General features: G+C 49.0%; 1 protein-coding gene across 1 annotated transcript in view; it reads left to right on the top strand.

Moving 5' to 3' along the window:
* Positions 1-140,636: 140,636 nt before the first annotated feature.
* LOC139233687 (corticotropin-releasing factor receptor 1-like) overlaps positions 140,637-144,179 on the top strand; it is a 350,288-nt gene continuing 346,745 nt past the window's right edge. The window contains exon 1 of the mRNA XM_070864095.1: positions 140,637-140,703. Coding sequence (XP_070720196.1) covers positions 140,637-140,703 — 67 coding nt within the window. The remainder of the gene's footprint in view (positions 140,704-144,179) is intronic.

Below are 144,179 nucleotides of genomic sequence, written 5' to 3'. Positions count from 1 at the left end.
GAATGAGACACAGAGAGTGGGGAACAAGAGGGAGAATGAGACACACAGAGAGTGTGGGAACAAGAGGGAGAATGAGACACAGAGAGTGTGGGAACAAGAGGGAGAATGAGACACAGAGAGAGTGTGGGAACAAGAGGGAGAATGAGACACAGAGAGAGTATGGGAACAAGAGGGAGAATGAGACACACAGAAGGTGTGGGAACAAGAGGGAGAATGAGACACAGAGAGTGTGGGAACAAAAGGGAGAATGAGGCACACACAGAGTATGGGAACTAGAGGGAGAATGCGACACAGAGAGTGTGGGAACAAGAGGGAGAATGAGACACAGAGAGAGTGCGGGATCAAGAGTGTGAATGAGACAGAGAGAGAGTGTGGGAACAAGAGGGAGAATGAGACACAGAGAGTGTGGGAACAAGAGGGAGAATGGGACACAGAGTGTGGAACAAGAGGGAGAATGAGACACAGAGAGAGTATGGGAACAAGAGGGAGAATGAGACACACAAAGAGTGTGGAACAACAGGGAGAATGAGACACAGAGAGTGTGGAACAAGAGGGAGAATGAGACACACAGAGAGTATGGGAACAAGAGGGAGAATGAGACACAGAGAGTGTGGGAACAAGAGGGAGAATGAGACACAGAGAGAGTGCGGGAACAAGAGGGAGAATGAGACACAGAGAGAGTGCGGGAACAAGAGGGAGAATGAGACACAGAGAAAGTGCGGGAACAAGAGGGAGAATGAGACACACAGAGAGTGTGGGAACAAGAGGGAGAATGAGACACACAGAGGGTGTGGGAACAAGAGGGAGAATGAGACACAGAGAGAGTGTGGGAACAAGAGGGAGAATGAGACACAGAGAGTGTGTGAACAAGAGGGAGAATGAGACACAGAGAGAGTGTGGGCACAAGAGGGAGAATGAGACACAGAGAGAGTATGGGAACAAGAGGGAGAATGAGACACAGAGAGAGTGGGAACAAGAGGGAGAATGAGACACAGAGAGTGGGGAACAAGAGGGAGAATGAGACACACAGAGAGTGTGGGAACAAGAGGGAGAATGAGACACAGAGAGTATGGGAACAAGAGGGAGAATGAGACACAGAGAGAGTGTGGGAATAAGAGGGAGAATGAGACACACAGAGAGTGTGGGAACAAGAGGGAGAATGAGACACACAGAGAGTGTGGGAACAAGAGGGAGAATGAGACACAGAGAGAGTGTGGGAACAAGAGGGAGAATGAGACACAGAGAGAGTATGGGAACAAGAGGGAGAATGAGACACACAGAGAGTGTGGGAACAAGAGGGAGAATGAGACACACAGAGAGTGTGGGAACAAGAGTGAGAAGGAGACACAGAGAGAGTGTGGAAACAAGAGGGAGAATGAGACACAGAGAGAGTATGGGAACAAGAGGGAGAATGAGACACAGAGAGTGTGGGAACAAGAGTGAGAATGAGACACAGAGAGAGTGTGGGAACAAGAGGGAGAATGAGATACACAGAGAGTGTGGGAACAAGAGGGAGAATGAGACACACAGAGAGTATGGGAACAAGAGGGAGAATGAGACACAGAGAGTGTGGGAACAAGAGGGAGAATGAGACACAGAGAGAGTGCGGGAACAAGAGGGTGAATGAGACAGAGAGAGAGTGTGGGAATAAGAGGGAGAATGAGACACAGAGAGAGTGCGGGAATAAGAGGGAGAATGACACACACAGAGAGTGTGGGAACAAGAGGGAGAATGAGACACACAGAGAGTGTGGGAACAAGAGGGAGAATGAGACACAGAGAGAGTGTGGGAACAAGAGGGAGAATGAGACACAGAGAGAGTATGGGAACAAGAGGGAGAATGAGACACAGAGAGAGTATGGGAACAAGAGGGAGAATGAGACACACAGAGAGTGTGGGAACAAGAGTGAGAAGGAGACACAGAGAGAGTGTGGAAACAAGAGGGAGAATGAGACACAGAGAGAGTGTGGGAACAAGAGGGAGAATGAGACACAGAGAGAGTATGGGAACAAGAGGGAGAATGAGACACACACAGAGTATGGGAACAAGAGGGAGAATGAGACAAACAGAGAGTATAGCAACAAAAGGGAGAATGAGACACAGAGAGAGTATGGGAACAAGAGGGAGAATGAGACACAGAGAGTGTGGGAACAAGAGGGAGAATGAGACACACAGAGAGTGTGGGAACAAGAGGGAGAAAGAGACACAGAGAGAGTGTGGGAACAAGAGGGAGAATGAGACACAGAGAGAGTATGGGAACAAGAGGGAGAATGAGCCACAGAGAGAGTGTGGGAACAAGAGTGAGAAGGAGACACAGAGAGAGTGTGGGAACAAGAGGGAGAATGAGACACAGAGTGAGTGTGGGAACAAGAGGGAGAATGAGACACAGAGAGAGTATGGGAACAAGAGTGAGAATGAAACACAGAGAGAGTGTGGGAACAAGAGGGAGAATGAGACACAAAGAGAGTATGGGAACAAGAGTGAGAATGAGACACACAGAGAGTGTGGGAACAAGAGTGAGAAGGAGACACAGAGAGAGTGTGGGAACAAGAGGGAGAATGAGACACAGAGTGAGTGTGGGAACAAGAGGGAGAATGAGACACAGAGAGAGTATGGGAACAAGAGTGAGAATGAAACACAGAGAGAGTGTGGGAACAAGAGGGAGAATGAGACACAGAGAGAGTGTGGGAACAAGAGGGAGAATGAGACACAGAGAGAGTGTGGGAACAAGAGGGAGAATGAGACACACAGAGAGTGTGGGAACAAGAGGGAGAATGAGACACAGAGTGAGCGTGGGAACAAGAGGGAGAATGAGTCACAAAGAGAGTGAGGGAACAAGAGTGAGAATGAAACACAGAGAGAGTATGGGAACAAGAGGGAGAATGAGACACACAGAGAGTTTGGGAACAAGAGTGAGAAGGAGACACAGAGAGAGTATGGGAACAAGAGGGAGAATGAGACACACAGAGGGTGTGGGAACAAGAGTGAGAATGAGACACAGAGAGTGTGGGAACAAGAGGGAGAATGAGACACAGAGAGTGTGGGAACAAGAGGGAGAATGAGACACAGAGAGAGTGCGGGAACAAGAGGGTGAATGAGACAGAGAGAGAGTGTGGGAACAAGACGGAGAATGAGACACAGAGAGTGTGGGAACAAGAGGGAGAATGGGACACAGAGTGTGGAACAAGAGTGAGAATGAGACACACACAGAGTATGGGAACAAGAGGGAGAATGAGGCACACAGAGGGTGTGGGAACAAGAGGGAGAATGAGAAACAGAGAGAGTGTGGGAACAAGAGGGAGAATGAGACACAGAGCGAGTGTGGGAACAAGAGGGAGTATGAGACACAGAGAGAGTATGGGAACAAGAGGGAGAATGGGACACACAGAGAGTATGGGAACAAGAGGGAGAATGAGACACAGAGAGAGTATGGGAACAAGAGGGAGAATGAGACACAGAGAGAGTATGGGAACAAGAGGGAGAATGAGACACACAGAGAGTGTGGGAACAAGAGTGAGAAGGAGACACAGAGAGAGTGTGGGAACAAGAGGGAGAATGAGACACAGAGAGAGTGTGGGAACAAGAGGGAGAATGAGACACAGAGAGTGTGGGAACAAGAGGGAGAATGAGACACACAGAGAGTGTGGGAACAAGAGGGAGAATGAGACACAGAGAGTATGGGAACAAGAGGGAGAATGAGACACAGAGAGTATGGGAACAAGAGGGAGAATGAGACACAGAGAGTGTGGGAACAAGAGGGAGAATGAGACACAGAGAGAGTGCGGGAACAAGAGGGTGAATGAGACAGAGAGAGAGTATGGGAACAAGAGGGAGAATGAGACACAGAGAGAGTATGGGAACAAGAGGGAGAATGAGACACAGAGAGAGTATGGGAACAAGAGGGAGAATGAGACACAGAGAGAGTGTGGGAACAAGAGGGAGAATGAGACACACAGAGAGTGTGGGAACAAGAGGGAGAATGAGACACAGAGAGAGTATGGGAACAAGAGTGAGAATGAAACACAGAGAGAGTGTGGGAACAAGAGGGAGAATGAGACACAGAGAGAGTATGGGAACAAGAGGGAGAATGAGACACAGAGAGAGTATGGGAACAAGAGGGAGAATGAGACACAGAGAGAGTATGGGAACAAGAGGGAGAATGAGACACAGAGAGAGTGTGGGAACAAGAGGGAGAATGAGACACACAGAGAGTGTGGGAACAAGAGGGAGAATGAGACACAGAGAGAGTATGGGAACAAGAGGGAGAATGAGACACAGAGAGAGTGTGGGAACAAGAGGGAGAATGAGACACAGAGAGAGTGTGGGAACAAGAGGGAGAATGAGACACAGAGAGTGTGGGAACAAGAGGGAGAATGAGACACAGAGAGAATATGGCAACAAGAGGGAGAATGAGACACAGAGAGAGTGGGAACAAGAGGGAGAATGAGACACAGAGAGTGGGGAACAAGAGGGAGAATGAGACACACAGAGAGTGTGGGAACAAGAGGGAGAATGAGACACAGAGAGTATGGGAACAAGAGGGAGAATGAGACACACACAGAGTATGGGAACAAGAGGGAGAATGAGACACAGAGAGTGTGCGGGAACAAGAGGGTGAATGAGACAGAGAGAGAGTGTGGGAACAAGAGGGAGAATGAGACACAGAGAGTGTGGGAACAAGAGGGAGAATGGGACACAGAGTGTGGAACAAGAGGGAGAATGAGACACAGAGAGTGTGGAACAAGAGGGAGAATGAGACACACAGAGAGTATGGGAACAAGAGGGAGAATGAGACACAGAGAGTGTGGGAACAAGAGGGAGAATGAGACACAGAGAGAGTGTGGGAACAAGAGGGAGAATGAGACACACACAGAGTATGGGAACAAGAGGGAGAATGAGACACACAGAGGTTGTGGGAACAAGAGGGAGAATGAGACACAGAGAGTATGGGAACAAGAGGGAGATTGAGACACAGAGAGTGCAGGAACAAGAGGGAGAATGAGACACAGAGAGAGAGTGGGAACAAGAGGGAGAATGAGACACAGAGAGAGTGGGAAGAAGAGGGAGAATGAGACAGAGAGAGAGTATGGGAACAAGAGGGAGAATGAGACACACCGAGAGTGTGGGAACAAGAGGGAGAATGTGAGACACACAGAGTATGGAAACAAGAGGGAGAATGAGGCACACAGAAGGTGTGGGAACAAGAGGGAGAATGAGACACAGAGAGAGTGTGGGAACAAGAGGGAGAATGAGACACAGAGATTGTGGGAACAAGAGGGAGAATGAGACAAAGAGAGAGTGTGGGAACAAGAGGGAGAATGAGACACAGAGAGAGTGTGGGAACAAGAGGGAGAATGAGACACAGAGAGTGTGGGAACAAGAGGGAGAATGAGACACAGTGAGAGTATGGGAACAAGAGGGAGAATGAGACACAGAGAGAGTGGGAACAAGAGGGAGAATGAGACACAGAGAGAGTATGGGAACAAGAGGAAGAATGAGACACACAGAGAGTGTGGAACAACAGGGAGAATGAGACACACAGAGTATGGAAACAAGAGGGAGAATGAGGCACACAGAAGGTGTGGGAACAAGAGGGAGAATGAGACACAGAGAGAGTGTGGGAACAAGAGGGAGAATGAGACACAGAGAGTGTGGGAACAAGAGGGAGAATGAGACACAGAGAGAGTGTGGGAACAAGAGGGAGAATGAGACACAGAGAGAGTGTGGAACAACAGGGAGAATGAGACACAGAGAGTGTGGAACAAGAGGGAGAATGAGACACACAGAGAATATGGGAACAAGAGGGAGAATGAGACACAGAGAGTGTGGGAACAAGAGGGAGAATGAGACACACAGAGAGTGTGGGAACAAGAGGGAGAATGAGACACAGAGAGAGTGTGGGAACAAGAGGGAGAATGAGACACAGAGAGAGTATGGGAACAAGAGGGAGAATGAGACACACAGAGGGTGTGGGAACAAGAGGGAGAATGAGACACAGAGAGAATATGGCAACAAGAGGGAGAATGAGATACATAGAGAGTGTGGGCACAAGAGGGAGAATGAGACACAGAGAGTGTGGGAACAAGAGGGAGAATGAGACACAGAGAGAGTGGGAACAAGAGGGAGAATGAGACACAGAGAGAGTATGGGAACAAGAGGGAGAATGAGACACACCGAGAGTGTGGGAACAAGAGGGAGAATGAGACAGACACAGAGTATGGGAACAAGAGGGAGAATGAGACACACAGAGGGTGTGGGAACAAGAGGGAGAATGAGACACAGAGAGAGTATGGGAACAAGAGGGAGAATGAGACACAGAGAGAGTGGGAACAAGAGGGAGAATGAGACACAGAGAGTGGGGAACAAGAGGGAGAATGAGACACACAGAGAGTGTGGGAACAAGAGGGAGAATGAGACACAGAGAGTGTGGGAACAAGAGGGAGAATGAGACACAGAGAGAGTGTGGGAACAAGAGGGAGAATGAGACACAGAGAGAGTATGGGAACAAGAGGGAGAATGAGACACACAGAAGGTGTGGGAACAAGAGGGAGAATGAGACACAGAGAGTGTGGGAACAAAAGGGAGAATGAGGCACACACAGAGTATGGGAACTAGAGGGAGAATGCGACACAGAGAGTGTGGGAACAAGAGGGAGAATGAGACACAGAGAGAGTGCGGGATCAAGAGTGTGAATGAGACAGAGAGAGAGTGTGGGAACAAGAGGGAGAATGAGACACAGAGAGTGTGGGAACAAGAGGGAGAATGGGACACAGAGTGTGGAACAAGAGGGAGAATGAGACACAGAGAGAGTATGGGAACAAGAGGGAGAATGAGACACACAAAGAGTGTGGAACAACAGGGAGAATGAGACACAGAGAGTGTGGAACAAGAGGGAGAATGAGACACACAGAGAGTATGGGAACAAGAGGGAGAATGAGACACAGAGAGTGTGGGAACAAGAGGGAGAATGAGACACAGAGAGAGTGCGGGAACAAGAGGGAGAATGAGACACAGAGAGAGTGCGGGAACAAGAGGGAGAATGAGACACAGAGAAAGTGCGGGAACAAGAGGGAGAATGAGACACACAGAGAGTGTGGGAACAAGAGGGAGAATGAGACACACAGAGGGTGTGGGAACAAGAGGGAGAATGAGACACAGAGAGAGTGTGGGAACAAGAGGGAGAATGAGACACAGAGAGTGTGTGAACAAGAGGGAGAATGAGACACAGAGAGAGTGTGGGCACAAGAGGGAGAATGAGACACAGAGAGAGTATGGGAACAAGAGGGAGAATGAGACACAGAGAGAGTGGGAACAAGAGGGAGAATGAGACACAGAGAGTGGGGAACAAGAGGGAGAATGAGACACACAGAGAGTGTGGGAACAAGAGGGAGAATGAGACACAGAGAGTATGGGAACAAGAGGGAGAATGAGACACAGAGAGAGTGTGGGAATAAGAGGGAGAATGAGACACACAGAGAGTGTGGGAACAAGAGGGAGAATGAGACACACAGAGAGTGTGGGAACAAGAGGGAGAATGAGACACAGAGAGAGTGTGGGAACAAGAGGGAGAATGAGACACAGAGAGAGTATGGGAACAAGAGGGAGAATGAGACACACAGAGTGTGGGAACAAGAGGGAGAATGAGACACACAGAGAGTGTGGGAACAAGAGTGAGAAGGAGACACAGAGAGAGTGTGGAAACAAGAGGGAGAATGAGACACAGAGAGAGTATGGGAACAAGAGGGAGAATGAGACACAGAGAGTGTGGGAACAAGAGTGAGAATGAGACACAGAGAGAGTGTGGGAACAAGAGGGAGAATGAGATACACAGAGAGTGTGGGAACAAGAGGGAGAATGAGACACACAGAGAGTATGGGAACAAGAGGGAGAATGAGACACAGAGAGTGTGGGAACAAGAGGGAGAATGAGACACAGAGAGAGTGCGGGAACAAGAGGGTGAATGAGACAGAGAGAGAGTGTGGGAATAAGAGGGAGAATGAGACACAGAGAGAGTGCGGGAATAAGAGGGAGAATGACACACACAGAGAGTGTGGGAACAAGAGGGAGAATGAGACACACAGAGAGTGTGGGAACAAGAGGGAGAATGAGACACAGAGAGAGTGTGGGAACAAGAGGGAGAATGAGACACAGAGAGAGTATGGGAACAAGAGGGAGAATGAGACACAGAGAGAGTATGGGAACAAGAGGGAGAATGAGACACACAGAGAGTGTGGGAACAAGAGTGAGAAAGAGACACAGAGAGAGTGTGGAAACAAGAGGGAGAATGAGACACAGAGAGAGTGTGGGAACAAGAGGGAGAATGAGACACAGAGAGAGTATGGGAACAAGAGGGAGAATGAGACACACACAGAGTATGGGAACAAGAGGGAGAATGAGACAAACAGAGAGTATAGCAACAAAAGGGAGAATGAGACACAGAGAGAGTATGGGAACAAGAGGGAGAATGAGACACAGAGAGTGTGGGAACAAGAGGGAGAATGAGACACACAGAGAGTGTGGGAACAAGAGGGAGAAAGAGACACAGAGAGAGTGTGGGAACAAGAGGGAGAATGAGACACAGAGAGAGTATGGGAACAAGAGGGAGAATGAGCCACAGAGAGAGTGTGGGAACAAGAGTGAGAAGGAGACACAGAGAGAGTGTGGGAACAAGAGGGAGAATGAGACACAGAGTGAGTGTGGGAACAAGAGGGAGAATGAGACACAGGGAGAGTATGGGAACAAGAGTGAGAATGAAACACAGAGAGAGTGTGGGAACAAGAGGGAGAATGAGACACAAAGAGAGTATGGGAACAAGAGTGAGAATGAGACACACAGAGAGTGTGGGAACAAGAGTGAGAAGGAGACACAGAGAGAGTGTGGGAACAAGAGGGAGAATGAGACACAGAGTGAGTGTGGGAACAAGAGGGAGAATGAGACACAGAGAGAGTATGGGAACAAGAGTGAGAATGAAACACAGAGAGAGTGTGGGAACAAGAGGGAGAATGAGACACAGAGAGAGTGTGGGAACAAGAGGGAGAATGAGACACAGAGAGAGTGTGGGAACAAGAGGGAGAATGAGACACACAGAGAGTGTGGGAACAAGAGGGAGAATGAGACACAGAGTGAGCGTGGGAACAAGAGGGAGAATGAGTCACAAAGAGAGTGAGGGAACAAGAGTGAGAATGAAACACAGAGAGAGTATGGGAACAAGAGGGAGAATGAGACACACAGAGAGTGTGGGAACAAGAGTGAGAAGGAGACACAGAGAGAGTATGGGAACAAGAGGGAGAATGAGACACACAGAGGGTGTGGGAACAAGAGTGAGAATGAGACACAGAGAGTGTGGGAACAAGAGGGAGAATGAGACACAGAGAGTGTGGGAACAAGAGGGAGAATGAGACACAGAGAGAGTGCGGGAACAAGAGGGTGAATGAGACAGAGAGAGAGTGTGGGAACAAGACGGAGAATGAGACACAGAGAGTGTGGGAACAAGAGGGAGAATGGGACACAGAGTGTGGAACAAGAGTGAGAATGAGACACACACAGAGTATGGGAACAAGAGGGAGAATGAGGCACACAGAGGGTGTGGGAACAAGAGGGAGAATGAGAAACAGAGAGAGTGTGGGAACAAGAGGGAGAATGAGACACAGAGCGAGTGTGGGAACAAGAGGGAGTATGAGACACAGAGAGAGTATGGGAACAAGAGGGAGAATGGGACACACAGAGAGTATGGGAACAAGAGGGAGAATGAGACACAGAGAGAGTATGGGAACAAGAGGGAGAATGAGACACAGAGAGAGTATGGGAACAAGAGGGAGAATGAGACACACAGAGAGTGTGGGAACAAGAGTGAGAAGGAGACACAGAGAGAGTGTGGGAACAAGAGGGAGAATGAGACACAGAGAGAATGTGGGAACAAGAGGGAGAATGAGACACAGAGAGTGTGGGAACAAGAGGGAGAATGAGACACACAGAGAGTGTGGGAACAAGAGGGAGAATGAGACACAGAGAGTATGGGAACAAGAGGGAGAATGAGACACAGAGAGTATGGGAACAAGAGGGAGAATGAGACACAGAGAGTGTGGGAACAAGAGGGAGAATGAGACACAGAGAGAGTGCGGGAACAAGAGGGTGAATGAGACAGAGAGAGAGTATGGGAACAAGAGGGAGAATGAGACACAGAGAGAGTATGGGAACAAGAGGGAGAATGAGACACAGAGAGAGTATGGGAACAAGAGGGAGAATGAGACACAGAGAGAGTGTGGGAACAAGAGGGAGAATGAGACACACAGAGAGTGTGGGAACAAGAGGGAGAATGAGACACAGAGAGAGTATGGGAACAAGATTGAGAATGAAACACAGAGAGAGTGTGGGAACAAGAGGGAGAATGAGACACAGAGAGAGTATGGGAACAAGAGGGAGAATGAGACACAGAGAGAGTATGGGAACAAGAGGGAGAATGAGACACAGAGAGAGTATGGGAACAAGAGGGAGAATGAGACACAGAGAGAGTGTGGGAACAAGAGGGAGAATGAGACACACAGAGAGTGTGGGAACAAGAGGGAGAATGAGACACAGAGAGAGTATGGGAACAAGAGGGAGAATGAGACACAGAGAGAGTGTGGGAACAAGAGGGAGAATGAGACACAGAGAGAGTGTGGGAACAAGAGGGAGAATGAGACACAGAGAGTGTGGGAACAAGAGGGAGAATGAGACACAGAGAGAATATGGCAACAAGAGGGAGAATGAGACACAGAGAGAGTGGGAACAAGAGGGAGAATGAGACACAGAGAGTGGGGAACAAGAGGGAGAATGAGACACACAGAGAGTGTGGGAACAAGAGGGAGAATGAGACACAGAGAGTATGGGAACAAGAGGGAGAATGAGACACACACAGAGTATGGGAACAAGAGGGAGAATGAGACACAGAGAGTGTGCGGGAACAAGAGGGTGAATGAGACAGAGAGAGAGTGTGGGAACAAGAGGGAGAATGAGACACAGAGAGTGTGGGAACAAGAGGGAGAATGGGACACAGAGTGTGGAACAAGAGGGAGAATGAGACACAGAGAGTGTGGAACAAGAGGGAGAATGAGACACACAGAGAGTATGGGAACAAGAGGGAGAATGAGACACAGAGAGTGTGGGAACAAGAGGGAGAATGAGACACAGAGAGAGTGTGGGAACAAGAGGGAGAATGAGACACACACAGAGTATGGGAACAAGAGGGAGAATGAGACACACAGAGGTTGTGGGAACAAGAGGGAGAATGAGACACAGAGAGTATGGGAACAAGAGGGAGATTGAGACACAGAGAGTGCAGGAACAAGAGGGAGAATGAGACACAGAGAGAGAGTGGGAACAAGAGGGAGAATGAGACACAGAGAGAGTGGGAAGAAGAGGGAGAATGAGACAGAGAGAGAGTATGGGAACAAGAGGGAGAATGAGACACACCGAGAGTGTGGGAACAAGAGGGAGAATGTGAGACACACAGAGTATGGAAACAAGAGGGAGAATGAGGCACACAGAAGGTGTGGGAACAAGAGGGAGAATGAGACACAGAGAGAGTGTGGGAACAAGAGGGAGAATGAGACACAGAGATTGTGGGAACAAGAGGGAGAATGAGACACAGAGAGAGTGTGGGAACAAGAGGGAGAATGAGACACAGAGAGAGTGTGGGAACAAGAGGGAGAATGAGACACAGAGAGTGTGGGAACAAGAGGGAGAATGAGACACAGTGAGAGTATGGGAACAAGAGGGAGAATGAGACACAGAGAGAGTGGGAACAAGAGGGAGAATGAGACACAGAGAGAGTATGGGAACAAGAGGAAGAATGAGACACACAGAGAGTGTGGAACAACAGGGAGAATGAGACACAGAGAGTGTGGAACAAGAGGGAGAATGAGACACACAGAGAATATGGGAACAAGAGGGAGAATGAGACACAGAGAGTGTGGGAACAAGAGGGAGAATGAGACACAGAGAGAGTGTGGGAACAAGAGGGAGAATGAGACACAGAGAGAGTGTGGGAACAAGAGGGAGAATGAGACACAGAGAGAGTATGGGAACAAGAGGGAGAATGAGACACACAGAGGGTGTGGGAACAAGAGGGAGAATGAGACACAGAGAGAATATGGCAACAAGAGGGAGAATGAGATACATAGAGAGTGTGGGCACAAGAGGGAGAATGAGACACAGAGAGTGTGGGAACAAGAGGGAGAATGAGACACAGAGAGAGTGGGAACAAGAGGGAGAATGAGACACAGAGAGAGTATGGGAACAAGAGGGAGAATGAGACACACCGAGAGTGTGGGAACAAGAGGGAGAATGAGACAGACACAGAGTATGGGAACAAGAGGGAGAATGAGACACACAGAGGGTGTGGGAACAAGAGGGAGAATGAGACACAGAGAGAGTGTGGGAACAAGAGGGAGAATGAGACACAGAGAGTGTGGGAACAAGAGGGAGAATGAGACACAGAGAGAGTGTGGGAACAAGAGGGAGAATGAGACACAGAGAGTGTGGGAACAAGATGGAGAATGAGACACAGAGAGAGTGTGGGCACAAGAGGGAGAATGAGACACAGAGAGAGTATGGGAACAAGAGGGAGAATGAGACACAGAGAGTGGGAACAAGATGGAGAATGAGACACAGAGAGTGGGGAACAAGAGGGAGAATGAGACACACAGAGAGTGTGGGAACAAGAGGGAGAATGAGACACAGAGAGTGTGGGAACAAGAGGGAGAATGAGACACAGAGAGAGTGTGGGAACAAGAGGGAGAATGAGACACAGAGAGAGTATGGGAACAAGAGGGAGAATGAGACACACAGAAGGTGTGGGAACAAGAGGGAGAATGAGACACAGAGAGTGTGGGAACAAAAGGGAGAATGAGGCACACACAGAGTATGGGAACTAGAGGGAGAATGCGACACAGAGAGTGTGGGAACAAGAGGGAGAATGAGACACAGAGAGAGTGCGGGATCAAGAGTGTGAATGAGACAGAGAGAGAGTGTGGGAACAAGAGGGAGAATGAGACACAGAGAGTGTGGGAACAAGAGGGAGAATGGGACACAGAGTGTGGAACAAGAGGGAGAATGAGACACAGAGAGAGTATGGGAACAAGAGGGAGAATGAGACACACAAAGAGTGTGGAACAACAGGGAGAATGAGACACAGAGAGTGTGGAACAAGAGGGAGAATGAGACACACAGAGAGTATGGGAACAAGAGGGAGAATGAGACACAGAGAGTGTGGGAACAAGAGGGAGAATGAGACACAGAGAGAGTGCGGGAACAAGAGGGAGAATGAGACACAGAGAGAGTGCGGGAACAAGAGGGAGAATGAGACACAGAGAAAGTGCGGGAACAAGAGGGAGAATGAGACACACAGAGAGTGTGGGAACAAGAGGGAGAATGAGACACACAGAGGGTGTGGGAACAAGAGGGAGAATGAGACACAGAGAGAGTGTGGGAACAAGAGGGAGAATGAGACACAGAGAGTGTGTGAACAAGAGGGAGAATGAGACACAGAGAGAGTGTGGGCACAAGAGGGAGAATGAGACACAGAGAGAGTATGGGAACAAGAGGGAGAATGAGACACAGAGAGAGTGGGAACAAGAGGGAAAATGAGACACAGAGAGTGGGGAACAAGAGGGAGAATGAGACACACAGAGAGTGTGGGAACAAGAGGGAGAATGAGACACAGAGAGTATGGGAACAAGAGGGAGAATGAGACACAGAGAGAGTGTGGGAATAAGAGGGAGAATGAGACACACAGAGAGTGTGGGAACAAGAGGGAGAATGAGACACACAGAGAGTGTGGGAACAAGAGGGAGAATGAGACACAGAGAGAGTGTGGGAACAAGAGGGAGAATGAGACACAGAGAGAGTATGGGAACAAGAGGGAGAATGAGACACACAGAGAGTGTGGGAACAAGAGGGAGAATGAGACACACAGAGAGTGTGGGAACAAGAGTGAGAAGGAGACACAGAGAGAGTGTGGAAACAAGAGGGAGAATGAGACACAGAGAGAGTATGGGAACAAGAGGGAGAATGAGACACAGAGAGTGTGGGAACAAGAGTGAGAATGAGACACAGAGAGAGTGTGGGAACAAGAGGGAGAATGAGATACACAGAGAGTGTGGGAACAAGAGGGAGAATGAGACACACAGAGAGTATGGGAACAAGAGGGAGAATGAGACACAGAGAGTGTGGGAACAAGAGGGAGAATGAGACACAGAGAGAGTGCGGGAACAAGAGGGTGAATGAGACAGAGAGAGAGTGTGGGAATAAGAGGGAGAATGAGACACAGAGAGAGTGCGGGAATAAGAGGGAGAATGACACACACAGAGAGTGTGGGAACAAGAGGGAGAATGAGACACACAGAGAGTGTGGGAACAAGAGGGAGAATGAGACACAGAGAGAGTGTGGGAACAAGAGGGAGAATGAGACACAGAGAGAGTATGGGAACAAGAGGGAGAATGAGACACAGAGAGAGTATGGGAACAAGAGGGAGAATGAGACACACAGAGAGTGTGGGAACAAGAGTGAGAAGGAGACACAGAGAGAGTGTGGAAACAAGAGGGAGAATGAGACACAGAGAGAGTGTGGGAACAAGAGGGAGAATGAGACACAGAGAGAGTATGGGAACAAGAGGGAGAATGAGACACACACAGAGTATGGGAACAAGAGGGAGAATGAGACAAACAGAGAGTATAGCAACAAAAGGGAGAATGAGACACAGAGAGAGTATGGGAACAAGAGGGAGAATGAGACACAGAGAGTGTGGGAACAAGAGGGAGAATGAGACACACAGAGAGTGTGGGAACAAGAGGGAGAAAGAGACACAGAGAGAGTGTGGGAACAAGAGGGAGAATGAGACACAGAGAGAGTATGGGAACAAGAGGGAGAATGAGACACGGAGAGAGTGTGGGAACAAGAGGGAGAATGAGACACAGAGAGTATGGGAACAAGAGGGAGAATGAGACACACACAGAGTATGGGAACAAGAGGGAGAATGAGACACAGAGAGTGTGCGGGAACAAGAGGGTGAATGAGACAGAGAGAGAGTGTGGGAACAAGAGGGAGAATGAGACACAGAGAGTGTGGGAACAAGAGGGAGAATGGGACACAGAGTGTGGAACAAGAGGGAGAATGAGACACAGAGAGTGTGGAACAAGAGGGAGAATGAGACACACAGAGAGTATGGGAACAAGAGGGAGAATGAGACACAGAGAGTGTGGGAACAAGAGGGAGAATGAGACACAGAGAGAGTGTGGGAACAAGAGGGAGAATGAGACACACACAGAGTATGGGAACAAGAGGGAGAATGAGACACACAGAGGTTGTGGGAACAAGAGGGAGAATGAGACACAGAGAGTATGGGAACAAGAGGGAGATTGAGACACAGAGAGTGCAGGAACAAGAGGGAGAATGAGACACAGAGAGAGAGTGGGAACAAGAGGGAGAATGAGACACAGAGAGAGTGGGAAGAAGAGGGAGAATGAGACAGAGAGAGAGTATGGGAACAAGAGGGAGAATGAGACACACCGAGAGTGTGGGAACAAGAGGGAGAATGTGAGACACACAGAGTATGGAAACAAGAGGGAGAATGAGGCACACAGAAGGTGTGGGAACAAGAGGGAGAATGAGACACAGAGAGAGTGTGGGAACAAGAGGGAGAATGAGACACAGAGATTGTGGGAACAAGAGGGAGAATGAGACACAGAGAGAGTGTGGGAACAAGAGGGAGAATGAGACACAGAGAGAGTGTGGGAACAAGAGGGAGAATGAGACACAGAGAGTGTGGGAACAAGAGGGAGAATGAGACACAGTGAGAGTATGGGAACAAGAGGGAGAATGAGACACAGAGAGAGTGGGAACAAGAGGGAGAATGAGACACAGAGAGAGTATGGGAACAAGAGGAAGAATGAGACACACAGAGAGTGTGGAACAACAGGGAGAATGAGACACAGAGAGTGTGGAACAAGAGGGAGAATGAGACACACAGAGAATATGGGAACAAGAGGGAGAATGAGACACAGAGAGTGTGGGAACAAGAGGGAGAATGAGACACAGAGAGAGTGTGGGAACAAGAGGGAGAATGAGACACAGAGAGAGTGTGGGAACAAGAGGGAGAATGAGACACAGAGAGAGTATGGGAACAAGAGGGAGAATGAGACACACAGAGGGTGTGGGAACAAGAGGGAGAATGAGACACAGAGAGAATATGGCAACAAGAGGGAGAATGAGATACATAGAGAGTGTGGGCACAAGAGGGAGAATGAGACACAGAGAGTGTGGGAACAAGAGGGAGAATGAGACACAGAGAGAGTGGGAACAAGAGGGAGAATGAGACACAGAGAGAGTATTGGAACAAGAGGGAGAATGAGACACACCGAGAGTGTGGGAACAAGAGGGAGAATGAGACAGACACAGAGTATGGGAACAAGAGGGAGAATGAGACACACAGAGGGTGTGGGAACAAGAGGGAGAATGAGACACAGAGAGAGTGTGGGAACAAGAGGGAGAATGAGACACAGAGAGTGTGGGAACAAGAGGGAGAATGAGACACAGAGAGAGTGTGGGAACAAGAGGGAGAATGAGACACAGAGAGTGTGGGAACAAGATGGAGAATGAGACACAGAGAGAGTGTGGGCACAAGAGGGAGAATGAGACACAGAGAGAGTATGGGAACAAGAGGGAGAATGAGACACAGAGAGTGGGAACAAGATGGAGAATGAGACACAGAGAGTGGGGAACAAGAGGGAGAATGAGACACACAGAGAGTGTGGGAACAAGAGGGAGAATGAGACACAGAGAGTGTGGGAACAAGAGGGAGAATGAGACACAGAGAGAGTGTGGGAACAAGAGGGAGAATGAGACACAGAGAGAGTATGGGAACAAGAGGGAGAATGAGACACACAGAAGGTGTGGGAACAAGAGGGAGAATGAGACACAGAGAGTGTGGGAACAAAAGGGAGAATGAGGCACACACAGAGTATGGGAACTAGAGGGAGAATGCGACACAGAGAGTGTGGGAACAAGAGGGAGAATGAGACACAGAGAGAGTGCGGGATCAAGAGTGTGAATGAGACAGAGAGAGAGTGTGGGAACAAGAGGGAGAATGAGACACAGAGAGTGTGGGAACAAGAGGGAGAATGGGACACAGAGTGTGGAACAAGAGGGAGAATGAGACACAGAGAGAGTATGGGAACAAGAGGGAGAATGAGACACACAAAGAGTGTGGAACAACAGGGAGAATGAGACACAGAGAGTGTGGAACAAGAGGGAGAATGAGACACACAGAGAGTATGGGAACAAGAGGGAGAATGAGACACAGAGAGTGTGGGAACAAGAGGGAGAATGAGACACAGAGAGAGTGCGGGAACAAGAGGGAGAATGAGACACAGAGAGAGTGCGGGAACAAGAGGGAGAATGAGACACAGAGAAAGTGCGGGAACAAGAGGGAGAATGAGACACACAGAGAGTGTGGGAACAAGAGGGAGAATGAGACACACAGAGGGTGTGGGAACAAGAGGGAGAATGAGACACAGAGAGAGTGTGGGAACAAGAGGGAGAATGAGACACAGAGAGTGTGTGAACAAGAGGGAGAATGAGACACAGAGAGAGTGTGGGCACAAGAGGGAGAATGAGACACAGAGAGAGTATGGGAACAAGAGGGAGAATGAGACACAGAGAGAGTGGGAACAAGAGGGAGAATGAGACACAGAGAGTGGGGAACAAGAGGGAGAATGAGACACACAGAGAGTGTGGGAACAAGAGGGAGAATGAGACACAGAGAGTATGGGAACAAGAGGGAGAATGAGACACAGAGAGAGTGTGGGAATAAGAGGGAGAATGAGACACACAGAGAGTGTGGGAACAAGAGGGAGAATGAGACACACAGAGAGTGTGGGAACAAGAGGGAGAATGAGACACAGAGAGAGTGTGGGAACAAGAGGGAGAATGAGACACAGAGAGAGTATGGGAACAAGAGGGAGAATGAGACACACAGAGAGTGTGGGAACAAGAGGGAGAATGAGACACACAGAGAGTGTGGGAACAAGAGTGAGAAGGAGACACAGAGAGAGTGTGGAAACAAGAGGGAGAATGAGACACAGAGAGAGTATGGGAACAAGAGGGAGAATGAGACACAGAGAGTGTGGGAACAAGAGTGAGAATGAGACACAGAGAGAGTGTGGGAACAAGAGGGAGAATGAGATACACAGAGAGTGTGGGAACAAGAGGGAGAATGAGACACACAGAGAGTATGGGAACAAGAGGGAGAATGAGACACAGAGAGTGTGGGAACAAGAGGGAGAATGAGACACAGAGAGAGTGCGGGAACAAGAGGGTGAATGAGACAGAGAGAGAGTGTGGGAATAAGAGGGAGAATGAGACACAGAGAGAGTGCGGGAATAAGAGGGAGAATGACACACACAGAGAGTGTGGGAACAAGAGGGAGAATGAGACACACAGAGAGTGTGGGAACAAGAGGGAGAATGAGACACAGAGAGAGTGTGGGAACAAGAGGGAGAATGAGACACAGAGAGAGTATGGGAACAAGAGGGAGAATGAGACACAGAGAGAGTATGGGAACAAGAGGGAGAATGAGACACACAGAGAGTGTGGGAACAAGAGTGAGAAGGAGACACAGAGAGAGTGTGGAAACAAGAGGGAGAATGAGACACAGAGAGAGTGTGGGAACAAGAGGGAGAATGAGACACAGAGAGAGTATGGGAACAAGAGGGAGAATGAGACACACACAGAGTATGGGAACAAGAGGGAGAATGAGACAAACAGAGAGTATAGCAACAAAAGGGAGAATGAGACACAGAGAGAGTATGGGAACAAGAGGGAGAATGAGACACAGAGAGTGTGGGAACAAGAGGGAGAATGAGACACACAGAGAGTGTGGGAACAAGAGGGAGAAAGAGACACAGAGAGAGTGTGGGAACAAGAGGGAGAATGAGACACAGAGAGAGTATGGGAACAAGAGGGAGAATGAGCCACAGAGAGAGTGTGGGAACAAGAGTGAGAAGGAGACACAGAGAGAGTGTGGGAACAAGAGGGAGAATGAGACACAGAGTGAGTGTGGGAACAAGAGGGAGAATGAGACACAGAGAGAGTATGGGAACAAGAGTGAGAATGAAACACAGAGAGAGTGTGGGAACAAGAGGGAGAATGAGACACAAAGAGAGTATGGGAACAAGAGTGAGAATGAGACACACAGAGAGTGTGGGAACAAGAGTGAGAAGGAGACACAGAGAGAGTGTGGGAACAAGAGGGAGAATGAGACACAGAGTGAGTGTGGGAACAAGAGGGAGAATGAGACACAGAGAGAGTATGGGAACAAGAGTGAGAATGAAACACAGAGAGAGTGTGGGAACAAGAGGGAGAATGAGACACAGAGAGAGTGTGGGAACAAGAGGGAGAATGAGACACAGAGAGAGTGTGGGAACAAGAGGGAGAATGAGACACACAGAGAGTGTGGGAACAAGAGGAAGAATGAGACACAGAGTGAGCGTGGGAACAAGAGGGAGAATGAGTCACAAAGAGAGTGAGGGAACAAGAGTGAGAATGAAACACAGAGAGAGTATGGGAACAAGAGGGAGAATGAGACACACAGAGAGTGTGGGAACAAGAGTGAGAAGGAGACACAGAGAGAGTATGGGAACAAGAGGGAGAATGAGACACAGAGAGGGTGTGGGAACAAGAGTGAGAATGAGACACAGAGAGTGTGGGAACAAGAGGGAGAATGAGACACAGAGAGTGTGGGAACAAGAGGGAGAATGAGACACAGAGAGAGTGCGGGAACAAGAGGGTGAATGAGACAGAGAGAGAGTGTGGGAACAAGACGGAGAATGAGACACAGAGAGTGTGGGAACAAGAGGGAGAATGGGACACAGAGTGTGGAACAAGAGTGAGAATGAGACACACACAGAGTATGGGAACAAGAGGGAGAATGAGGCACACAGAGGGTGTGGGAACAAGAGGTAGAATGAGAAACAGAGAGAGTGTGGGAACAAGAGGGAGAATGAGACACAGAGCGAGTGTGGGAACAAGAGGGAGTATGAGACACAGAGAGAGTATGGGAACAAGAGGGAGAATGGGACACACAGAGAGTATGGGAACAAGAGGGAGAATGAGACACAGAGAGAGTATGGGAACAAGAGGGAGAATGAGACACAGAGAGAGTATGGGAACAAGAGGGAGAATGAGACACACAGAGAGTGTGGGAACAAGAGTGAGAAGGAGACACAGAGAGAGTGTGGGAACAAGAGGGAGAATGAGACACAGAGAGAGTGTGGGAACAAGAGGGAGAATGAGACACAGAGAGTGTGGGAACAAGAGGGAGAATGAGACACACAGAGAGTGTGGGAACAAGAGGGAGAATGAGACACAGAGAGTATGGGAACAAGAGGGAGAATGAGACACAGAGAGTATGGGAACAAGAGGGAGAATGAGACACAGAGAGTGTGGGAACAAGAGGGAGAATGAGACACAGAGAGAGTGCGGGAACAAGAGGGTGAATGAGACAGAGAGAGAGTATGGGAACAAGAGGGAGAATGAGACACAGAGAGAGTATGGGAACAAGAGGGAGAATGAGACACAGAGAGAGTATGGGAACAAGAGGGAGAATGAGACACAGAGAGAGTGTGGGAACAAGAGGGAGAATGAGATACACAGAGAGTGTGGGAACAAGAGGGAGAATGAGACACAGAGAGAGTATGGGAACAAGAGTGAGAATGAAACACAGAGAGAGTGTGGGAACAAGAGGGAGAATGAGACACAGAGAATATGGGAACAAGAGGGAGAATGAGACACAGAGAGAGTATGGGAACAAGAGGGAGAATGAGACACAGAGAGAGTATGGGAACAAGAGGGAGAATGAGACACAGAGAGAGTGTGGGAACAAGAGGGAGAATGAGACACACAGAGAGTGTGGGAACAAGAGGGAGAATGAGACACAGAGAGAGTATGGGAACAAGAGGGAGAATGAGACACAGAGAGAGTGTGGGAACAAGAGGGAGAATGAGACACAGAGAGAGTGTGGGAACAAGAGGGAGAATGAGACACAGAGAGTGTGGGAACAAGAGGGAGAATGAGACACAGAGAGAATATGGCAACAAGAGGGAGAATGAGACACAGAGAGAGTGGGAACAAGAGGGAGAATGAGACACAGAGAGTGGGGAACAAGAGGGAGAATGAGACACACAGAGAGTGTGGGAACAAGAGGGAGAATGAGACACAGAGAATATGGGAACAAGAGGGAGAATGAGACACACACAGAGTATGGGAACAAGAGGGAGAATGAGACACAGAGAGTGTGCGGGAACAAGAGGGTGAATGAGACAGAGAGAGAGTGTGGGAACAAGAGGGAGAATGAGACACAGAGAGTGTGGGAACAAGAGGGAGAATGGGACACAGAGTGTGGAACAAGAGGGAGAATGAGACACAGAGAGTGTGGAACAAGAGGGAGAATGAGACACACAGAGAGTATGGGAACAAGAGGGAGAATGAGACACAGAGAGAGTGTGGGAACAAGAGGGAGAATGAGACACACACAGAGTATGGGAACAAGAGGGAGAATGAGACACACAGAGGTTGTGGGAACAAGAGGGAGAATGAGACACAGAGAGTATGGGAACAAGAGGGAGATTGAGACACAGAGAGTGCAGGAACAAGAGGGAGAATGAGACACAGAGAGAGAGTGGGAACAAGAGGGAGAATGAGACACAGAGAGAGTGGGAAGAAGAGGGAGAATGAGACAGAGAGAGAGTATGGGAACAAGAGGGAGAATGAGACACACCGAGAGTGTGGGAACAAGAGGGAGAATGTGAGACACACAGAGTATGGAAACAAGAGGGAGAATGAGGCACACAGAAGGTGTGGGAACAAGAGGGAGAATGAGACACAGAGAGAGTGTGGGAACAAGAGGGAGAATGAGACACAGAGATTGTGGGAACAAGAGGGAGAATGAGACACAGAGAGAGTGTGGGAACAAGAGGGAGAATGAGACACAGAGAGAGTGTGGGAACAAGAGGGAGAATGAGACACAGAGAGTGTGGGAACAAGAGGGAGAATGAGACACAGTGAGAGTATGGGAACAAGAGGGAGAATGAGACACAGAGAGAGTGGGAACAAGAGGGAGAATGAGACACAGAGAGAGTATGGGAACAAGAGGAAGAATGAGACACACAGAGAGTGTGGAACAACAGGGAGAATGAGACACAGAGAGTGTGGAACAAGAGGGAGAATGAGACACACAGAGAATATGGGAACAAGAGGGAGAATGAGACACAGAGAGTGTGGGAACAAGAGGGAGAATGAGACACAGAGAGAGTGTGGGAACAAGAGGGAGAATGAGACACAGAGAGAGTGTGGGAACAAGAGGGAGAATGAGACACAGAGAGAGTATGGGAACAAGAGGGAGAATGAGACACACAGAGGGTGTGGGAACAAGAGGGAGAATGAGACACAGAGAGAATATGGCAACAAGAGGGAGAATGAGATACATAGAGAGTGTGGGCACAAGAGGGAGAATGAGACACAGAGAGTGTGGGAACAAGAGGGAGAATGAGACACAGAGAGAGTGGGAACAAGAGGGAGAATGAGACACAGAGAGAGTATGGGAACAAGAGGGAGAATGAGACACACCGAGAGTGTGGGAACAAGAGGGAGAATGAGACAGACACAGAGTATGGGAACAAGAGGGAGAATGAGACACACAGAGGGTGTGGGAACAAGAGGGAGAATGAGACACAGAGAGAGTGTGGGAACAAGAGGGAGAATGAGACACAGAGAGTGTGGGAACAAGAGGGAGAATGAGACACAGAGAGAGTGTGGGAACAAGAGGGAGAATGAGACACAGAGAGTGTGGGAACAAGATGGAGAATGAGACACAGAGAGAGTGTGGGCACAAGAGGGAGAATGAGACACAGAGAGAGTATGGGAACAAGAGGGAGAATGAGACACAGAGAGTGGGAACAAGATGGAGAATGAGACACAGAGAGTGGGGAACAAGAGGGAGAATGAGACACACAGAGAGTGTGGGAACAAGAGGGAGAATGAGACACAGAGAGTATGGGAACAAGAGGGAGAATGAGACACAGAGAGAGTGTGGGAACAAGAGGGAGAATGAGACACAGAGAGAGTGCGGGAATAAGAGGGAGAATGAGACACACAGAGAGTGTGGGAACAAGAGGGAGAATGAGACACACAGAGAGTGTGGGAACAAGAGGGAGAATGAGACACAGAGAGAGTGTGGGAACAAGAGGGAGAATGAGACACAGAGAGAGTATGGGAACAAGAGGGAGAATGAGACACACAGAGAGTGTGGGAACAAGAGGGAGAATGAGACACAAAGAGAGTATGGGAACAAGAGTGAGAATGAGACACACAGAGAGTGTGGGAACAAGAGTGAGAAGGAGACACAGAGAGAGTGTGGGAACAAGAGAGAGAATGAGACACAGAGTGAGTGTGGGAACAAGAGGGAGAATGAGACACAGAGAGAGTATGGGAACAAGAGTGAGAATGAAACACAGAGAGAGTGTGGGAACAAGAGGGAGAATGAGACACAGAGAGAGTGTGGGAACAAGAGGGAGAATGAGACACAGAGAGAGTCTGGGAACAAGAGGGAGAATGAGACACACAGAGAGTGTGCGAACAAGAGGGAGAATGAGACACAGAGTGAGTGTGGGAACAAGAGGGAGAATGAGTCACAAAGAGAGTGAGGGAACAAGAGTGAGAATGAAACACAGAGAGAGTATGGGAACAAGAGGGAGAATGAGACACACAGAGAGTGTGGGAACAAGAGTGAGAAGGAGACACAGAGAGAGTATGGGAACAAGAGGGAGAATGAGACACACAGAGGGTGTGGGAACAAGAGGGAGAATGAGACACAGAGAGTGTGGGAACAAGAGGGAGAATGAGACACACACAGAGTATGGGAACAAGAGGGAGAATGAGACACAGAGAGTGTGGGAACAAGAGGGAGAATGAGAAACAGAGAGAGTGCGGGAACAAGAGGGTGAATGAGACAGAGAGAGAGTGTGGGAACAAGAGGGAGAATGAGACACAGAGAGTGTGGGAACAAGAGGGAGAATGGGACACAGAGTGTGGAACAAGAGGGAGAATGAGACACACAGAGGTTGTGGGAACAAGAGGGAGAATGAGACACAGAGAGTGTGGGAACAAGAGGGAGATTGAGACACAGAGAGTGCGGGAACAAGAGGGAGAATGAGACACAGAGAGAGAGTGGGAACAAGAGGGAGAATGAGACACAGAGAGAGTGGGAAGAAGAGGGAGAATGAGACACAGAGAGAGTATGGGAACAAGAGGGAGAATGAGACACACCGAGAGTGTGGGAACAAGAGGGAGAATGTGAGACACACAGAGTATGGGAACAAGAGGGAGAATGAGGCACACAGAGGGTGTGGGAACAAGAGGGAGAATGAGACACAGAGAGAGTGTGGGAACAAGAGGGAGAATGAGACACAGAGAGAGTATGGGAACAAGAGGGAGAATGAGACACACAGAGAGTGTGGGAACAAGAGTGAGAAGGAGACACAGAGAGAGTGTGGAAACAAGAGGGAGAATGAGACACAGAGAGAGTGTGGGAACAAGAGGGAGAATGAGACACAGAGAGAGTATGGGAACAAGAGGGAGAATGAGACACACACAGAGTATGGGAACAAGAGGGAGAATGAGACAAACAGAGAGTGTAGCAACAAAAGGGAGAATGAGACACAGAGAGAGTATGGGAACAAGAGGGAGAATGAGACACAGAGAGTGTGGGAACAAGAGGGAGAATGAGACACACAGAGAGTGTGGGAACAAGAGGGAGAATGAGATACATAGAGAGTGTGGGCACAAGAGGGAGAATGAGACACAGAGAGTGTGGGAACAAGAGGGAGAATGAGACACAGAGAGAGTGGGAACAAGAGGGAGAATGAGACACAGAGAGAGTATGGGAACAAGAGGGAGAATGAGACACACCGAGAGTGTGGGAACAAGAGGGAGAATGAGACACAGAGAGAGTGTGGGAACAAGAGGGAGAATGAGACACAGAGAGTGTGGGAACAAGAGGGAGAATGAGACACAGAGAGAGTGTGGGAACAAGAGGGAGAATGAGACACAGAGAGTGTGGGAACAAGATGGAGAATGAGACACAGAGAGAGTGTGGGCACAAGAGGGAGAATGAGACACAGAGAGAGTATGGGAACAAGAGGGAGAATGAGACACAGAGAGTGGGAACAAGATGGAGAATGAGACACAGAGAGTGGGGAACAAGAGGGAGAATGAGACACACAGAGAGTGTGGGAACAAGAGGGAGAATGAGACACAGAGAGTATGGGAACAAGAGGGAGAATGAGACACAGAGAGAGTGTGGGAACAAGAGGGAGAATGAGACACAGAGAGAGTGCGGGAATAAGAGGGAGAATGAGACACACAGAGAGTGTGGGAACAAGAGGGAGAATGAGACACACAGAGAGTGTGGGAACAAGAGGGAGAATGAGACACAGAGAGAGTGTGGGAACAAGAGGGAGAATGAGACACAGAGAGAGTATGGGAACAAGAGGGAGAATGAGACACACAGAGAGTGTGGGAACAAGAGGGAGAATGAGACACAAAGAGAGTATGGGAACAAGAGTGAGAATGAGACACACAGAGAGTGTGGGAACAAGAGTGAGAAGGAGACACAGAGAGAGTGTGGGAACAAGAGAGAGAATGAGACACAGAGTGAGTGTGGGAACAAGAGGGAGAATGAGACACAGAGAGAGTATGGGAACAAGAGTGAGAATGAAACACAGAGAGAGTGTGGGAACAAGAGGGAGAATGAGACACAGAGAGAGTGTGGGAACAAGAGGGAGAATGAGACACAGAGAGAGTCTGGGAACAAGAGGGAGAATGAGACACACAGAGAGTGTGCGAACAAGAGGGAGAATGAGACACAGAGTGAGTGTGGGAACAAGAGGGAAAATGAGTCACAAAGAGAGTGAGGGAACAAGAGTGAGAATGAAACACAGAGAGAGTATGGGAACAAGAGGGAGAATGAGACACACAGAGAGTGTGGGAACAAGAGTGAGAAGGAGACACAGAGAGAGTATGGGAACAAGAGGGAGAATGAGACACACAGAGGGTGTGGGAACAAGAGGGAGAATGAGACAAAGAGAGTGTGGGAACAAGAGGGAGAATGAGACACACACAGAGTATGGGAACAAGAGGGAGAATGAGACACAGAGAGTGTGGGAACAAGAGGGAGAATGAGACACAGAGAGAGTGCGGGAACAAGAGGGTGAATGAGACAGAGAGAGAGTGTGGGAACAAGAGGGAGAATGAGACACAGAGAGTGTGGGAACAAGAGGGAGAATGGGACACAGAGTGTGGAACAAGAGGGAGAATGAGACACACAGAGGTTGTGGGAACAAGAGGGAGAATGAGACACAGAGAGTGTGGGAACAAGAGGGAGATTGAGACACAGAGAGTGCGGGAACAAGAGGGAGAATGAGACACAGAGAGAGAGTGGGAACAAGAGGGAGAATGAGACACAGAGAGAGTGGGAAGAAGAGGGAGAATGAGACACAGAGAGAGTATGGGAACAAGAGGGAGAATGAGACACACCGAGAGTGTGGGAACAAGAGGGAGAATGTGAGACACACAGAGTATGGGAACAAGAGGGAGAATGAGGCACACAGAGGGTGTGGGAACAAGAGGGAGAATGAGACACAGAGAGAGTGTGGGAACAAGAGGGAGAATGAGACACAGAGAGAGTATGGGAACAAGAGGGAGAATGAGACACACAGAGAGTGTGGGAACAAGAGTGAGAAGGAGACACAGAGAGAGTGTGGAAACAAGAGGGAGAATGAGACACAGAGAGAGTGTGGGAACAAGAGGGAGAATGAGACACAGAGAGAGTATGGGAACAAGAGGGAGAATGAGACACACACAGAGTATGGGAACAAGAGGGAGAATGAGACAAACAGAGAGTGTAGCAACAAAAGGGAGAATGAGACACAGAGAGAGTATGGGAACAAGAGGGAGAATGAGACACAGAGAGTGTGGGAACAAGAGGGAGAATGAGACACACAGAGAGTGTGGGAACAAGAGGGAGAAAGAGACACAGAGAGAGTGTGGGAACAAGAGGGAGAATGAGACACAGAGAGAGTATGGGAACAAGAGGGAGAATGAGACACAGAGAGAGTGTGGGAACAAGAGTGAGAAGGAGACACAGAGAGAGTGTGGGAACAAGAGGGAGAATGAGACACAGAGTGAGTGTGGGAACAAGAGGGAGAATGAGACACAGAGAGAGTATGGGAACAAGAGTGAGAATGAAACACAGAGAGAGTGTGGGAACAAGAGGGAGAATGAGACACAAAGAGAGTATGGGAACAAGAGTGAGAATGAGACACACAGAGAGTGTGGGAACAAGAGTGAGAAGGAGACACAGAGAGAGTGTGGGAACAAGAGGGAGAATGAGACACAGAGTGAGTGTGGGAACAAGAGGGAGAATGAGACACAGAGAGAGTATGGGAACAAGAGTGAGAATGAAACACAGAGAGAGTGTGGGAACAAGAGGGAGAATGAGACACAGAGAGAGTGTGGGAACAAGAGGGAGAATGAGACACAGAGAGAGTGTGGGAACAAGAGGGAGAATGAGACACACAGAGAGTGTGGGAACAAGAGGGAGAATGAGACACAGAGTGAGCGTGGGAACAAGAGGGAGAATGAGTCACAAAGAGAGTGAGGGAACAAGAGTGAGAATGAAACACAGAGAGAGTATGGGAACAAGAGGGAGAATGAGACACACAGAGAGTGTGGGAACAAGAGTGAGAAGGAGACACAGAGAGAGTATGGGAACAAGAGGGAGAATGAGACACACAGAGGGTGTGGGAACAAGAGGGAGAATGAGACACAGAGAGTGTGGGAACAAGAGGGAGAATGAGACACGGAGAGTGTGGGAACAAGAGGGAGAATGAGACACAGAGAGAGTGCGGGAACAAGAGGGTGAATGAGACAGAGAGAGAGTGTGGGAACAAGAGGGAGAATGAGACACAGAGAGTGTGGGAACAAGAGGGAGAATGGGACACAGAGTGTGGAACAAGAGTGAGAATGAGACACACACAGAGTGTGGGAACAAGAGGGAGAATGAGACACACAGAGGTTGTGGGAACAAGAGGGAGAATGAGACACAGAGAGTGTGGGAACAAGAGGGAGATTGAGACACAGAGAGTGCGGGAACAAGTGGGAGAATGAGACACAGAGAGAGAGTGGGAACAAGAGGGAGAATGAGACACAGAGAGAGTGGGAAGAAGAGGGAGAATGAGACACAGAGAGAGTATGGGAACAAGAGGGAGAATGAGACACACCGAGAGTGTGGGAACAAGAGGGAGAATGTGAGACACACATAGTATGGGAACAAGAGGGAGAATAAGGCACACAGAGGGTGTGGGAACAAGAGGGAGAATGAGAAACAGAGAGAGTGTGGGAACAAGAGGGAGAATGAGACACAGAGCGAGTGTGGGAACAAGAGGGAGTATGAGACACAGAGAGAGTATGGGAACAAGAGGGAGAATGAGACACACAGAGAGTATGGGAACAAGAGGGAGAATGAGAAACAGAGAGAGTGTGGGAACAAGAGGGAGAATGAGACACAGAGAGAGTGTGGGAACAAGAGGGAGAATGAGACACAGAGAGAGTGTGGGAACAAGAGGGAGAATGAGACACACAGAGAGTGTGGGAACAAGAGGGAGAATGAGACACAGAGAGAGTGTGGGAACAAGAGGGAGAATGAGACACACAGAGAGTCTGGGAACAAGAGGGAGAATGAGACACAGAGAGAGTATGGGAACAAGAGTGAGAATGAAACACAGAGAGAGTGTGGGAACAAGAGGGAGAATGAGACACAGAGAGAGTATGGGAACAAGAGGGAGAATGAGACACAGAGAGAGTATGGGAACATGAGGGAGAATGAGCCACAGAGAGAGTATGGGAACATTAGGGAGAATGAGACACAGAGAGAGTATGGGAACAAGAGGGAGAATGAGACACACAGAGAGTATGGGAACAAGAGGGAGAATGAGACACAGAGAGAGTGTGGGAACAAGAGGGAGAATGAGACACAGAGAGAGTATGGGAACAAGAGGGAGAATGAGACACAGAGAGAGTATGGGAACAAGAGGGAGAATGAGACACAGAGAGAGTGTGGGAACAAGAGGGAGAATGAGACACACAGAGAGTGTGGGAACAAGAGGGAGAATGAGACACAGAGAGAGTATGGGAACAAGAGGGAGAATGAGACACAGAGAGAGTATGGGAACAAGAGGGAGAATGAGACACACAGAGAGTGTGGGAACAAGAGTGAGAAGGAGACACAGAGAGAGTGGGGAACAAGAGGGAGAATGAGACACACAGAGAGTGTGGGAACAAGAGGGAGAATGAGACACAGAGAGTATGGGAACAAGAGGGAGAATGAGACACACACAGAGTATGGGAACAAGAGGGAGAATGAGACACAGAGAGTGTGGGAACAAGAGGGAGAATGAGACACAGAGAGAGTGCGGGAACAAGAGGGTGAATGAGACAGAGAGAGAGTGTGGGAACAAGAGGGAGAATGAGACACAGAGAGTGTGGGAACAAGAGGGAGAATGGGACACAGAGTGTGGAACAAGAGGGAGAATGAGACACAGAGAGTGTGGAACAAGAGGGAGAATGAGACACACAGAGAGTATGGGAACAAGAGGGAGAATGAGACACAGAGAGTGTGGGAACAAGAGGGAGAATGAGACACAGAGAGAGTGTGGGAACAAGAGGGAGAATGAGACACACACAGAGTATGGGAACAAGAGGGAGAATGAGACACACAGATGTTGTGGGAACAAGAGGGAGAATGAGACACAGAGAGTATGGGAACAAGAGGGAGATTGAGACACAGAGAGTGCAGGAACAAGAGGGAGAATGAGACAGAGAGAGAGAGTGGGAACAAGAGGGAGAATGAGACACAGAGAGAGTGGGAAAAAGAGGGAGAATGAGACAGAGAGAGAGTATGGGAACACGAGGGAGAATGAGACACACCTAGAGTGTGGGAACAAGAGGGAGAATGTGAGACACACAGAGTATGGAAACAAGAGGGAGAATGAGGCACACAGAAGGTGTGGGAACAAGAGGGAGAATGAGACACAGAGAGAGTGTGGGAACAAGAGGGAGAATGAGACACAGAGATTGTGGGAACAAGAGGGAGAATGAGACACAGAGAGAGTGTGGGAACAAGAGGGAGAATGAGACACAGAGAGAGTGTGGGAACAAGAGGGAGAATGAGACACAGAGAGTGTGGGAACAAGAGGGAGAATGAGACACAGTGAGAGTATGGGAACAAGAGGGAGAATGAGACACAGAGAGAGTGGGAACAAGAGGGAGAATGAGACACAGAGAGAGTATGGGAACAAGAGGAAGAATGAGACACACAGAGAGTGTGGAACAACAGGGAGAATGAGACACAGAGAGTGTGGAACAAGAGGGAGAATGAGACACACAGAGAATATGGGAACAAGAGGGAGAATGAGACACAGAGAGTGTGGGAACAAGAGGGAGAATGAGACACAGAGAGAGTGTGGGAACAAGAGGGAGAATGAGACACAGAGAGAGTGTGGGAACAAGAGGGAGAATGAGACACAGAGAGAGTATGGGAACAAGAGGGAGAATGAGACACACAGAGGGTGTGGGAACAAGAGGGAGAATGAGACACAGAGAGAATATGGCAACAAGAGGGAGAATGAGATACATAGAGAGTGTGGGCACAAGAGGGAGAATGAGACACAGAGAGTGTGGGAACAAGAGGGAGAATGAGACACAGAGAGAGTGGGAACAAGAGGGAGAATGAGACACAGAGAGAGTATGGAAACAAGAGGGAGAATGAGACACACCGAGAGTGTGGGAACAAGAGGGAGAATGAGACAGACACAGAGTATGGGAACAAGAGGGAGAATGAGACACACAGAGGGTGTGGGAACAAGAGGGAGTATGAGACACAGAGAGAGTGTGGGAACAAGAGGGAGAATGAGACACAGAGAGTGTGGGAACAAGAGGGAGAATGAGACACAGAGAGAGTGTGGGAACAAGAGGGAGAATGAGACACAGAGAGTGTGGGAACAAGATGGAGAATGAGACACAGAGAGAGTATGGGAACAAGAGGGAGAATGAGACACAGAGAGAGTGGGAACAAGAGGGAGAATGAGACACAGAGAGTGGGGAACAAGAGGGAGAATGAGACACACAGAGAGTGTGGGAACAAGAGGGAGAATGAGACACAGAGAGTGTGGGAACAAGAGGGAGAATGAGACACAGAGAGAGTGTGGGAACAAGAGGGAGAATGAGACACAGAGAGAGTATGGGAACAAGAGGGAGAATGAGACACACAGAAGGTGTGGGAACAAGAGGGAGAATGAGACACAGAGAGTGTGGGAACAAAAGGGAGAATGAGGCACACACAGAGTATGGGAACTAGAGGGAGAATGAGACACAGAGAGTGTGGGAACAAGAGGGAGAATGAGACACAGAGAGAGTGCGGGAACAAGAGGGTGAATGAGACAGAGAGAGAGTGTGGGAACAAGAGGGAGAATGAGACACAGAGAGTGTGGGAACAAGAGGGAGAATGGGACACAGAGTGTGGAACAAGAGGGAGAATGAGACACAGAGAGTGTGGAACAAGAGGGAGAATGAGACACACAGAGAGTATGGGAACAAGAGGGCGAATGAGACACAGAGAGTGTGGGAACAAGAGGGAGACTGAGACACAGAAAGTGTGGGAACAAGAGGGAGAATGAGACACAGAGAGAGTGTGGGAACAAGAGGGAGAATGAGACACAGAGAGAGTGTGGGAACAAGAGGGAGAATGAGACACAGAGAGTGTGGGAACAAGAGGGAGAATGAGACACAGTGAGAGTATGGGAACAAGAGGGAGAATGAGACACAGAGAGTGTGGGAAAAAGAGGGAGAATGAGACACAGAGAGAGTGCGGGAACAAGAGGGAGAATGAGACACAGAGAGAGTGCGGGAACAAGAGGGAGAATGAGACACAGAGAAAGTGCGGGAACAAGAGGGAGAATGAGACACACAGAGAGTGTGGGAACAAGAGGGAGAATGAGACACACAGAGGGTGTGGGAACAAGATGGAGAATGAGACACAGAGAGTGGGGAACAAGAGGGAGAATGAGACACACAGAGAGTGTGGGAACAAGAGGGAGAATGAGACACAGAGAGTATGGGAACAAGAGGGAGAATGAGACACAGAGAGAGTGTGGGAACAAGAGGGAGAATGAGACACAGAGAGAGTGCGGGAATAAGAGGGAGAATGAGACACACAGAGAGTGTGGGAACAAGAGGGAGAATGAGACACACAGAGAGTGTGGGAACAAGAGGGAGAATGAGACACAGAGAGAGTGTGGGAACAAGAGGGAGAATGAGACACAGAGAGAGTATGGGAACAAGAGGGAGAATGAGACACACAGAGAGTGTGGGAACAAGAGGGAGAATGGGACACACAGAGAGTGTGGGAACAAGAGTGAGAAGGAGACACAGAGAGAGTGTGGAAACAAGAGGGAGAATGAGACACAGAGAGAGTATGGGAACAAGAGGGAGAATGAGACACAGAGAGTGTGGGAACAAGAGTGAGAATGAGACACAGAGAGAGTGTGGGAACAAGAGGGAGAATGAGACACACAGAGAGTGTGGGAACAAGAGGGAGAATGAGACACACAGAGAGTATGGGAACAAGAGGGAGAATGAGACACAGAGAGTGTGGGAACAAGAGGGAGAATGAGACACAGAGAGAGTGCGGGAACAAGAGGGTGAATGAGACAGAGAGAGAGTGTGGGAACAAGAGGGAGAATGAGACACAGAGAGAGTGCGGGAATAAGAGGGAGAATGAGACACACAGAGAGTGTGGGAACAAGAGGGAGAATGAGACACACAGAGAGTGTGGGAACAAGAGGGAGAATGAGACACAGAGAGAGTGTGGGAACAAGAGGGAGAATGAGACACAGAGAGAGTATGGGAACAAGAGGGAGAATGAGACACAGAGAGAGTATGGGAACAAGAGGGAGAATGAGACACACAGAGAGTGTGGGAACAAGAGTGAGAAGGAGACACAGAGAGAGTGTGGAAACAAGAGGGAGAATGAGACACAGAGAGAGTGTGGGAACAAGAGGGAGAATGAGACACAGAGAGAGTATGGGAACAAGAGGGAGAATGAGACACACACAGAGTATGGGAACAAGAGGGAGAATGAGACAAACAGAGAGTGTAGCAACAAAAGGGAGAATGAGACACAGAGAGAGTATGGGAACAAGAGGGAGAATGAGACACAGAGAGTGTGGGAACAAGAGGGAGAATGAGACACACAGAGAGTGTGGGAACAAGAGGGAGAAAGAGACACAGAGAGAGTGTGGGAACAAGAGGGAGAATGAGACACAGAGAGAGTATGGGAACAAGAGGGAGAATGAGACACAGAGAGAGTGTGGGAACAAGAGTGAGAAGGAGACACAGAGAGAGTGTGGGAACAAGAGGGAGAATGAGACACAGAGTGAGTGTGGGAACAAGAGGGAGAATGAGACACAGAGAGAGTATGGGAACAAGAGTGAGAATGAAACACAGAGAGAGTGTGGGAACAAGAGGGAGAATGAGACACAAAGAGAGTATGGGAACAAGAGTGAGAATGAGACACACAGAGAGTGTGGGAACAAGAGTGAGAAGGAGACACAGAGAGAGTGTGGGAACAAGAGGGAGAATGAGACACAGAGTGAGTGTGGGAACAAGAGGGAGAATGAGACACAGAGAGAGTATGGGAACAAGAGTGAGAATGAAACACAGAGAGAGTGTGGGAACAAGAGGGAGAATGAGACACAGAGAGAGTGTGGGAACAAGAGGGAGAATGAGACACAGAGAGAGTGTGGGAACAAGAGGGAGAATGAGACACACAGAGAGTGTGGGAACAAGAGGGAGAATGAGACACAGAGTGAGTGTGGGAACAAGAGGGAGAATGAGTCACAAAGAGAGTGAGGGAACAAGAGTGAGAATGAAACACAGAGAGAGTATGGGAACAAGAGGGAGAATGAGACACACAGAGAGTGTGGGAACAAGAGTGAGATGGAGACACAGAGAGAGTATGGGAACAAGAGGGAGAATGAGACACACAGAGGGTGTGGGAACAAGAGGGAGAATGAGACACAGAGAGTGTGGGAACAAGAGGGAGAATGAGACACACACAGAGTATGGGAACAAGAGGGAGAATGAGACACAGAGAGTGTGGGAACAAGAGGGAGAATGAGACACAGAGAGAGTGCGGGAACAAGAGGGTGAATGAGACAGAGAGAGAGTGTGGGAACAAGAGGGAGAATGAGACACAGAGAGTGTGGGAACAAGAGGGAGAATGGGACACAGAGTGTGGAACAAGAGGGAGAATGAGACACACAGAGGTTGTGGGAACAAGAGGGAGAATGAGACACAGAGAGTGTGGGAACAAGAGGGAGATTGAGACACAGAGAGTGCGGGAACAAGAGGGAGAATGAGACACAGAGAGAGAGTGGGAACAAGAGGGAGAATGAGACACAGAGAGAGTGGGAAGAAGAGGGAGAATGAGACACAGAGAGAGTATGGGAACAAGAGGGAGAATGAGACACACCGAGAGTGTGGGAACAAGAGGGAGAATGTGAGACACACAGAGTATGGGAACAAGAGGGAGAATGAGGCACACAGAGGGTGTGGGAACAAGAGGGAGAATGAGACACAGAGAGAGTGTGGGAACAAGAGGGAGAATGAGACACAGAGAGAGTGTGGGAACAAGAGGGAGTATGAGACACAGAGAGAGTATGGGAACAAGAGGGAGAATGAGACACACAGAGAGTATGGGAACAAGAGGGAGAATGAGAAACAGAGAGAGTGTGGGAACAAGAGGGAGAATGAGACACAGAGAGAGTGTGGGAACAAGAGGGAGAATGAGACACAGAGAGAGTGTGGGAACAAGAGGGAGAATGAGACACACAGAGAGTGTGGGAACAAGAGGGAGAATGAGACACAGAGAGAGTGTGGGAACAAGAGGGAGAATGAGACACACAGAGAGTGTGGGAACAAGAGGGAGAATGAGACACAGAGAGAGTATGGGAACAAGAGTGAGAATGAAACACAGAGAGAGTGTGGGAACAAGAGGGAGAATGAGACACAGAGAGACTATGGGAACAAGAGGGAGAATGAGACACAGAGAGAGTATGGGAACATGAGGGAGAATGAGCCACAGAGAGAGTATGGGAACATTAGGGAGAATGAGACACAGAGAGAGTATGGGAACAAGAGGGAGAATGAGACACACAGAGAGTATGGGAACAAGAGGGAGAATGAGACACAGAGAGAGTGTGGGAACAAGAGGGAGAATGAGACACAGAGAGAGTATGGGAACAAGAGGGAGAATGAGACACAGAGAGAGTGTGGGAACAAGAGGGAGAATGAGACACACAGAGAGTGTGGGAACAAGAGGGAGAATGAGACACAGAGAGAGTATGGGAACAAGAGGGAGAATGAGACACAGAGAGACTATGGGAACAAGAGGGAGAATGAGACACACAGAGAGTGTGGGAACAAGAGTGAGAAGGAGACACAGAGAGAGTGTGGGAACAAGAGGGAGAATGAGACACAGAGTGAGTGTGGGAACAAGAGGGAGAATGAGACACAGAGAGAGTATGGGAACAAGAGTGAGAATGAAACACAGAGAGAATGTGGGAACAAGAGGGAGAATGAGACACAAAGAGAGTATGGGAACAAGAGTGAGAATGAGACACACAGAGAGTGTGGGAACAAGAGTGAGAAGGAGACACAGAGAGAGTGTGGGAACAAGAGGGAGAATGAGACACAGAGTGAGTGTGGGAACAAGAGGGAGAATGAGACACAGAGAGAGTATGGGAACAAGAGTGAGAATGAAACACAGAGAGAGTGTGGGAACAAGAGGGAGAATGAGACACAGAGAGAGTGTGGGAACAAGAGGGAGAATGAGATACAGAGAGAGTGTGGGAACAAGAGGGAGAATGAGACACACAGAGAGTGTGGGAACAAGAGGGAGAATGAGACACAGAGTGAGTGTGGGAACAAGAGGGAGAATGAGTCACAAAGAGAGTGAGGGAACAAGAGTGAGAATGAAACACAGAGAGAGTGTGGGAACAAGAGGGAGAATGAGACACAGAGAGAGTGCGGGAACAAGAGGGAGAATGAGACACACAGAGAGTGTGGGAACAAGAGGGAGAATGAGACACACACAGAATATGGGAACAAGAGGGAGAATGAGACACAGAGGGTGTGGGAACAAGAGGGAGAATGAGACACAGAGAGAGTGTGGTTACAATAGGGAGAATGAGACACAGAGAGTGTGGGAACAAGAGGGAGAATGAGACACAGAGAGGGTGTGGGAACAAGAGGGAGAATGAGACACAGAGAGAGTATGGGAACAAGAGGGAGAATGAGACACACAGAGGGTGTGGGAACAAGAGGGAGAATGAGACACAGAGAGAATATGGCAACAAGAGGGAGAATGAGATACATAGAGAGTGTGGGAACAAGAGGGAGAATGAGACACACACAGAGTATGGAAACAAGAGGGAGAATGAGACACACAGAGGGTGTGGGAACAAGAGGGAGAATGAGACACAGAGAGAGTGTGGGAACAAGAGGGAGAATGAGACACAGAGAGAGTGTGGGAACAAGAGGGAGAATGAGACACAGAGAGTGTGGGAACAAGAGGGAGAATGAGACACAGAGAGAATATGGCAACAAGAGGGAGAATGAGACACAGAGAGTGTGGGAACAAGAGGGAGAATGAGACACAGAGAGAGTGCGGGAATAAGAGGGTGAATGAGACAGAGAGAGAATGTGGGAACAAGAGGGAGAATGAGACACACAGAGTGTAGGAACAAGAGGGAGAATGGGACACAGAGTGTGGAACAAGAGGGAGAATGAGACACAGAGAGTGCGGGAACAAGAGGGAGAATGAGACACAGAGAGAGAGTGGGAACAAGAGGGAGAATGAGACACAGAGAGAGTGGGAAGAAGAGGGAGAATGAGACAGAGAGAGAGTATGGGAACAAGAGGGAGAATGAGACACACCGAGAGTGTGGGAACAAGAGGGAGAATGTGAGACACACAGAGTATGGGAACAAGAGGGAGAATGAGGCACACAGAAGGTGTGGGAACAAGAGGGAGAATGAGACACAGAGAGAGTGTGTGAACAAGAGGGAGAATGAGACACAGAGAGTGTGGGAACAAGAGGGAGAATGAGACACAGAGAGAGTGTGGGAACAAGAGGGAGAATGAGACACAGAGAGAGTGTGGGAACAAGAGGGAGAATGAGACACAGTGAGAGTATGGGAACAAGAGGGAGAATGAGACACAGAGAGAGTGGGAACAAGAGGGAGAATGAGACACAGAGAGTATGGGAACAAGAGGGAGAATGAGACACACAGAGAGTGTGGAACAACAGGGAGAATGAGACACAGAGAGTGTGGAACAAGAGGGAGAATGAGACACACAGAGAATATGGGAACAAGAGGGGGAATGAGACACAGAGAGTGTGGGAACAAGAGGGAGAATGAGACACAGAGAGAGTGTGGGAACAAGAGGGAGAATGAGACACAGAGAGAGTGTGGGAACAAGAGGGAGAATGAGACACAGAGAGAGTATGGGAACAAGAGGGAGAATGAGACACACAGAGGGTGTGGGAACAAGAGGGAGAATGAGACACAGAGAGAATATGGCAACAAGAGGGAGAATGAGATACATAGAGAGTGTGGGCACAAGAGGGAGAATGAGACACAGAGAGTGTGGGAACAAGAGGGAGAATGAGACACAGAGAGAGTGGGAACAAGAGGGAGAATGAGACACAGAGAGATTATGGGAACAAGAGGGAGAATGAGACACACCGAGAGTGTGGGAACAAGAGGGAGAATGAGACAGACACAGAGTATGGGAACAAGAGGGAGAATGAGACACACAGAGGGTGTGGGAACAAGAGGGAGAATGAGACACAGAGAGAGTGTGGGAACAAGAGGGAGAATGAGACACAGAGAGTGTGGGAACAAGAGGGAGAATGAGACACAGAGAGAGTGTGGGAACAAGAGGGACAATGAGACACAGAGAGTGTGGGAACAAGAGGGAGAATGAGACACAGAGAGAGTATGGGAACAAGAGGGAGAATGAGACACAGAGAGAGTGGGAACAAGAGGGAGAATGAGACACAGAGAGTGGGGAACAAGAGGGAGAATGAGACACACAGAGAGTGTGGGAACAAGAGGGAGAGTGAGACACAGAGAGTATGGGAACAAGAGGGAGAATGAGACACAGAGAGAGTGTGGGAACAAGAGGGAGAATGAGACACAGAGAGAGTATGGGAACAAGAGGGAGAATGAGACACACAGAAGGTGTGGGAACAAGAGGGAGAATGAGACACAGAGAGTGTGGGAACAAAATGGAGAATGAGGCACACACAGAGTATGGGAACAAGAGGGAGAATGAGACACAGAGAGTGTGGGAACAAGAGGGAGAATGAGACACAGAGAGAGTGCGGGAACAAGAGGGTGAATGAGACAGAGAGAGAGTGTGGGAACAAGAGGGAGAATGAGACACAGAGAGTGTGGGAACAAGAGGGAGAATGGGACACAGAGTGTGGAACAAGAGGGAGAATGAGACACAGAGAGTGTGGAACAAGAGGGAGAATGAGACAATCAGAGAGTATGGGAACAAGAGGGAGAATGAGACACAGAGAGTGTGGGAACAAGAGGGAGAATGAGACACAGAGAGAGTGGGAACAAGAGGGAGAATGAGACACAGAGAGAGTATGGGAACAAGAGGGAGAATGAGACACACAGAGAGTGTGGAACAACAGGGAGAATGAGACACAGAGAGTGTGGAACAAGAGGGAGAATGAGACACACAGAGAGTATGGGAACAAGAGGGAGAATGAGACACAGAGAGTGTGGGAACAAGAGGGAGAATGAGACACAGAGAGAGTGCGGGAACAAGAGGGAGAATGAGACACAGAGAGAGTGCGGGAACAAGAGGGAGAATGAGACACAGAGAAAGTGCGGGAACAAGAGGGAGAATGAGACACACAGAGAGTGTGGGAACAAGAGGGAGAATGAGACACACAGAGGGTGTGGGAACAAGAGGGAGAATGAGACACAGAGAGAGTGTGGGAACAAGAGGGAGAATGAGACACAGAGAGTGTGGGAACAAGAGGGAGAATGAGACACAGAGAGAGTGTGGGAACAAGAGGGAGAATGAGACACAGAGAGAGTATGGGAACAAGAGGGAGAATGAGACACAGAGAGAGTGGGAACAAGAGGGAGAATGAGACACAGAGAGTGGGGAACAAGAGGGAGAATGAGACACACAGAGAGTGTGGGAACAAGAGGGAGAATGAGACACAGAGAGTATGGGAACAAGAGGGAGAATGAGACACAGAGAGAGTGTGGGAACAAGAGGGAGAATGAGACACAGAGAGAGTATGGGAACAAGAGGGAGAATGAGACACACAGAGGGTGTGGGAACAAGAGGGAGAATGAGACACAGAGAGTGTGGGAACAAGAGGGAGAATGAGACACACAGAGAGTATGGGAACAAGAGGGAGAATGAGACACAGAGAGAATGTGGGAACAAGAGTGAGAAGGAGACACAGAGAGAGTGTGGGAACAAGAGGGAGAATGAGACACAGAGTGAGTGTGGGAACAAGAGGGAGAATGAGACACAGAGAGAGTATGGGAACAAGAGTGAGAATGAAACACAGAGAGAGTGTGGGAACAAGAGGGAGAATGAGACACAAAGAGAGTATGGGAACAAGAGTGAGAATGAGACACACAGAGAGTGTGGGAACAAGAGTGAGAAGGAGACACAGAGAGAGTGTGGGAACAAGAGGGAGAATGAGACACAGAGTGAGTGTGGGAACAAGAGGGAGAATGAGACACAGAGAGAGTATGGGAACAAGAGTGAGAATGAAACACAGAGAGAGTGTGGGAACAAGAGGGAGAATGAGACACAGAGAGAGTGTGGGAACAAGAGGGAGAATGAGACACAGAGAGAGTGTGGGAACAAGAGGGAGAATGAGACACACAGAGAGTGTGGGAACAAGAGGGAGAATGAGACACAGAGTGAGTGTGGGAACAAGAGGGAGAATGAGTCACAAAGAGAGTGTGGGAACAAGAGTGAGAATGAAACACAGAGAGAATATGGGAACAAGAGGGAGAATGAGACACACAGAGAGTGTGGGAACAAGAGTGAGAAGGAGACACAGAGAGAGTATGGGAACAAGAGGGAGAATGAGACACACAGAGGGTGTGGGAACAAGAGGGAGAATGAGACACAGAGAGTGTGGGAACAAGAGGGAGAATGAGACACACACAGAGTATGGGAACAAGAGGGAGAATGAGACACAGAGAGTGTGGGAACAAGAGGGAGAATGAGACACAGAGAGAGTGCGGGAACAAGAGGGTGAATGAGACAGAGAGAGAGTGTGGGAACAAGAGGGAGAATGAGACACAGAGAGTGTGGGAACAAGAGGGAGAATGGGACACAGAGTGTGGAACAAGAGTGAGAATGAGACACACACAGAGTATGGGAACAAGAGGGAGAATGAGACACACAGAGGTTGTGGGAACAAGAGGGAGAATGAGACACAGAGAGTGTGGGAACAAGAGGGAGATTGAGACACAGAGAGTGCGGGAACAAGAGGGAGAATGAGACACAGAGAGAGAGTGGGAACAAGAGGGAGAATGAGACACAGAGAGAGTGGGAAGAAGAGGGAGAATGAGACACAGAGAGAGTATGGGAACAAGAGGAAGAATGAGACACACCGAGAGTGTGGGAACAAGAGGGAGAATGTGAGACATACAGAGTATGGGAACAAGAGGGAGAATGAGGCACACAGAGGGTGTGGGAACAAGAGGGAGAATGAGACACAGAGAGAGTGTGCGAACAAGAGGGAGAATGAGACACAGAGAGTGTGTGGGAACAAGAGGGAGAATGAGACACAGAGAGAGTATGGGAACATGAGGGAGAATGAGCCACAGAGAGAGTATGGGAACATTAGGGAGAATGAGACACAGAGAGAGTATGGGAACAAGAGGGAGAATGAGACACACAGAGAGTATGGGAACAAGAGGGAGAATGAGACACAGAGAGAGTGTGGGAACAAGAGGGAGAATGAGACACAGAGAGAGTATGGGAACAAGAGGGAGAATGAGACACAGAGAGAGTATGGGAACAAGAGGGAGAATGAGACACACAGAGAGTGTGGGAACAAGAGTGAGAAGGAGACACAGAGAGAGTGTGGGAACAAGAGGGAGAATGAGACACAGAGTGAGTGTGGGAACAAGAGGGAGAATGAGACACAGAGAGAGTATGGGAACAAGAGTGAGAATGAAACACAGAGAGAGTGTGGGAACAAGAGGGAGAATGAGACACAGAGAGAGTGTGGGAACAAGAGGGAGAATGAGACACAGAGAGAGTGTGGGAACAAGAGGGAGAATGAGACACACAGAGAGTGTGGGAACAAGAGGGAGAATGAGACACAGAGTGAGTGTGGGAACAAGAGGGAGAATGAGTCACAAAGAGAGTGAGGGAACAAGAGTGAGAATGAAACACAGAGAGAATATGGGAACAAGAGGGAGAATGAGACACACAGAGAGTGTGGGAACAAGAGTGAGAAGGAGACACAGAGAGAGTATGGGAACAAGAGGGGGAATGAGACACACAGAGGGTGTGGGAACAAGAGGGAGAATGAGACACAGAGAGTGTGGGAACAAGAGGGAGAATGAGACACACACAGAGTATGGGAACAAGAGGGAGAATGAGACACAGAGAGTGTGGGAACAAGAGGGAGAATGAGACACAGAGAGAATGCGGGAACAAGAGGGTGAATGAGACAGAGAGAGAGTGTGGGAACAAGAGGGAGAATGAGACACAGAGAGTGTGGGAACAAGAGGGAGAATGGGACACAGAGTGTGGAACAAGAGTGAGAATGAGACACACACAGAGTATGGGAACAAGAGGGAGAATGAGACACACAGAGGTTGTGGGAACAAGAGGGAGAATGAGACACAGAGAGTGTGGGAACAAGAGGGAGATTGAGACACAGAGAGTGCGGGAACAAGAGGGAGAATGAGACACAGAGAGAGAGTGGGAACAAGAGGGAGAATGAGACACAGAGAGAGTGGGAATAAGAGGGAGAATGAGACACAGAGAGAGTATGGGAACAAGAGGGAGAATGAGACACACCGAGAGTGTGGGAACAAGAGGGAGAATGTGAGACACACAGAGTATGGGAACAAGAGGGAGAATGAGGCACACAGAGGGTGTGGGAACAAGAGGGAGAATGAGACACAGAGAGAGTGTGGGAACAAGAGGGAGAATGAGACACAGAGAGAGTGTGGGAACAAGAGGGAGTATGAGACACAGAGAGAGTATGGGAACAAGAGGGAGAATGAGACACACAGAGAGTATGGGAACAAGAGGGAGAATGAGAAACAGAGAGAGTGTGGGAACAAGAGGGAGAATGAGACACAGAGAGAGTGTGGGAACAAGAGGGAGAATGAGACACAGAGAGAGTGTGGGAACAAGAGGGAGAATGAGACACACAGAGAGTGTGGGAACAAGAGGGAGAATGAGACACAGAGAGAGTGTGGGAACAAGAGGGAGAATGAGACACACAGACAGTGTGGGAACAAGAGGGAGAATGAGACACAGAGAGAGTATGGGAACAAGAGTGAGAATGAAACACAGAGAGAGTGTGGGAACAAGAGGGAGAATGAGACACAGAGAGAGTATGGGAACAAGAGGGAGAATGAGACACAGAGAGAGTATGGGAACATGAGGAAGAATGAGCCACAGAGAGAGTATGGGAACATTAGGGAGAATGAGACACAGAGAGAGTATGGGAACAAGAGGGAGAATGAGACACACAGAGAGTATGGGAACAAGAGGGAGAATGAGACACAGAGAGAGTGTGGGAACAAGAGGGAGAATGAGACACAGAGAGAGTATGGGAACAAGAGGGAGAATGAGACACAGAGAGAGTATGGGAACAAGAGTGAGAATGAAACACAGAGAGAGTGTGGGAACAAGAGGGAGAATGAGACACAGAGAGAGTGTGGGAACAAGAGGGAGAATGAGACACAGAGAGAGTGTGGGAACAAGAGGGAGAATGAGACACACAGAGAGTGTGGGAACAAGAGGGAGAATGAGACACAGAGTGAGTGTGGGAACAAGAGGGAGAATGAGTCACAAAGAGAGTGAGGGAACAAGAGTGAGAATGAAACACAGAGAGAGTGTGGGAACAAGAGGGAGAATGAGACACAGAGAGAGTGCGGGAACAAGAGGGAGAATGAGACACACAGAGAGTGTGGGAACAAGAGGGAGAATGAGACACACACAGAATATGGGAACAAGAGGGAGAATGAGACACAGAGGGTGTGGGAACAAGAGGGAGAATGAGACACAGAGAGAGTGTGGTTACAATAGGGAGAATGAGACACAGAGAGTGTGGGAACAAGAGGGAGAATGAGACACAGAGAGGGTGTGGGAACAAGAGGGAGAATGAGACACAGAGAGAGTATGGGAACAAGAGGGAGAATGAGACATACAGAGGGTGTGGGAACAAGAGGGAGAATGAGACACAGAGAGAATATGGCAACAAGAGGGAGAATGAGATGCATAGAGAGTGTGGGAACAAGAGGGAGAATGAGACACACACAGAGTATGGGAACAAGAGGGAGAATGAGACACACAGAGGGTGTGGGAACAAGGGAGAATGAGACACAGAGAGAGTGTGGGAACAAGAGGGAGAATGAGACACAGAGAGAGTGTGGGAACAAGAGGGAGAATGAGACACAGAGAGTGTGGGAACAAGAGGGAGAATGAGACACAGAGAGAATATGGCAACAAGAGGGAGAATGAGACACAGAGAGTGTGGGAACAAGAGGGAGAATGAGACACAGAGAGAGTGCGGGAACAAGCGGGTGAATGAGACAGAGAGAGAGTGTGGGAACAAGAGGGAGAATGAGACACAGAGAGAGTGTGGGAACAAGAGGGAGAATGGGACACAGAGTGTGGAACAAGAGGGAGAATGAGACACAGAGAGTGTGGAACAAGAGGGAGAATGAGACACACAGAGAGTATGGGAACAAGAGGGAGAATGAGACACAGAGAGTGTGGGAACAAGAGGGAGAATGAGACACAGAGAGAGTGCGGGAACAAGAGGGAGAATGAGACACAGAGAGAGTGTGGGAACAAGAGGGAGAATGAGACACACACAGAGTATGGGAACAAGAGGGAGAATGAGACACACAGAGGTTGTGGGAACAAGAGGGAGAATGAGACACAGAGAGTGTGGGAACAAGAGGGAGATTGAGACACAGAGAGTGCGGGAACAAGAGGGAGAATGAGACACAGAGAGAGAGTGGGAACAAGAGGGAGAATGAGACACAGAGAGAGTGGGAAGAAGAGGGAGAATGAGACAGAGAGAGAGTATGGGGACAAGAGGGAGAATGAGACACACCGAGAGTGTGGAAACAAGAGGGAGAATGTGAGACACACAGAGTATGTGAACAAGAGGGAGAATGAGGCACACAGAAGGTGTGGGAACAAGAGGGAGAATGAGACACAGAGAGAGTGTGCGAACAAGAGGGAGAATGAGACACAGAGAGTGTGGGAACAAGAGGGAGAATGAGAAACAGAGAGAGTGTGGGAACAAGAGGGAGAATGAGACACAGAGAGAGTGTGGGAACAAGAGGGAGAATGAGACACAGAGAGTGTGGGAACAAGAGGGAGAATGAGACACAGTGAGAGTATGGGAACAAGAGGGAGAATGAGACACAGAGAGAGTGGGAACAAGAGGGAGAATGAGACACAGAGAGAGTATGGGAACAAGAGGGAGAATGAGACACACAGAGAGTGTGGAACAACAGGGAGAATGAGACACAGAGAGAGTATGGGAACAAGAGGGAGAATGAGACACACAGAGGGTGTGGGAACAAGAGGGAGAATGAGACACAGAGAGAATATGGCAACAAGAGGGAGAATGAGATACATAGAGAGTGTGGGCACAAGAGGTAGAATGAGACACAGAGAGTGTGGGAACAAGAGGGAGAATGAGAAACAGAGAGAGTGTGGGAACAAGAGGGAGAATGAGACACAGAGAGAGTGTGGGAACAAGAGGGAGAATGAGACACAGAGAGAGTGTGGGAACAAGAGGGAGAATGAGACACACAGAGAGTGTGGGAACAAGAGGGAGAATGAGACACAGAGAGAGTGTGGGAACAAGAGGGAGAATGAGACACAAAGACAGTGTGGGAACAAGAGGGAGAATGAGACACAGAGAGAGTATGGGAACAAGAGTGAGAATGAAACACAGAGAGAGTGTGGGAACAAGAGGGAGAATGAGACACAGAGAGAGTATGGGAACAAGAGGGAGAATGAGACACAGAGAGAGTATGGGAACATGAGGGAGAATGAGCCACAGAGAGAGTGTCGGAACAAGAGGGAGAATGAGACACTCAGAGAGTGTGGGAACAAGAGGGAGAATGAGACACAGAGAGAGTATGGGAACAAGAGGGAGAATGAGACACAGAGAGAGTATGGGAACAAGAGGGAGAATGAGACACACAGAGAGTGTGGGAACAAGAGTGAGAAGGAGACACAGAGAGAGTGTGGGAACAAGAGGGAGAATGAGACACAGAGTGAGTGTGGGAACAAGAGGGAGAATGAGACACAGAGAGAGTATGGGAACAAGAGTGAGAATGAAACACAGAGAGAGTGTGGGAACAAGAGGGAGAATGAGACACAAAGAGAGTATGGGAACAAGAGTGAGAATGAGACACACAGAGAGTGTGGGAACAAGAGTGAGAAGGAGACACAGAGAGAGTGTGGGAACAAGAGGGAGAATGAGACACAGAGTGAGTGTGGGAACAAGAGGGAGAATGAGACACAGAGAGAGTATGGGAACAAGAGTGAGAATGAAACACAGAGAGAGTGTGGGAACAAGAGGGAGAATGAGACACAGAGAGAGTGTGGGAACAAGAGGGAGAATGAGACACAGAGAGAGTGTGGGAACAAGAGGGAGAATGAGACACACAGAGAGTGTGGGAACAAGAGGGAGAATGAGACACAGAGTGAGTGTGGGAACAAGAGGGAGAATGAGTCACAAAGAGAGTGAGGGAACAAGAGTGAGAATGAAACACAGAGAGAGTGTGGGAACAAGAGGGAGAATGAGACACAGAGAGAGTGCGGGAACAAGAGGGAGAATGAGACACACAGAGAGTGTGGGAACAAGAGGGAGAATGAGACACACACAGAATATGGGAACAAGAGGGAGAATGAGACACAGAGGGTGTGGGAACAAGAGGGAGAATGAGACACAGAGAGAGTGTGGTTACAATAGGGAGAATGAGACACAGAGAGTGTGGGAACAAGAGGGAGAATGAGACACAGAGAGGGTGTGGGAACAAGAGGGAGAATGAGACACAGAGAGAGTATGGGAACAAGAGGGAGAATGAGACACAGAGAGTGTGGGAACAAGAGGGAGAATGAGACACAGAGAGAATATGGCAACAAGAGGGAGAATGAGACACAGAGAGTGTGGGAACAAGAGGGAGAATGAGACACAGAGAGAGTGCGGGAACAAGCGGGTGAATGAGACAGAGAGAGAGTGTGGGAACAAGAGGGAGAATGAGACACAGAGAGTGTGGGAACAAGAGGGAGAATGGGACACAGAGTGTGGAACAAGAGGGAGAATGAGACACAGAGAGTGTGGAACAAGAGGGAGAATGAGACACACAGAGAGTATGGGAACAAGAGGGAGAATGAGACACAGAGAGTGTGGGAACAAGAGGGAGAATGAGACACAGAGAGAGTGCGGGAACAAGAGGGAGAATGAGACACAGAGAGAGTGTGGGAACAAGAGGGAGAATGAGACACACACAGAGTATGGGAACAAGAGGGAGAATGAGACACAGAGAGTGTGGGAACAAGAGGGAGATTGAGACACAGAGAGTGCGGGAACAAGAGGGAGAATGAGACACAGAGAGAGAGTGGGAACAAGAGGGAGAATGAGACACAGAGAGAGTGGGAAGAAGAGGGAGAATGAGACAGAGAGAGAGTGTGGGAACAAGAGGGAGAATGGAACACAGAGAGAGTGTGGGAACAAGAGGGAGAATGAGACACAGAGAGAGTGTGGGAACAAGAGGGAGAATGAGACACAGAGAGAGTGTGGGAACAAGAGGGAGAATGAGACACACAGACAGTGTGGGAACAAGAGGGAGAATGAGACACAGAGAGAGTATGGGAACAAGAGGGAGAATGAGACACAGAGAGAGTATGGGAACATGAGGGAGAATGAGCCACAGAGAGAGTATGGGAACATTAGGGAGAATGAGACACAGAGAGAGTATGGGAACAAGAGGGAGAATGAGACACACAGAGAGCATGGGAACAAGAGGGAGAATGAGACACAGAGAGAGTGTGGGAACAAGAGGGAGAATGAGACACAGAGAGAGTATGGGAACAAGAGGGAGAATGAGACACAGAGAGAGTGTGGGAACAAGAGGGAGAATGAGACACACAGAGAGTGTGGGAACAAGAGGGAGAATGAGACACAGAGAGAGTATGGGAACAAGAGGGAGAATGAGACACAGAGAGAGTATGGGAACAAGAGGGAGAATGAGACACACAGAGAGTGTGGGAACAAGAGTGAGAAGGAGACACAGAGAGAGTGTGGGAACAAGAGGGAGAATGAGACACAGAGTGAGTGTGGGAACAAGAGGGAGAATGAGACACAGAGAGAGTATGGGAACAAGAGTGAGAATGAAACACAGAGAGAGTGTGGGAACAAGAGGGAGAATGAGACACAAAGAGAGTATGGGAACAAGAGTGAGAATGAGACACACAGAGAGTGTGGGAACAAGAGTGAGAAGGAGACACAGAGAGAGTGTGGGAACAAGAGGGAGAATGAGACACAGAGTGAGTGTGGGAACAAGAGGGAGAATGAGACACAGAGAGAGTATGGGAACAAGAGTGAGAATGAAACACAGAGAGAGTGTGGGAACAAGAGGGAGAATGAGACACAGAGAGAGTGTGGGAACAAGAGGGAGAATGAGACACAGAGAGAGTGTGGGAACAAGAGGGAGAATGAGACACACAGAGAGTGTGGGAACAAGAGGGAGAATGAGACACAGAGTGAGTGTGGGAACAAGAGGGAGAATGAGTCACAAAGAGAGTGAGGGAACAAGAGTGAGAATGAAACACAGAGAGAGTGTGGGAACAAGAGGGAGAATGAGACACAGAGAGAGTGCGGGAACAAGAGGGAGAATGAGACACACAGAGAGTGTGGGAACAAGAGGGAGAATGAGACACACACAGAATATGGGAACAAGAGGGAGAATGAGACACAGAGGGTGTGGGAACAAGAGGGAGAATGAGACACAGAGAGAGTGTTGTTACAATAGGGAGAATGAGACACAGAGAGTGTGGGAACAAGAGGGAGAATGAGACACAGAGAGGGTGTGGGAACAAGAGGGAGAATGAGACACAGAGAGAGTATGGGAACAAGAGGGAGAATGAGACACACAGAGGGTGTGGGAACAAGAGGGAGAATGAGACACAGAGAGAATATGGCAACAAGAGGGAGAATGAGATGCATAGAGAGTGTGGGAACAAGAGGGAGAATGAGACACACACAGAGTATGGGAACAAGAGGGAGAATGAGACACACAGAGGGTGTGGGAACAAGAGGGAGAATGAGACACAGAGAGAGTGTGGGAACAAGAGGGAGAATGAGACACAGAGAGAGTGTGGGAACAAGAGGGAGAATGAGACACAGAGAGTGTGGGAACAAGAGGGAGAATGAGACACAGAGAGAATATGGCAACAAGAGGGAGAATGAGACACAGAGAGTGTGGCAACAAGAGGGAGAATGAGACACAGAGAGAGTGCGGGAACAAGCGGGTGAATGAGACAGAGAGAGAGTGTGGGAACAAGAGGGAGAATGAGACACAGAGAGTGTGGGAACAAGAGGGAGAATGGGACACAGAGTGTGGAACAAGAGGGAGAATGAGACACAGAGAGTGTGGAACAAGAGGGAGAATGAGACACACAGAGAGTATGGGAACAAGAGGGAGAATGAGACACAGAGAGTGTGGGAACAAGAGGGAGAATGAGACACAGAGAGAGTGCGGGAACAAGAGGGAGAATGAGACACAGAGAGAGTGTGGGAACAAGAGGGAGAATGAGACACACACAGAGTATGGGAACAAGAGGGAGAATGAGACACACAGAGGTTGTGGGAACAAGAGGGAGAATGAGACACAGAGAGTGTGGGAACAAGAGGGAGATTGAGACACAGAGAGTGCGGGAACAAGAGGGAGAATGAGACACAGAGAGAGAGTGGGAACAAGAGGGAGAATGAGACACAGAGAGAGTGGGAAGAAGAGGGAGAATGAGACAGAGAGAGAGTATGGGGACAAGAGGGAGAATGAGACACACCGAGAGTGTGGGAACAAGAGGGAGAATGTGAGACACACAGAGTATGGGAACAAGAGGGAGAATGAGGCACACAGAAGGTGTGGGAACAAGAGGGAGAATGAGACACAGAGAGAGTGTGCGAACAAGAGGGAGAATGAGACACAGAGAGTGTGGGAACAAGAGGGAGAATGAGACACAGAGAGAGTGTGGGAACAAGAGGGAGAATGAGACACAGAGAGAGTGTGGGAACAAGAGGGAGAATGAGACACAGGGAGTGTGGGAACAAGAGGGAGAATGAGACACAGTGAGAGTATGGGAACAAGAGGGAGAATGAGACACAGAGAGAGTGGGAACAAGAGGGAGAATGCGACACAGAGAGAGTATGGGAACAAGAGGGAGAATGAGACACACAGAGAGTGTGGAACAACAGGGAGAATGAGACACAGAGAGAGTATGGGAACAAGAGGGAGAATGAGACACACAGAGGGTGTGGGAACAAGAGGGAGAATGAGACACAGAGAGAATATGGCAACAAGAGGGAGAATGAGATACATAGAGAGTGTGGGCACAAGAGGGAGAATGAGACACAGAGAGTGTGGGAACAAGAGGGAGAATGAGAAACAGAGAGAGTGTGGGAACAAGAGGGAGAATGAGACACAGAGAGAGTGTGGGAACAAGAGGGAGAATGAGACACAGAGAGAGTGTGGGAACAAGAGGGAGAATGAGACACACAGAGAGTGTGGGAACAAGAGGGAGAATGAGACACAGAGAGAGTGTGGGAACAAGAGGGAGAATGAGACACACAGACAGTGTGGGAACAAGAGGGAGAATGAGACACAGAGAGAGTATGGGAACAAGAGTGAGAATGAAACACAGAGAGAGTGTGGGAACAAGAGGGAGAATGAGACACAGAGAGAGTATGGGAACAAGAGGGAGAATGAGACACAGAGAGAGTATGGGAACATGAGGGAGAATGAGCCACAGAGAGAGTATGGGAACATTAGGGAGAATGAGACACAGAGAGAGTATGGGAACAAGAGGGAGAATGAGACACACAGAGAGTATGGGAACAAGAGGGAGAATGAGACACAGAGAGAGTGTGGGAACAAGAGGGAGAATGAGACACAGAGAGAGTATGGGAACAAGAGGGAGAATGAGACACAGAGAGAGTGTGGGAACAAGAGGGAGAATGAGACACACAGAGAGTGTGGGAACAAGAGGGAGAATGAGACACAGAGAGAGTATGGGAACAAGAGGGAGAATGAGACACAGAGAGAGTATGGGAACAAGAGGGAGAATGAGACACACAGAGAGTGTGGGAACAAGAGTGAGAAGGAGACACAGAGAGAGTGTGGGAACAAGAGGGAGAATGAGACACAGAGTGAGTGTGGGAACAAGAGGGAGAATGAGACACAGAGAGAGTGCGGGAACAAGAGGGAGAATAGAGTGAGAATGAAACACAGAGAGAGTGTGGGAACAAGAGGGAGAATGAGACACAAAGAGAGTATGGGAAAAAGAGTGAGAATGAGACACACAGAGAGTGTGGGAACAAGAGTGAGAAGGAGACACAGAGAGAGTGTGGGAACAAGAGGGAGAATGAGACACAGAGTGAGTGTGGGAACAAGAGGGAGAATGAGACACAGAGAGAGTATGGGAACAAGAGTGAGAATGAAACACAGAGAGAGTGTGGGAACAAGAGGGAGAATGAGACACAGAGAGAGTGTGGGAACAAGAGGGAGAATGAGACACAGAGAGAGTGTGGGAACAAGAGGGAGAATGAGACACACAGAGAGTGTGGGAACAAGAGGGAGAATGAGACACAGAGTGAGTGTGGGAACAAGAGGGAGAATGAGTCACAAAGAGAGTGAGGGAACAAGAGTGAGAATGAAACACAGAGAGAGTGTGGGAACAAGAGGGAGAATGAGACACAGAGAGAGTGCGGGAACAAGAGGGAGAATGAGACACACAGAGAGTGTGGGAACAAGAGGGAGAATGAGACACACACAGAATATGGGAACAAGAGGGAGAATGAGACACAGAGGGTGTGGGAACAAGAGGGAGAATGAGACACAGAGAGAGTGTGGTTACAATAGGGAGAATGAGACACAGAGAGTGTGGGAACAAGAGGGAGAATGAGACACAGAGAGGGTGTGGGAACAAGAGGGAGAATGAGACACAGAGAGAGTATGGGAACAAGAGGGAGAATGAGACACACAGAGGGTGTGGGAACAAGAGGGAGAATGAGACACAGAGAGAATATGGCAACAAGAGGGAGAATGAGATGCATAGAGAGTGTGGGAACAAGAGGGAGAATGAGACACACACAGAGTATGGGAACAAGAGGGAGAATGAGACACACAGAGGGTGTGGGAACAAGAGGGAGAATGAGACACAGAGAGAGTGTGGGAACAAGAGGGAGAATGAGACACAGAGAGAGTGTGGGAACAAGAGGGAGAATGAGACACAGAGAGTGTGGGAACAAGAGGGAGAATGAGACACAGAGAGAATATGGCAACAAGAGGGAGAATGAGACACAGAGAGTGTGGGAACAAGAGGGAGAATGAGACACAGAGAGAGTGCGGGAACAAGCGGGTGAATGAGACAGAGAGAGAGTGTGGGAACAAGAGGGAGAATGAGACACAGAGAGTGTGGGAACAAGAGGGAGAATGGGACACAGAGTGTGGAACAAGAGGGAGAATGAGACACAGAGAGTGTGGAACAAGAGGGAGAATGAGACACACAGAGAGTATGGGAACAAGAGGGAGAATGAGACACAGAGAGTGTGGGAACAAGATGGAGAATGAGACACAGAGAGAGTGCGGGAACAAGAGGGAGAATGAGACACAGAGAGAGTGTGGGAACAAGAGGGAGAATGAGACACACACAGAGTATGGGAACAAGAGGGAGAATGAGACACACAGAGGTTGTGGGAACAAGAGGGAGAATGAGACACAGAGAGTGTGGGAACAAGAGGGAGATTGAGACACAGAGAGTGCGGGAACAAGAGGGAGAATGAGACACAGAGAGAGAGTGGGAACAAGAGGGAGAATGAGACACAGAGAGAGTGGGAAGAAGAGGGAGAATGAGACAGAGAGAGAGTATGGGGACAAGAGGGAGAATGAGACACACCGAGAGTGTGGGAACAAGAGGGAGAATGTGAGACACACAGAGTATGGGAACAAGAGGGAGAATGAGGCACACAGAAGGTGTGGGAACAAGAGGGAGAATGAGACACAGAGAGAGTGTGCGAACAAGAGGGAGAATGAGACACAGAGAGTGTGGGAACAAGAGGGAGAATGAGACACAGAGAGAGTGTGGGAACAAGAGGGAGAATGAGACACAGAGAGTGTGTGGGAACAAGAGGGAGAATGAGACACAGAGAGTGTGGGAACAAGAGGGAGAATGAGACGCAGTGAGAGTATGGGAACAAGAGGGAGAATGAGACACAGAGAGAGTGGGAACAAGAGGGAGAATGAGACACAGAGAGAGTATGGGAACAAGAGGGAGAATGAGACACACAGAGAGTGTGGAACAACAGGGAGAATGAGACACAGAGAGAGTATGGGAACAAGAGGGAGAATGAGACACACAGAGGGTGTGGGAACAAGAGGGAGAATGAGACACAGAGAGAATATGGCAACAAGAGGGAGAATGAGATACATAGAGAGTGTGGGCACAAGAGGGAGAATGAGACACAGAGAGTGTGGGAACAATAGGGAGAATGAGACACAGAGAGAGTGGGAACAAGAGGGAGAATGAGACACAGAGAGAGTATGGGAACAAGAGAGAGAATGAGACACACCGAGAGTGTGGGAACAAGAGGGAGAATGAGACAGACACAGAGTATGGGAACAAGAGGGAGAATGAGACACACAGAGGGTGTGGGAACAAGAGGGAGAATGAGACACAGAGAGAGTGTGGGAACAAGAGGGAGAATGAGACACAGAGAGTGTGGGAACAAGAGGGAGAATGAGACACAGAGAGAGTGTGGGAACAAGAGGGACAATGAGACACAGAGAGTGTGGGAACAAGAGGGAGAATGAGACACAGAGAGAGTATGGGAACAAGAGGGAGAATGAGACACAGAGAGAGTGGGAACAAGAGGGAGAATGAGACACAGAGAGTGGGGAACAAGAGGGAGAATGAGACACACAGAGAGTGTGGGAACAAGAGGGAGAATGAGACACAGAGAGTATGGGAACAAGAGGGAGAATGAGACACAGAGAGAGTGTGGGAACAAGAGGGAGAATGAGACACAGAGAGAGTATGGGAACAAGAGGGAGAATGAGACACACAGAGAGAGTGTGGGAACAAAAGGGAGAATGAGGTACACACAGAGTATGGGAACAAGAGGGAGAATGAGACACAGAGAGTGTGGGAACAAGAGGGAGAATGAAACACAGAGAGAGTGCGGGAACAAGAGGGTGAATGAGACAGAGAGAGAGTGTGGGAACAAGAGGGAGAATGAGACACAGAGAGTGTGGGAACAAGAGGGAGAATGGGACACAGAGTGTGGAACAAGAGGGAGAATGAGACACAGAGAGTGTGGAACAAGAGGGAGAATGAGACACTCAGAGAGTATGGGAACAAGAGGGAGAATGAGACACAGAGAGTGTGGGAACAAGAGGGAGACTGAGACACAGAGAGAGTGTGGGAACAAGAGGGAGAATGAGACACAGAGAGAGTGTGGGAACAAGAGGGAGAATGAGACACAGAGAGTGTGGGAACAAGAGGGAGAATGAGACACAGTGAGAGTATGGGAACAAGAGGGAGAATGAGACACAGAGAGAGTGGGAACAAGAGGGAGAATGAGACACAGAGAGAGTATGGGAACAAGAGGGAGAATGAGACACATAGAGAGTGTGGAACAACAGGGAGAATGAGACACAGAGAGTGTGGAACAAGAGGGAGAATGAGACACACAGAGAGTATGGGAACAAGAGGGAGAATGAGACACAGAGAGTGTGGGAACAAGAGGGAGAATGAGACACAGAGAGAGTGCGGGAACAAGAGGGAGAATGAGACACAGAGAGAGTGCGGGAACAAGAGGGAGAATGAGACACAGAGAAAGTGCGGGAACAAGAGGGAGAATGAGACACACAGAGGGTGTGGGAACAAGAGGGAGAATCAGACACACAGAGGGTGTGGGAACAAGAGGGAGAATGAGACACAGAGAGAGTGTGGGAACAAGAGGGAGAATGAGACACAGAGAGTGTGGGAACAAGACGGAGAATGAGACACAGAGAGAGTGTGGGAACAAGAGGGAGAATGAGACACAGAGAGAGTATGGGAACAAGAGGGAGAATGAGACACAGAGAGAGTGGGAACAAGAGGGAGAATGAGACACAGAGAGTGGGGAACAAGAGGGAGAATGAGACACACAGAGAGTGTGGGAACAAGAGGGAGAATGAGACACAGAGAGTATGGGAACAAGAGGGAGAATGAGACACAGAGAGAGTGTGGGAACAAGAGGGAGAATGAGACACAGAGAGAGTATGGGAACAAGAGGGAGAATGAGACACACAGTGGGTGTGGGAACAAGAGGGAGAATGAGACACAGAGAGAGTTTTGGAACAAGAGGGAGAATGAGACAAAGAGAGTGTGGGAACAAGAGGGAGAATGAGACACACACAGAGTATGGGAACAAGAGGGAGAATGAGACACAGAGAGTGTGGGAACAAGAGGGAGAATGAGACACACAGAGAGTATGGGAACAAGAGGGAGAATGAGACACAGAGAGTGTGGGAACAAGAGGGAGAATGAGACACAGAGAGAGTGCGGGAACAAGAGGGTGAATGAGACAGAGAGAGAGTGTGGGAACAAGAGGGAGAATGAGACACAGAGAGAGTGCGGGAATAAGAGGGAGAATGAGACACACAGAGAGTGTGGGAACAAGAGGGAGAATGAGACACACAGAGAGTGTGGGAACAAGATGGAGAATGAGACACAGAGAGAGTGTGGGAACAAGAGGGAGATTGAGACACAGAGAGAGTATGGGAACAAGAGGGAGAATGAGACACACAGAGAGTGTGGGAACAAGAGGGAGAATGAGACACACAGAGAGTGTGGGAACAAGAGTGAGAAGGAGACACAGAGAGAGTGTGGAAACAAGAGGGAGAATGAGACACAGAGAGAGTATGGGAACAAGAGGGAGAATGAGACACAGAGAGTGTGGGAACAAGAGGGAGAATGAGACACAGAGAGAGTGTGGGAACAAGAGGGAGAATGAGACACACAGAGAGTGTGGGAACAAGAGGGAGAATGAGACACACAGAGAGTATGGGAACAAGAGGGAGAATGAGACACAGAGAGTGTGGGAACAAGAGGGAGAATGAGACACAGAGAGAGTGCGGGAATAAGAGGGAGAATGAGACACACAGAGAGTGTGGGAACAAGAGGGAGAATGAGACACACAGAGAGTGTGGGAACAAGAGGGAGAATGAGACACAGAGAGAGTGTGGGAACAAGAGGGAGAATGAGACACAGAGAGAGTATGGGAACAAGAGGGAGAATGAGACACAGAGAGAGTATGGGAACAAGAGGGAGAATGAGACACACAGAGAGTGTGGGAACAAGAGTGAGAAGGTGACACAGAGAGAGTGTGGAAACAAGAGGGAGAATGAGACACAGAGAGAGTATGGGAACAAGAGGGAGAATGAGACAAGAGAGAGTGTGGGAACAAGAGGGAGAATGAGACACAGAGAGAGTGTGGGAACAAGAGGGAGAATGAGACACACAGAGAGTGTGGGAACTAGAGGGAGAATGAGACACAGAGTGAGTTTGGGAACAAGAGGGAGAATGAGACACAGAGAGATTATGGGAACAAGAGTGAGAATGAAACACAGAGAGAGTGTGGGAACAAGAGGGAGAATTTGACAGAGATAGAGTATGGGAACAAGAGGGAGAATGAGACAACAAAGAGTGTGGGAACAAGAGTGAGAAGGAGACACAGAGAGAGTGTGGGAACAAGAGGGAGAATGAGACACAGAGTGAGTGTGGGAACAAGAGGGAGAATGAGACACAGAGAGAGTATGGGAACAAGAGTGAGAATGAAACACAGAGAGAGTGTGGGAACAAGAGGGAGAATGAGACACAAAGAGAGTATGGGAACAAGAGTGAGAATGAGACACAGAGAGAGTATGGGAACAAGAGGGAGAATGAGACTCACAGAGAGTGTGGGAACAAGAGGGAGAATGAGACACAGAGTGAGTGTGGGAACAAGAGGGAGAATGAGACACACAGAGAGTGTGGGAACAAGAGGGAGAATGAGACACACACAGAATATGGGAACAAGAGGGAGAATGAGACACACAGAGGGTGTGGGAACAAGAGGGAGAATGAGACACAGAGAGAGTGTGGGAACAAGAGGGAGAATGAGACACAGAGAGTGTGGGAACAAGAGGGAGAATGAGACACAGAGAGAGTATGGGAACAAGAGGGAGAATGAGACACAGAGAGAGTTGGAACAAGAGGGAGAATGAGACACAGAGAGTGGGGAACAAGAGGGAGAATGAGGCACACAGAGAGTGTGGGAACAAGAGGGAGAATGAGACACAGAGAGTATGGGAACAAGAGGGAGAATGAGACACAGAGAGAGTGTGGGAACAAGAGGGAGAATGAGACACAGAGAGAGTATGGGAACAAGAGGGAGAATGAGACACACAGAGGGTGTGGGAACAAGAGGGAGAATGAGACACAGAGAGAGTTTTGGAACAAGAGGGAGAATGAGACACAGAGAGTGTGGGAACAAGAGGGAGTATGAGACACACACAGAGTATGGGAACAAGAGGGAGAATGAGACACAGAGAGTGTGGGAACAAGAGGGAGAATGAGACACACAGAGAGTATGGGAACAAGAGGGAGAATGAGACACAGAGAGTGTGGGAACAAGACGGAGAATGAGACACAGAGAGAGTGCGGGAACAAGAGGGTGAATGAGACAGAGAGAGAGTGTGGGAACAAGAGGGAGAATGAGACACAGAGAGAGTGCGGGAATAAGAGGGAGAATGAGACACACAGAGAGTGTGGGAACAAGAGGGAGAATGAGACACACAGAGAGTGTGGGAACAAGAGGGAGAATGAGACACAGAGAGAGTGTGGGAACAAGAGGGAGAATGAGACACAGAGAGAGTATGGGAACAAGAGGGAGAATGAGACACACAGAGAGTGTGGGAACAAGAGGGAGAATGAGACACACAGAGAGTGTGGGAACAAGAGTGAGAAGGAGACACAGAGAGAGTGTGGAAACAAGAGGGAGAATGAGACACAGAGAGAGTATGGGAACAAGAGGGAGAATGAGACACAGAGAGTGTGGGAACAAGAGGGAGAATGAGACACAGAGAGAGTGTGGGAACAAGAGGGAGAATGAGACACACAGAGAGTGTGGGAACAAGAGGGAGAATGAGACACACAGAGAGTATGGGAACAAGAGGGAGAATGAGACACACAGAGAGTGTGGGAACAAGAGTGAGAAGGAGACACAGAGAGAGTGTGGAAACAAGAGGGAGAATGAGACACAGAGAGAGTATGGGAACAAGAGGGAGAATGAGACACAGAGAGAGTGTGGGAACAAGAGGGAGAATGAGACACGGAGAGAGTGTGGGAACAAGAGGGAGAATGAGACACACAGAGAGTGTGGGAACTAGAGGGAGAATGAGACACAGAGTGAGTTTGGGAACAAGAGGGAGAATGAGACACAGAGAGATTATGGGAACAAGAGTGAGAATGAAACACAGAGAGAGTGTGGGAACAAGAGGGAGAATGAGATACAGAGAGAATATGGGAACAAGAGGGAGAATGAGACACAGAGAGAGTGTGGGAACAAGAGGGAGAATGAGACACAGAGAGAGTGTGGGAACAAGAGGGAGAATGAGACACAGAGAGTATGGGAACAAGAGGGAGAATGAGACACAGAGAGAGTGTGGGAACAAGAGGGAGAATGAGACACACAGAGAGTGTGGGAACAAGAGGGAGAATGAGATACACAGAGAGTATGGGAACAAGAGGGAGAATGAGACACAGAGAGTGTGGGAACAAGAGGGAGAATGAGATACACAGAGAGTGTGGGAACAAGAGGGAGAATGAGACACAGAGAGTATGGGAACAAGAGGGAGAAAAGAGACACAGAGAGAGTATGGGAACATGAGGGAGAATGAGACACAGAGAGAGTATGGGAACAAGAGGGAGAATGAGACACATAGAGAGTATGGGAACAAGATGGAGAATGAGACACAGAGAGAGTGTGGGAACAAGAGGGAGAATGAGACACAGAGAGAGTATGGGAACAAGAGGGAGAATGAGACATAGAGAGAGTATGGGAACAAGAGGGAGAATGAGACACAGAGAGAGTGTGGGAACAAGAGGGAGAATGAGACACAGAGAGAGTATGGGAACAAGAGGGAGAATGAGACACACAGAGAGTGTGGGAACAAGAGTGAGAAGGAGACACAGAGAGAGTGTGGGAACAAGAGGGAGAATGAGACACAGAGTGAGTGTGGGAACAAGAGGGAGAATGAGACACAGAGAGAGTATGGGAACAAGAGTGAGAATGAAACACAGAGAGAGTGTGGGAACAAGAGGGAGAATGAGACACAAAGAGAGTATGGGAACAAGAGTGAGAATGAGACACAGAGAGAGTATGGGAACAAGAGGGAGAATGAGACTCACAGAGAGTGTGGGAACAAGAGGGAGAATGAGACACAGAGTGAGTGTGGGAACAAGAGGGAAAATGAGACACACAGAGAGTGTGGGAACAAGAGGGAGAATGAGACACACACAGAATATGGGAACAAGAGGGAGAATGAGACACACAGAGGGTGTGGGAACAAGAGGGAGAATGAGACACAGAGAGAGTGTGGGAACAAGAGGGAGAATGAGACACAGAGAGTGTGGGAACAAGAGGGAGAATGAGACACAGAGATAGTGTGGGAACAAGAGGGAGAATGAGACACAGAGAGTGTGGGAACAAGAGGGAGAATGAGACGCAGAGAGAGTATGGGAACAAGAGGGAGAATGAGACACAGAGAGACTGGGAACAAGAGGGAGAATGAGACACAGAGAGTGGGGAACAAGAGGGAGAATGAGGCACACAGAGAGTGTGGGAACAAGAGGGAGAATGAGACACAGAGAGTATGGGAACAAGAGGGAGAATGAGACACAGAGAGAGTGTGGGAACAAGAGGGAGAATGAGACACAGAGAGAGTATGGGAACAAGAGGGAGAATGAGACACACAGAGGGTGTGGGAATAAGAGGGAGAATGAGACAGAGAGAGAATATGGCAACAAGAGGGAGAATGAGATACATAGAGAGTGTGGGCACAAGAGGGAGAATGAGACACAGAGAGTGCGGGAACAAGAGGGAGAATGAGACGCAGAGAGAGTATGGGAACAAGAGGGAGAATGAGACACAGAGAGACTGGGAACAAGAGGGAGAATGAGACACACCGAGAGTGTGGGAACAAGAGGGAGAATGAGACAGACACAGAGTATGGGAACAAGAGGGAGAATTAGACACACAGAGGTTGTGGGAACAAGAGGGAGAATGAGACACAGAGAGAGTGTGGGAACAAGAGGGAGAATGAGACACAGAGAGAGTGTGGGAACAAGAGGGAGAATGAGACACAGAGAGTATGGGAACAAGAGGGAGAATGAGACACAGAGAGAGTGTGGGAACAAGAGGGAGAATGAAACACACAGAGAGTGTGGGAACAAGAGGGAGAATGAGATACACAGAGAGTATGGGAACAAGAGGGAGAATGAGACACAGAGAGTGTGGGAACAAGAGGGAGAATGAGATACACAGAGAGTGTGGGAACAAGAGGGAGAATGAGACACAGAGAGGATGGGAACAAGAGGGAGAAAAGAGACACAGAGAGAGTATGGGAACATGAGGGAGAATGAGACACAGAGAGAGTATGGGAACAAGAGGGAGAATGAGACACACAGAGAGTATGGGAACAAGATGGAGAATGAGACACAGAGAGAGTGTGGGAACAAGAGGGAGAATGAGACACAGAGAGAGTATGGGAACAAGAGGGAGAATGAGACATAGAGAGAGTATGGGAACAAGAGGGAGAATGAGACACAGAGAGAGTGTGGGAACAAGAGGGAGAATGAGACACAGAGAGAGTATGGGAACAAGAGGGAGAATGAGACACACAGAGAGTGTGGGAACAAGAGTGAGAAGGAGACACAGAGAGAGTGTGGGAACAAGAGGGAGAATGAGACACAGAGTGAGTGTGGGAACAAGAGGGAGAATGAGACACAGAGAGATATGGGAACAAGAGTGAGAATGAAACAGAGAGAGTGTGGGAACAAGAGGGAGAATGAGACACAAAGAGAGTATGGGAACAAGAGTGAGAATGAGACACAGAGAGAGTATGGGAACAAGAGGGAGAATGAGACTCACAGAGAGTGTGGGAACAAGAGGGAGAATGAGACACAGAGTGAGTGTGGGAACAAGAGGGAGAATGAGACACACAGAGAGTGTGGGAACAAGAGGGAGAATGAGGCACACACAGAATATGGGAACAAGAGGGAGAATGAGACACACAGAGGGTGTGGGAACAAGAGGGAGAATGAGACACAGAGAGAGTGTGGGAACTAGAGGGAGAATGAGACACAGAGAGTGTGGGAACAAGAGGGAGAATGAGACACAGAGAGAGTATGGGAACAAGAGGGAGAATGAGACACAGAGAGAGTGGGAACAAGAGGGAGAATGAGACACAGAGAGTGGGGAACAAGAGGGAGAATGAGGCACACAGAGAGTGTGGGAACAAGAGGGAGAATGAGACACAGAGAGTATGGGAACAAGAGGGAGAATGAGACACAGAGAGAGTATGGGAACAAGAGGGAGAATGAGACACAGAGAGAGTGGGAACAAGAGGGAGAATGAGACACAGAGAGTGGGGAACAAGAGGGAGAATGAGGCACACAGAGAGTGTGGGAACAAGAGGGAAATGAGACACAGAGAGTATGGGAACAAGAGGGAGAATGAGACACAGAGAGAGTGTGGGAAAAAGAGGGAGAATGAGACACAGAGAGAGTATGGGAACAAGAGGGAGAATGAGACACACAGAGGGTGTGGGAACAAGAGGGAGAATGAGACAGAGAGAGAATATGGCAACAAGAGGGAGAATGAGACAGACACAGAGTATGGGAACAAGAGGGAGAATTAGACACACAGAGGTTGTGGGAACAAGAGGGAGAATGAGACACAGAGAGAGTGTGGGAACAAGAGGCAGAATGAGACACAGAGAGTATGGGAACAAGAGGGAGAATGAGACACACAGAGAGTGTGGGAACAAGAGGGAGAATGAAACACACAGAGAGTGTGGGAACAAGAGGGAGAATGAGATACAGAGAGTGTGGGAACAAGAGGGAGAATGAGATACACAGAGAGTGTGGGAACAAGAGGGAGAATGAGACACAGAGAGGATGGGAACAAGAGGGAGAAAAGAGACACAGAGAGAGTATGGGAACATGAGGGAGAATGAGACACAGAGAGAGTATGGGAACAAGAGGGAGAATGAGACACACAGAGAGTATGGGAACAAGATGGAGAATGAGACACAGAGAGAGTGTGGGAACAAGAGGGAGAATGAGACACAGAGAGAGTATGGGAACAAGAGGGAGAATGAGACATAGAGAGAGTATGGGAACAAGAGGGAGAATGAGACACAGAGAGAGTGTGGGAACAAGAGGGAGAATGAGACACAGAGAGAGTATGGGAACAAGAGGGAGAATGAGACACACAGAGAGTGTGGGAACAAGAGTGAGAAGGAGACACAGAGAGAGTGTGGGAACAAGAGGGAGAATGAGACACAGAGTGAGTGTGGGAACAAGAGGGAGAATGAGTAACAGAGAGAGTATGGGAACAAGAGTGAGAATGAAACAGAGAGAGTGTGGGAACAAGAGGGAGAATGAGACACAAAGAGAGTATGGGAACAAGAGTGAGAATGAGACACAGAGAGAGTATGGGAACAAGAGGGAGAATGAGACTCACAGAGAGTGTGGGAACAAGAGGGAGAATGAGACACAGAGTGAGTGTGGGAACAAGAGGGAGAATGAGACACACAGAGAGTGTGGGAACAAGAGGGAGAATGAGACACACACAGAATATGGGAACAAGAGGGAGAATGAGACACACAGAGGGTGTGGGAACAAGAGGGAGAATGAGACACAGAGAGAGTGTGGGAACAAGAGGGAGAATGAGACAGAGAGTGTGGGAACAAGAGGGAGAATGAGACACAGAGAGAGTATGGGAACAAGAGGGAGAATGAGACACAGAGAGAGTGGGAACAAGAGGGAGAATGAGACACAGAGAGTGGGGAACAAGAGGGAGAATGAGGCACACAGAGAGTGGGGAACAAGAGGGAGAATGAGGCACACAGAGAGTGTGGGAACAAGAGGGAGAATGAGACACAGAGAGTATGGGAACAAGAGGGAGAATGAGACACAGAGAGAGTGTGGGAAAAAGAGGGAGAATGAGACACAGAGAGAGTATGGGAACAAGAGGGAGAATGAGACACAGAGAGAGTGGGAACAAGAGGGAGAATGAGACACAGAGAGTGGGGAACAAGAGGGAGAATGAGGCACACAGAGAGTGTGGGAACAAGAGGGAGAATGAGACACAGAGAGTATGGGAACAAGAGGGAGAATGAGACACAGAGAGAGTGTGGGAAAAAGAGGGAGAATGTGACACAGAGAGAGTATGGGAACAAGAGGGAGAATGAGACACACAGAGGGTGTGGGAACAAGAGGGAGAATGAGACAGAGAGAGAATATGGCAACAAGAGGGAGAATGAGATACATAGAGAGTGTGGGCACAAGAGGGAGAATGAGACACAGAGAGTGCGGGAACAAGAGGGAGAATGAGACACAGAGAGAGTATGGGAACAAGAGGGAGAATGAGACACACCGAGAGTGTGGGAACAAGAGGGAGAATGAGACAGACACAGAGTATGGGAACAAGAGGGAGAATTAGACACACAGAGGTTGTGGGAACAAGAGGGAGAATGAGACACAGAGAGAGTGTGGGAACAAGAGGGAGAATGAGACACAGAGAGAGTGTGGGAACAAGAGGGAGAATGAGACACAGAGAGAGTATGGGAACAAGAGTGAGAATGAAACAGAGAGAGTGTGGGAACAAGAGGGAGAATGAGACACAAAGAGAGTATGGGAACAAGAGTGAGAATGAGACACAGAGAGAGTATGGGAACAAGAGGGAGAATGAGACTCACAGAGAGTGTGGGAACAAGAGGGAGAATGAGACACAGAGTGAGTGTGGGAACAAGAGGGAGAATGAGACACACAGAGAGTGTGGGAACAAGAGGGAGAATGAGACACACACAGAATATGGGAACAAGAGGGAGAATGAGACACACAGAGGGTGTGGGAACAAGAGGGAGAATGAGACACAGAGAGAGTGTGGGAACAAGAGGGAGAATGAGACACAGAGAGTGTGGGAACAAGAGGGAGAATGAGACACAGAGAGAGTATGGGAACAAGAGGGAGAATGAGACACAGAGAGAGTGGGAACAAGAGGGAGAATGAGACACAGAGAGTGGGGAACAAGAGGGAGAATGAGGCACACAGAGAGTGTGGGAACAAGAGGGAGAATGAGACACAGAGAGTATGGGAACAAGAGGGAGAATGAGACACAGAGAGAGTATGGGAACAAGAGGGAGAATGAGACACAGAGAGAGTGGGAACAAGAGGGAGAATGAGACACAGAGAGTGGGGAACAAGAGGGAGAATGAGGCACACAGAGAGTGTGGGAACAAGAGGGAGAATGAGACACAGAGAGTATGGGAACAAGAGGGAGAATGAGACACAGAGAGAGTGTGGGAAAAAGAGGGAGAATGAGACACAGAGAGAGTATGGGAACAAGAGGGAGAATGAGACACACAGAGGGTGTGGGAACAAGAGGGAGAATGAGACAGAGAGAGAATATGGCAACAAGAGGGAGAATGAGACAGACACAGAGTATGGGAACAAGAGGGAGAATTAGACACACAGAGGTTGTGGGAACAAGAGGGAGAATGAGACACAGAGAGAGTGTGGGAACAAGAGGGAGAATGAGACACAGAGAGAGTGTGGGAACAAGAGGGAGAATGAGACACAGAGAGTATGGGAACAAGAGGGAGAATGAGACACAGAGAGAGTGTGGGAACAAGAGGGAGAATGAAACACACAGAGAGTGTGGGAACAAGAGGGAGAATGAGATACACAGAGAGTGTGGGAACAAGAGGGAGAATGAGACACAGAGAGTGTGGGAACAAGAGGGAGAATGAGATACACAGAGAGTGTGGGAACAAGAGGGAGAATGAGACACAGAGAGTATGGGAACAAGAGGGAGAAAAGAGACACAGAGAGAGTATGGGAACATGAGGGAGGATGAGACACAGAGAGAGTATGGGAACAAGAGGGAGAATGAGACACACAGAGAGTATGGGAACAAGATGGAGAATGAGACACAGAGAGAGTGTGGGAACAAGAGGGAGAATGAGACACAGAGAGAGTATGGGAACAAGAGGGAGAATGAGACATAGAGAGAGTATGGGAACAAGAGGGAGAATGAGACACAGAGAGAGTGTGGGAACAAGAGGGAGAATGAGACACAGAGAGAGTATGGGAACAAGAGGGAGAATGAGACACACAGAGAGTGTGGGAACAAGAGTGAGAAGGAGACACAGAGAGAGTGTGGGAACAAGAGGGAGAATGAGTAACAGAGAGAGTATGGGAACAAGAGTGAGAATGAAACAGAGAGAGTGTGGGAACAAGAGGGAGAATGAGACACAGAGAGAGTGTGGGAACAAGAGGGAGAATGAGACACAGAGAGTGTGGGAACAAGAGGGAGAATGAGACACAGAGAGAGTATGGGAACAAGAGGGAGAATGAGACACAGAGAGAGTGGGAACAAGAGGGAGATTGAGACACAGAGAGTGGGGAACAAGAGGGAGAATGAGGCACACAGAGAGTGTGGGAACAAGAGGGAGAATGAGACACAGAGAGTATGGGAACAAGAGGGAGAATGAGACACAGAGAGAGTATGGGAACAAGAGGGAGAATGAGACACAGAGAGAGTGGGAACAAGAGGGAGAATGAGACACAGAGAGTGGGGAACAAGAGGGAGAATGAGGCACACAGAGAGTGTGGGAACAAGAGGGAGAATGAGACACAGAGAGTATGGGAACAAGAGGGAGAATGAGACACAGAGAGAGTGTGGGAAAAAGAGGGAGAATGAGACACAGAGAGAGTATGGGAACAAGAGGGAGAATGAGACACACAGAGGGTGTGGGAACAAGAGGGAGAATGAGACAGAGAGAGAATATGGCAACAAGAGGGAGAATGAGATACATAGAGAGTGTGGGCACAAGAGGGAGAATGAGACACAGAGAGTGCGGGAACAAGAGGGAGAATGAGACACAGAGAGAGTATGGGAACAAGAGGGAGAATGAGACACACCGAGAGTGTGGGAACAAGAGGGAGAATGAGACAGACACAGAGTATGGGAACAAGAGGGAGAATTAGACACACAGAGGTTGTGGGAACAAGAGGGAGAATGAGACACAGAGAGAGTGTGGGAACAAGAGGGAGAATGAGACACAGAGAGAGTGTGGGAACAAGAGGGAGAATGAGACACAGAGAGTATGGGAACAAGAGGGAGAATGAGACACAGAGAGTGTGGGAACAAGAGGGAGAATGAGACACAGAGAGTATGGGAACAAGAGGGAGAATGAGACACAGAGAGAGTATGGGAACAAGAGGGAGAATGAGATATACAGAGAGTATGGGAACAAGAGGGAGAATGAGACACAGAGAGTGTGGGAACAAGAGGGAGAATGAGATACACAGAGAGTGTGGGAACAAGAGGGAGAATGAGACACAGAGAGTATGGGAACAAGAGGGAGAAAAGAGACACAGAGAGAGTATGGGAACATGAGGGAGAATGAGACACAGAGAGAGTATGGGAACAAGAGGGAGAATGAGACACACAGAGAGTATGGGAACAAGATGGAGAATGAGACACAGAGAGAGTGTGGGAACAAGAGGGAGAATGAGACACAGAGAGAGTATGGGAACAAGAGGGAGAATGAGACATAGAGAGAGTATGGGAACAAGAGGGAGAATGAGACACAGAGAGAGTGTGGGAACAAGAGGGAGAATGAGACACAGAGAGAGTATGGGAACAAGAGGGAGAATGAGACACACAGAGAGTGTGGGAACAAGAGTGAGAAGGAGACACAGAGAGAGTGTGGGAACAAGAGGGAGAATGAGACACAGAGTGAGTGTGGGAACAAGAGGGAGAATGAGACACAGAGAGAGTATGGGAACAAGAGTGAGAATGAAACACAGAGAGAGTGTGGGAACAAGAGGGAGAATGAGACACAAAGAGAGTATGGGAACAAGAGTGAGAATGAGACACAGAGAGAGTATGGGAACAAGAGGGAGAATGAGACTCACAGAGAGTGTGGGAACAAGAGGGGGAATGAGACACAGAGAGTGTGGGAACAAGAGGGAGAATGAGACACAGAGATAGTGTGGGAACAAGAGGGAGAATGAGACACAGAGAGTGTGGGAACAAGAGGGAGAATGAGACACAGTGAGAGTATGGGAATAAGAGGGAGAATGAGACACAGAGAGAGTGGGAACAAGAGGGAGAATGAGACACAGAGAGTGGGGAACAAGAGGGAGAATGAGGCACACAGAGAGTGTGGGAACAAGAGGGAGAATGAGACACAGAGAGTATGGGAACAAGAGGGAGAATGAGACACAGAGAGAGTGTGGGAACAAGAGGGAGAATGAGACACAGAGAGAGTATGGGAACAAGAGGGAGAATGAGACACACAGAGGGTGTGGGAACAAGAGGGAGAATGAGACAGAGAGAGAATATGGCAACAAGAGGGAGAATGAGATACATAGAGAGTGTGGGCACAAGAGGGAGAATGAGACACAGAGAGTGCGGGAACAAGAGGGAGAATGAGACACAGAGAGAGTATGGGAACAAGAGGGAGAATGAGACACACCGAGAGTGTGGGAACAAGAGGGAGAATGAGACAGACACAGAGTATGGGAACAAGAGGGAGAATTAGACACACAGAGGGTGTGGGAACAAGAGGGAGAATGAGACACAGAGAGAGTGTGGGAACAAGAGGGAGAATGAGACACAGAGAGTGTGGGAACAAGAGGGAGAATGAGACACAGAGAGAGTATGGGAACAAAAGGGAGAATGAGACACAGAGAGTGTGGGCACAAGAGGGAGAATGAGACACAGAGAGTGTGGGAACAAGAGGGAGAATAAGACACAGAGAGAGTATGGGAACAAGAGGGAGAATGAGACACAGAGAGAGTGCGGGAACAAGAGGGAGAATGAGACACAGAGAGAGTGCGGGAACAAGAGGGAGAATGAGACACAGAGAGTGTGGGAACAAGAGGGAGAATGAGACACAGAGAGAGTGCGCGAACAAGAGGGAGAATGAGACACAGAGAGTGTGCGGGAACAAGAGGGAGAATGAGACACAGAGAGAGTGCGGGAACAAGAGGGATAATGAGACACACAGAGAGTGTGGGAACAAGAGGGAGAATGAGACACACACAGAGTATGGGAACAAGAGGGAGAATGAGACACACAGAGGGTGTGGGAACAAGAGGGAGAATGAGACACAGAGAGAGTGTGGGAACAAGAGGGAGAATGAGACACAGAGAGTGTGGGAACAAGAGGGAGAATGAGACACAGAGAGAGTGTGGGAACAAGAGGGAGAATGAGACACAGAGAGTGTGGGAACAAGAGGGAGAATGAGACACAGAGAGAGTATGGGAGCAAGAGGGAGAATGAGACACAGAGAGAGTGGGAACAAGAGCGAGAATGAGACACAGAGAGAGTGTGGGAACAAGAGGGAGAATGAGACACAGAGAGAGTATGGGAACAAGAGGGAGAATGAGACACACAGAGGGTGTGGAACAAGAGGGAGAATGAGACACAGAGAGTGTGGAACAAGAGGGAGAATGAGACACACAGAGAGTATGGGAACAAGAGGGAGAATGAGACACAGAGAGTGTGGGAACAAGAGGGAGAATGAGACACAGAGAGAGTGCGGGAACAAGAGGGAGATTGAGACACAGAGAGAGTGTGGGAACAAGAGGGAGAATGAGACACACACAGAGCATGGGAACAAGAGGGAGAATGAGACACACAGAGGGTGTGGGAACAAGAGGGAGAATGAGACACAGAGAGTGTGGGAACAAGAGGGAGATTGAGACACAGAGAGTGCGGGAACAAGAGGGAGAATGAGACACAGAGAGAGAGTGGGAACAAGAGGGAGAATGAGACACAGAGAGAGTGGGAACAAGAGGGAGAATGAGACACACAGAGAGTATGGGAACAAGAGGGAGAATGAGACACAGAGAGAGTGTGGGAACAAGAGGGAGAATGAGACACAGAGAAAGTGCGGGAACAAGAGGGAGAATGAGACACACAGAGAGTGTGGGAACAAGAGGGAGAATGAGACACACAGACGGTGTGGGAACAAGAGGGAGAATGAGATACACAGAGAGTGTGGGAACAAGAGGGAGAATGAGGCACAGAGAGTGTGGGAACAAGAGGGAGAATGAGACACAGAGAGAGTGTGGGAACAAGAGGGAGAATGAGACACAGAGAGAGTATGGGAACAAGAGGGAGAATGAGACACAGAGAGAGTGGGAACAAGATGGAAAATGAGACACAGAGAGTGGGGAACAAGAGGGAGAATGAGACACACAGAGAGTGTGGGAACAAGAGGGAGAATGAGACACAGAGAGTATGGGAACAAGATGGAGAATGAGACACAGAGAGTGGGGAACAAGAGGGAGAATGAGACACACAGAGAGTGTGGGAACAAGAGGGAGAATGAGACACAGAGAGTGTGGGAACAAGAGGGAGAATGAGACACAGAGAGTATGGGAACAAGAGGGAGAATGAGACACAGAGAGAGTATGGGAACATGAGGGAGAATGAGACACAGAGAGAGTATGGGAACAAGAGGGAGAATGAGACACACAGAGAGTATGGGAACAAGAGGGAAAATGAGACACAGAGAGAGTGTGGGAACAAGAGGGAGAATGAGACACAGAGAGAGTATGGGAACAAGAGGGAGAATGAGACATAGAGAGAGTATGGGAACAAGAAGGAGAATGAGACACAGAGAGAGTATGGGAACAAGAGGGAGAATGAGACACACAGAGAGTGTGGGAACAAGAGTGAGAAGGAGACACAGAGAGAGTGTGGGAACAAGAGGGAGAATGAGACACAGAGTGAGTGTGGGAACAAGAGGGAGAATGAGACACAGAGAGAGTATGGGAACAAGAGTGAGAATGAAACACAGAGAGAGTGTGGGAACAAGAGGGAGAATGAGACACAAAGAGAGTATGGGAACAAGAGTGAGAATGAGACACAGAGAGAGTATGGGAACAAGAGGGAGAATGAGACTCACAGAGAGTGTGGGAACAAGAGGGAGAATGAGACACAGAGTGAGTGTGGGAACAAGAGGGAGAATGAGACACACAGAGAGTGTGGGAACAAGAGGGAGAATGAGACACACACAGAATATGGGAACAAGAGGGAGAATGAGACACACAGAGGGTGTGGGAACAAGAGGGAGAATGAGACACAGAGAGAGTGTGGGAACAAGAGGGAGAATGAGACACAGAGAGTGTGGGAACAAGAGGGAGAATGAGACACAGAGATAGTGTGGGAACAAGAGGGAGAATGAGACACAGAGAGTGTGGGAACAAGAGGGAGAATGAGACACAGTGAGAGTATGGGAACAAGAGGGAGAATGAGACACAGAGAGAGTGGGAACAAGAGGGAGAATGAGACACAGAGAGTGGGGAACAAGAGGGAGAATGAGGCACACAGAGAGTGTGGGAACAAGAGGGAGAATGAGACACAGAGAGTATGGGAACAAGAGGGAGAATGAGACACAGTGAGAGTGGGAACAAGAGGGAGAATGAGACACAGAGAGAGTATGGGAACAAGAGGGAGAATGAGACACATAGAGAGTGTGGAACAACAGGGAGAATGAGACACAGAGAGTGTGGAACAAGAGGGAGAATGAGACACACAGAGAGTATGGGAACAAGAGGGAGAATGAGACACAGAGAGTGTGGGAACAAGAGGGAGAATGAGACACAGAGAGAGTGCGGGAACAAGAGGGAGAATGAGACACAGAGAGAGTGCGGGAACAAGAGGGAGAATGAGACACAGAGAAAGTGCGGGAACAAGAGGGAGAATGAGACACACAGAGGGTGTGGGAACAAGAGGGAGAATGAGACACACAGAGGGTGTGGGAACAAGATGGAGAATGAGACACAGAGAGAGTGTGGGAACAAGAGGGAGAATGAGACACAGAGAGTGTGGGAACAAGACGGAGAATGAGACACAGAGAGAGTGTGGGAACAAGAGGGAGAATGAGACACAGAGAGAGTATGGGAACAAGAGGGAGAATGAGACACAGAGAGAGTGGGAACAAGAGGGAGAATGAGACACAGAGAGTGGGGAACAAGAGGGAGAATGAGACACACAGAGAGTGTGGGAACAAGAGGGAGAATGAGACACAGAGAGTATGGGAACAAGAGGGAGAATGAGACACAGAGAGAGTGTGGGAACAAGAGGGAGAATGAGACACAGAGAGAGTATGGGAACAAGAGGGAGAATGAGACACACAGAGGGTGTGGGAACAAGAGGGAGAATGAGACACAGAGAGAGTTTTGGAACAAGAGGGAGAATGAGACACAGAGAGTGTGGGAACAAGAGGGAGAATGAGACACACACAGAGTATGGGAACAAGAGGCAGAATGAGACACAGAGAGTGTGGGAACAAGAGGGAGAATGAGACACACAGAGAGTATGGGAACAAGAGGGAGAATGAGACACAGAGAGTGTGGGAACAAGAGGGAGAATGAGACACAGAGAGAGTGCGGGAACAAGAGGGTGAATGAGACAGAGAGAGAGTGTGGGAACAAGAGGGAGAATGAGACACAGAGAGAGTGCGGGAATAAGAGGGAGAATGAGACACACAGAGAGTGTGGGAACAAGAGGGAGAATGAGACACACAGAGAGTGTGGGAACAAGAGGGAGAATGAGACACAGAGAGAGTGTGGGAACAAGAGGGAGATTGAGACACAGAGAGAGTATGGGAACAAGAGGGAGAATGAGACACACAGAGAGTGTGGGAACAAGAGGGAGAATGAGACACACAGAGAGTGTGGGAACAAGAGTGAGAAGGAGACACAGAGAGAGTGTGGAAACAAGAGGGAGAATGAGACACAGAGAGAGTATGGGAACAAGAGGGAGAATGAGACACAGAGAGTGTGGGAACAAGAGGGAGAATGAGACACAGAGAGAGTGTGGGAACAAGAGGGAGAATGAGACACACAGAGAGTGTGGGAACAAGAGGGAGAATGAGACACACAGAGAGTATGGGAACAAGAGGGAGAATGAGACACAGAGAGTGTGGGAACAAGAGGGAGAATGAGACACAGAGAGAGTGCGGGAACAAGAGGGTGAATGAGACAGAGAGAGAGTGTGGGAACAAGAGGGAGAATGAGACACAGAGAGAGTGCGGGAATAAGAGGGAGAATGAGACACACAGAGAGTGTGGGAACAAGAGGGAGAATGAGACACACAGAGAGTGTGGGAACAAGAGGGAGAATGAGACACAGAGAGAGTGTGGGAACAAGAGGGAGAATGAGACACAGAGAGAGTATGGGAACAAGAGGGAGAATGAGACACAGAGAGAGTATGGGAACAAGAGGGAGAATGAGACACACAGAGAGTGTGGGAACAAGAGTGAGAAGGTGACACAGAGAGAGTGTGGAAACAAGAGGGAGAATGAGACACAGAGAGAGTATGGGAACAAGAGGGAGAATGAGACAAGAGAGAGTGTGGGAACAAGAGGGAGAATGAGACACAGAGAGAGTGTGGGAACAAGAGGGAGAATGAGACACACAGAGAGTGTGGGAACTAGAGGGAGAATGAGACACAGAGTGAGTTTGGGAACAAGAGTGAGAATGAAACACAGAGAGAGTGTGGGAACAAGAGGGAGAATTTGACAGAGAGAGAGTATGGGAACAAGAGGGAGAATGAGACACACACAGAGTATGGGAACAAGAGGGAGAATGAGACACACAAAGAGTGTGGGAACAAGAGTGAGAAGGAGACACAGAGAGATTGTGGGAACAAGAGGGAGAATGAGACACAGAGTGAGTGTGGGAACAAGAGGGAGAATGAGACACAGAGAGAGTATGGGAACAAGAGTGAGAATGAAACACAGAGAGAGTGTGGGAACAAGAGGGAGAATGAGACACAAAGAGAGTATGGGAACAAGAGTGAGAATGAGACACAGAGAGAGTATGGGAACAAGAGGGAGAATGAGACTCACAGAGAGTGTGGGAACAAGAGGGAGAATGAGACACAGAGTGAGTGTGGGAACAAGAGGGAGAATGAGACACACAGAGAGTGTGGGAACAAGAGGGAGAATGAGACACACACAGAATATGGGAACAAGAGGGAGAATGAGACACACAGAGGGTGTGGGAACAAGAGGGAGAATGAGACAGAGAGAGTGTGGGAACAAGAGGGAGAATGAGACACAGAGAGTGTGGGAACAAGAGGGAGAATGAGACACAGAGATAGTGTGGGAACAAGAGGGAGAATGAGACACAGAGAGTGTGGGAACAAGAGGGAGAATGAGACACAGAGAGAGTATGGGAACAAGAGGGAGAATGAGACACAGAGAGAGTGGGAACAAGAGGGAGAATGAGACACAGAGAGTGGGGAACACGAGGGAGAATGAGGCACACAGAGAGTGTGGGAACAAGAGGGAGAATGAGACACAGAGAGTATGGGAACAAGAGGGAGAATGAGACACACAGAGAGTGTGGGAACAAGAGGGAGAATGAGACACACAGAGGGTGTGGGAACAAGAGGGAGAATGAGACACAGAGAGAGTGTGGGAACAAGAGGGAGAATGAGACACAGAGAGTGTGGGAACAAGAGGGAGAATGAGACACAGAGAGAGTGTGGGAACAAGAGGGAGAATGAGACACAGAGAGAGTATGGGAACAAGAGGGAGAATGAGACACAGAGAGAGTGGGAACAAGAGGGAGAATGAGACACAGAGAGTCGGGAACAAGAGGGAGAATGAGACACACAGAGAGTGTGGGAACAAGAGGGAGAATGAGACACAGAGAGTATGGGAACAAGAGGGAGAATGAGACACAGAGAGAGTGTGGGAACAAGAGGGAGAATGAGACACAGAGAGAGTATGGGAACAAGAGGGAGAATGAGACACACAGAGGGTGTGGGAACAAGAGGGAGAATGAGACACAGAGAGTGTGGGAACAAGAGGGAGAATGAGACACAGAGAGAGTGTGGGAACAAGAGGGAGAATGAGACACAGAGAGAGTATGGGAACAAGAGGGAGAATGAGACACACAGAGGGTGTGGGAACAAGAGGGAGAATGAGACACAGAGAGAGTTTTGGAACAAGAGGGAGAATGAGACACAGAGAGTGTGGGAACAAGAGGGAGAATGAGACACACACAGAGTATGGGAACAAGAGGCAGAATGAGACACAGAGAGTGTGGGAACAAGAGGGAGAATGAGACACACAGAGAGTATGGGAACAAGAGGGAGAATGAGACACAGAGAGTGTGGGAACAAGAGGGAGAATGAGACACAGAGAGAGTGCGGGAACAAGAGGGTGAATGAGACAGAGAGAGAGTGTGGGAACAAGAGGGAGAATGAGACACAGAGAGAGTGCGGGAATAAGAGGGAGAATGAGACACACAGAGAGTGTGGGAACAAGAGGGAGAATGAGACACACAGAGAGTGTGGGAACAAGAGGGAGAATGAGACACAGAGAGAGTGTGGGAACAAGAGGGAGATTGAGACACAGAGAGAGTATGGGAACAAGAGGGAGAATGAGACACACAGAGAGTGTGGGAACAAGAGGGAGAATGAGACACACAGAGAGTGTGGGAACAAGAGTGAGAAGGAGACACAGAGAGAGTGTGGAAACAAGAGGGAGAATGAGACACAGAGAGAGTATGGGAACAAGAGGGAGAATGAGACACAGAGAGTGTGGGAACAAGAGGGAGAATGAGACACAGAGAGAGTGTGGGAACAAGAGGGAGAATGAGACACACAGAGAGTGTGGGAACAAGAGGGAGAATGAGACACACAGAGAGTATGGGAACAAGAGGGAGAATGAGACACAGAGAGTGTGGGAACAAGAGGGAGAATGAGACACAGAGAGAGTGCGGGAACAAGAGGGTGAATGAGACAGAGAGAGAGTGTGGGAACAAGAGGGAGAATGAGACACAGAGAGAGTGCGGGAATAAGAGGGAGAATGAGACACACAGAGAGTGTGGGAACAAGAGGGAGAATGAGACACACAGAGAGTGTGGGAACAAGAGGGAGAATGAGACACAGAGAGAGTGTGGGAACAAGAGGGAGAATGAGACACAGAGAGAGTATGGGAACAAGAGGGAGAATGAGACACAGAGAGAGTATGGGAACAAGAGGGAGAATGAGACACACAGAGAGTGTGGGAACAAGAGTGAGAAGGTGACACAGAGAGAGTGTGGAAACAAGAGGGAGAATGAGACACAGAGAGAGTATGGGAACAAGAGGGAGAATGAGACAAGAGAGAGTGTGGGAACAAGAGGGAGAATGAGACACAGAGAGAGTGTGGGAACAAGAGGGAGAATGAGACACACAGAGAGTGTGGGAACTAGAGGGAGAATGAGACACAGAGTGAGTTTGGGAACAAGAGTGAGAATGAAACACAGAGAGAGTGTGGGAACAAGAGGGAGAATTTGACAGAGAGAGAGTATGGGAACAAGAGGGAGAATGAGACACACACAGAGTATGGGAACAAGAGGGAGAATGAGACACACAAAGAGTGTGGGAACAAGAGTGAGAAGGAGACACAGAGAGATTGTGGGAACAAGAGGGAGAATGAGACACAGAGTGAGTGTGGGAACAAGAGGGAGAATGAGACACAGAGAGAGTATGGGAACAAGAGTGAGAATGAAACACAGAGAGAGTGTGGGAACAAGAGGGAGAATGAGACACAAAGAGAGTATGGGAACAAGAGTGAGAATGAGACACAGAGAGAGTATGGGAACAAGAGGGAGAATGAGACTCACAGAGAGTGTGGGAACAAGAGGGAGAATGAGACACAGAGTGAGTGTGGGAACAAGAGGGAGAATGAGACACACAGAGAGTGTGGGAACAAGAGGGAGAATGAGACACACACAGAATATGGGAACAAGAGGGAGAATGAGACACACAGAGGGTGTGGGAACAAGAGGGAGAATGAGACAGAGAGAGTGTGGGAACAAGAGGGAGAATGAGACACAGAGAGTGTGGGAACAAGAGGGAGAATGAGACACAGAGATAGTGTGGGAACAAGAGGGAGAATGAGACACAGAGAGTGTGGGAACAAGAGGGAGAATGAGACACAGAGAGAGTATGGGAACAAGAGGGAGAATGAGACACAGAGAGAGTGGGAACAAGAGGGAGAATGAGACACAGAGAGTGGGGAACACGAGGGAGAATGAGGCACACAGAGAGTGTGGGAACAAGAGGGAGAATGAGACACAGAGAGTATGGGAACAAGAGGGAGAATGAGACACACAGAGAGTGTGGGAACAAGAGGGAGAATGAGACACACAGAGGGTGTGGGAACAAGAGGGAGAATGAGACACAGAGAGAGTGTGGGAACAAGAGGGAGAATGAGACACAGAGAGTGTGGGAACAAGAGGGAGAATGAGACACAGAGAGAGTGTGGGAACAAGAGGGAGAATGAGACACAGAGAGAGTATGGGAACAAGAGGGAGAATGAGACACAGAGAGAGTGGGAACAAGAGGGAGAATGAGACACAGAGAGTCGGGAACAAGAGGGAGAATGAGACACACAGAGAGTGTGGGAACAAGAGGGAGAATGAGACACAGAGAGTATGGGAACAAGAGGGAGAATGAGACACAGAGAGAGTGTGGGAACAAGAGGGAGAATGAGACACAGAGAGAGTATGGGAACAAGAGGGAGAATGAGACACACAGAGGGTGTGGGAACAAGAGGGAGAATGAGACACAGAGAGAGTTTTGGAACAAGAGGGAGAATGAGACACAGAGAGTGTGGGAACAAGAGGGAGTATGAGACACACACAGAGTATGGGAACAAGAGGGAGAATGAGACACAGAGAGTGTGGGAACAAGAGGGAGAATGAGACACACAGAGAGTATGGGAACAAGAGGGAGAATGAGACACAGAGAGTGTGGGAATAAGACGGAGAATGAGACACAGAGAGAGTGCGGGAACAAGAGGGTGAATGAGACAGAGAGAGAGTGTGGGAACAAGAGGGAGAATGAGACACAGAGAGAGTGCGGGAATAAGAGGGAGAATGAGACACACAGAGAGTGTGGGAACAAGAGGGAGAATGAGACACACAGAGAGTGTGTGAACAAGGCGGAGAATGAGACACAGAGAGAGTGTGGGAACAAGAGGGAGAATGAGACACAGAGAGAGTATGGGAACAAGAGGGAGAATGAGACACACAGAGAGTGTGGGAACAAGAGGGAGAATGAGACACACAGAGAGTGTGGGAACAAGAGTGAGAAGGAGACACAGAGAGAGTGTGGAAACAAGAGGGAGAATGAGACACAGAGAGAGTATGGGAACAAGAGGGAGAATGAGACACAGAGAGTGTGGGAACAAGAGGGAGAATGAGACACAGAGAGAGTGTGGGAACAAGAGGGAGAATGAGACACACAGAGAGTGTGGGAACAAGAGGGAGAATGAGACACACAGAGAGTATGGGAACAAGAGGGAGAATGAGACACACAGAGAGTGTGGGAACAAGAGTGAGAAGGAGACACAGAGAGAGTGTGGAAACAAGAGGGAGAATGAGACACAGAGAGAGTATGGGAACAAGAGGGAGAATGAGACACAGAGAGAGTGTGGGAACAAGAGGGAGAATGAGACACGGAGAGAGTGTGGGAACAAGAGGGAGAATGAGACACACAGAGAGTGTGGGAACTAGAGGGAGAATGAGACACAGAGTGAGTTTGGGAACAAGAGGGAGAATGAGACACAGAGAGATTATGGGAACAAGAGTGAGAATGAAACACAGAGAGAGTGTGGGAACAAGAGGGAGAATGAGATACAGAGAGAATATGGGAACAAGAGGGAGAATGAGACACAGAGAGAGTGTGGGAACAAGAGGGAGAATGAGACACAGAGAGAGTGTGGGAACAAGAGGGAGAATGAGACACAGAGAGTATGGGAACAAGAGGGAGAATGAGACACAGAGAGAGTGTGGGAACAAGAGGGAGAATGAGACACACAGAGAGTGTGGGAACAAGAGGGAGAATGAGATACACAGAGAGTATGGGAACAAGAGGGAGAATGAGACACAGAGAGTGTGGGAACAAGAGGGAGAATGAGATACACAGAGAGTGTGGGAACAAGAGGGAGAATGAGACACAGAGAGTATGGGAACAAGAGGGAGAAAAGAGACACAGAGAGAGTATGGGAACATGAGGGAGAATGAGACACAGAGAGAGTATGGGAACAAGAGGGAGAAAGAGACACACAGAGAGTATGGGAACAAGATGGAGAATGAGACACAGAGAGAGTGTGGGAACAAGAGGGAGAATGAGACACAGAGAGAGTATGGGAACAAGAGGGAGAATGAGACATAGAGAGAGTATGGGAACAAGAGGGAGAATGAGACACAGAGAGAGTGTGGGAACAAGAGGGAGAATGAGACACAGAGAGAGTATGGGAACAAGAGGGAGAATGAGACACACAGAGAGTGTGGGAACAAGAGTGAGAAGGAGACACAGAGAGAGTGTGGGAACAAGAGGGAGAATGAGACACAGAGTGAGTGTGGGAACAAGAGGGAGAATGAGACACAGAGAGAGTATGGGAACAAGAGTGAGAATGAAACACAGAGAGAGTGTGGGAACAAGAGGGAGAATGAGACACAAAGAGAGTATGGGAACAAGAGTGAGAATGAGACACAGAGAGAGTATGGGAACAAGAGGGAGAATGAGACTCACAGAGAGTGTGGGAACAAGAGGGAGAATGAGACACAGAGTGAGTGTGGGAACAAGAGGGAGAATGAGACACACAGAGAGTGTGGGAACAAGAGGGAGAATGAGACACACACAGAATATGGGAACAAGAGGGAGAATGAGACACACAGAGGGTGTGGGAACAAGAGGGAGAATGAGACACAGAGAGAGTGTGGGAACAAGAGGGAGAATGAGACACAGAGAGTGTGGGAACAAGAGGGAGAATGAGACACAGAGATAGTGTGGGAACAAGAGGGAGAATGAGACACAGAGAGTGTGGGAACAAGAGGGAGAATGAGACGCAGAGAGAGTATGGGAACAAGAGGGAGAATGAGACACAGAGAGAGTGGGAACAAGAGGGAGAATGAGACACAGAGAGTGGGGAACAAGAGGGAGAATGAGGCACACAGAGAGTGTGGGAACAAGAGGGAGAATGAGACACAGAGAGTATGGGAACAAGAGGGAGAATGAGACACAGAGAGAGTGTGGGAACAAGAGGGAGAATGAGACACAGAGAGAGTATGGGAACAAGAGGGTGAATGAGACACACAGAGGGTGTGGGAACAAGAGGGAGAATGAGACAGAGAGAGAATATGGCAACAAGAGGGAGAATGAGATACATAGAGAGTGTGGGCACAAGAGGGAGAATGAGACACAGAGAGTGCGGGAACAAGAGGGAGAATGAGACACAGAGAGAGTATGGGAACAAGAGGGAGAATGAGACACACCGAGAGTGTGGGAACAAGAGGGAGAATGAGACAGACACAGAGTATGGGAACAAGAGGGAGAATTAGACACACAGAGGTTGTGGGAACAAGAGGGAGAATGAGACACAGAGAGAGTGTGGGAACAAGAGGGAGAATGAGACACAGAGAGAGTGTGGGAACAAGAGGGAGAATGAGACACACAGAGAGTGTGGGAACAAGAGGGAGAATGAGACACAGAGAGTATGGGAACAAGAGGGAGAATGAGACACAGAGAGAGTGTGGGAACAAGAGGGAGAATGAGACACAGAGAGAGTATGGGAACAAGAGGGAGAATGAGACACAGAGAGAGTGGGAACAAGAGGGAGAATGAGACACAGAGAGTGGGGAACAAGAGGGAGAATGAGACACACAGAGAGTGTGGGAACAAGAGGGAGAATGAGACACAGAGAGTATGGGAACAAGAGGGAGAATGAGACACAGAGAGAGTGTGGGAACAAGAGGGAGAATGAGACACAGAGAGAGTATGGGAACAAGAGGGAGAATGAGACACACAGAGGGTGTGGGAACAAGAGGGAGAATGAGACACAGAGAGAGTTTTGGAACAAGAGGGAGAATGAGACACAGAGAGTGTGGGAACAAGAGGGAGAATGAGACACACACAGAGTATGGGAACAAGAGGCAGAATGAGACACAGAGAGTGTGGGAACAAGAGGGAGAATGAGACACACAGAGAGTATGGGAACAAGAGGGAGAATGAGACACAGAGAGTGTGGGAACAAGAGGGAGAATGAGACACAGAGAGAGTGCGGGAACAAGAGGGTGAATGAGACAGAGAGAGAGTGTGGGAACAAGAGGGAGAATGAGACACAGAGAGAGTGCGGGAATAAGAGGGAGAATGAGACACACAGAGAGTCTGGGAACAAGAGGGAGAATGAGACACACAGAGAGTGTGGGAACAAGAGGGAGAATGAGACACAGAGAGAGTGTGGGAACAAGAGGGAGATTGAGACACAGAGAGAGTATGGGAACAAGAGGGAGAATGAGACACACAGAGAGTGTGGGAACAAGAGGGAGAATGAGACACACAGAGAGTGTGGGAACAAGAGTGAGAAGGAGACACAGAGAGAGTGTGGAAACAAGAGGGAGAATGAGACACAGAGAGAGTATGGGAACAAGAGGGAGAATGAGACACAGAGAGTGTGGGAACAAGAGGGAGAATGAGACACAGAGAGAGTGTGGGAACAAGAGGGAGAATGAGACACACAGAGAGTGTGGGAACAAGAGGGAGAATGAGACACACAGAGAGTATGGGAACAAGAGGGAGAATGAGACACAGAGAGTGTGGGAACAAGAGGGAGAATGAGACACAGAGAGAGTGCGGGAACAAGAGGGTGAATGAGACAGAGAGAGAGTGTGGGAACAAGAGGGAGAATGAGACACAGAGAGAGTGCGGGAATAAGAGGGAGAATGAGACACACAGAGAGTGTGGGAACAAGAGGGAGAATGAGACACACAGAGAGTGTGGGAACAAGAGGGAGAATGAGACACAGAGAGAGTGTGGGAACAAGAGGGAGAATGAGACACAGAGAGAGTATGGGAACAAGAGGGAGAATGAGACACAGAGAGAGTATGGGAACAAGAGGGAGAATGAGACACACAGAGAGTGTGGGAACAAGAGTGAGAAGGTGACACAGAGAGAGTGTGGAAACAAGAGGGAGAATGAGACACAGAGAGAGTATGGGAACAAGAGGGAGAATGAGACAAGAGAGAGTGTGGGAACAAGAGGGAGAATGAGACACAGAGAGAGTGTGGGAACAAGAGGGAGAATGAGACACACAGAGAGTGTGGGAACTAGAGGGAGAATGAGACACAGAGTGAGTTTGGGAACAAGAGTGAGAATGAAACACAGAGAGAGTGTGGGAACAAGAGGGAGAATTTGACAGAGAGAGAGTATGGGAACAAGAGGGAGAATGAGACACACACAGAGTATGGGAACAAGAGGGAGAATGAGACACACAAAGAGTGTGGGAACAAGAGTGAGAAGGAGACACAGAGAGATTGTGGGAACAAGAGGGAGAATGAGACACAGAGTGAGTGTGGGAACAAGAGGGAGAATGAGACACAGAGAGAGTATGGGAACAAGAGTGAGAATGAAACACAGAGAGAGTGTGGGAACAAGAGGGAGAATGAGACACAAAGAGAGTATGGGAACAAGAGTGAGAATGAGACACAGAGAGAGTATGGGAACAAGAGGGAGAATGAGACTCACAGAGAGTGTGGGAACAAGAGGGAGAATGAGACACAGAGTGAGTGTGGGAACAAGAGGGAGAATGAGACACACAGAGAGTGTGGGAACAAGAGGGAGAATGAGACACACACAGAATATGGGAACAAGAGGGAGAATGAGACACACAGAGGGTGTGGGAACAAGAGGGAGAATGAGACAGAGAGAGTGTGGGAACAAGAGGGAGAATGAGACACAGAGAGTGTGGGAACAAGAGGGAGAATGAGACACAGAGATAGTGTGGGAACAAGAGGGAGAATGAGACACAGAGAGTGTGGGAACAAGAGGGAGAATGAGACACAGAGAGAGTATGGGAACAAGAGGGAGAATGAGACACAGAGAGAGTGGGAACAAGAGGGAGAATGAGACACAGAGAGTGGGGAACACGAGGGAGAATGAGGCACACAGAGAGTGTGGGAACAAGAGGGAGAATGAGACACAGAGAGTATGGGAACAAGAGGGAGAATGAGACACACAGAGAGTGTGGGAACAAGAGGGAGAATGAGACACACAGAGGGTGTGGGAACAAGAGGGAGAATGAGACACAGAGAGAGTGTGGGAACAAGAGGGAGAATGAGACACAGAGAGTGTGGGAACAAGAGGGAGAATGAGACACAGAGAGAGTGTGGGAACAAGAGGGAGAATGAGACACAGAGAGAGTATGGGAACAAGAGGGAGAATGAGACACAGAGAGAGTGGGAACAAGAGGGAGAATGAGACACAGAGAGTCGGGAACAAGAGGGAGAATGAGACACACAGAGAGTGTGGGAACAAGAGGGAGAATGAGACACAGAGAGTATGGGAACAAGAGGGAGAATGAGACACAGAGAGAGTGTGGGAACAAGAGGGAGAATGAGACACAGAGAGAGTATGGGAACAAGAGGGAGAATGAGACACACAGAGGGTGTGGGAACAAGAGGGAGAATGAGACACAGAGAGAGTTTTGGAACAAGAGGGAGAATGAGACACAGAGAGTGTGGGAACAAGAGGGAGTATGAGACACACACAGAGTATGGGAACAAGAGGGAGAATGAGACACAGAGAGTGTGGGAACAAGAGGGAGAATGAGACACACAGAGAGTATGGGAACAAGAGGGAGAATGAGACACAGAGAGTGTGGGAATAAGACGGAGAATGAGACACAGAGAGAGTGCGGGAACAAGAGGGTGAATGAGACAGAGAGAGAGTGTGGGAACAAGAGGGAGAATGAGACACAGAGAGAGTGCGGGAATAAGAGGGAGAATGAGACACACAGAGAGTGTGGGAACAAGAGGGAGAATGAGACACACAGAGAGTGTGTGAACAAGGCGGAGAATGAGACACAGAGAGAGTGTGGGAACAAGAGGGAGAATGAGACACAGAGAGAGTATGGGAACAAGAGGGAGAATGAGACACACAGAGAGTGTGGGAACAAGAGGGAGAATGAGACACACAGAGAGTGTGGGAACAAGAGTGAGAAGGAGACACAGAGAGAGTGTGGAAACAAGAGGGAGAATGAGACACAGAGAGAGTATGGGAACAAGAGGGAGAATGAGACACAGAGAGTGTGGGAACAAGAGGGAGAATGAGACACAGAGAGAGTGTGGGAACAAGAGGGAGAATGAGACACACAGAGAGTGTGGGAACAAGAGGGAGAATGAGACACACAGAGAGTATGGGAACAAGAGGGAGAATGAGACACACAGAGAGTGTGGGAACAAGAGTGAGAAGGAGACACAGAGAGAGTGTGGAAACAAGAGGGAGAATGAGACACAGAGAGAGTATGGGAACAAGAGGGAGAATGAGACACAGAGAGAGTGTGGGAACAAGAGGGAGAATGAGACACGGAGAGAGTGTGGGAACAAGAGGGAGAATGAGACACACAGAGAGTGTGGGAACTAGAGGGAGAATGAGACACAGAGTGAGTTTGGGAACAAGAGGGAGAATGAGACACAGAGAGATTATGGGAACAAGAGTGAGAATGAAACACAGAGAGAGTGTGGGAACAAGAGGGAGAATGAGATACAGAGAGAATATGGGAACAAGAGGGAGAATGAGACACAGAGAGAGTGTGGGAACAAGAGGGAGAATGAGACACAGAGAGAGTGTGGGAACAAGAGGGAGAATGAGACACAGAGAGTATGGGAACAAGAGGGAGAATGAGACACAGAGAGAGTGTGGGAACAAGAGGGAGAATGAGACACACAGAGAGTGTGGGAACAAGAGGGAGAATGAGATACACAGAGAGTATGGGAACAAGAGGGAGAATGAGACACAGAGAGTGTGGGAACAAGAGGGAGAATGAGATACACAGAGAGTGTGGGAACAAGAGGGAGAATGAGACACAGAGAGTATGGGAACAAGAGGGAGAAAAGAGACACAGAGAGAGTATGGGAACATGAGGGAGAATGAGACACAGAGAGAGTATGGGAACAAGAGGGAGAAAGAGACACACAGAGAGTATGGGAACAAGATGGAGAATGAGACACAGAGAGAGTGTGGGAACAAGAGGGAGAATGAGACACAGAGAGAGTATGGGAACAAGAGGGAGAATGAGACATAGAGAGAGTATGGGAACAAGAGGGAGAATGAGACACAGAGAGAGTGTGGGAACAAGAGGGAGAATGAGACACAGAGAGAGTATGGGAACAAGAGGGAGAATGAGACACACAGAGAGTGTGGGAACAAGAGTGAGAAGGAGACACAGAGAGAGTGTGGGAACAAGAGGGAGAATGAGACACAGAGTGAGTGTGGGAACAAGAGGGAGAATGAGACACAGAGAGAGTATGGGAACAAGAGTGAGAATGAAACACAGAGAGAGTGTGGGAACAAGAGGGAGAATGAGACACAAAGAGAGTATGGGAACAAGAGTGAGAATGAGACACAGAGAGAGTATGGGAACAAGAGGGAGAATGAGACTCACAGAGAGTGTGGGAACAAGAGGGAGAATGAGACACAGAGTGAGTGTGGGAACAAGAGGGAGAATGAGACACACAGAGAGTGTGGGAACAAGAGGGAGAATGAGACACACACAGAATATGGGAACAAGAGGGAGAATGAGACACACAGAGGGTGTGGGAACAAGAGGGAGAATGAGACACAGAGAGAGTGTGGGAACAAGAGGGAGAATGAGACACAGAGAGTGTGGGAACAAGAGGGAGAATGAGACACAGAGATAGTGTGGGAACAAGAGGGAGAATGAGACACAGAGAGTGTGGGAACAAGAGGGAGAATGAGACGCAGAGAGAGTATGGGAACAAGAGGGAGAATGAGACACAGAGAGAGTGGGAACAAGAGGGAGAATGAGACACAGAGAGTGGGGAACAAGAGGGAGAATGAGGCACACAGAGAGTGTGGGAACAAGAGGGAGAATGAGACACAGAGAGTATGGGAACAAGAGGGAGAATGAGACACAGAGAGAGTGTGGGAACAAGAGGGAGAATGAGACACAGAGAGAGTATGGGAACAAGAGGGTGAATGAGACACACAGAGGGTGTGGGAACAAGAGGGAGAATGAGACAGAGAGAGAATATGGCAACAAGAGGGAGAATGAGATACATAGAGAGTGTGGGCACAAGAGGGAGAATGAGACACAGAGAGTGCGGGAACAAGAGGGAGAATGAGACACAGAGAGAGTATGGGAACAAGAGGGAGAATGAGACACACCGAGAGTGTGGGAACAAGAGGGAGAATGAGACAGACACAGAGTATGGGAACAAGAGGGAGAATTAGACACACAGAGGTTGTGGGAACAAGAGGGAGAATGAGACACAGAGAGAGTGTGGGAACAAGAGGGAGAATGAGACACAGAGAGAGTGTGGGAACAAGAGGGAGAATGAGACACAGAGAGTATGGGAACAAGAGGGGGAATGAGACACAGAGAGAGTGTGGGAACAAGAGGGAGAATGAAACACACAGAGAGTGTGGGAACAAGAGGGAGAATGAGATACACAGAGAGTATGGGAACAAGAGGGAGAATGAGACACAGAGAGTGTGGGAACAAGAGGGAGAATGAGATACACAGAGAGTGTGGGAACAAGAGGGAGAATGAGACACAGAGAGTATGGGAACAAGAGGGAGAAAAGAGACACAGAGAGAGTATGGGAACATGAGGGAGAATGAGACACAGAGAGAGTATGGGAACAAGAGGGAGAATGAGACACACAGAGAGTATGGGAACAAGATGGAGAATGAGACACAGAGAGAGTGTGGGAACAAGAGGGAGAATGAGACACAGAGAGAGTATGGGAACAAGAGGGAGAATGAGACATAGAGAGAGTATGGGAACAAGAGGGAGAATGAGACACAGAGAGAGTGTGGGAACAAGAGGGAGAATGAGACACAGAGAGATTATGGGAACAAGAGGGAGAATGAGACACACAGAGAGTGTGGGAACAAGAGTGAGAAGGAGACACAGAGAGAGTGTGGGAACAAGAGGGAGAATGAGACACAGAGTGAGTGTGGGAACAAGAGGGAGAATGAGACACAGAGAGAGTATGGGAACAAGAGTGAGAATGAAACAGAGAGAGTGTGGGAACAAGAGGGAGAATGAGACACAAAGAGAGTATGGGAACAAGAGTGAGAATGAGACACAGAGAGAGTATGGGAACAAGAGGGAGAATGAGACTCACAGAGAGTGTGGGAACAAGAGGGAGAATGAGACACAGAGTGAGTGTGGGAACAAGAGGGAGAATGAGACACACAGAGAGTGTGGGAACAAGAGGGAGAATGAGACACACACAGAATATGGGAACAAGAGGGAGAATGAGACACACAGAGGGTGTGGGAACAAGAGGGAGAATGAGACACAGAGAGAGTGTGGGAACAAGAGGGAGAATGAGACACAGAGAGTGTGGGAACAAGAGGGAGAATGAGACACAGAGAGAGTATGGGAACAAGAGGGAGAATGAGACACAGAGAGAGTGGGAACAAGAGGGAGAATGAGACACAGAGAGTGGGGAACAAGAGGGAGAATGAGGCACACAGAGAGTGTGGGAACAAGAGGGAGAATGAGACACAGAGAGTATGGGAACAAGAGGGAGAATGAGACACAGAGAGAGTATGGGAACAAGAGGGAGAATGAGACACAGAGAGAGTGGGAACAAGAGGGAGAATGAGACACAGAGAGTGGGGAACAAGAGGGAGAATGAGGCACACAGAGAGTGTGGGAACAAGAGGGAGAATGAGACACAGAGAGTATGGGAACAAGAGGGAGAATGAGACACAGAGAGAGTGTGGGAACAAGAGGGAGAATGAGACACAGAGAGAGTATGGGAACAAGAGGGAGAATGAGACACACAGAGGGTGTGGGAACAAGAGGGAGAATGAGACAGAGAGAGAATATGGCAACAAGAGGGAGAATGAGATACATAGAGAGTGTGGGCACAAGAGGGAGAATGAGACACAGAGAGTGCGGGAACAAGAGGGAGAATGAGACACAGAGAGAGTATGGGAACAAGAGGGAGAATGAGACACACCGAGAGTGTGGGAACAAGAGGGAGAATGAGACAGACACAGAGTATGGGAACAAGAGGGAGAATTAGACACACAGAGGTTGTGGGAACAAGAGGGAGAATGAGACACAGAGAGAGTGTGGGAACAAGAGGGAGAATGAGACACAGAGAGTATGGGAACAAGAGCGAGAATGAGACACAGAGAGTGTGGGAACAAGAGGGAGAATGAGATACACAGAGAGTGTGGGAACAAGAGGGAGAATGAGACACAGAGAGTATGGGAACAAGAGGGAGAAAAGAGACACAGAGAGAGTATGGGAACATGAGGGAGAATGAGACACAGAGAGAGTATGGGAACAAGAGGGAGAATGAGACACACAGAGAGTATGGGAACAAGATGGAGAATGAGACACAGAGAGAGTGTGGGAACAAGAGGGAGAATGAGACACAGAGAGAGTATGGGAACAAGAGGGAGAATGAGACATAGAGAGAGTATGGGAACAAGAGGGAGAATGAGACACAGAGAGAGTGTGGGAACAAGAGGGAGAATGAGACACAGAGAGAGTATGGGAACAAGAGGGAGAATGAGACACACAGAGAGTGTGGGAACAAGAGTGAGAAGGAGACACAGAGAGAGTGTGGGAACAAGAGGGAGAATGAGACACAGTGAGAGTATGGGAACAAGAGGGAGAATGAGACACAGAGAGAGTGGGAACAAGAGGGAGAATGAGACACAGAGAGTGGGGAACAAGAGGGAGAATGAGGCACACAGAGAGTGTGGGAACAAGAGGGAGAATGAGACACAGAGAGTATGGGAACAAGAGGGAGAATGAGACACAGAGAGAGTGTGGGAACAAGAGGGAGAATGAGACACAGAGAGAGTATGGGTACAAGAGGGAGAATGAGACACACAGAGGGTGTGGGAACAAGAGGGAGAATGAGACAGAGAGAGAATATGGCAACAAGAGGGAGAATGAGATACATAGAGAGTGTGGGCACAAGAGGGAGAATGAGACACAGAGAGTGCGGGAACAAGAGGGAGAATGAGACACAGAGAGAGTATGGGAACAAGAGGGAGAATGAGACACACCGAGAGTGTGGGAACAAGAGGGAGAATGAGACAGACACAGAGTATGGGAACAAGAGGGAGAATTAGACACACAGAGGGTGTGGGAACAAGAGGGAGAATGAGACACAGAGAGAGTGTGGGAACAAGAGGGAGAATGAGACACAGAGAGTGTGGGAACAAGAGGGAGAATGAGACACAGAGAGAGTATGGGAACAAAAGGGAGAATGAGACACAGAGAGTGTGGGCACAAGAGGGAGAATGAGACACAGAGAGTGTGGGAACAAGAGGGAGAATGAGACACAGAGAGAGTATGGGAACAAGAGGGAGAATGAGACACAGAGAGAGTGCGGGAACAAGAGGGAGAATGAGACACAGAGAGAGTGCGGGAACAAGAGGGAGAATGAGACACACAGAGAGTGTGGGAACAAGAGGGAGAATGAGACACACACAGAGTATGGGAACAAGAGGGAGAATGAGACACACAGAGGGTGTGGGAACAAGAGGGAGAATGAGACACAGAGAGAGTGTGGGAACAAGAGGGAGAATGAGACACAGAGAGTGTGGGAACAAGAGGGAGAATGAGACACAGAGAGAGTGCGCGAACAAGAGGGAGAATGAGACACAGAGAGAGTGCGGGATCAAGAGGGATAATGAGACACACAGAGAGTGTGGGAACAAGAGGGAGAATGAGACACACACAGAGTATGGGAACAAGAGGGAGAATGAGACACACAGAGGGTGTGGGAACAAGAGGGAGAATGAGACACAGAGAGAGTGTGGGAACAAGAGGGAGAATGAGACACAGAGAGTGTGGGAACAAGAGGGAGAATGAGACACAGAGAGAGTATGGGAGCAGGAGGGAGAATGAGACACAGAGAGTGTGGGAACAAGAGCGAGAATGAGACACAGAGAGAGTGTGGGAACAAGAGGGAGAATGAGACACACAGAGAGTATGGGAACAAGAGGGAGAATGAGACACAGAGAGTGTGGGAACAAGAGGGAGAATGAGACACAGAGAGAGTGCGGGAACAAGAGGGAGATTGAGACACAGAGAGAGTGTGGGAACAAGAGGGAGAATGAGACACACACAGAGCATGGGAACAAGAGGGAGAATGAGACACACAGAGGGTGTGGGAACAAGAGGGAGAATGAGACACAGAGAGTGTGGGAACAAGAGGGAGATTGAGACACAGAGAGTGCGGGAACAAGAGGGAGAATGAGACACAGAGAGAGAGTGGGAACAAGAGGGAGAATGAGACACAGAGAGAGTGGGAACAAGAGGGAGAATGAGACACACAGAGAGTATGGGAACAAGAGGGAGAATGAGACACAGAGAGAGTGTGGGAACAAGAGGGAGAATGAGACACAGAGAAAGTGCGGGAACAAGAGGGAGAATGAGACACACAGAGAGTGTGGGAACAAGAGGGAGAATGAGACACACAGACGGTGTGGGAACAAGAGGGAGAATGAGATACACAGAGAGTGTGGGAACAAGAGGGAGAATGAGACACAGAGAGTGTGGGAACAAGAGGGAGAATGAGACACAGAGAGAGTGTGGGAACAAGAGGGAGAATGAGACACAGAGAGAGTATGGGAACAAGAGGGAGAATGAGACACAGAGAGAGTGGGAACAAGATGGAAAATGAGACACAGAGAGTGGGGAACAAGAGGGAGAATGAGACACACAGAGAGTGTGGGAACAAGAGGGAGAATGAGACACAGAGAGTATGGGAACAAGATGGAGAATGAGACACAGAGAGTGGGGAACAAGAGGGAGAATGAGACACACAGAGAGTGTGGGAACAAGAGGGAGAATGAGACACAGAGAGTGTGGGAACAAGAGGGAGAATGAGACACAGAGAGTATGGGAACAAGAGGGAGAATGAGACACAGAGAGAGTATGGGAACATGAGGGAGAATGAGACACAGAGAGAGTATGGGAACAAGAGGGAGAATGAGACACACAGAGAGTATGGGAACAAGAGGGAGAATGAGACACAGAGAGAGTGTGGGAACAAGAGGGAGAATGAGACACAGAGAGAGTATGGGAACAAGAGGGAGAATGAGACATAGAGAGAGTATGGGAACAAGAGGGAGAATGAGACACAGAGAGAGTATGGGAACAAGAGGGAGAATGAGACACACAGAGAGTGTGGGAACAAGAGTGAGAAGGAGACACAGAGAGAGTGTGGGAACAAGAGGGAGAATGAGACACAGAGTGAGTGTGGGAACAAGAGGGAGAATGAGACACAGAGAGAGTATGGGAACAAGAGTGAGAATGAAACACAGAGAGAGTGTGGGAACAAGAGGGAGAATGAGACACAAAGAGAGTATGGGAACAAAGGTGAGAATGAGACACAGAGAGAGTATGGGAACAAGAGGGAGAATGAGACTCACAGAGAGTGTGGGAACAAGAGGGAGAATGAGACACAGAGTGAGTGTGGGAACAAGAGGGAGAATGAGACACACAGAGAGTGTGGGAACAAGAGGGAGAATGAGACACACACAGAATATGGGAACAAGAGGGAGAATGAGACACACAGAGGGTGTGGGAACAAGAGGGAGAATGAGACACAGAGAGAGTGTGGGAACAAGAGGGAGAATGAGACACAGAGAGTGTGGGAACAAGAGGGAGAATGAGACACAGAGATAGTGTGGGAACAAGAGGGAGAATGAGACACAGAGAGTGTGGGAACAAGAGGGAGAATGAGACACAGTGAGAGTATGGGAACAAGAGGGAGAATGAGACACAGAGAGAGTGGGAACAAGAGGGAGAATGAGACACAGAGAGTGGGGAACAAGAGGGAGAATGAGGCACACAGAGAGTGTGGGAACAAGAGGGAGAATGAGACACAGAGAGTATGGGAACAAGAGGGAGAATGAGACACAGAGAGAGTGTGGGAACAAGAGGGAGAATGAGACACAGAGAGAGTATGGGAACAAGAGGGAGAATGAGACACACAGAGGGTGTGGGAACAAGAGGGAGAATGAGACAGAGAGAGAATATGGCAACAAGAGGGAGAATGAGATACATAGAGAGTGTGGGCACAAGAGGGAGAATGAGACACAGAGAGTGCGGGAACAAGAGGGAGAATGAGACACAGAGAGAGTATGGGAACAAGAGGGAGAATGAGACACACCGAGAGTGTGGGAACAAGAGGGAGAATGAGACAGACACAGAGTATGGGAACAAGAGGGAGAATTAGACACACAGAGGGTGTGGGAACAAGAGGGAGAATGAGACACAGAGAGAGTGTGGGAACAAGAGGGAGAATGAGACACAGAGAGTGTGGGAACAAGAGGGAGAATGAGACACAGAGAGAGTATGGGAACAAAAGGGAGAATGAGACACAGAGAGTGTGGGCACAAGAGGGAGAATGAGACACAGAGAGTGTGGGAACAAGAGGGAGAATGAGACACAGAGAGAGTATGGGAACAAGAGGGAGAATGAGACACAGAGAGAGTGCGGGAACAAGAGGGAGAATGAGACACAGAGAGAGTGCGGGAACAAGAGGGAGAATGAGACACAGAGAGTGTGGGAACAAGAGGGAGAATGAGACACAGAGAGAGTGCGCGAACAAGAGGGAGAATGAGACACAGAGAGAGTGCGGGAACAAGAGGGATAATGAGACACACAGAGAGTGTGGGAACAAGAGGGAGAATGAGACACACACAGAGTATGGGAACAAGAGGGAGAATGAGACACACAGAGGGTGTGGGAACAAGAGGGAGAATGAGACACAGAGAGAGTGTGGGAACAAGAGGGAGAATGAGACACAGAGAGTGTGGGAACAAGAGGGAGAATGAGACACAGAGAGAGTGTGGGAACAAGAGGGAGAATGAGACACAGAGAGTGTGGGAACAAGAGGGAGAATGAGACACAGAGAGAGTATGGGAGCAAGAGGGAGAATGAGACACAGAGAGAGTGGGAACAAGAGCGAGAATGAGACACAGAGAGAGTGTGGGAACAAGAGGGAGAATGAGACACAGAGAGAGTATGGGAACAAGAGGGAGAATGAGACACACAGAGGGTGTGGAACAAGAGGGAGAATGAGACACAGAGAGTGTGGAACAAGAGGGAGAATGAGACACACAGAGAGTATGGGAACAAGAGGGAGAATGAGACACAGAGAGTGTGGGAACAAGAGGGAGAATGAGACACAGAGAGAGTGCGGGAACAAGAGGGAGATTGAGACACAGAGAGAGTGTGGGAACAAGAGGGAGAATGAGACACACACAGAGCATGGGAACAAGAGGGAGAATGAGACACACAGAGGGTGTGGGAACAAGAGGGAGAATGAGACACAGAGAGTGTGGGAACAAGAGGGAGAATGAGACACACAGAGAGTGTGGGAACAAGAGGGAGAAAGAGACACAGAGAGAGTGTGGGAACAAGAGGGAGAATGAGACACAGAGAGAGTATGGGAACAAGAGGGAGAATGAGACACAGAGAGAGTGTGGGAACAAGAGGGAGAATGAGACACAGAGAGAGTGTGGGAACAAGAGGGAGAATGAGACACAGAGAGAGTGTGGGAACAAGAGGGAGAATGAGACACAGAGAGTGTGGGAACAAGAGGGAGAATGAGATACAGAGAGAATATGGGAACAAGAGGGAGAATGAGACACAGAGAGAGTGTGGGAACAAGAGGGAGAATGAGACACAGAGAGAGTATGGGAAAAAGAGGGAGAATGAGACACAGAGAGTATGGGAACAAGAGGGAGAATGAGACACAGAGAGAGTGTGGGAACAAGAGGGAGAATGAGACACAGAGAGTGTGGGAACAAGAGGGAGAATGAGATACAGAGAGAATATGGGAACAAGAGGGAGAATGAGACACAGAGAGAGTGTGGGAACAAGAGGGAGAATGAGACACAGAGAGTGCGGGAACAAGAGGGAGAATGAGACACAGAGAGAGTATGGGAACAAGAGGGAGAATGAGACACACCGAGAGTGTGGGAACAAGAGGGAGAATGAGACAGACACAGAGTATGGGAACAAGAGGGAGAATTAGACACACAGAGGTTGTGGGAACAAGAGGGAGAATGAGACACAGAGAGAGTGTGGGAACAAGAGGGAGAATGAGACACAGAGAGAGTGTGGGAACAAGAGGGAGAATGAGACACAGAGAGTATGGGAACAAGAGGGGGAATGAGACACAGAGAGAGTGTGGGAACAAGAGGGAGAATGAGATACACAGAGAGTATGGGAACAAGAGGGAGAATGAGACACAGAGAGTGTGGGAACAAGAGGGAGAATGAGATACACAGAGAGTGTGGGAACAAGAGGGAGAATGAGACACAGAGAGTATGGGAACAAGAGGGAGAAAAGAGACACAGAGAGAGTATGGGAACATGAGGGAGAATGAGACACAGAGAGAGTATGGGAACAAGAGGGAGAATGAGACACACAGAGAGTATGGGAACAAGATGGAGAATGAGACACAGAGAGAGTGTGGGAACAAGAGGGAGAATGAGACACAGAGAGAGTATGGGAACAAGAGGGAGAATGAGACATAGAGAGAGTATGGGAACAAGAGGGAGAATGAGACACAGAGAGAGTGTGGGAACAAGAGTGAGAAGGAGACACAGAGAGAGTGTGGGAACAAGAGGGAGAATGAGACACAGAGTGAGTGTGGGAACAAGAGGGACAATGAGACACAGAGAGAGTATGGGAACAAGAGTGAGAATGAAACAGAGAGAGTGTGGGAACAAGAGGGAGAATGAGACACAAAGAGAGTATGGGAACAAGAGTGAGAATGAGACACAGAGAGAGTATGGGAACAAGAGGGAGAATGAGACTCACAGAGAGTGTGGGAACAAGAGGGAGAATGAGACACAGAGTGAGTGTGGGAACAAGAGGGAGAATGAGACACACAGAGAGTGTGGGAACAAGAGGGAGAATGAGACACACACAGAATATGGGAACAAGAGGGAGAATGAGACACACAGAGGGTGTGGGAACAAGAGGGAGAATGAGACACAGAGAGAGTGTGGGAACAAGAGGGAGAATGAGACACAGAGAGTGTGGGAACAAGAGGGAGAATGAGACACAGAGAGAGTATGGGAACAAGAGGGAGAATGAGACACAGAGAGAGTGGGAACAAGAGGGAGAATGAGACACAGAGAGTGGGGAACAAGAGGGAGAATGAGGCACACAGAGAGTGTGGGAACAAGAGGGAGAATGAGACACAGAGAGTATGGGAACAAGAGGGAGAATGAGACACAGAGAGAGTATGGGAACAAGAGGGAGAATGAGACACAGAGAGAGTGGGAACAAGAGGGAGAATGAGACACAGAGAGAGTATGGGAACAAGAGGGAGAATGAGACACAGAGAGAGTGGGAACAAGAGGGAGAATGAGACACAGAGAGTGGGGAACAAGAGGGAGAATGAGGCACACAGAGAGTGTGGGAACAAGAGGGAGAATGAGACACAGAGAGTATGGGAACAAGAGGGAGAATGAGACACAGAGAGAGTGTGGGAACAAGAGGGAGAATGAGACACAGAGAGAGTATGGGAACAAGAGGGAGAATGAGACACACAGAGGGTGTGGGAACAAGAGGGAGAATGAGACAGAGAGAGAATATGGCAACAAGAGGGAGAATGAGATACATAGAGAGTGTGGGCACAAGAGGGAGAATGAGACACAGAGAGTGCGGGAACAAGAGGGAGAATGAGACACAGAGAGAGTATGGGAACAAGAGGGAGAATGAGACACACCGAGAGTGTGGGAACAAGAGGGAGAATGAGACAGACACAGAGTATGGGAACAAGAGGGAGAATTAGACACACAGAGGGTGTGGGAACAAGAGGGAGAATGAGACACAGAGAGAGTGTGGGAACAAGAGGGAGAATGAGACACAGAGAGTGTGGGAACAAGAGGGAGAATGAGACACAGAGAGAGTATGGGAACAAAAGGGAGAATGAGACACAGAGAGTGTGGGCACAAGAGGGAGAATGAGACACAGAGAGTGTGGGAACAAGAGGGAGAATGAGACACAGAGAGAGTATGGGAACAAGAGGGAGAATGAGACACAGAGAGAGTGCGGGAACAAGAGGGAGAATGAGACACAGAGAGAGTGCGGGAACAAGAGGGAGAATGAGACACAGAGAGTGTGGGAACAAGAGGGAGAATGAGACACAGAGAGAGTGCGCGAACAAGAGGGAGAATGAGACACAGAGAGAGTGCGGGAACAAGAGGGATAATGAGACACACAGAGAGTGTGGGAACAAGAGGGAGAATGAGACACACACAGAGTATGGGAACAAGAGGGAGAATGAGACACACAGAGGGTGTGGGAACAAGAGGGAGAATGAGACACAGAGAGAGTGTGGGAACAAGAGGGAGAATGAGACACAGAGAGTGTGGGAACAAGAGGGAGAATGAGACACAGAGAGAGTGTGGGAACAAGAGGGAGAATGAGACACAGAGAGTGTGGGAACAAGAGGGAGAATGAGACACAGAGAGAGTATGGGAACAAGAGGGAGAATGAGACACAGAGAGTGTGGGAACAAGAGGGAGAATGAGACACAGAGAGAGTGCGGGAACAAGAGGGAGATTGAGACACAGAGAGAGTGTGGGAACAAGAGGGAGAATGAGACACACACAGAGCATGGGAACAAGAGGGAGAATGAGACACACAGAGGGTGTGGGAACAAGAGGGAGAATGAGACACAGAGAGTGTGGGAACAAGAGGGAGAATGAGACACACAGAGAGTGTGGGAACAAGAGGGAGAAAGAGACACAGAGAGAGTGTGGGAACAAGAGGGAGAATGAGACACAGAGAGAGTATGGGAACAAGAGGGAGAATGAGACACAGAGAGAGTGTGGGAACAAGAGGGAGAATGAGACACAGAGAGAGTGTGGGAACAAGAGGGAGAATGAGACACAGAGAGAGTGTGGGAACAAGAGGGAGAATGAGACACAGAGAGTGTGGGAACAAGAGGGAGAATGAGATACAGAGAGAATATGGGAACAAGAGGGAGAATGAGACACAGAGAGAGTGTGGGAACAAGAGGGAGAATGAGACACAGAGAGAGTGGGGGAACAAGATGGAGAATGAGACACAGAGAGTATGGGAACAAGAGGGAGAATGAGACACAGAGAGTATGGGAACAAGAGGGGGAATGAGACACAGAGAGAGTGTGGGAACAAGAGGGAGAATGAAACACACAGAGAGTGTGGGAACAAGAGGGAGAATGAGACACAGAGAGTGTGGGAACAAGAGGGAGAATGAGATACAGAGAGAATATGGGAACAAGAGGGAGAATGAGACACAGAGAGAGTGTGGGAACAAGAGGGAGAATGAGACACAGAGAGTGCGGGAACAAGAGGGAGAATGAGACACAGAGAGAGTATGGGAACAAGAGGGAGAATGAGACACACCGAGAGTGTGGGAACAAGAGGGAGAATGAGACAGACACAGAGTATGGGAACAAGAGGGAGAATTAGACACACAGAGGTTGTGGGAACAAGAGGGAGAATGAGACACAGAGAGAGTGTGGGAACAAGAGGGAGAATGAGACACAGAGAGAGTGTGGGAACAAGAGGGAGAATGAGACACAGAGAGTATGGGAACAAGAGGGGGAATGAGACACAGAGAGAGTGTGGGAACAAGAGGGAGAATGAGATACACAGAGAGTATGGGAACAAGAGGGAGAATGAGACACAGAGAGTGTGGGAACAAGAGGGAGAATGAGATACACAGAGAGTGTGGGAACAAGAGGGAGAATGAGACACAGAGAGTATGGGAACAAGAGGGAGAAAAGAGACACAGAGAGAGTATGGGAACATGAGGGAGAATGAGACACAGAGAGAGTATGGGAACAAGAGGGAGAATGAGACACACAGAGAGTATGGGAACAAGATGGAGAATGAGACACAGAGAGAGTGTGGGAACAAGAGGGAGAATGAGACACAGAGAGAGTATGGGAACAAGAGGGAGAATGAGACATAGAGAGAGTATGGGAACAAGAGGGAGAATGAGACACAGAGAGAGTGTGGGAACAAGAGGGAGAATGAGACACAGAGAGAGTATGGGAACAAGAGGGAGAATGAGACACACAGAGAGTGTGGGAACAAGAGTGAGAAGGAGACACAGAGAGAGTGTGGGAACAAGAGGGAGAATGAGACACAGAGTGAGTGTGGGAACAAGAGGGAGAATGAGACACAGAGAGAGTATGGGAACAAGAGTGAGAATGAAACAGAGAGAGTGTGGGAACAAGAGGGAGAATGAGACACAAAGAGAGTATGGGAACAAGAGTGAGAATGAGACACAGAGAGAGTATGGGAACAAGAGGGAGAATGAGACTCACAGAGAGTGTGGGAACAAGAGGGAGAATGAGACACAGAGTGAGTGTGGGAACAAGAGGGAGAATGAGACACACAGAGAGTGTGGGAACAAGAGGGAGAATGAGACACACACAGAATATGGGAACAAGAGGGAGAATGAGACACACAGAGGGTGTGGGAACAAGAGGGAGAATGAGACACAGAGAGAGTGTGGGAACAAGAGGGAGAATGAGACACAGAGAGTGTGGGAACAAGAGGGAGAATGAGACACAGAGAGAGTATGGGAACAAGAGGGAGAATGAGACACAGAGAGAGTGGGAACAAGAGGGAGAATGAGACACAGAGAGTGGGGAACAAGAGGGAGAATGAGGCACACAGAGAGTGTGGGAACAAGAGGGAGAATGAGACACAGAGAGTATGGGAACAAGAGGGAGAATGAGACACAGAGAGAGTATGGGAACAAGAGGGAGAATGAGACACAGAGAGAGTGGGAACAAGAGGGAGAATGAGACACAGAGAGTGGGGAACAAGAGGGAGAATGAGGCACACAGAGAGTGTGGGAACAAGAGGGAGAATGAGACACAGAGAGTATGGGAACAAGAGGGAGAATGAGACACAGAGAGAGTGTGGGAACAAGAGGGAGAATGAGACACAGAGAGAGTATGGGAACAAGAGGGAGAATGAGACACACAGAGGGTGTGGGAACAAGAGGGAGAATGAGACAGAGAGAGAATATGGCAACAAGAGGGAGAATGAGATACATAGAGAGTGTGGGCACAAGAGGGAGAATGAGACACAGAGAGTGCGGGAACAAGAGGGAGAATGAGACACAGAGAGAGTATGGGAACAAGAGGGAGAATGAGACACACCGAGAGTGTGGGAACAAGAGGGAGAATGAGACAGACACAGAGTGTGGGAACAAGAGGGAGAATGAGATACACAGAGAGTGTGGGAACAAGAGGGAGAATGAGACACAGAGAGTATGGGAACAAGAGGGAGAAAAGAGACACAGAGAGAGTATGGGAACATGAGGGAGAATGAGACACAGAGAGAGTATGGGAACAAGAGGGAGAATGAGACACACAGAGAGTATGGGAACAAGATGGAGAATGAGACACAGAGAGAGTGTGGGAACAAGAGGGAGAATGAGACACAGAGAGAGTATGGGAACAAGAGGGAGAATGAGACATAGAGAGAGTATGGGAACAAGAGGGAGAATGAGACACAGAGAGAATGTGGGAACAAGAGGGAGAATGAGACACAGAGAGAGTATGGGAACAAGAGGGAGAATGAGACACACAGAGAGTGTGGGAACAAGAGTGAGAAGGAGACACAGAGAGAGTGTGGGAACAAGAGGGAGAATGAGACACAGAGTGAGTGTGGGAACAAGAGGGAGAATGAGACACAGAGAGAGTATGGGAACAAGAGTGAGAATGAAACACAGAGAGAGTGTGGGAACAAGAGGGAGAATGAGACACAAAGAGAGTATGGGAACAAGAGTGAGAATGAGACACAGAGAGAGTATGGGAACAAGAGGGAGAATGAGACTCACAGAGAGTGTGGGAACAAGAGGGAGAATGAGACACAGAGAGTGTGGGAACAAGAGGGAGAATGAGACACAGAGATAGTGTGGGAACAAGAGGGAGAATGAGACACAGAGAGTGTGGGAACAAGAGGGAGAATGAGACACAGTGAGAGTATGGGAACAAGAGGGAGAATGAGACACAGAGAGAGTGGGAACAAGAGGGAGAATGAGACACAGAGAGTGGGGAACAAGAGGGAGAATGAGGCACACAGAGAGTGTGGGAACAAGAGGGAGAATGAGACACAGAGAGTATGGGAACAAGAGGGAGAATGAGACACAGAGAGAGTGTGGGAACAAGAGGGAGAATGAGACACAGAGAGAGTATGGGTACAAGAGGGAGAATGAGACACACAGAGGGTGTGGGAACAAGAGGGAGAATGAGACAGAGAGAGAATATGGCAACAAGAGGGAGAATGAGATACATAGAGAGTGTGGGCACAAGAGGGAGAATGAGACACAGAGAGTGCGGGAACAAGAGGGAGAATGAGACACAGAGAGAGTATGGGAACAAGAGGGAGAATGAGACACACCGAGAGTGTGGGAACAAGAGGGAGAATGAGACAGACACAGAGTATGGGAACAAGAGGGAGAATTAGACACACAGAGGGTGTGGGAACAAGAGGGAGAATGAGACACAGAGAGAGTGTGGGAACAAGAGGGAGAATGAGACACAGAGAGTGTGGGAACAAGAGGGAGAATGAGACACAGAGAGAGTATGGGAACAAAAGGGAGAATGAGACACAGAGAGTGTGGGAACAAGAGGGAGAATGAGACACAGAGAGTGTGGGAACAAGAGGGAGAATGAGACACAGAGAGAGTATGGGAACAAGAAGGAGAATGAGACACAGAGAGAGTGCGGGAACAAGAGGGAGAATGAGACACAGAGAGAGTGCGGGAACAAGAGGGAGAATGAGACACAGAGAGTGTGGGAACAAGAGGGAGAATGAGACACAGAGAGAGTGCGCGAACAAGAGGGAGAATGAGACACAGAGAGTGTGCGGGAACAAGAGGGAGAATGAGACACAGAGAGAGTGCGGGATCAAGAGGGATAATGAGACACACAGAGAGTGTGGGAACAAGAGGGAGAATGAGACACACACAGAGTATGGGAACAAGAGGGAGAATGAGACACACAGAGGGTGTGGGAACAAGAGGGAGAATGAGACACAGAGTGAGTGTGGGAACAAGAGGGAGAATGAGACACAGAGAGTGTGGGAACAAGAGGGAGAATGAGACACAGAGAGAGTGTGGGAACAAGAGGGAGAATGAGACACAGAGAGTGTGGGAACAAGAGGGAGAATGAGACACAGAGAGAGTATGGGAGCAGGAGGGAGAATGAGACACAGAGAGAGTGGGAACAAGAGGGAGAATGAGACACAGAGAGAGTGTGGGAACAAGAGGGAGAATGAGACACAGAGAGTGTGGGAACAAGAGGGAGAATGAGACACAGAGAGAGTATGGGAGCAGGAGGGAGAATGAGACACAGAGAGAGTGGGAACAAGAGCGAGAATGAGACACAGAGAGAGTGTGGGAACAAGAGGGAGAATGAGACACACAGAGAGTATGGGAACAAGAGGGAGAATGAGACACAGAGAGTGTGGGAACAAGAGGGAGAATGAGACACAGAGAGAGTGCGGGAACAAGAGGGAGATTGAGACACAGAGAGAGTGTGGGAACAAGAGGGAGAATGAGACACACACAGAGCATGGGAACAAGAGGGAGAATGAGACACACAGAGGGTGTGGGAACAAGAGGGAGAATGAGACACAGAGAGTGTGGGAACAAGAGGGAGATTGAGACACAGAGAGTGCGGGAACAAGAGGGAGAATGAGACACAGAGAGAGAGTGGGAACAAGAGGGAGAATGAGACACAGAGAGAGTGGGAACAAGAGGGAGAATGAGACACACAGAGAGTATGGGAACAAGAGGGAGAATGAGACACAGAGAGAGTGTGGGAACAAGAGGGAGAATGAGACACAGAGAAAGTGCGGGAACAAGAGGGAGAATGAGACACACAGAGAGTGTGGGAACAAGAGGGAGAATGAGACACACAGACGGTGTGGGAACAAGAGGGAGAATGAGATACACAGAGAGTGTGGGAACAAGAGGGAGAATGAGACACAGAGAGTGTGGGAACAAGAGGGAGAATGAGACACAGAGAGAGTGTGGGAACAAGAGGGAGAATGAGACACAGAGAGAGTATGGGAACAAGAGGGAGAATGAGACACAGAGAGAGTGGGAACAAGATGGAAAATGAGACACAGAGAGTGGGGAACAAGAGGGAGAATGAGACACACAGAGAGTGTGGGAACAAGAGGGAGAATGAGACACAGAGAGTATGGGAACAAGATGGAGAATGAGACACAGAGAGTGGGGAACAAGAGGGAGAATGAGACACACAGAGAGTGTGGGAACAAGAGGGAGAATGAGACACAGAGAGTGTGGGAACAAGAGGGAGAATGAGACACAGAGAGTATGGGAACAAGAGGGAGAATGAGACACAGAGAGAGTATGGGAACATGAGGGAGAATGAGACACAGAGAGAGTATGGGAACAAGAGGGAGAATGAGACATAGAGAGAGTATGGGAACAAGAGGGAGAATGAGACACAGAGAGAGTATGGGAACAAGAGGGAGAATGAGACACACAGAGAGTGTGGGAACAAGAGTGAGAAGGAGACACAGAGAGAGTGTGGGAACAAGAGGGAGAATGAGACACAGAGTGAGTGTGGGAACAAGAGGGAGAATGAGACACAGAGAGAGTATGGGAACAAGAGTGAGAATGAAACACAGAGAGAGTGTGGGAACAAGAGGGAGAATGAGACACAAAGAGAGTATGGGAACAAGAGTGAGAATGAGACACAGAGAGAGTATGGGAACAAGAGGGAGAATGAGACTCACAGAGAGTGTGGGAACAAGAGGGAGAATGAGACACAGAGTGAGTGTGGGAACAAGAGGGAGAATGAGACACACAGAGAGTGTGGGAACAAGAGGGAGAATGAGACACACACAGAATATGGGAACAAGAGGGAGAATGAGACACAGAGAGAGTGTGGGAACAAGAGGGAGAATGAGACACAGAGAGAGTATGGGAACAAGAGGGAGAATGAGACACACAGAGGGTGTGGGAACAAGAGGGAGAATGAGACAGAGAGAGAATATGGCAACAAGAGGGAGAATGAGACACAGAGAGAGTATGGGAACAAGAGGGAGAATGAGACACACAGAGAGTGTGGGAACAAGAGGGAGAATGAGACACAGAGAGAGTGTGGGAACAAGAGGGAGAATGAGACACAGAGAGTGTGGGAACAAGAGGGAGAATGAGACACAGAGAGAGTATGGGAGCAAGAGGGAGAATGAGACACAGAGAGAGTGGGAACAAGAGCGAGAATGAGACACAGAGAGAGTGTGGGAACAAGAGGGAGAATGAGACACAGAGAGAGTATGGGAACAAGAGGGAGAATGAGACACACAGAGGGTGTGGAACAAGAGGGAGAATGAGACACAGAGAGTGTGGAACAAGAGGGAGAATGAGACACACAGAGAGTATGGGAACAAGAGGGAGAATGAGACACAGAGAGTGTGGGAACAAGAGGGAGAATGAGACACAGAGAGAGTGCGGGAACAAGAGGGAGATTGAGACACAGAGAGAGTGTGGGAACAAGAGGGAGAATGAGACACACACAGAGCATGGGAACAAGAGGGAGAATGAGACACACAGAGGGTGTGGGAACAAGAGGGAGAATGAGACACAGAGAGTGTGGGAACAAGAGGGAGAATGAGACACACAGAGAGTGTGGGAACAAGAGGGAGAAAGAGACACAGAGAGAGTGTGGGAACAAGAGGGAGAATGAGACACAGAGAGAGTATGGGAACAAGAGGGAGAATGAGACACAGAGAGAGTGTGGGAACAAGAGGGAGAATGAGACACAGAGAGAGTGTGGGAACAAGAGGGAGAATGAGACACAGAGAGAGTGTGGGAACAAGAGGGAGAATGAGACACAGAGAGTGTGGGAACAAGAGGGAGAATGAGATACAGAGAGAATATGGGAACAAGAGGGAGAATGAGACACAGAGAGAGTGTGGGAACAAGAGGGAGAATGAGACACAGAGAGAGTGGGGGAACAAGAGGGAGAATGAGACACAGAGAGTATGGGAACAAGAGGGAGAATGAGACACAGAGAGAGTGTGGGAACAAGAGGGAGAAGGAGACACACAGAGAGTGTGGGAACAAGAGGGAGAATGAGACACAGAGAGAGTATGGGAACAAGAGGGAGAATGAGACACACAGAGAGTATGGGAACAAGAGGGAGAATGAGACACAGAGAGTGTGGGAACAAGAGGGAGAATGAGACACAGAGAGAGTATGGGAACAAGAGGGAGAATGAGACACACACAGAGTATGGGAACAAGAGGGAGAATGAGACAAACAGAGAGTGTAGCAACAAAAGGGAGAATGAGACACAGAGAGAGTATGGGAACAAGAGGGAGAATGAGACACAGAGAGTGTGGGAACAAGAGGGAGAATGAGACACAGAGAGAGTATGGGAACAAGAGGGAGAATGAGACACAGAGAGAGTGTGGGAACAAGAGGGAGAATGAGACACAGAGAGAGTATGGGAACAAGAGGGAGAATGAGACACACAGAGAGTAATGGAACAAGAGGGAGAATGAGACACAGAGAGAGTGTGGGAACAAGAGGGAGAATGAGACACAGAGAGAGTATGGGAACAAGAGGGAGAATGAGACATAGAGAGAGTATGGGAACAAGAGGGAGAATGAGACACAGAGAGAGTGTGGGAACAAGAGGGAGAATGAGACACAGAGAGAGTATGGGAACAAGAGGGAGAATGAGACACACAGAGAGTGTGGGAACAAGAGTGAGAAGGAGACACAGAGAGAGTGTGGGAACAAGAGGGAGAATGAGACACAGGGTGAGTGTGGGAACAAGAGGGAGAATGAGACACAGAGAGAGTATGGGAACAAGAGTGAGAATGAAACACAGAGAGAGTGTGGGAACAAGAGGGAGAATGAGACACAAAGAGAGTATGGGAACAAGAGTGAGAATGAGACACAGAGAGAGTATGGGAACAAGAGGGAGAATGAGACTCACAGAGAGTGTGGGAACAAGAGGGAGAATGAGACACAGAGTGAGTGTGGGAACAAGAGGGAGAATGAGACACACAGAGAGTGTGGGAACAAGAGGGAGAATGAGACACACACAGAATATGGGAACAAGAGGGAGAATGAGACACACAGAGGGTGTAGGAACAAGAGGGAGAATGAGACACAGAGAGAGTGTGGGAACAAGAGGGAGAATGAGACACAGAGAGTGTGGGAACAAGAGGGAGAATGAGACACAGAGATAGTGTGGGAACAAGAGGGAGAATGAGACACAGAGAGAGTGTGGGAACAAGAGGGAGAATGAGACACAGAGTGAGTGTGGGAACAAGAGGGAGAATGAGACACAGAGAGAGTGGGAACAAGAGGGAGAATGAGACACAGAGAGTGGGGAACAAGAGGGAGAATGAGGCACACAGAGAGTGTGGGAACAAGAGGGAGAATGAGACACAGAGAGTATGGGAACAAGAGGGAGAATGAGACACAGAGAGAGTGTGGGAACAAGAGGGAGAATGAGACACAGAGAGAGTATGGGAACAAGAGGGAGAATGAGACACACAGAGGGTGTGGGAACAAGAGGGAGAATGAGACAGAGAGAGAATATGGCAACAAGAGGGAGAATGAGATACATAGAGAGTGTGGGCACAAGAGGGAGAATGAGACACAGAGAGTGCGGGAACAAGAGGGAGAATGAGACACAGAGAGAGTATGGGAACAAGAGGGAGAATGAGACACACCGAGAGTGTGGGAACAAGAGGGAGAATGAGACAGACACAGAGTATGGGAACAAGAGGGAGAATTAGACACACAGAGGGTGTGGGAACAAGAGGGAGAATGAGACACAGAGAGTGTGGGAACAAGAGGGAGAATGAGACACAGAGAGAGTATGGGAACAAAAGGGAGAATGAGACACAGAGAGTGTGGGCACAAGAGGGAGAATGAGACACAGAGAGTGTGGGAACAAGAGTGAGAATGAGACACAGAGAGAGTATGGGAACAAGAGGGAGAATGAGACACAGAGAGAGTGCGGGAACAAGAGGGAGAATGAGACACAGAGAGAGTGCGGGAACAAGAGGGAGAATGAGACACAGAGAGTGTGGGAACAAGAGGGAGAATGAGACACAGAGAGAGTGCGGGAACAAGAGGGAGAATGAGACACAGAGAGAGTGCGGGAACAAGAGGGAGAATGAGACACAGAGAGAGTGTGGGAACAATAGGGAGAATGAGACACACACAGAGTATGGGAACAAGAGGGAGAATGAGACACACAGAGGGTGTGGGAACAAGAGGGAGAATGAGACACAGAGAGTATGGGAACAAGAGGGAGAATGAGACACAGAGAGAGTATGGGAACATGAGGGAGAATGAGACACAGAGAGAGTATGGGAACAAGAGGGAGAATGAGACATAGAGAGAGTATGGGAACAAGAGGGAGAATGAGACACAGAGAGAGTATGGGAACAAGAGGGAGAATGAGACACACAGAGAGTGTGGGAACAAGAGTGAGAAGGAGACACAGAGAGAGTGTGGGAACAAGAGGGAGAATGAGACACAGAGTGAGTGTGGGAACAAGAGGGAGAATGAGACACAGAGAGAGTATGGGAACAAGAGTGAGAATGAAACACAGAGAGAGTGTGGGAACAAGAGGGAGAATGAGACACAAAGAGAGTATGGGAACAAGAGTGAGAATGAGACACAGAGAGAGTATGGGAACAAGAGGGAGAATGAGACTCACAGAGAGTGTGGGAACAAGAGGGAGAATGAGACACAGAGTGAGTGTGGGAACAAGAGGGAGAATGAGACACACAGAGAGTGTGGGAACAAGAGGGAGAATGAGACACACACAGAATATGGGAACAAGAGGGAGAATGAGACACAGAGAGAGTGTGGGAACAAGAGGGAGAATGAGACACAGAGAGAGTATGGGAACAAGAGGGAGAATGAGACACACAGAGGGTGTGGGAACAAGAGGGAGAATGAGACAGAGAGAGAATATGGCAACAAGAGGGAGAATGAGACACAGAGAGAGTATGGGAACAAGAGGGAGAATGAGACACACAGAGAGTGTGGGAACAAGAGGGAGAATGAGACACAGAGAGAGTGTGGGAACAAGAGGGAGAATGAGACACAGAGAGTGTGGGAACAAGAGGGAGAATGAGACACAGAGAGAGTATGGGAGCAAGAGGGAGAATGAGACACAGAGAGAGTGGGAACAAGAGCGAGAATGAGACACAGAGAGAGTGTGGGAACAAGAGGGAGAATGAGACACAGAGAGAGTATGGGAACAAGAGGGAGAATGAGACACACAGAGGGTGTGGAACAAGAGGGAGAATGAGACACAGAGAGTGTGGAACAAGAGGGAGAATGAGACACACAGAGAGTATGGGAACAAGAGGGAGAATGAGACACAGAGAGTGTGGGAACAAGAGGGAGAATGAGACACAGAGAGAGTGCGGGAACAAGAGGGAGATTGAGACACAGAGAGAGTGTGGGAACAAGAGGGAGAATGAGACACACACAGAGCATGGGAACAAGAGGGAGAATGAGACACACAGAGGGTGTGGGAACAAGAGGGAGAATGAGACACAGAGAGTGTGGGAACAAGAGGGAGAATGAGACACACAGAGAGTGTGGGAACAAGAGGGAGAAAGAGACACAGAGAGAGTGTGGGAACAAGAGGGAGAATGAGACACAGAGAGAGTATGGGAACAAGAGGGAGAATGAGACACAGAGAGAGTGTGGGAACAAGAGGGAGAATGAGACACAGAGAGAGTGTGGGAACAAGAGGGAGAATGAGACACAGAGAGAGTGTGGGAACAAGAGGGAGAATGAGACACAGAGAGTGTGGGAACAAGAGGGAGAATGAGATACAGAGAGAATATGGGAACAAGAGGGAGAATGAGACACAGAGAGAGTGTGGGAACAAGAGGGAGAATGAGACACAGAGAGAGTGGGGGAACAAGAGGGAGAATGAGACACAGAGAGTATGGGAACAAGAGGGAGAATGAGACACAGAGAGAGTGTGGGAACAAGAGGGAGAAGGAGACACACAGAGAGTGTGGGAACAAGAGGGAGAATGAGACACAGAGAGAGTATGGGAACAAGAGGGAGAATGAGACACACAGAGAGTATGGGAACAAGAGGGAGAATGAGACACAGAGAGTGTGGGAACAAGAGGGAGAATGAGACACAGAGAGAGTATGGGAACAAGAGGGAGAATGAGACACAGAGAGTGTGGGAACAAGAGGGAGAATGAGACAAACAGAGAGTGTAGCAACAAAAGGGAGAATGAGACACAGAGAGAGTATGGGAACAAGAGGGAGAATGAGACACAGAGAGTGTGGGAACAAGAGGGAGAATGAGACACAGAGAGAGTATGGGAACAAGAGGGAGAATGAGACACAGAGAGAGTGTGGGAACAAGAGGGAGAATGAGACACAGAGAGAGTATGGGAACAAGAGGGAGAATGAGACACACAGAGAGTAATGGAACAAGAGGGAGAATGAGACACAGAGAGAGTGTGGGAACAAGAGGGAGAATGAGACACAGAGAGAGTATGGGAACAAGAGGGAGAATGAGACATAGAGAGAGTATGGGAACAAGAGGGAGAATGAGACACAGAGAGAGTGTGGGAACAAGAGGGAGAATGAGACACAGAGAGAGTATGGGAACAAGAGGGAGAATGAGACACACAGAGAGTGTGGGAACAAGAGTGAGAAGGAGACACAGAGAGAGTGTGGGAACAAGAGGGAGAATGAGACACAGGGTGAGTGTGGGAACAAGAGGGAGAATGAGACACAGAGAGAGTATGGGAACAAGAGTGAGAATGAAACACAGAGAGAGTGTGGGAACAAGAGGGAGAATGAGACACAAAGAGAGTATGGGAACAAGAGTGAGAATGAGACACAGAGAGAGTATGGGAACAAGAGGGAGAATGAGACTCACAGAGAGTGTGGGAACAAGAGGGAGAATGAGACACAGAGTGAGTGTGGGAACAAGAGGGAGAATGAGACACACAGAGAGTGTGGGAACAAGAGGGAGAATGAGACACACACAGAATATGGGAACAAGAGGGAGAATGAGACACACAGAGGGTGTAGGAACAAGAGGGAGAATGAGACACAGAGAGAGTGTGGGAACAAGAGGGAGAATGAGACACAGAGAGTGTGGGAACAAGAGGGAGAATGAGACACAGAGATAGTGTGGGAACAAGAGGGAGAATGAGACACAGAGAGAGTGTGGGAACAAGAGGGAGAATGAGACACAGAGTGAGTGTGGGAACAAGAGGGAGAATGAGACACAGAGAGAGTGGGAACAAGAGGGAGAATGAGACACAGAGAGTGGGGAACAAGAGGGAGAATGAGGCACACAGAGAGTGTGGGAACAAGAGGGAGAATGAGACACAGAGAGTATGGGAACAAGAGGGAGAATGAGACACAGAGAGAGTGTGGGAACAAGAGGGAGAATGAGACACAGAGAGAGTATGGGAACAAGAGGGAGAATGAGACACACAGAGGGTGTGGGAACAAGAGGGAGAATGAGACAGAGAGAGAATATGGCAACAAGAGGGAGAATGAGATACATAGAGAGTGTGGGCACAAGAGGGAGAATGAGACACAGAGAGTGCGGGAACAAGAGGGAGAATGAGACACAGAGAGAGTATGGGAACAAGAGGGAGAATGAGACACACCGAGAGTGTGGGAACAAGAGGGAGAATGAGACAGACACAGAGTATGGGAACAAGAGGGAGAATTAGACACACAGAGGGTGTGGGAACAAGAGGGAGAATGAGACACAGAGAGTGTGGGAACAAGAGGGAGAATGAGACACAGAGAGAGTATGGGAACAAAAGGGAGAATGAGACACAGAGAGTGTGGGCACAAGAGGGAGAATGAGACACAGAGAGTGTGGGAACAAGAGTGAGAATGAGACACAGAGAGAGTATGGGAACAAGAGGGAGAATGAGACACAGAGAGAGTGCGGGAACAAGAGGGAGAATGAGACACAGAGAGAGTGCGGGAACAAGAGGGAGAATGAGACACAGAGAGTGTGGGAACAAGAGGGAGAATGAGACACAGAGAGAGTGCGGGAACAAGAGGGAGAATGAGACACAGAGAGAGTGCGGGAACAAGAGGGAGAATGAGACACAGAGAGAGTGTGGGAACAATAGGGAGAATGAGACACACACAGAGTATGGGAACAAGAGGGAGAATGAGACACACAGAGGGTGTGGGAACAAGAGGGAGAATGAGACACAGAGAGAGTGTGGGAACAAGAGGGAGAATGAGACACAGAGAGTGTGGGAACAAGAGGGAGAATGAGACACAGAGAGAATGTGGGAACAAGAGGGAGAATGAGACACAGAGAGTGTGGGAACAAGAGGGAGAATGAGACACAGAGAGAGTATGGGAGCAAGAGGGAGAATGAGACACAGAGAGAGTGGGAACAAGAGCGAGAATGAGACACAGAGAGAGTGTGGGAACAAGAGGGAGAATGAGACACAGAGAGAGTATGGGAACAAGAGGGAGAATGAGACACACAGAGGGTGTGGAACAAGAGGGAGAATGAGACACAGAGAGTATGGAACAAGAGGGAGAATGAGACACACAGAGAGTATGGGAACAAGAGGGAGAATGAGACACAGAGAGTGTGGGAACAAGAGGGAGAATGAGACACAGAGAGAGTGCGGGAACAAGAGGGAGATTGAGACACAGAGAGAGTGTGGGAACAAGAGGGAGAATGAGACACACACAGAGCATGGGAACAAGAGGGAGAATGAGACACACAGAGGGTGTGGGAACAAGAGGGAGAATGAGACACAGAGAGTGTGGGAACAAGAGGGAGATTGAGACACAGAGTGCGGGAACAAGAGGGAGAATGAGACACAGAGAGAGAGTGGGAACAAGAGGGAGAATGAGACACAGAGAGAGTGGGAACAAGAGGGAGAATGAGACACACAGAGAGTATGGGAACAAGAGGGAGAATTAGACACAGAGAGAGTGTGGGAACAAGAGGGAGAATGAGACACAAAGAGAGTATGGGAACAAGAGTGAGAATGAGACACAGAGAGAGTATGGGAACAAGAGGGAGAATGAGACTCACAGAGAGTGTGGGAACAAGAGGGAGAATGAGACACAGAGTGAGTGTGGGAACAAGAGGGAGAATGAGACACACAGAGAGTGTGGGAACAAGAGGGAGAATGAGACACACACAGAATATGGGAACAAGAGGGAGAATGAGACACACAGAGGGTGTGGGAACAAGAGGGAGAATGAGACACAGAGAGAGTGTGGGAACAAGAGGGAGAATGAGACACAGAGAGTGTGGGAACAAGAGGGAGAATGAGACACAGAGATAGTGTGGGAACAAGAGGGAGAATGAGACACAGAGAGTGTGGGAACAAGAGGGAGAATGAGACACAGTGAGAGTATGGGAACAAGAGGGAGAATGAGACACAGAGAGAGTGGGAACAAGAGGGAGAATGAGACACAGAGAGTGGGGAACAAGAGGGAGAATGAGGCACACAGAGAGTGTGGGAACAAGAGGGAGAATGAGACACAGAGAGTATGGGAACAAGAGGGAGAATGAGACACAGAGAGAGTGTGGGAACAAGAGGGAGAATGAGACACAGAGAGAGTATGGGAACAAGAGGGAGAATGAGACACACAGAGGGTGTGGGAACAAGAGGGAGAATGAGACACAGAGAGAGTGTGGGAACAAGAGGGAGAATGAGACACAGAGAGTGTGTGAACAAGAGGGAGAATGAGACACAGAGAGAGTATGGGAACAAAAGGGAGAATGAGACACAGAGAGTGTGGGCACAAGAGGGAGAATGAGACACAGAGAGTGTGGGAACAAGAGGGAGAATGAGACACAGAGAGAGTATGGGAACAAGAGGGAGAATGAGACACAGAGAGAGTGCGGGAACAAGAGGGAGAATGAGACACAGAGAGAGTGCGGGAACAAGAGGGAGAATGAGACACAGAGAGTGTGGGAACAAGAGGGAGAATGAGACACAGAGAGAGTGCGCGAACAAGAGGGAGAATGAGACACAGAGAGTGTGCGGGAACAAGAGGGAGAATGAGACACAGAGAGAGTGCGGGAACAAGAGGGATAATGAGACACACAGAGAGTGTGGGAACAAGAGGGAGAATGAGACACACACAGAGTATGTGAACAAGAGGGAGAATGAGACACACAGAGGGTGTGGGAACAAGAGGGAGAATGAGACACAGAGAGAGTGTGGGAACAAGAGGGAGAATGAGACACAGAGAGTGTGGGAACAAGAGGGAGAATGAGACACAGAGAGAGTGTGGGAACAAGAGGGAGAATGAGACACAGAGAGTGTGGGAACAAGAGGGAGAATGAGATACAGAGAGAGTGTGGGAGCAAGAGGGAGAATGAGACACAGAGAGAGTGGGAACAAGAGCGAGAATGAGACACAGAGAGAGTGTGGGAACAAGAGGGAGAATGAGACACAGAGAGAGTATGGGAACAAGAGGGAGAATGAGACACACAGAGAGTATGGGAACAAGAGGGAGAATGAGACACAGCGAGTGTGGGAACAAGAGGGAGAATGAGACACAGAGAGAGTGCGGGAACAAGAGGGAGATTGAGACACAGAGAGAGTGTGGGAACAAGAGGGAGAATGAGACACACACAGAGCATGGGAACAAGAGGGAGAATGAGACACACAGAGGGTGTGGGAACAAGAGGGAGAATGAGACACAGAGAGTGTGGGAACAAGAGGGAGAATGAGACACACAGAGAGTGTGGGAACAAGAGGGAGAAAGAGACACAGAGAGAGTGTGGGAACAAGAGGGAGAATGAGACACAGAGAGAGTATGGGAACAAGAGGGAGAATGAGACACAGAGAGAGTGTGGGAACAAGAGGGAGAATGAGACACAGAGAGTGTGGGAACAAGAGGGAGAATGAGACACAGAGAGAGTGTGGGAACAAGAGGGAGAATGAGACACAGAGAGTGTGGGAACAAGAGGGAGAATGAGATACAGAGAGAGTGTGGGAACAAGAGGGAGAAGGAGACACACAGAGAGTGTGGGAACAAGAGGGAGAATGAGACACAGAGAGAGTATGGGAACAAGAGGGAGAATGAGACACACAGAGAGTATGGGAACAAGAGGGAGAATGAGACACACACAGAATATGGGAACAAGAGGGAGAATGAGACACACAGAGGGTGTGGGAACAAGAGGGAGAATGAGACACAGAGAGAGTGTGGGAACAAGAGGGAGAATGAGACACAGAGAGTGTGGGAACAAGAGGGAGAATGAGACACAGAGATAGTGTGGGAACAAGAGGGAGAATGAGACACAGAGAGTGTGGGAACAAGAGGGAGAATGAGACACAGTGAGAGTATGGGAACAAGAGGGAGAATGAGACACAGAGAGAGTGGGAACAAGAGGGAGAATGAGACACAGAGAGTGGGGAACAAGAGGGAGAATGAGGCACACAGAGAGTGTGGGAACAAGAGGGAGAATGAGACACAGAGAGTATGGGAACAAGAGGGAGAATGAGACACAGAGAGAGTGTGGGAACAAGAGGGAGAATGAGACACAGAGAGAGTATGGGAACAAGAGGGAGAATGAGACACACAGAGGGTGTGGGAACAAGAGGGAGAATGAGACAGAGAGAGAATATGGCAACAAGAGGGAGAATGAGATACATAGAGAGTGTGGGCACAAGAGGGAGAATGAGACACAGAGAGTGCGGGAACAAGAGGGAGAATGAGACACAGAGAGAGTATGGGAACAAGAGGGAGAATGAGACACACCGAGAGTGTGGGAACAAGAGGGAGAATGAGACAGACACAGAGTATGGGAACAAGAGGGAGAATTAGACACACAGAGGGTGTGGGAACAAGAGGGAGAATGAGACACAGAGAGAGTGTGGGAACAAGAGGGAGAATGAGACACAGAGAGTGTGTGAACAAGAGGGAGAATGAGACACAGAGAGAGTATGGGAACAAAAGGGAGAATGAGACACAGAGAGTGTGGGCACAAGAGGGAGAATGAGACACAGAGAGTGTGGGAACAAGAGGGAGAATGAGACACAGAGAGAGTATGGGAACAAGAGGGAGAATGAGACACAGAGAGAGTGCGGGAACAAGAGGGAGAATGAGACACAGAGAGAGTGCGGGAACAAGAGGGAGAATGAGACACAGAGAGTGTGGGAACAAGAGGGAGAATGAGACACAGAGAGAGTGCGCGAACAAGAGGGAGAATGAGACACAGAGAGTGTGCGGGAACAAGAGGGAGAATGAGACACAGAGAGAGTGCGGGAACAAGAGGGATAATGAGACACACAGAGAGTGTGGGAACAAGAGGGAGAATGAGACACACACAGAGTATGTGAACAAGAGGGAGAATGAGACACACAGAGGGTGTGGGAACAAGAGGGAGAATGAGACACAGAGAGAGTGTGGGAACAAGAGGGAGAATGAGACACAGAGAGTGTGGGAACAAGAGGGAGAATGAGACACAGAGAGAGTGTGGGAACAAGAGGGAGAATGAGACACAGAGAGTGTGGGAACAAGAGGGAGAATGAGACACAGAGAGAGTGTGGGAGCAAGAAGGAGAATGAGACACAGAGAGAGTGGGAACAAGAGCGAGAATGAGACACAGAGAGAGTGTGGGAACAAGAGGGAGAATGAGACACAGAGAGAGTATGGGAACAAGAGGGAGAATGAGACACACAGAGGGTGTGGAACAAGAGGGAGAATGAGACACAGAGAGTGTGGAACAAGAGGGAGAATGAGACACACAGAGAGTATGGGAACAAGAGGGAGAATGAGACACAGCGAGTGTGGGAACAAGAGGGAGAATGAGACACAGAGAGAGTGCGGGAACAAGAGGGAGATTGAGACACAGAGAGAGTGTGGGAACAAGAGGGAGAATGAGACACACACAGAGCATGGGAACAAGAGGGAGAATGAGACACACAGAGGGTGTGGGAACAAGAGGGAGAATGAGACACAGAGAGTGTGGGAACAAGAGGGAGAATGAGACACACAGAGAGTGTGGGAACAAGAGGGAGAAAGAGACACAGAGAGAGTGTGGGAACAAGAGGGAGAATGAGACACAGAGAGAGTATGGGAACAAGAGGGAGAATGAGACACAGAGAGAGTGTGGGAACAAGAGGGAGAATGAGACACAGAGAGTGTGGGAACAAGAGGGAGAATGAGACACAGAGAGAGTGTGGGAACAAGAGGGAGAATGAGACACAGAGAGTGTGGGAACAAGAGGGAGAATGAGATACAGAGAGAGTGTGGGAACAAGAGGGAGAAGGAGACACACAGAGAGTGTGGGAACAAGAGGGAGAATGAGACACAGAGAGAGTATGGGAACAAGAGGGAGAATGAGACACACAGAGAGTATGGGAACAAGAGGGAGAATGAGACACAGAGAGTGTGGGAACAAGAGGGAGAATGAGACACAGAGAGAGTATGGGAACAAGAGGGAGAATGAGACACACACAGAGTATGGGAACAAGAGGGAGAATGAGACAAACAGAGAGTGTAGCAACAAAAGGGAGAATGAGACACAGAGAGAGTATGGGAACAAGAGGGAGAATGAGACACAGAGAGTGTGGGAACAAGAGGGAGAATGAGACACAGAGAGAGTATGGGAACAAGAGGGAGAATGAGACACAGAGAGAGTGTGGGAACAAGAGGGAGAATGAGACACAGAGAGAGTATGGGAACAAGAGGGAGAATGAGACACACAGAGAGTATGGGAACAAGAGGGAGAATGAGACACAGAGAGAGTGTGGGAACAAGAGGGAGAATGAGACACAGAGAGAGTATGGGAACAAGAGGGAGAATGAGACATAGAGAGAGTATGGGAACAAGAGGGAGAATGAGACACAGAGAGAGTGTGGGAACAAGAGGGAGAATGAGACACAGAGAGAGTATGGGAACAAGAGGGAGAATGAGACACACAGAGAGTGTGAGAACAAGAGTGAGAAGGAGACACAGAGAGAGTGTGGGAACAAGAGGGAGAATGAGACACAGGGTGAGTGTGGGAACAAGAGGGAGAATGAGACACAGAGAGAGTATGGGAACAAGAGTGAGAATGAAACACAGAGAGAGTGTGGGAACAAGAGGGAGAATGAGACACAAAGAGAGTATGGGAACAAGAGTGAGAATGAGACACAGAGAGAGTATGGGAACAAGAGGGAGAATGAGACTCACAGAGAGTGTGGGAACAAGAGGGAGAATGAGACACAGAGTGAGTGTGGGAACAAGAGGGAGAATGAGACACACAGAGAGTGTGGGAACAAGAGGGAGAATGAGACACACACAGAATATGGGAACAAGAGGGAGAATGAGACACACAGAGGGTGTAGGAACAAGAGGGAGAATGAGACACAGAGAGAGTGTGGGAACAAGAGGGAGAATGAGACACAGAGAGTGTGGGAACAAGAGGGAGAATGAGACACAGAGATAGTGTGGGAACAAGAGGGAGAATGAGACACAGAGAGAGTGTGGGAACAAGAGGGAGAATGAGACACAGAGTGAGTGTGGGAACAAGAGGGAGAATGAGACACAGAGAGAGTGGGAACAAGAGGGAGAATGAGACACAGAGAGTGGGGAACAAGAGGGAGAATGAGGCACACAGAGAGTGTGGGAACAAGAGGGAGAATAAGACACAGAGAGTATGGGAACAAGAGGGAGAATGAGACACAGAGAGAGTGTGGGAACAAGAGGGAGAATGAGACACAGAGAGAGTATGGGAACAAGAGGGAGAATGAGACACACAGAGGGTGTGGGAACAAGAGGGAGAATGAGACAGAGAGAGAATATGGCAACAAGAGGGAGAATGAGATACATAGAGAGTGTGGGCACAAGAGGGAAAATGAGACACAGAGAGTGCGGGAACAAGAGGGAGAATGAGACACAGAGAGAGTATGGGAACAAGAGGGAGAATGAGACACACCGAGAGTGTGGGAACAAGAGGGAGAATGAGACAGACACACAGTATGGGAACAAGAGGGAGAATTAGACACACAGAGGGTGTGGGAACAAGAGGGAGAATGAGACACAGAGAGAGTGTGGGAACAAGAGGGAGAATGAGACACAGAGAGTGTGGGAACAAGAGGGAGAATGAGACACAGAGAGAGTATGGGAACAAAAGGGAGAATGAGACACAGAGAGTGTGGGCACAAGAGGGAGAATGAGACACAGAGAGTGTGGGAACAAGAGGGAGAATGAGACACAGAGAGAGTATGGGAACAAGAGGGAGAATGAGACACAGAGAGAGTGCGGGAACAAGAGGGAGAATGAGACACAGAGAGAGTGCGGGAACAAGAGGGAGAATGAGACACAGAGAGTGTGGGAACAAGAGGGAGAATGAGACACAGAGAGAGTGCGGGAACAAGAGGGAGAATGAGACACAGAGAGAGTGTGGGAACAATAGGGAGAATGAGACACACACAGAGTATGGGAACAAGAGGGAGAATGAGACACACAGAGGGTGTGGGAACCAGAGGGAGAATGAGACACAGAGAGAGTGTGGGAACAAGAGGGAGAATGAGACACAGAGAGTGTGGGAACAAGAGGGAGAATGAGACACAGAGAGAATGTGGGAACAAGAGGGAGAATGAGACACAGAGAGTGTGGGAACAAGAGGGAGAATGAGACACAGAGAGAGTATGGGAACAAGAGGGAGAATGAGACACACAGAGGGTGTGGAACAAGAGGGAGAATGAGACACAGAGAGTATGGAACAAGAGGGAGAATGAGACACAGAGAGTATGGGAACAAGAGGGAGAATGAGACACAGAGAGTGTGGGAACAAGAGGGAGAATGAGACACAGAGAGAGTGCGGGAACAAGAGGGAGATTGAGACACAGAGAGAGTGTGGGAACAAGAGGGAGAATGAGACACACACAGAGCATGGGAACAAGAGGGAGAATGAGACACACAGAGGGTGTGGGAACAAGAGGGAGAATGAGACACAGAGAGTGTGGGAACAAGAGGGAGATTGAGACACAGAGAGTGCGGGAACAAGAGGGAGAATGAGACACAGAGAGAGAGTGGGAACAAGAGGGAGAATGAGACACAGAGAGAGTGGGAACAAGAGGGAGAATGAGACACACAGAGAGTATGGGAACAAGAGGGAGAATTAGACACAGAGAGAGTGTGGGAACAAGAGGGAGAATGAGACACAGAGAGTGTGGGAACAAGAGGGAGAATGAGACACAGAGAGAGTGGGAACAAGAGGGAGAATGAGACACAGAGAGAGTGCGGGAACAAGAGGGAGAATGAGACACAGAGAGAGTGCGGGAACAAGAGGGAGAATGAGACACAGAGAAAGTGCGGGAACAAGAGGGAGAATGAGACACACAGAGAGTGTGGGAACAAGAGGGAGAATGAGACACACAGACAGTGTGGGAACAAGAGGGAGAATGAGACACAGAGAGAGTGTGGGAACAAGAGGGAGAATGAGACACAGAGAGTGTGGGAACAAGAGGGAGAATGAGACACAGAGAGAGTGCGGGAACAAGAGGGAGATTGAGACACAGAGAGAGTGTGGGAACAAGAGGGAGAATGAGACACACACAGAGCATGGGAACAAGAGGGAGAATGAGACACACAGAGGGTGTGGGAACAAGAGGGAGAATGAGACACAGAGAGTGTGGGAACAAGAGGGAGAATGAGACACACAGAGAGTGTGGGAACAAGAGGGAGAAAGAGACACAGAGAGAGTGTGGGAACAAGAGGGAGAATGAGACACAGAGAGAGTATGGGAACAAGAGGGAGAATGAGACACAGAGAGAGTGTGGGAACAAGAGGGAGAATGAGACACAGATAGAGTGTGGGAAGAAGAGGGAGAATGAGACACAGAGAGAGTGTGGGAACAAGAGGGAGAATGAGACAAACAGAGAGTGTAGCAACAAAAGGGAGAATGAGACACAGAGAGAGTATGGGAACAAGAGGGAGAATGAGACACAGAGAGTGTGGGAACAAGAGGGAGAATGAGACACACAGAGAGTGTGGGAACAAGAGGGAGAAAGAGACACAGAGAGAGTGTGGGAACAAGAGGGAGAATGAGACACAGAGAGAGTATGGGAACAAGAGGGAGAATGAGACACAGAGAGAGTGTGGGAACAAGAGGGAGAATGAGACACCGAGAGAGTGTGGGAACAAGAGGGAGAATGAGACACAGAGAGAGTGTGGGAACAAGAGGGAGAATGAGACACAGAGAGTGTGGGAACAAGAGGGAGAATGAGATACAGAGAGAGTGTGGGAACAAGAGGGAGAATGAGACACAGAGAGAGTATGGGAACAAGAGGGAGAATGAGACACAGAGAGAGTGGGAACAAGATGGAGAATGAGACACAGAGAGTGGGGAACAAGAGGGAGAATGAGACACACAGTGAGTGTGGGAACAAGAGGGAGAATGAGACACGGAGAGTATGGGAACAAGATGGAGAATGAGACACAGAGAGTGGGGAACAAGAGGGAGAATGAGACACACAGAGAGTGTGGGAACAAGAGGGAGAATGAGACACAGAGAGTGTGGGAACAAGAGGGAGAATGAGACACAGAGAGTATGGGAACAAGAGGGAGAATGAGACACAGAGAGAGTATGGGAACATGAGGGAGAATGAGACACAGAGAGAGTATGGGAACAAGAGGGAGAATGAGACACACAGAGAGTATGGGAACAAGAGGGAGAATGAGACACAGAGAGTGTGGGAACAAGAGGGAGAATGAGACACAGAGAGAGTGCGGGAACAAGAGGGAGAATGAGACACAGAGAGAGTGCGGGAACAAGAGGGAGAATGAGACACAGAGAGAGTGCGGGAACAAGAGGGAGAATGAGACACACAGAGAGTGTGGGAACAAGAGGGAGAATGAGACACACACAGAGTATGGGAACAAGAGGGAGAATGAGACACACAGAGGGTGTGGGAACAAGAGGGAGAATGAGACACAGAGAGTGTGGGAACAAGAGGGAGAATGAGACACAGAGAGAGTATGGGAACAAGAGGGAGAATGAGACTAGAGAGAGTTTGGGAACAAGAGGGAGAATGAGACACAGAGAGAGTATGGGAACAAGAGGGAGAATGAGACACAGACAGAGTTTGGGAACATGAGGGAGAATGAGACACAGAGAGCGTGTGGGAACAAGAGGGAGAATGAGACACAGAGAGAGTGTGGGAACAAGAGGGAGAATGAGACACAGAGAGAGTGCGGGAACAAGAGGGAGAATGAGACACAGAGAGTGTGGGAACAAGAAGGAGAATGAGACACACAGAGAGTATGGGAACAATAGGGAGAATGAGACACAGAGAGTGTGGGAACAAGAGGGAGAATGAGACACAGAGAGAGTGTGGGAACAAGAGGGAGAATGAGACACAGAGAGAGTATGGGAACAAGAGGGAGAATGAGACACAGAGAGAGTGGGAACAAGATGGAGAATGAGACACAGAGAGTGGGGAACAAGAGGGAGAATGAGACACACAGAGAGTGTGGGAACAAGAGGGAGAATGAGACACAGAGAGTATGGGAACAAGAGGGAGAATGAGACACAGAGAGAGTGTGGGAACAAGAGGGAGAATGAGACACAGAGAGAGTATGGGAACAAGAGGGAGAATGAGACACACAGAGGGTGTGGGAACAAGAGGGAGAATGAGACACAGAGAGAATATGGGAACAAGAGGGAGAATGAGACACAGAGAGAGTGTGGGAACAAGAGGGAGAATGAGACACACAGAGAGTATGGGAACAAGAGGGAGAATGAGACACAGAGAGTGTGGGAACAAGAGGGAGAATGAGACACAGCGAGAGTTTTGGAACAAGAGGGAGAATGAGACACAGAGAGTGTGGGAACAAGAGGGAGAATGAGACACACACAGAGTATGGGAACAAGAGGGAGAATGAGACACAGAGAGTGTGGGAACAAGAGGGAGAATGAGATACACAGAGAGTGTGGGCACAAGAGGGAGAATGAGACACAGAGAGAGTTTGGGAACAAGAGGGAGAATGAGACACAGAGAGTATGGGAACTAGAGGGAGAATGAGACACAGAGAGTCAGGGCACAAGAGGGAGAATGAGACACAGAGAGTGCGGGAACAAGAGGGAGAATGAGACACAGAGAGTGTGGGAACAAGAGGGAGAATGAGACACACAGAGAGTATGGGAACAAGAGGGAGAATGAGACACAGAGAGTGTGGGAACAAGAGGGAGAATGAGACACAGAGAGAGTGCGGGAACAAGAGGGAGAATGAGACACAGAGAGAGTGCGGGAACAAGAGGGAGAATGAGACACAGAGAGAGTGCGGGAACAAGAGGGAGAATGAGACACACAGAGAGTGTGGGAACAAGAGGGAGAATGAGACACACACAGAGTATGGGAACAAGAGGGAGAATGAGACACACAGAGGGTGTGGGAACAAGAGGGAGAATGAGACACAGAGAGTGTGGGAACAAGAGGGAGAATGAGACACAGAGAGAGTATGGGAACAAGAGGGAGAATGAGACACAGAGAGAGTTTGGGAACAAGAGGGAGAATGAGACACAGAGAGAGTATGGGAACAAGAGGGAGAATGAGACACAGAGAGAGTTTGGGAACATGAGGGAGAATGAGACACAGAGAGTGTGTGGGAACAAGAGGGAGAATGAGACACAGAGAGAGTGTGGGAACAAGAGGGAGAATGAGACACAGAGAGAGTGCGGGAACAAGAGGGAGAATGAGACACACAGAGAGTATGGGAACAAGAGGGAGAATGAGACACAGAGAGTGTGGGAACAAGAGGGAGAATGAGACACAGAGAGAGTGTGGGAACAAGAGGGAGAATGAGACACAGAGAGAGTATGGGAACAAGAGGGAGAATGAGACACAGAGAGAGTATGGGAACAAGAGGGAGAATGAGACACACCGAGAGTGTGGGAACAAGAGGGAGAATGAGACAGACACAGAGTATGGGAACAAGAGGGAGAATTAGACACACAGAGGGTGTGGGAACAAGAGGGAGAATGAGACACAGAGAGTGTGGGAACAAGAGGGAGAATGAGACACACAGAGGGTGTGGGAACAAGAGGGAGAATGAGACACAGAGAGAGTGTGGGAACAAGAGGGAGAATGAGACACAGAGAGTGTGGGAACAAGAGGGAGAATGAGACACAGAGATAGTGTGGGAACAAGAGGGAGAATGAGACACAGAGAGTGTGGGAACAAGAGGGAGAATGAGACACAGAGAGAGTATGGGAACAAGAGGGAGAATGAGACACAGAGAGAGTGGGAACAAGAGGGAGAATGAGACACAGAGAGTGGGGAACAAGAGGGAGAATGAGGCACACAGAGAGTGTGGGAACAAGAGGGAGAATGAGACACAGAGAGTATGGGAACAAGAGGGAGAATGAGACACAGAGAGAGTGTGGGAACAAGAGGGAGAATGAGACACAGAGAGAGTATGGGAACAAGAGGGAGAATGAGACACACAGAGGGTGTGGGAACAAGAGGGAGAATGAGACAGACAGAGAATATGGCAACAAGAGGGAGAATGAGATACATAGAGAGTGTGGGCACAAGAGGGAGAATGAGACACAGAGAGTGCGGGAACAAGAGGGAGAATGAGACACAGAGAGAGTATGGGAACAAGAGGGAGAATGAGACACACCGAGAGTGTGGGAACAAGAGGGAGAATGAGACAGACACAGAGTATGGGAACAAGAGGGAGAATTAGACACACAGAGGGTGTGGGAACAAGAGGGAGAATGAGACACAGAGAGAGTGTGGGAACAAGAGGGAGAATGAGACACAGAGAGTGTGGGAACAAGAGGGAGAATGAGACACAGAGAGAGTATGGGAACAAAAGGGAGAATGAGACACAGAGAGTGTGGGCACAAGAGGGAGAATGAGACACAGAGAGTGTGGGAACAAGAGGGAGAATGAGACACAGAGAGAGTGCGGGAACAAGAGGGAGAATGAGACACAGAGAGAGTGCGGGAACAAGAGGGAGAATGAGACACAGAGAGAGTGCGGGAACAAGAGGGATAATGAGACACACAGAGAGTGTGGGAACAAGAGGGAGAATGAGACACACACAGAGTATGGGAACAAGAGGGAGAATGAGACACACAGAGGGTGTGGGAACAAGAGGGAGAATGAGACACAGAGAGAGTGTGGGAACAAGAGGGAGAATGAGACACAGAGAGTGTGGGAACAAGAGGGAGAATGAGACACAGAGAGAGTGTGGGAACAAGAGGGAGAATGAGACACAGAGAGTGTGGGAACAAGAGGGAGAATGAGACACAGAGAGAGTATGGGAGCAAGAGGGAGAATGAGACACAGAGAGAGTGGGAACAAGAGTGAGAATGAGACACAGAGAGAGTGTGGGAACAAGAGGGAGAATGAGACACAGAGAGAGTATGGGAACAAGAGGGAGAATGAGACACACAGAGGGTGTGGAACAAGAGGGAGAATGAGACACAGAGAGTGTGGAACAAGAGGGAGAATGAGACACACAGAGAGTATGGGAACAAGAGGGAGAATGAGACACAGAGAGTGTGGGAACAAGAGGGAGAATGAGACACAGAGAGAGTGCGGGAACAAGAGGGAGATTGAGACACAGAGAGAGTGTGGGAACAAGAGGGAGAATGAGACACACACAGAGCATGGGAACAAGAGGGAGAATGAGACACACAGAGGGTGTGGGAACAAGAGGGAGAATGAGACACAGAGAGTGTGGGAACAAGAGGGAGATTGAGACACAGAGAGTGTGGGAACAAGAGGGAGAATGAGACACACAGACGGTGTGGGAACAAGAGGGAGAATGAGACACAGAGAGAGTGTGGGAACAAGAGGGAGAATGAGACACAGAGAGTGTGGGAACAAGAGGGAGAATGAGACACAGAGAGAGTGTGGGAACAAGAGGGAGAATGAGACACAGAGAGAGTATGGGAACAAGAGGGAGAATGAGACACAGAAAGAGTGGGAACAAGATGGAGAATGAGACACAGAGAGTGTGGGAACAAGAGGGAGAATGAGACACAGAGAGTATGGGAACAAGAGGGAGAATGAGACACAGAGAGAGTGTGGGAACAAGAGGGAGAATGAGACACAGAGAGAGTATGGGAACAAGAGGGAGAATGAGACACACAGAGGGTGTGGGAACAAGAGGGAGAATGAGACACAGAGAGAATATGGGAACAAGAGGGAGAATGAGACACAGAGAGAGTGTGGGAACAAGAGGGAGAATGAGACACACAGAGAGTATGGGAACAAGAGGGAGAATGAGACACAGAGAGTGTGGGAACAAGAGGGAGAATGAGACACAGCGAGAGTTTTGGAACAAGAGGAAGAATGAGACACAGAGAGTGTGGGAACAAGAGGGAGAATGAGACACACACAGAGTATGGGAACAAGAGGGAGAATGAGACACAGAGAGTGTGGGAACAAGAGGGAGAATGAGATACACAGAGAGTGTGGGCACAAGAGGGAGAATGAGACACAGAGAGAGTTTGGGAACAAGAGGGAGAATGATACACAGAGAGTATGGGAACAAGAGGGAGAATGAGACACAGAGAGTCAGGGCACAAGAGGGAGAATGAGACACAGAGAGTGCGGGAACAAGAGGGAGAATGAGACACAGAGAGTGTGGGAACAAGAGGGAGAATGAGACACACAGAGAGTATGGGAACAAGAGGGAGAATGAGACACAGAGAGTGTGGGAACAAGAGGGAGAATGAGACACAGAGAGAGTGCGGGAACAAGAGGGAGAATGAGACACAGAGAGAGTGCGGGAACAAGAGGGAGAATGAGACACAGAGAGAGTGCGGGAACAAGAGGGAGAATGAGACACACAGAGAGTGTGGGAACAAGAGGGAGAATGAGACACACAGAGGGTGTGGGAACAAGAGGGAGAATGAGACACAGAGAGTGTGGAAACAAGAGGGAGAATGAGACACAGAGAGAGTATGGGAACAAGAGGGAGAATGAGACACAGAGAGAGTTTGGGAACAAGAGGGAGAATGAGACACAGAGAGAGTATGGGAACAAGAGGGAGAATGAGACACAGAGAGAGTTTGGGAACATGAGGGAGAATGAGACACAGAGAGCGTGTGGGAACAATAGGGAGAATGAGACACAGAGAGAGTGTGGGAACAAGAGGGAGAATGAGACACAGAGAGAGTGCGGGAACAAGAGGGAGAATGAGACACAGAGAGTGTGGGAACAAGAAGGAGAATGAGACACACAGAGAGTATGGGAACAAGAGGGAGAATGAGACACAGAGAGTGTGGGAACAAGAGGGAGAATGAGACACAGAGAGAGTGTGGGAACAAGAGGGAGAATGAGACACAGAGAGAGTATGGGAACAAGAGGGAGAATGAGACACAGAGAGAGTGGGAACAAGATGGAGAATGAGACACAGAGAGTGGGGAACAAGAGGGAGAATGAGACACACAGAGAGTGTGGGAACAAGAGGGAGAATGAGACACAGAGAGTATGGGAACAAGACGGAGAATGAGACACAGAGAGAGTGTGGGAACAAGAGGGAGAATGAGACACAGAGAGAGTATGGGAACAAGAGGGAGAATGAGACACACAGAGGGTGTGGGAACAAGAGGGAGAATGAGACACAGAGAGAATATGGGAACAAGAGGGAGAATGAGACACAGAGAGAGTGTGGGAACAAGAGGGAGAATGAGACACACAGAGAGTATGGGAACAAGAGGGAGAATGAGACACAGAGAGTGTGGGAACAAGAGGGAGAATGAGACACAGCGAGAGTTTTGGAACAAGAGGGAGAATGAGACACAGAGAGTGTGGGAACAAGAGGGAGAATGAGACACACACAGAGTATGGGAACAAGAGGGAGAATGAGACACAGAGAGTGTGGGAACAAGAGGGAGAATGAGATACACAGAGAGTGTGGGCACAAGAGGGAGAATGAGACACAGAGAATGTTTGGGAACAAGAGGGAGAATGAGACACAGAGAGTATGGGAACTAGAGGGAGAATGAGACACAGAGAGTCAGGGCACAAGAGGGAGAATGAGACACAGAGAGTGCGGGAACAAGAGGGAGAATGAGACACAGAGAGTGTGGGAACAAGAGGGAGAATGAGACACACAGAGAGTATGGGAACAAGAGGGAGAATGAGACACAGAGAGTGTGGGAACAAGAGCGAGAATGAGACACAGAGAGAGTGCGGGAACAAGAGGGAGAATGAGACACAGAGAGAGTGCGGGAACAAGAGGGAGAATGAGACACAGAGAGAGTGCGGGAACAAGAGGGAGAATGAGACACACAGAGAGTGTGGGAACAAGAGGGAGAATGAGACACACACAGAGTATGGGAACAAGAGGGAGAATGAGACACACAGAGGGTGTGGGAACAAGAGGGAGAATGAGACACAGAGAGTGTGGGAACAAGAGGGAGAATGAGACACAGAGAGAGTATGGGAACAAGAGGGAGAATGAGACACAGAGAGAGTTTGGGAACAAGAGGGAGAATGAGACACAGAGAGAGTATGGGAACAAGAGGGAGAATGAGACACAGAGAGAGTTTGGGAACATGAGGGAGAATGAGATACAGAGAGCGTGTGGGAACAAGAGGGAGAATGAGACACAGAGAGAGTGTGGGAACAAGAGGGAGAATGAGACACAGAGAGAGTGCGGGAACAAGAGGGAGAATGAGACACACAGAGAGTATGGGAACAAGAGGGAGAATGAGACACAGAGAGTGTGGGAACAAGAGGGAGAATGAGACACAGAGAGAGTGTGGGAACAAGAGGGAGAATGAGACACAGAGAGAGTATGGGAACAAGAGGGAGAATGAGACACAGAGAGTGTGGGAACAAGAGGGAGAATGAGACACAGAGAGTGTGGGAACAAGAGGGAGAATGAGACACACAGAGAGCATGGGAACAAGAGGGAGAATGAGACACAGAGAGTGTGGGAACAAGAGGGAGAATGAGACACACAGAGAGTATGGGAACAAGAGGGAGAATGAGACACAGAGAGTGTGGGAACAAGAGGGAGAATGAGACACAGAGAGAGTGCGGGAACAAGAGGGAGATTGAGACACAGAGAGAGTGTGGGAACAAGAGGGAGAATGAGACACACACAGAGTATGGGAACAAGAGGGAGAATGAGACACACAGAGGGTGTGGGAACAAGAGGGAGAATGAGACACAGAGAGTGTGGGAACAAGAGGGAGATTGAGACACAGAGAGTGCGGGAACAAGAGGGAGAATGAGACACAGAGAGAGAGTGGGAACAAGAGGGAGAATGAGACACAGAGAGAGTGGGAACAAGAGGGAGAATGAGACACAGAGAGGGTATGGGAACAAGAGGGAGAATGAGACACACCGAGAGTGTGGGAACAAGAGGGAGAATGTGAGACACACAGAGTATGGGAACAAGAGGGAGAATGAGGCACACAGAGGGTGTGGGAACAAGAGGGAGAATGAGACACAGAGAGAGTGTGGGAACAAGAGGGAGAATGAGACACAGAGAGTGTGGGAACAAGAGGGAGAATGAGACACAGAGAGAGTATGGGAACAAGAGGGAGAATGAGACACAGAGAGAGTGTGGGAACAAGAGGGAGAATGAGACACAGAGAGTGTGGGAACAAGAGGGAGAATGAGACACAGAGAGAGTCGGAACAAGAGGGAGAATGAGACACAGAGAGAGTATGGGAACAAGAGGGAGAATGAGACACACAGAGAGTGTGGAACAACAGGGAGAATGAGACACAGAGAGTGTGGAACAAGAGGGAGAATGAGACACACAGAGAGTATGGGAACAAGAGGGAGAATGAGACACAGAGAGTGTGGGAACAAGAGGGAGAATGAGACACAGAGAGAGTGCGGGAACAAGAGGGAGAATGAGACACAGAGAGACTGCGGGAACAAGAGGGAGAATGAGACACAGAGAAAGTGCGGGAACAAGAGGGAGAATGAGACACACAGAGAGTGTGGGAACAAGAGGGAGAATGAGACACACAGACGGTGTGGGAACAAGAGGGAGAATGAGACACAGAGAGAGTGTGGGAACAAGAGGGAGAATGAGACACAGAGAGTGTGGGAACAAGAGGGAGAATGAGACACAGAGAGAGTGTGGGAACAAGAGGGAGAATGAGACACAGAGAGAGTATGGGAACAAGAGGGAGAATGAGACACAGAGAGAGTGGGAACAAGATGGAGAATGAGACACAGAGAATGGGGAACAAGAGGGAGAATGAGACACACAGAGAGTGCGGGAACAAGAGGTAGAATGAGACACAGAGAGAGTGCGGGAACAAGAGGGAGAATGAGACACACAGAGAGTGTGGGAACAAGAGGGAGAATGAGACACACACAGAGTATGGCAACAAGAGGGAGAATGAGACACACAGAGGGTGTGGGAACAAGAGGGAGAATGAGACACAGAGAGAGTATGGGAACAAGAGGGAGAATGAGACACAGAGAGAGTATGGGAACAAGAGGGAGAATGAGACACAGAGAGAGTTTGGGAACATGAGGGAGAATGAGACACAGAGAGCGTGTGGGAACAAGAGGGAGAATGAGACACAGAGAGAGTGTGGGAACAAGAGGGAGAATGAGATACAGAGAGAGTGCGGGAACAAGAGGGAGAATGAGACACACAGAGAGTATGGGAACAAGAGGGAGAATGAGACACAGAGAGTGTGGGAACAAGAGGGAGAATGAGACACAGAGAGAGTGTGGGAACAAGAGGGAGAATGAGACACAAAGAGAGTATGGGAACAAGAGGGAGAATGAGACACAGAGAGTGTGGGAACAAGAGGGAGAATGAGACACAGAGTGAGTTTGGGAACAAGATGGAGAATGAGACACAGAGAGTGTGGGAACAAGAGGGAGAATGAGACACAGAGAGTGTGGGAACAAGAGGAAGAATGAGACACACAGAGAGTATGGGAACAAGAGGGAGAATGAGACACAGAGAGTGTGGGAACAAGAGGGAGAATGAGACACAGAGAGAGTGCGGGAACAAGAGGGAGAATGAGACACAGAGAGAGTGCGGGAACAAGAGGGAGAATGAGACACAGAGAGAGTGCGGGAACAAGACGGAGAATGAGACACAGAGAGAGTGCGGGAACAAGAGGGAGAATGAGACACAGAGAGAGTGTGGGAACAAGAGGGAGAATGAGACACAGAGAGAGTATGGGAACAAGAGGGTGAATGAGACACAGAGCGAGTGTGGGAACAAGAGCGAGAATGAGACACAGAGAGAGTATGGGAACAAGAGGGTGAATGAGACACAGAGAGAGTGGAATGAAAGAGAATGAACCAGAAAGAAAAAATGGGGGAACTTTAAATTGGGCGGGATGTAAAGCGGGTTGTGACTGAGGCCCGGTAGCTCGGTGATTATGTTACTGGGCTAGTAATCTGGAAGCCTGGACTAATGATCCAGCAATGTGGGCTCAAAACCAGTCACACAGAGAGTGTGGGAACAAGAGGGAGAATGAGACACACACAGAGTATGGGAACAAGAGGGAGAATGAGACACACAGAGGGTGTGGGAACAAGAGGGAGAATGAGACACAGAGAGTGTGGGAACAAGAGGGAGAATGAGACACAGAGAGAGTATGGGAACAAGAGGGAGAATGAGACACAGAGAGAGTATGGGAACAAGAGGGAGAATGAGACACAGAGAGAGTTTGGAAACATGAGGGAGAATGAGACACAGAGAGTGTGGGAACAAGAGGGAGAATGAGACACAGAGAGAGTGTGGGAACAAGAGGGAGAATGAGACACAGAGAGAGTGTGGGAACAAGAGGAAGAATGAGACACAGAGAGAGTGCGGGAACAAGAGGGAGAATGAGACACACAGAGAGTATGGGAACAAGAGGGAGAATGAGACACAGAGAGTGTGGGAACAAGAGGGAGAATGAGACACAGAGAGAGTGTGGGAACAAGAGGGAGAATGAGTCACAGAGAGAGTATGGGAACAAGAGGGAGAATGAGACACAGAGAGTGTGGGAACACGAGGGAGAATGAGACACACAGAGGGTGTGGGAACAAGAGGGAGAATGAGACACAGAGAGAGTGTGGGAACAAGAGGGAGAATGAGACACAGAGAGAGTGCGGGAACAAGAGGGAGAATGAGACACAGAGAGAGTGTGGGAACAAGAGGGAGAATGAGACACAGAGAGAGTGGGAACAAGATGGAGAATGAGACACAGAGAGTGGGTAACAAGAGGGAGAATGAGACACACAGAGAGTGTGGGCACAAGAGGGAGAATGAGACACAGAGAGAGTGTGGGAACAAGAGGGAGAATGAGACACAGAGAGTGTGGGAACAAGAGGGAGAATGAGACACAGAGAGAGTGCGGGAACAAGAGGGAGAATGAGACACAGAGAGAGTGTGGGAACAAGAGGGAGAATGAGACACAGAGAGAGTATGGGAACAAGAGGGAGAATGAGACACACAGAGGGTGTGGGAACAAGAGGGAGAATGAGACACAGAGAGAATATGGGAACAAGAGGGAGAATGAGACACAGAGAGAGTGTGGGAACAAGAGGGAGAATGAGACACAGCGAGAGTTTTGGAACAAGAGGAAGAATGAGACACAGAGAGTGTGGGAACAAGAGGGAGAATGAGACACACACAGAGTATGGGAACAAGAGGGAGAATGAGACACAGAGAGTGTGGGAACAAGAGGGAGAATGAGATACACAGAGAGTGTGGGCACAAGAGGGAGAATGAGACACAGAGAGAGTTTGGGAACAAGAGGGAGAATGAGACACAGAGAGTATGGGAACAAGAGGGAGAATGAGACACAGAGAGTGTGGGAACAAGAGGGAGAATGAGACACAGAGAGATTGCGGGAACAAGAGGGTGAATGAGACAGAGAGAGAGTGTGGGAACAAGAGGGAGAATGAGACACAGAGAGTGTGGGAACAAGAGAGAGAATGAGACACAGAGAAAGTGCGGGAACAAGAGGGAGAATGAGACACAGAGAGAGTATGGGAACAAGAGGGAGAATGACACACAGAGAGAGTTTGGGAACATGAGGGAGAATGAGACACAGAGAGTGTGGGAACAAGAGGGAGAATGAGACACAGAGAGTGTGGGAACAAGAGGGAGAATGAGACACAGAGAGAGTGTGGGAACAAGAGGGAGAATGAGACACAGAGAGAGTGTGGGAACAAGAGGGAGAATGAGACACAGAGAGAGTGCGGGAACAAGAGGGAGAATGAGACACACAGAGAGTATGGGAACAAGAGGGAGAATGAGACACAGAGAGTGTGGGAACAAGAGGGAGAATGAGACACAGAGAGAGTGTGGGAACAAGAGGGAGAATGAGACACAGAGAGAGTATGGGAACAAGATGGAGAATGAGACACAGAGAGTGTGGGAACAAGAGGGAGAATGAGACACAGAGTGAGTTTGGGAACAAGATGGAGAATGAGACACAGAGAGTGTGGGAACAAGAGGGAGAATGAGACACAGAGAGAGTGCGGGAACAAGAGGGAGAATGAGACACACAGTGAGTATGGGAACAAGAGGGAGAATGAGACACAGAGAGTGTGGGAACAAGAGGGAGAATGAGACACAGAGTGAGTTTGGGAACAAGATGGAGAATGAGACACAGAGAGTGTGGGAACAAGAGTGAGAATGAGACACAGAGAGAGTGTTGGAACAAGAGGGAGAATGAGACACAGAGAGTGTGGGAACAAGAGGGAGAATGAGACACAGAGAGAGTGTGGGAACAAGAGGGAGAATGAGACACAGAGTGTGGGAACAAGAGGGAGAATGAGACACAGAGCGAGTGTGGGAACAAGAGGGAGAATGAGACACAGAGAGAGTGTGGGAACAAGAGGGAGAATGAGACACAGAGAGTGTGGGAACAAGAGGGAGAATGAGACCCAGAGCGAGTGTGGGAACAAGAGGGAGAATGAGACACAGAGAGATTGTGGGAACAAGAGGGAGAATGAGACACAGAGAGAGTGTGGGAACAAGAGGGAGAATGAGACACAGAGAGAGTGTGGGAACAAGAGGGAGAATGAGACACAGAGAGAGTATGGGAACAAGAGGGTGAATGAGACACAGAGAGAGTATGGGAACAAGAGGGAGAATGAGACACAGAGAGAGTGTGGGAACAAGAGGGAGAATGAGACACAGAGAGAGTATGGGAACAAGAGGGTGAATGAGACACAGAGCGAGTGTGGGAACAAGAGCGAGAATGAGACACAGAGAGAGTGTGGGAACAAGAGGGTGAATGAGACACAGAGAGAGTGGCATGAAAGAGAATGAACCAGAAAGAAAAAATGGGGGAACTTTAAATTGGGCGGGATGTAAAGCGGGTTGTGACTGAGGCCCGGTAGCTCGGTGATTATGTTACTGGGCTAGTAATCTGGAAGCCTGGACTAATGATCCAGCAATGTGGGCTCAAAACCCGTCACCACAGCTGGGGATTTACATTCAATTAATTAATTAATCTGGAATTAAAAATACGAGTATCGCTAAAGGTGGCCATGAAACAACCGGATTGTCGTAAAAACCCATCTGGTTCACTAATGTCCTTAGGGAAGGAAATCTGTCGCCATTACCCGGTCTGGCCTATATGTGACTCCAGACCCACAGCGATGTTGTTGACTCTGAACGGCCCTGTGAAATGGCCGAGCGAGATACCACTGCCTTCTCAAGGGCGATTAGGGATGGACACTAAATGCCGGCTTTGCCAATGACACCCACATCCCGCGAGTGAAATTTAAAAAAAAAATCACCCATGCTTTGCTTGCGCTAAAAGTTAAAATGATCCCCCGTGAGACACAGAGACATGTTGAAGGATGAACAGCAGGGACATGGGGCAGGAGGGAAAGAATGAGGGAGCGAGCAAGAGAAAGAGAGAAGGAAAATAAAGAATGAGACATAGAGAAGGAATGAAAGGGGAAAAGAAACAGAGAAGAATGAAAGAGGAGTGGGGACGAGAGCAGAAGGAGGAAGTACAATCCAGATTGCGATTCAGGGACGTGGACAGAGTGAACCCGTGGCAGAGACCAGCCGATCGTGGCCACAGCCCCGCCCAGAGCTCCCCTTCAGTCACCTAAGAACTCATTTTTGGAGTGGAAGCAAATCTTCCTCAATTTCAAGGGACTGCCTATGATGAAGATGACTATCTGTCCACCGCTTCTCTCGACCCCTCCATGGTCTCTAAATTGTCAGACTGCTTGTCCGACATTCACTACTGGATGAGCAGAAATGTTCTCCAATTAAATATTGGGAAGACCAAAGCCATTATCATTGGTCCCTGCCACAAACTGCGTTCCCTAATCACTGACTCCATCCCCCTCCCAAGCATCAATCTGAGGTGAACAAGACTGTTCGCAATCTAGGTGTCATATTTGATCCTGAAATGAGTTTCCAGCCACATATCCGTGGCATAACTAAAACCGCCTTATTCCATCTCCGTAACATTGCCCGCCTCCGCCCCTGCCTCAGCTCTTCTGCTGCTGAAACCCTCATCCATGCCTTCGTTACCTCTCGACTTGACTACTCCAACTCACTCCTGGCCGGCCTCCCACATGCCACACTATGTAAACTTGAAGTCATCCAAAACTTAGCAGCCCGTGTACTAACGCGCACCAAGTCACAATCACCCATCACCCCTGTGCTCAGAGACGAATATTGGCTCCCGGTTAAACGCCTCAATTTCAAAATTCTCATACTTGTTTACTATTCACTCCATGGACTTGCCCCTTCTTATCTGTAATCTGTTTCAGCCTCACAACTGCACAACGTGTCTGCACTCCTCCAATTCTGGCCTCTTGAACATCCCTCATTATAACTGCTCAACCAGCGGTGGCCGTACCTTCAGCCTTAAGCTCTGGAACTCCCTCCCTAAAGCTCCCTGCCTTGCCACCTTTTTTTCCTTCTTTAAGACACTCCTTAAAACCTACCTCTTTAACCTAGCTTTTGGTCATCTGCCTTAGTTTCTTCTGTGGCTCGGTGTCAAATTTATCTGTTTGTCTGTAACATTGGTTAGGTTATGCTTAAATTATATATTAGTTTGGTTAGGCCACAGCTGGAATACTGTGTGCAGTTCTGCTCGCCATATTATAGGAAGAATGTGATTGCACTAGAGAAGGTGCAGAGGAGATTTACTGGGATGCTGCCTGGAATGAAGAATCTTAGTTATGAGGACAGATTGGATAGGCTGGGTTTGTTCTCATTGGAACAGAGGAGGTTGAGAGGGGACCTCATTGAGGTGTACAAAATATTGAGGGGCCTGGACATAGTGGATAGTAAGGCTCTATTTCCATTGGTGGAGGGGTCTATTATGAGGGGGCATAGTTTTAAGGTGGTCGGTCTTAGGTTTAGAGGGGATTTGAGGGCGGTCTTCTTTACGTAGAGGGTTGTGAGGATCTGGAACTCACTGCCTGGAGGAGTGGTGGATGCAGAAACCCTCACCACTTTTAAGAGATGGTTGGATGGGCACTTAAAGTGCAGTAACCTGCAGGGTTATGGATCTAGAGCTAGTAATTGGGATTAGACTGGATAACCTTTTATTGGACGGAGCAGATGTAATGGTAAGTACTGCAGGGAATAGAATACGGCCAGGCTGATCTCCTGGACTCGTGTCGAGCCCCTGGATGGGTTGGAGAGGAATTTTACCAGATTTTTTCCCCAATTGGCCTGGGTTTTTATCTGGTTTTTGCCTCTCCCAGGAGATCACATGGCTTCGGTTGGGGTGGAGTGTAGAATGTTTCAGTATAAGGGGTGTCGCAGTTGTGTGAGGCAGACTGGTTGGGCTGGGAGCTCTCTGCCTTTCCATCATTGTTCATTGCTCATAGGTTTATATGTAACCTTTAGGGCTGCTGACTGAGGGCCGTACGGCTCTTTGTCGGCCGGCGCGGACACAATGGGCCAAAATGGCCTCCTTCTGCGCTGTAAATTTCTCTGTTTCTATGTTTTTATTGTTGTGAAGCGCATTGGGGTGTTTTACTACATTAAAGACACTATATAAACAAAAGCTATTATTAATCAATACTGCTACCCCACCCCTTTTCTTCCCTTCCTCATCTTTCCTGAACACCTTACATCCACGAATATTTAGTACCCAATCCTGCCCTTTGAGCCAGGGCTCCGTTATCACCACAGCATCATATTCCCATGTAGCTGTCTGTGCCTGCAGCTCATCAACCTTGATTAGCACGCTCCGTGCATTCACACACAGTTTCACTTTAAATGTATTTTAGATTTTCTTTTATTCTCGCTTGGTCTGACTCCACCTAATATGTTACTATTTCTTACTCCAGTGCTTTCTGTCTCTCCCAATTCTTTGTGCACCTTGTTTCTCCTTTCTAAAGCTACATCCTGGTGCCCATCCCCCTGCCAAGCTAGTTTAAACCCTCCCCAACAGTACTAGCCAACCCCCCCCGTGAGGATATTGGTCCCGGCTCTGTTGAGGTGCAAAGCGTCCGGCTTATAGAAGTTCCACCTCCCCCAGAAGCAGTCTCAATGCCTCAGGAAACTAAAACTCTCCCACCTGCACCATCTCTCCAGCCACGCATTCAGCTGCTCTATCCTCTGTACTCACTAGCTCGTGGCACCGGGAGTAATCCAGAGATTACTACCTTTGAGGTCCTGCTTTTTAATCTCTTTCCTAGCTCCCTAAAATCTGCCTGCAGGACCTCCTCCCTCTTTTTACCCAGGTCTTTGATACCGATATGGACCACGACCTTTGGCTGTTCACCCCCCAGAATGTCCTGCAGCTGCTCAGTGACATCCTTGACCCTGGCACCAGGGAAGCAACATACCATCCTGGAGTCATGTCTGTGGCCGCAGAAATGTATATCCGTTTCCCTAACTATTGAGCTTTACTCTGGATCTAACCCGTGCCATGCCTGCCCTGGGAGTGTTTGCTGGAACAGCATAAGAACTAGGAGCAGGAGTAGGCCATTTGGCCCCTCAAGCCTGCTCCGCCATTCAATAAGATCATGGACTCAGCTCCACTTCCCCGCTCGCTCCCCATAACCCTTTATTCCCTTATCGCTCAAAAATCTGTCTACCTCTGCCTTAAAGACATTCAATGACCCAGCCTCCACAACTCTCCGGGGCAGAGAATTCCACAGATTTACAACTCTCTGAGAGAAAAAATTCCTCCTCATCTCAGTTTTAAATGTGCGGCCCCTTATTCTAAGACTGTGTCCCCTAGTTTTAGTTTCCCCTATCTGTGGAAATATCCTCTCTGCATCCACCTTGTCGAGCACCCTCATTATCTTATAAGTTTCAATAAGATCACCTCTCATTCTTCTGAACTCCAACCTACTCAACCTATCTTCATAAGTCAACTTCCGGAATTAACCTAGTGAACCTTCTCTGAACAGCCTCCAATGCTGTTCTTCCTTAAATACGGAGAGAAAAACTGCATGCAGTACTCCAGGTGTGGCCTCACCAATACTCTGGACAGTTGTAGCAGGACTTCTCTGCTTTTATATTCTATCCCCCTTGCCAACATTCCATTTGCCTTCCTGATTACTTGCTGTACCTGCATACTAACTTTTTGTGTTTCATGAACACGGACCCCCAGGTCTTTCTGTACTGCAGTACTTTGTAATTGTTCTCCATTTAAATTATAATTTGCTTTTCTATTATTTCTGCCAAAGTGGATAACCTCACATTTTCCCACATTATACTCCATCTGCTAAATGTTTGCCCACTCACTTAGCCGGTCTATATCCCGTTGCAGATTTTTTGTGTCCTCCTCACAATTTGCTTTCCCACCCATCTTTGTATCATCAACAAATTGGCTGCATTACACTCGGTCCCTTCATCCAAGTCATTAATATAGTCGGGTTAATAGTTGAGGACCCAGCACCGATCCCTGCGGCACCCCACTGGTTACTGTTTGCAAACCAGAAAATGACCCATTTATCCCGACTCTGTTTTCTGTTAGTTAATCAGTCCTCTATCCATACTAATATATTACCCACAACCCGTGAGCTTTTATCTTGTGCAGCAACCTTTTTTGTGGCATCTAACCCCGTGCCATACCTGCCCTGGGAGTGTTTGATGGGACAGTGTAGAGGGAGCTTTACTCTGTATCTAACCCGTGCTGTACCTGCCCTGGGAGTGTTTGATGGAACAGTGTAGAGGGAGCTTTACTCTGTATCTAACCCATGCTGTACCTGCCCTGGGAGTGTTTGATGGGACAGTGTAGAGCGAGCTTTCTATCTAACAGTGTCTTGTACAGTGAGCTGACTGATGAGCAGTAATGCCATATAGAGTGCCAGACAAAGAAGGCCACGGGGACAGGATGCAGAAGATAAATTGTGTTTGAAGAAGCTGATTTTGAAGGGATATCAGAGTAATGAATTGGAACAGACTGATTGTAGATTAAATTAAATCAGGGACAATATTGCAAACATATCCTTTGTATATTTGGATACAAGCCCTTGTTGTAATCACTTACTGCACTCGATTATCTCTTTAAACTATCAGAGTAATAGCTCTCCCATTATCATTTAGCAAATTGAGATTGAAGATGTGGGACTGGGCTGGCACAGAGGCTGAGGTTGCAGATTCCTCCAGAGCATCATTTTCATTCTGTGCATTGAGTTGCTGTGACGTTGGTTTCAGTGGAAGGACTCACTGTGAGCGACGGAATCCTTACATTTGCTGCACAAACAGAGGCTCCAATAGTTACCGAGGACCGAGGGGTGGAGAGGGAGTGGAGGCGACTGACTGCAGCCAGGAAACCCGGAGAGGAGGGAGGGCACGGGGAATGACGGGATCGTGGTGGGAACAGAGGGAAGACTGTGATTTTTGTAGCAGGGATTGGATTGGTCAGTACCTGGGGACATTGGCTCAGTCCATCCACACTGAGGGATTAAAACATCCTTTCTGCAGGTTTCCATATGAGCCGCCCAGTCAAACCCTACTCTCCCCCACTACCCGTACCCTTTAATATCCCACCCAGTCTAACCCCACTCTCCCTCACTGCCCGTACCCTTTAATATCCCACCCAGTCTAATCCCACTCTCCCCCACTGCCCGTACCCTTTAATATCCCACCCAGTCTAATCCCACTCTCCCCCACTCCCTATACCCTTTAATATCCCACCCAGTCTAATCCCACTCTCCCCCACTCCCTATACCCTTTAATATCCCACCCAGTCAAACCCCACTCTCCCCCTCACTCCCACACCCTTTAATATCCCACCCAGTCTAATCCCACTCTCCCCCACTCCCTATACCCTTTAATATCCCACCCAGTCTAACCCCATTCACTCTCCTCACCCTTAAATATATCGGTAAATCATTATTAACAAACTCCGCTTTAAGTTTTTTTGTGATCACCTCAATTCTGTGCCTCTGAATACAGTGTCAGTGACTAGGGGCAACAATAGTTCACTGTTTACCTCATTATAAACGTGGATAACTTTGAAGCCCTGCATCAGTACACCACTTAATGTTTCTAATTCTGGGGCAAAAAACTACAGCCTCTGAATCTCTCTTGGTTCCTGTAACCCATCCATCACCCCGGGTAATGCCCTGATGATTCTATTCTGCTCATTTCCATTGTTTTAATATCTTCCGACAATAAAGGGCCCAAAACGGTGCACAGAGCTCCAAATGTAGCCTCAATAAGGTGCAAGTTTGGGTTCAGCAATTTGGTTTTGTATTCCATCTTATTCTGCGTCCCTCCAGCAGAAAACAGGAGAAAATAATTCAAGAGCCATTCTACAGGGTCCCACTTCCCTATCACACATGTGTTGTGCCATAATAGCCCCCCTCCGACTTACTGCCAACCGTCTCCCCATCTCCCCGTCTCCCCGTCTCTCTGTCTCCCTGTCTCCCCGTCTCCCCGTCTCCCCGTCTCCTCATCTCTCTGTCTCCCCGTCTCCCCGTCTCCCCATCTCTCTGTCTCCCCATCTCTCTGTCTCCCCGTCTCCCTGTCTCCCCATCTCTCTGTCTCCCCGTCTCCCCATCTCTCTGTCTCCCCATCTCTCTGTCTCCCCGTCTCCCCGTCTCCCCATCTCTCTGTCTCCCCGTCTCCCCGTCTCCCCATCTCTCTGTCTCCCCATCTCTCTGTCTCCCCGTCTCCCCGTCTCCCCATCTCTCTGTCTCCCCGTCTCCCCATCTCTCTGTCTCCCCATCTCTCTGTCTCCCCGTCTCCCCGTCTCCCCATCTCTCTGTCTCCCCGTCTCCCCGTCTCCCCGTCTCTCTGTCTCCCTGTCTCGTCGTCTCCCCGTCTCCCCATCTCTCTGTCTCCCATCTCCCCGTCTCCCCATCTCTCTGTCTCCCCGTCTCCCCATCTCTCTGTCTCCATGTCTCCACGTCTCACCATCTCCCCGTTTCTCCATCTCTCTCCCCATCTCTACATCTCTCTCCCTGTCTCTCCCTCTCCCGGTCCCACCATCCCACCGTCTCACCGCCTCAATGTCCCACCATCTCACTATCTCACAGACCCACCAAGCACTCCGTCTCCTCATCTCACCTTCTCCTCATCTCCCTGTCTCCCTGTCTCCCCGTCTCTCCATCCCACCTTCTCTCCATCTCCCCATCTCCCCGTCTCACCATCTCCCCGTCCCTCCATCCCACCTTCTCTCTATCTCTCCATCTCCCCATCTCACCGCCTCCCCGTCTCATCGTCTCCCCGTCTCTCCATCTCACCGTCTCCCCGTCTCTCCATCTCACCGTCTCCCCGTCTCTCCATCTCACCGTCTCCCCGTCTTCCCATTTTCCCGTCTCCCCGTCTCCCCGTCTCTCCATCTCACCGTCTCCCCGCCTCGCCGTCTCCCCGTCTCCCCGTCTCCCCGTCTCACCATCTCCCCGTCTCTCCATCCACCGCCTCCCCGTCTCCATGTCTCCCCGACTCTCCATCCCACCTTCTCTCCGTCTCCCCGTCTCACCGTCTCCCCATCCTACTTTCTCCCCGTTTTCCCGTCTCCCCGTCTCCCCGTCTCTCCCCCATTTTCCCGTCTCACCGTCTCCCCGTCTCACCGTCTCCCCATCTCCCTGTCCCACCGTTTCCCCATCTCCCCGTCTCCCCGTCTCCCCATCTCTCCGTCTCCCCGTCTCTCCGTCTCCCCGTCTCTCCGTCTCCCCGTCTCTCCATTTCCTCATCTACCCGTCTCCCCGTCCCACCTTCTCTCCGTCTCCCCGTCCCAACTTCTCTTCGTCTCCCCATCTCTCCGTCTCCCCGTCTTGCCGTCTCCCCATCTCCCCGTCTCTCCGTCTCCCCATCCCACCTCCGCCCCGTCTCCCCGTCCCACCTTCTCCCCGTCTCTCCGTCTCCCCGTCTCCCCATCTCTCCGTCTCCCCGTCTCTCCGTCTCCCCGTCTCTCCGTCTCCCCGTCTCTCCATTTCCTCATCTACCCGTCTCCCCGTCCCACCTTCTCTCCGTCTCCCCGTCTCTCCGTCTCCCCGTCTCACCGTCTCCCCATCTCCCTGTCCCACCGTTTCCCCATCTCTCCGTCTCCCCGTCTCTCCGTCTCCCCGTCTCTCCGTCTCCCCGTCTCTCCATTTCCTCATCTACCCGTCTCCCCGTCCCACCTTCTCTCCGTCTCCCCGTCCCAACTTCTCTTCGTCTCCCCATCTCTCCGTCTCCCCGTCTCTCCGTCTCCCCATCCCACCTCCGCCCCGTCTCCCCGTCCCACCTTCTCCCCGTCTCTCCGTCTCCCCATCTCCCCGTCTCCCCGTCTCCCCGTCTCTCCGTCTCCCTGTCCCACCTTCTCCCCGTCGCCCCGTCTCTCTGTCTCCCCGTCCCACCTTCTCCCTGTCTCCCCATCCCACCTTCTCCCCGTCTCCCCGTCTCCCCGTCCCACCATCTCTCCGTCTCCCCATTTCCCCGTCTCCCCGGCTCACAGACCCACCATTGTGAAGTCTCATTATTGTATGATCTGTTTCTGATTCCAGCTGTTATATGTTCTGTCTTGAATTAGAGGTGATCCAAAACTCGGCTACCCATGTCCTAACTCGCACCAAGTCCTGCTCACCCATTACCCCTGTGCTCGTTGACCTATATTGGCTTCCGGTTAGGAAACGCCACGATTTCAAAATTCTCATCCTCATTTTCAAATCCCTCCATGGCCTCGCCTCTCCCTACCTCTGTAATCTCTTTCAACCCCATAATCCCCCCTGCCCCCAACCTGGGAGGTCTGCGCTCCTCTAATTCTGCCCTCTTGACATCCCTGATTATAATTGCTCAACAATTGGTGGCCGTGCCTTCTGTTGTCTGGGCCCCAAGCCCTGGAACTCCCTCCCTAAACCTCTCCGCCTCTCTACCTCTCTTTCCTCCTTTAAGATGCTCCTTAAAACCGACCTCCATGACCATGGTTTTGGGCACCTGCACTAATTTCTACTTATGTGGCTCAGTGTTAAATTTTTGATCTCATAACACTCCTGTGAAATGCCTTGGGATGTTTCCCTATGTTAAAGGTGCTATATAAATACAAGTTGTTGTTGTAATTCCAGCTGTTGCATGTTGCAATGTTTAATGCAGCATTACTTTCCCTGAACAGGTGACCTTCGCTGAACGATGCTACACTCAGCAACTATACTCGATCAGTACTGCGAGGCTCTCTCAGCTGCGAGCAACTTCACAGGTCAGCAAGAAATATGGTGTCAGGCTTTCAGTCTCTGGCGATGGTCGTGAAGAGATCACAAGAGAGGATCAAAGGGACAGGGATTCAGCACCATCAAGGCAGAATTCCTAAATTGCATTCAGGAGAATCTTTTTAGCCAGTATGTAACAAGCCCAACAAGGGAGGGGGCGATTCTGGACTTAATTTTAGGGAATGAAGCTGGGCAGGTGGAAGGGGTGTCTGGAGGAGAGTATTTTGGTGCTAGTGATCATAATTTAGTTATATTTAGGGTAGTTATGAAAAAGGACAAAGACAGACCCGGAATAAAAGTTCTCAATTGGGGAAAAGCCAATTTTACTAAGCTGAGAGGTGATTTAGCCAAAGTGGACTGGAAACAGCTACTTGTGGGTAAATCAGTGTCAGAGCAGTGGGAAGCATTCAAGGAGGAGATCCGGAGGGCTCAGGCCAAACATGTGCCCTTAAAGAAAAAGGTTGGGAATAACAATCGAGAGTCCCCTGAATGTCTAGGGAATTACAGGGGAGGATGAAGAAAAAAAGCGAGGCTTATGACAGATACCGAGGGCTCAATACTGCAGAAACTCTCGAGGGGTATAGTGCAGGGGTGAAATTCAAAAGGAAATTAGGAAAGCAAAGAGAGAGCATGAAAAAATGTTGGCAAGTAAAGTCAAGGAAAACACAAACATAAATACATTGAGAGCAAGAGGCTAACTAAATAAAGTGCATAATGGATGGGTTCCTTGAGCAGTGTGTAACGGAACCAACCAGGGGGAAGGCTATCTTAGATCTGGTCCTGTATAATGGGACAGGATTAATAAACAATCTCCTCATAAAGGATCCCTTCGGAATGAGTGACCATAGTATGATTGAATTTCAAATTCAGATGGGGGGCGAGAAAGTTACATCTCTAACCAGCGTATTAAGCTTAAATAAAGGAGACTATGAAGGTATGAGGGCAGAGTTGGCTAAAGCGGACTGGGAAAATAGATTAAAGTGTAGAACAGTTGATGAACAGTGGTGTACATTTAAGGAGATAATTCACAACTCTCAAGAAAAATATATTCCAGTGAAGAGCAAAGGGTGTAAAAAGGTGTAACCGTGGCTAACTAAAGAAATAAAGGACGGTATCCAATTAAAAACAAGGGTATACAAAGTGGCCAAAACTAGTGGGAGAACAGAAGACTGGGAAATTTTTAAAAGCCCGCAAAGAACAACAAGAAAAATGATTAAGAAAGGGAAGATAGACTATGAAAGTAAACTAGCATGAAATATAAATACAGCAAGATTTTCAATAAAAAGGAAAAGAGTGGCTAGAGTAAATGTTGGTCCCTTAGAGGACGAGACAGGGGAATTAGTAATGGGGAGCATGGAGATGGCAGAAACTCTGCACAAATATTTTGTATCAGTCTTTACAGTCGAGGACACTAATAATATTCCAACAGTGGATAGTCAAGGGGCTATAGGGGAGGGAGGAGCTTAACACAATCACAATCACTAAGGAGGTGGTACTCAGTAAGATAATGGGACTATAGGCGGATAAATCCTCTGGACCTGATGGCTTACATCCTAGGGTCTTAAGAAAAGTAGCGGCAGGGATTGTGGATGCATTGGGTGTAATTTACCAAAATTCCCTGGATTCTGGGGAGGTCCCAGCAGATTGGAAAACCGCAAATGTAACACCCCTATTTAAAAAAGGAGGCAGACAAAAAGCACAAAACTATGGACCAGTTAGCCTAACATCTGTGGTTGGGAAAATGTTGGAGTCCATTATTAAAGAAGCAGTAGCAGGACATTTGGAAAAGCAAAATTCAATCAGGCAGAGTCAGAATGTTTATGAAGGAGAAGTCATGTTTGACAAATTTACTGGAATTCTTTGAGGATGTAACGAACAGGGTGGATAAAGGGGAACCAGTAGATGTAGTGTATTTGGACTTCCAGAAGGCATTTGGCAAGGTGCCACATAAAACATTACTGCACAAGATAAAAGATCAGAGGAATCAGGATCAGATCAGAGGGTTCTGGATCAGTGGGATCAGGACCAGTGGGATTATAATCGGGATCAGAGGGATCGGGATCAGTCAGATTGGGATCAGAGGGATCAGGATCAGAGGGACTGGGTTGAGTGGAATCTTGATCAGAGGGATCGGGATAAGGATCAGAGGGATCGGGATCAGTGGGATCGGGATCAGTCAGATCGGGATCAGTCAGATCGGGATCAGAGGGATCGGGGTCAATGGATCGGAATCAGAGGGATCGTGATCATTGGGATCGGGATCTGGATCAGAGGGATTAGGATTAATGGGATCGGGATCAGAGGTATCGGGATCAGCAGGATCGGGATCAGAGGGATTCGGAACAGCAGGATCGGGATCCGAGGGATCAGGATCCAAAGGATCACGATCAGCTGGATCAGGATCATTTGGTTCGGGATCATGATCAGAGGGATTGGGATCGTTGGGTTCAGGATCAGATGAATAAGGATCAGTGGAGTTGGGACCAGAGGGATCAGGATTGGGATCATTGGTGTCGGGATCAGTGGGATTGGGTTCTATCGGAACAGGATTGGGATCAAATGGATCAGGATCAGAGGGATCAGGATGAGAGAGATCAGGATAGTGATCTGGATCAGTGGGATCTGGATCAGAGGGATCTGGATCAATGGGATCTGGATCAGAGGGATCGGGATATGGATCAGTGGGATCAGGATGAGAGGAATCGAGATCAGAAGGATCTGGATCGGTGGGATCGGGATAGAGATCTGAATCAGTGGGTTCGGGATCAGAGGTATCGGGATCAGTTAGATCAGGATCAGGATGAGGATCAGTGGGATCGAGATCAGAGGGATTAAGATCAATAGGATCGGGATCAGTGCAATCTGGATCAGGATCAGTGGGATCGGGATCAGAGGGATCCGTTTCTGGATCAGAGGGATCAGGATCAGAGGGATTGTGATCGGGATCAGAGGGATCGGTTTCTGGATCAGTGGGATCAGGATCAGAAGGATTGGGATCAGTGGAATCAGGGTCGGTTGAACCAGAATCAGTGGGATTGGGATCAATGGGATTGCGATCAGTGGGATCGTGATCAGTGGGATCGGGATTGGGATCAGAGGGATTGGGATTGGAGGGATCAGGATGAGAGGAATCGGGATCAATCAGAACAGGATTGGGATCAAAGGGATCGAGATCAGAGGGATCTGGAGAGGGATCTGGATCAGTGAGATCGGGATTGGGATGAGGATCAGTGGGATCGGGATTGGGATGAGGATCAGTGGGATCGGAATCAGTGCAATCAGGATCAGTGGGATCAGGATCAGAGGGATCGGGTTCGGAGAGAGCGGGATCAATCAGATCGGGATCAATGGGAACAGGATAAATGGAATTGGGATCGTGATCAATGGGATTGGGATCAATGGGATCGGGATCAGAGGGATCTAAATCAGAGGGATTGTGATCAGACAGATCGGGATATGTGGGATT

This window comes from Pristiophorus japonicus, chromosome 21 (assembly GCF_044704955.1).
Source record: "Pristiophorus japonicus isolate sPriJap1 chromosome 21, sPriJap1.hap1, whole genome shotgun sequence".
Taxonomy (NCBI): Eukaryota; Metazoa; Chordata; class Chondrichthyes; family Pristiophoridae; genus Pristiophorus; species Pristiophorus japonicus.
The sequence above is the reverse complement of the archived record's forward strand: the minus strand, read 5'-3'. Positions and strand labels throughout refer to the sequence as shown.